The sequence below is a fragment of the Pelophylax lessonae genome, assembly GCF_965119305.1.
Source record: "Pelophylax lessonae genome assembly, chromosome: 8".
In the NCBI taxonomy this organism is placed as follows: Eukaryota; Metazoa; Chordata; class Amphibia; order Anura; family Ranidae; genus Pelophylax; species Pelophylax lessonae.
Genome location: NC_138775.1, coordinates 13289903 through 13434081, shown reverse-complemented (window position 1 = coordinate 13434081; position 144179 = coordinate 13289903). Strand labels below are relative to the sequence as shown.

The window sequence follows — 144179 nt, the reverse complement described above, 5'->3', positions numbered from 1 at the left end:
GACTTCTGCGCATCAGGGCCATCATACCGAAATGGGCATACTGGGCAGATGCCCAGGGGCTCTTCTTGCCCGGGGGGGCCCCACCTGCCCAGCGACCCAGCCCCAGCCAAGCTTTAGTCTAGAATCCCGTGTGCATGCCGTCGCCAAACTTAGCAGGTGGCAAGCGTCTATTGGCCCTGCGCTGCTGTCAGGCCACTTGGGCCGTGGAGGGGGAGCCCACAACTGTAGGAATGCCTGTCCACCTCCACGGGAACAGACACACACAGGACAGTCGAGTCTGAGTCCCATCAGTGTGTGTGTGTTCACCGGACCCACTTGGAAGCTGTCATTAGGCTTGCACTGGTGTACCAATAAATATCGCCTTATCCATAATTTGCATTTTTTTTCTCATGGGTGATTGTTTAGGCAGGGCCCCAGTGCACTGCATTGCCCGGGGCCCTCTAATGCTTTTAAGATGGCACTGCTGCACATGCTCTGCTGTGTGAATGGTCCAGCAGCCTCCTGAGACCTGTGATGTGCCCCAGGAGGTTGCGGATCAGAGGGGGGCAGGGGAGGACTGGGCCAGGGGGCAGGGGGGCATCTGCCCCCCAGGCCACTTTGATGCTTCATAAAAAGGCTTCACCGCTTCTGCCACAGACTTGCCAAAGGATTCCTGGTGAAGAGAAGTAAAAAGTCCCCACCGCGGTGCTGTGTGAATGGTCCAGCAGCCTCCTGGGACCTGTGATGTGCCCCAGGAAGATTTGGGTCAGAGGGGGAGGGGGGTCAGCAGGGGAGGACTGGGCCAGGGGGCAGGGGGGGGGAAATTGCCCCTCAAGCCACTCTGATGCTTCGTAAAAAGGCTTCACCGCTTCTGCCACAGACTTGCCTAAAGGATTCCTGGTGAAGAGAAGTAAAAAGTCCCCACCGCGGTGCTGTGTGAATGGTCCAGCAGCCTCTTGGGACTTGTGATGTGCCCCAGGAGGTTACGGGTCAGAGGGGGGATGGGGCAGGGGAAAACTGGGGCAGGGGGGGGGCAATTGCCCCTCAGGCCACTCTGATGCTTCGTAAAAAGGCTTCACCGCTTCTGCCACAGACTTGCTAAAGGATTTCTGGTGAAGAGATGTAAAAAGTCCCCACCGCTGACCTACTGAGTGCGGGATGAAGACAAGGACAGAGTGCAGACCCCCCACCCCCACCCAACATGGATGGTGTAAACCGTGTCTGAGTAGAGGCTGGTTCCATGCACCACTGGAGACTCTCCTCTCCCAGGAAGCCCCAACCAAGCTGTCCCAGCTCCCCCCAACTGCCCCCTGCTGACCAGGTCAGGAACCCGAATTTGGCCGGTGAGTAGAGAGTACCTGGAGCAAAGCTTCAGCTTGGAATGGGGGTCAGGAGGAGACTAATATTGGGGTAGAAGATTTTGTGTGGTTTATATTTTTTAGATACGATATTGCGCTGATTAATAATTATTATAATTTAAGGATGCCTTAAATGGCTTCTGAGTGTTTTTTTACATATCCGAGACCTGTCCTTGTGCCAAAAAACAGTACTCTTAAGGCCCATGCCATCTGCTAAATGTAGCACCCCTTAGCAGTGTAGCCAGCTCCCACAGTAGAGATTGCAGCAGGGAATGTTAGAAACTAGGGATGGGCTCAGACATCTTCAGATCTTAGTCCGAACCCACCTAAACAATCCCACCAAGAAGCTGTCACTGTACTTGGCCAATCATCAGTGGCCAAGGCATTCCCCATCCCACAGCAACACATATACAAGGTGCATTTACTGTATGCATGCAGTTGTAGGGCAGTGAATGCATTGGCTGATATGATTGGCCAAGTACAGTGACAGCTTCCTGGTGGGGTCATTTAGGTGGGTGGGTTTGGACTAGAATCAGAACACACCTGAGTTCATCCCTATTAGAAACCTCTCCTATTGTTATATCTGCACTCCAGTTGGTCCACAGGCCTGTCTGGAAACCCACACCTACTTGCCTGTAGATGTTTGGAGCCCCAGATTATGTGTTTGTGGGCCAGGTCCATTAAAGGGGCAGATCCAAACACCAAGCTGGTCGACCCTCCATCTCTTGGCCACCAACATTTCCCAACCTGTACTTACTCCCCAGATAGAGGCCACACTGCAATCCACTGGAATATAGAAACTCAGTTCACAACCTTTTAGAACTCCTCGTAGAACTCCTTCTTATGGAATATAGGGTTGTAACACAACAGTCCATTTTTTGTCCCATTTTCCATGGATGATCAAGTTCATCGTTCCTGCCCACTAACAGGGGGTTCAATAGAGTTTTCCCATTTACATGGTGGAACCCATCAGGAAAGGTGCAGACAGCATTTCTCCAAGGGGAAGGCCCAGTGGTGTATTTTGGTTTTGTGCTGCCCTAGGCAAGACTAAAATTGGACGCCCCCTCCCCCTCATATGTAAATTTGTCCCACTCCTTCCTTTTTAATGGACGTGACCCCCTCCACAATTGAAGGACTACAAGTCCCAGCATGAACCCCTGAGATCTCAGTAGAGGGGGGGTTGAGAGGGGGAGGGAGAGATAGGGGGTGAGGGAGGGGGGTGAGGGAGGGAGAGAGAGAGAGAGAGGGGGGTTGAGAGAGAGAGAGAGGGGGGTGAGAGAGAGAGAGGGGGGGTGAGAGAGTGAGAGGGGGTGAGAGAGAGAGGGGGTGAGAGAGGGGGGGTGAGAGAGAGAGAGAGGGATGAGAGAGAGAGAGGGGGGGAGAGAGAGAAGGGGGGGTGAGAGAGAGAGAGTGGGGAATGAGAGAGGAGGGATAGAGAGAGAGGGGAGATGAGAGAGAGAGAGGGGTGAGAGAGAGATAAAGAGGGGTGAATGAGTGAGAGAGAGAGAAGGGGGTGAAAGAGAGAGGGGGTGAGAGAGAGGGAAGGTGAGAGAAGAGGTGAGTGAAAGAGAGAGGGGGGATGTGTGTGAGAGAGAGAGAGGGGTGAGAGAATGAGAGAGGGAGGGTGAGAGCGACAGCTCTAGCAACCAGTGGCCAATAGAGTCTCAGGTGGAGGGGGGTGGCTTTTTTGCTGCCCCCCTGCAAAGTGCCGCCCTAGGCCTGGGCCTTGTCGGCCTAGGCCAAAATACAGCACTGGGAAGGCCGGTTCACAGAAGATCTACATAACCTAGACAGAGGACTGAATTCTACAAGGCCAGGTAACATTTCCTTCGCTCGCTACTCTTCCTCTTGCTAACCAGTTCTTCTACACCTCAACTTCACCCTCCCTACCTATTTATAACCTAGACCTCCCATTCCCAACCTTTTTACCCCAGAGGAACCCTTGAAATAGTTTTTAGGTCAGGGTATCCCAGCTAGGAAAAGACCATTGGGGGTTATTAGGAAAATGCTCCCTATATTGGTTGTCACTGGAAAGAATGTCCCCCCTTACAGTCAGCTAAAACGATCAATGGTCTCATGCTATTAGTTCTGCCAAGTGGCTGGCAATGGACTTGGAAATATGAAGAAACCATTAGCTAGGAGGGGAAATAGCTACAGATCAAGAAACCAATAGCGACCCCTTGAAGAACCCTAGGCAGGGGCATACCTACAGGGCAGGGTCACAATTATGACCCAGCCCCATGATCCAGGGGGCCCTTGCAGCCTCCCTTGTACAACCATATTGGAGGAGCAGTGGAAGCAGCTGCATATAGAGGAGCAGATCTCTCCATTTCCTGCCACTGAATGGCTGCTTCTCCTCCTCTCCCTCCGTTCATTCAGGCATTCAGCGGCAGCAGGAAGAAAATGGAAAGATTGGTTCCTCTATAAGCAGCAACCCCGCCACTCCTCCTATTGAGCTTCTTTATGCTGCCCCCCTGTGTACTCTCCTGCCTCCCTGTTCTCTTTCCTGGCCCCCTCCTACCTCCCTGTGCTCTCATTTACTGGCCCCCTCCTTTTCTGAATGAACAGGGTCAGTGATCGGTACTGATCACTGACTCCAGGGCTGCTGTTAGAAATCAAGGGGCCCCCCTACCTGGCAGGGCCCCCCTGAATAAGTCAAGACAATATTTGCACTAAAAATACACTAAAATCATTAGTAGCGTACACAAACATAACAGAGAACCTGTTTTTTTTTTTTTTACATGCTTTAAAAGTTAAATATGTTTACAATTTTTTGTTTTTACAATTTTTTTATTACGTTTTATTTTTTTTTTTTACAATTTGTTATTTTTTTAAAGGATAGGGAAGCCTGCAGCACGGCGGGAGGGGGGGGTGGAACAGTGAAAGGGGGCACAAGGGGGGGGGGATCAGGAGCAGGCAGAACAGGGAGGGGGATCGGTGTCGGAGAAGCAGTTACAGGAATGATACCCTATGTCTGTGTCTCTCCCTGCAGCAGCTGAAAGCTGTCAGGAGGGGGGGGGTGACTTTCAGCTGCTGCAGAGAGCCGCACAGGGCTTCCTTCTATAATTGCCCCTCTGCCTGACTGCACCAATTCCCAATGCTGTTGGGGCCCCCTGTGTGCCCGGGCCCCCTACAAGATGACTGGTGGTCCCCCCCTATCAGCAGCCCTGACTGACTCTGTCCATTCATAGCTGAAACATAGTAAACAGTGTTTACCATGCTTCAGTTTGTGAATGGAGGGGAGCCCCGTACATAGCTATTCCTGTCCATTCATTCAGAGCAGCTGAGGCAGCAGAGATGGAGTTTAAGGGCTGTGCCCTCAATGGACTGACTCTGTCCATTCATAGCTGAAACATAGTAAACTGTGTTTACCATGCTTCAGTTTGTGAATGGAGGGGAGCCCCGTACAGAGCTATTCCTGTCCGTTCATTCAGAGCAGCTGAGGCAGCATAGATGGAGGTTAAGGGCTGTGCCCTCAATCTTCTTTCTGTGTCTTAAAGTTGGAAGATCAGAGATCTGTTTAGGCCCCTGATATCTCACCAAGCCCCCCCCCCCCCCCAACGGAGCTCCTAAGAAATAATTACAAATAATACTGTAAATAAAAAAAGTAAAAAAAAAAAAAAATAGTAAAAAAGGTGAAACTACCAGGGTCACAAAGGTTGCACTTGCGACAGGGCCCTGGCATTCTGCCACCGGACTCAGAGATAAGGGCCCTGGTCGTGGGTCAGGGGGGCCTTTCATGGGGAGGGGAGCCCCATACAGAGCTATTCCTGTCCGTTCACTCAGAGCAGCTGAGGCAGCAGAGATGGAGGTTAAGGGCTGTGCCCTCAATGTTCTTTCTGTGCCTTAAAGTTGGAACATCAGAGATCTGTTTAGGCCCCTGATATCTCACCAAACCCCCCAACGGAGCTCCTAAAAAATTATTTAAAATAATACTGTAAAAAAAAATAGTAAAAAGGTGAAACTACCAGGGTCACAAAGGTCGCACTTGCGACAGTGCCCTGGCATTCCGCCACTGGACTCGAAGAGATAAGGGCCCTGGTCGTGGGGAATGGGGGTTTTTCATGGGGAGGGGAGCCCCGTACAGAGCTATTCCTGTCCATTCACTCAGAGCAGCTGAGGCAGCATAGATGGAGGTTAAGGGCTGTGCCCTCAATCTTCTTTCTGTGCCTTAAAGTTGTACATCAGAGATCTGTTTAGGCCCCTGATATCTCACCAAGGGCCCCCCAACGGAGCTCCTAAAAAATAATTAAAAATAATACTATAAAAAAAAAAAAAATTGTAAAAAGGTGAAACTACCAGGGTCACAAAGGTTGCACTTGCGACAGGACCCTGGCATTCCGCCACTGGACTCAGAGATAAGGGCCCTGGTCGTGGGTCAGGGGGGCCTTTCATGGGGAGGGGAACCCCGTACAGAGCTATTCCTGTCCATTCATTCAGAGCAGCTGAGGCAGCAGAGATGGGGGTTAAGGGCTGTGCCCTCAATCTTCTTTCTGTGCCTTAAAGTTGTAGCATCAGAGATCTGTTTAGGCCCCTGATAGCTCACCAAAGGCTCCCCCCCCCCCCCCCCAACGGAGCTCCTAAAAAATAATTTAAAATAATACTGTAAAAAAAAAATAGTAAAAGGTGAAACTACCAGGGTCACAAAGGTCGCACTTGCGACAGTGCCCTGGCATTCTGCAACAGGACTCGAAGAGATAAGGGCCCTGGTCGTGGGGAATGGGGGTTTTTCATGGGGAGGGGAGCCCCGTACAGAGCTATTCCTGTCCATTCACTCAGAGCAGCTGAGGCAGCATAGATGGAGGTTAAGGGCTGTGCCCTCAATCTTCTTTCTGTGCCTTAAAGTTGTACATCAGAGATCTGTTTGGGCCCCTGATATCTCACCAAGGCCCCCCCCCCCCCCCGCCAACGGAGCTCCTAAAAAATTATTTTAAATAATACTGTAAAAAAAAATAGTAAAAAGGTGAAACTACCAGGGTCACAAAGGTTGCACTTGCGACAGGGCCCTGGCATTCCGCCACTGGACTCAGAGATAAGGTCGTGGGTCAGGGGGGCCTTTCATGGTTTCTTGCACCGGGGCCCTAAAGGTTCTAGTTAAGCCACTGATAGTGTTCCATGAAACCCTGGTTGGGAAAGGCTGCCATGGACCAACATTTCTCAACCGGGGTACTGCAGCAGCCTGGTGTGCCATCTCATGTCTCAGGGGTGCCATTCTGCGTCTGGTATTTTCACACAGTGCCACGTGTTTTTCCATGGTGCAGGCAGTATCACACCCCTAAAACTAATATCATATTCAGATTGCTCCATTATCCCAGCCATGACCGGTCCTCTTTAGGAGAAATGGCGCTGGCGTCAGTGAGCGTGTCACGACCCCGGCGGGGTAATCCTCTCCCATGTATACACCTATTGACAACTCCATCAATACACGGACCCAGACACACACTGGGCTGCCGGCCTCGTCTTCCCTCCTTGTCAGCTGCAATCAATTCTTCTCTTAAAAATGTTTAAAGAAATAACAGCATCACAGCATAATTAGTGGGTATTAATTAGCGTACTGAACAGAATCCACTTTAAAGATTAGATGCTGGTGATTAACGATCTTGCAGAGAATGCCACACAGATTAATATTCATTAACTTTTTTTTTTTTATTATAGTCTTCTTTAGAGAGGCGTAGATCGCGCTGTAACACTTTCACTGCTAGAGGGGAAAGAAAAAGAAGAATTGATTGGGATGTTTCCTGATACCGAATAGAAATCTTAGTCTCTGTTTCCCGAAGCATCAAGATTCCCATCAAACTTATTGGTGCCCATTCACTTGAAACGCGTTGTTTGAAGCGCAAAGAAGTACGGAAGTTTTTTTGGGGGGGTAGAACCACATATTTTAGCACTGCGTAAACTGTCGGCGCTATATAAATCCTATATAATAATAATATTTTTGGCCCCTATATACACTATATTGTCAAAAGTATTGGGACGCCTGCCTTTACACGCATATGGACCAAAGTGGCATCCCAGTCCTAGTCTGTAGGGTTCAATATTGAGTTGGCCCACCCAGGGGAGTAACTACAGGGGTTGCAGGGGTTGCAATTGCAACAGGGCCCCATGCTCCAGGGGGCCTGTGCGGCTCCCCTGTACACCTAGATAAGAGGGGCGGCGGGGGCATCATGTAGAGAAATCACTGTCCTCCTTTTTCCTCCTGTAGCTGCAGGAGGAAAATGGAGGAGATTGGTTCCTCTGTATGCTGCCCCCGCCACTCCTCCTATCCAGTTCACTTGTGTTCTGTTGTCTCTGGGCCCCTGTGTGCTCCCCTGCCCCCTCGCCCCCACTGTGCTCCCCCCACCACTCTGCGCTGCCCTGGTCTCCCCCTACTGTGCTGCCCCCCCCCCCCCACTGTGCTCCCCTGGTCCCCCCCCCCCCACTGTGCTCCCTTCCCTCTCCTGCCGGCTGCTGCAGGGGATGTGTCACAATAAAGAACCAGGAAAGGGGTCGGTAAATATGTAATTTACCAGCTCCTTCCTTTTCTGAATGGACAGAGTCATAGTCAGTGACATTGTAAAAAAATAAAATAAAATTATAAAAAATAATACAATTAAAATACCAAAAAATAAAAACTACTGACACCAGTGGGTGAACTTCCAGGATCGCAAAGGTCACACTTGTGACCGGGCCCTGGCATTCCACCCCCCGTGGGGAGGCCCCAAGATGGCAGGAAGGGGGCCCACTGCAGAACTTGTGAAAGGGCCCCGCTGCGGGACCATAATAAGGGGCCCCGCAACGAGAGTAAAGGGCTCCAAGATCAGTGGGAAGAGCCTCAGGCTTGAAGGGAAGGGCCCCAGCAAGGGATCCGGGGGGCCCTTCATGGTTTCTTGCAACAGGGCCCTAAAGGTTCTAGTTATGCGTCTGGCCCAACTTTTGCAGCTATAACAGCTTCAACTCTTCTGGGAAGGCTGTCAACAAGGTTTAGGAGTGTGTCTATGGGAATGTTTGACCATTCTTCCAGAAGTGCGTTTGTGAGGTCAGGTACCGATGTTGGACGAGAAGGCCTGGGATCGCAGTCTCCTCTCAAATTCATCCCAAAGGTGTTCTATCAGGTTGAGGTCAGGACAGTCATGTTCCACAACCCCAAACTCACTCATCCATGTTTTTATGGACCTTGCTTTGTGCATTGGTCCAAATCATTTGGTGGAGGGGGGATTATCGTGTGGGATTGTTTATCAGGGGTTGGGGTTGACCCCTTAGTTCCAGAGAAGGGAACTCTTAAGGCGTCAGCATACCAAGACATTTTGGACAATTTCATGTTTTTGGGTGGGTTGCCACAGTATTGGGGATGCCCGCCAAAAATCATACTAGAGTTTGAATATTCCTGTGGGCATGGGGGGGCAAAAACCGCACTTAACCTGGGCATGCTCCTGATGGTGTGTTGCGGCCAGGGCTTCTTTTCTTAGAGAATAAGTGCAGAAACTCCTCCCTTCGGAGTCACCCCTTGACTCCGCCCCCTACCCACCTAAGAGCACCATTCCTTTGGTCCACCCCTTACCCACCTCCCAGTACCACCCCTTTCTAGAGAAGACAGAACCAAGTATAAATTTGTGGTGCTAAGTATTTTATGTATTTATGGAAGCAGGAAGCAGGGGCATGAGTCAGAGGTGGTGGAACTGAGTTCCACCAAGTTCCAGCCGGTTGCCTCCTATCACATGCGCCTTGCCTTCAAAACTCAACAGTGCCGGGACAAGGTCATCCAGTGCCCAGGGCAAGGATGCCAAACTGTGCCCCCCCAATCCTTAGTGTTAGGGTCAAGGCGCCCCCCCATCCCTGCAATAAACCATTGCACCCAGGGCAATTGATCCTCCTGCCCACCCCTTGTTCCCAGCCCTGATGGCACCACAGTCTCCGTTATATTCGTTGCCACACACTTCTGCGACAAAAACTTTAGCACAACACGCATGCCCTTCTCTTGGTTTGTTTTGAAGATTGAGGAAGTCGTTGTGTGCGGAGCTGCGGATCGATTTCTTCTGTTTTTGATTGTTTCCTTTTGTATTGTGTACGGGGAGCGGGGAAGAAGCGCGTTCTCAGCCGCGGTTCTCTGTGACAGGGAGACCCAGATGGTTCACATTTCACCCCAAAACATTTCCTTCCTCTATCTCTGCGTAAGAGGAGAGTCACATCATAAACAACTCTACGAGGGGCGAAGAACCAGGAAGGTAGTGGGAGGAGCCGCGTATGTCCGAGAGGTACGAGGCTTCATACTGACATTCCAGAGGATGGGAACGCCGCCATTTACAAAGTCAAAGATTTCATCCAGTGATTTTTTTTTTCTTCCTAATCATAGATAAATATCCAGAGCAGGGCCATCCTTAGAAATCATAGGGCCCCCCAACACAGCCTACCTGACAGGGGCCCCACATCCAGCACACATTGCATGGAGTATAAAGCTGCAAAAAGAAGATCTGTCATTACTGGATCCCCACCTACATTATAATGCATACCTCCCAACTTTTTAAGATGAAAATGAGGGGCACCTATTAGCAAAAGTATGTAGCCATAGGACACACCCCCTGCCACGCCCCTTCACCTCTTCCGGATTGCCCGCCGCCTTTTTACTTGGGCAGGGCGGCCCTCCTGCGCAAACCGACGTATACCTACGTCGGACGCATGCCTGCAGCTAGGGGGCGAGCTCGCGCCGCTGGCGGCACACTCCCGCCCCCCACTCGGCAGCGGGGTCTCCGATGCACAGAGCAGGTGGCTCTGATTGCTGCCTGACACCTGCGATCGCTCCCCGCTCAGAGAGAAGAACGGTCGGCTGTTGCAAACACAGCTGACCGTTCTTTTGCCTGGAATGATCACAGAGCGCCTGTGATCCTTCTATATAGGACCACAGGTCTCTAGGATCATTTCACAAGCCCCGCCCCCCACAGTTAGAATCACTCCCCTACGCTCACATTTAACCCCTTGATCACCCACAGGGTTAACCCCTTCCCTGCCAGTGTCATTATTACAGTAGCAGTGCATATTTTTAGCACTGATTACTGTAGTAATGTCACTGGTCCCCCCAAAAGTGTCAAAAATGTCAGTTAGGGGTCCGACTTGTCCGCCGCAATGTCGCAGTCCCGCTAAAAATCGCAGATCGCTGCCATTACTAGTAAAAAAAAAAATGACATAAATGTTTCCCGTAGTTAGTAGACACGATAACTTTTGTGCAAACTTTATAAACCTGCAAAGCTTATTGTGATTTTTTTTTTTTTACCAAAAATATGTAGCAGAAAACAAATTGCCGTAAAATATTAAAAAAATTTGATTTTTAATTTTTCTTTTTTTTTTGAGAATGTTGTATAGCAGAATGTTTTGTTTCAGAATTGTCACTCTTTTTTTTGTTATTTATTATTTATTTATGATTTATTATTTATTCATTATTATTATTAATAATAGTATAGATTTTTATTAATCTATTTAAGATTAATCCGTCGAATCCATCCCATGAATCACTGTGCCCTGGGCTGCTGTTAGAGATCACAGGGCCCCGTACCTGGCAGCCCCCCCTCCCCCCCCCCCCCCCCCGATTCTATCAAGACAATATTTTCAGTAAAAATACACTAAAATCATTATCAGCGGACACAAACATAACAGAGAACCCGTGTAAATGAACCCTTTTTTAATTGTTTTTTACATTTTTTTTTAAAATATATAACTTTTTTATGTTAAAAATGATTACAAATATTTTATTTTACAATGTTTAATTATTATTTTTTTTACAATTATTTTTTTTTACAGGACAGGGAAGCCAGCAGCACTGGGGGGGGGGGGGGGGGGGGCTTCACAGTGAAAGGGGGGCGCATGGGAACCCCTTCTATATTAACCTGCCAGTCGGGCCGGAAGTTTGTTGTAATTGTCAGGAGCCGTAACATGAATCCAATCCAATGAATTAGAGCGACAGGCAGACTGGGGTGGAAAGAGCTAGATGATGCTGAATGTCCTCCAGACAGGAAATGAGGCGGGGCTCTGTCTGACTTGCTGCAGCTTCTAATGCACATAATGAGAGGCTCACAGTGTGCAGTGAAATCAGAGTAACAACATTTCAGTTCAGGAGCCTGTACAACGGTATATAAAGACTGAGGACATCTTGTGGCCAAATGGGAGTACTGCAGGAGACAGCAACAGGTAGGACAGAGTTCAGCCTTTGCAGATTTGCCCACATCCTCTGCATGCATTTTTTAAGTGACTCTGTCCTGAGATAAGTAAGGGGTGGGGGGCATTGCTGGCCTTCTGAAAATGCTAATTACCTGGTTGCGTTTTTGCATCAATACTTTGCAGGGCCGTAGATAATTTTTTTTCCTGGGGGGGGGGGGTTCAGCCTTGAGTACCCAGAGAACAATAATTAGCACATCTGCCACGCTGTGACAACTTGTGGTGTGTATATATATAGTTTATATATATATATATACAGTATATACAGCGCCCCCAGTAGGCACATCTGTTAGTGAAGCAAATAGTGAACATGGCTTCAATGTCAGCTGAGCCCTGCCTGTCAGCCTCATGGATAAGACAGGTGGGGTCTTCCCAGTGGCAGTGCGGCTCCCGCAGCTACACTAGCCTAGCTGCTGTAGAATTGACCGATGCTCTGGGGGGGTTTGGACCCCCCTGACCCCCCCCCCCTTATCTACGCCTCTGATACTTTGATTTACTGATCTGGAAAAAACAAGTGCCAGAGTTCCATACCCCCCCCCCCCCCCACACACACACACACACACACTTGTTTCAGGTCAGTCACTCAGAAAGCACTGAAGCCAATGCATCTGCATGGCAGCCAGGCAGCTGGCATGTTCAGAAGAAGCCCCATACTTCTCTCATGGCAATCCTGATGTAGAATGTTTCATTAGCACAGATAATATATTGATGAGAAGGATCACAATAGCTAAACATATATCCGCGTGACAGAACCAACCTCAATTATCTTTAATGCAATTTTTAGAAAATGTAATTATATTCGCATCAACGAGAATCTTTTTCGATACCGCCAATTATTATTTTAACACATTGTGGCAATCTGAGCTCCATTCCTTATTTGGAAACCATTTAACGGTTCAGGATGCTGACAATCAGATGATCTTCTCTTCTCTTGTATCTCTCCGGCACTCTATTGATAAGATTTCTGTGAATGAGGTCACTCCATCCAAAACCGAAAATTCAGTTCTTGGTAGCTGGTGGAGAGAAAAGCCCAGTTTTGGGTATTTTTATTAATATAATGGTCCCCAAGCAGTTAGGAAAAAAAAAAAAGCAGCTAAGGCTGCAATACTCACCTCCTTCTGTTGCTGTCCCCTGCAGTAATCCTATTTTGCCATAAGATGTCCTCAGTATTCTGAGGTATACCTATCAGGAGTCTCCAAACTTTCTGAACAAAGAGACAGTTTACTGTCCTTCAGACTTCAGGGAGGCCGGACTGTGGCCATCAGAGAAGTGCAAAATATCCCAGCATCAGTGGGAGTAAACAATCCGTCATCATTGGTGTCATTGGGCCCCATTGTTGGTATCATTGGGAGGAACTGTGCCCCATTATTGGTGTCATTGGGCCCCATTGTTGGTGTCATTGGGAGGAACTATGCCCCATTATTGGTGTCATTGGGCCCCATTGTTGGTATCATTGGGAGGAACTGTGCCCCATTATTGGTGTCATTGGGCCCCATTGTTGGTGTCATTGGGAGGAACTATGCCCCATTATTGGTGTCATTGAGCCCCATTGTTGGTTTCATTGGGAGGAACTGTGCCCCATTATTGGTGTTATCGGGCCCCATTGTTGGTGTCATTGGTAGGGATTGTGCTCCATTATTTGTGTGATTGGGTTCCATTGTTGGTGTCATTGGGAGGAACTGTCCCAGATTATTGATGTCATTGGGCCCCATTGTTGGTGTCATTGGAAGGAACTGTGCCCCATTATTGGTGTCATTGGGCCTCTTTGTTGGTGTCATTGGGAGGAACTGTCCCAGATTATTGATGTCATTGGGCCCCATTGTTGGTGTCATTGGAAGGAACTGTGCCCCATTATTGGTGTCATTGGGCCCCTTTGTTGGTGTCATTGGGAGGAACTGTGCCCCATTATAGGTGTCATTGGGCCCCATTGTTGGTGTCATTGGGAGGAACTGTGCCCCGTTATTGGTGTCATTGGGCCTCTTTGTTGGTGTCATTGGGAGGAACTGTGCCCCATTATTGGTGTCATTGGGCCCCATTGTTGGTATCATTGGGAGGAACTGTGCCCCGTTATTGGTGTCATTGGGCCCCATTGTTGGTTTCATTGGGAGGAACTGTGCCCCATTATTGGTGTTAGCGGGCCTCTTTGTTGGTGTCATTGGTAGGGATTGTGCCCCATTATCGGTGTCATTGGGCCCCATTGTTGGTTTCATTGGGAGGAACTGTGCCCCATTATTGGTGTTATCGGGCCCCATTGCTGGTGTCATTGGTAGGGATTGTGCCCCATTATTGGTGTGATTGGGCTCCATTGTTGGTGTCGTTGTAATTATATTCGCAATAACAAGAATCTTTTTCGATACCACCAATTAATAATTTAACACATTGTGGCAATCTGAGCTCCATTCCTTATTTGGAAACAGTTTACAGGTTCAGGATGCTGACAAGTTAAATCGGATGATCTTCTCTTGTATCTCTCCGTCACTCTATTGATAGGATTTCTGCAAATGGTAACTCCATCCAAAACCAAAAATTCCGTTTTTGGTAGATGGCGGAGAGTTAAAGCTCAGTTTTGTTGGTGTCATTGGGAGGAACTGTACCCCATCACTGGTGTCATTGGGAGGGATTGTGCACCATTATTGGTGTCATTGGGAGGGATTGTGCCCCATTATTGGTGTCATTGGGCCCCATTTTTGGTGGCATTGGATGTAACTGTGCCCCCTCAATGGTGTCATTAGGAGGAATTGTGCCCTCCAACGGTATCAGTGAATAAAATTAAAGCAAGCAAATGGCCGCATCTGACCCCAGGCCACAGTTTTGAGACCACTGATATAATGGGTAAGTTCACCTTTTCACGAAAACATGAAAAAGTAAACTAACTTCAAAAATCCTGGGCACTCCTCTGTTCCCCCAGTGCACATAGCGGCCCCAATGCCCCATGCTGCCGGTGCCTAGTCAAGAATGACGTTTGAGCCCTGAATTCAGAGATCTCTTGAATGTTTATTCCTGATGAAACCTCTTCTTTTTTTTTTTTCCAAGAAAAGCTGATAGATCATCTTCTAAGGCCTCTTGTACATGATACTCCTGTTTGAGCATCTCCTTTTTCAGCCGTAATTTTTGTCTCATTGAAATGCGCGCATTTTCGCGCAAATTCGCGCATATGCATTCGCGCAAATTCGTGCCTCTGAATATGCAAATTTTTTTTTTCGATGAACAGTATGGGATCGTGTGCGTTAATTTGCGCGTATTCGCGCGTAAATGCGCGCATTAGGCGTAAATTACTGTTCCGAAATGCAGATTTTTCTATTTTGTTCTTACTGAAGAATACGCGGCGCTCATTTACGCGGCTGTGTGCATAGGCACATTAGAATGAATGGGCTCTATTTTATCTCAGAAAAAAAAAAAAGCTGTACTGAGCGTTTTTAAGCTGCAGTGTGCAAGGGGCCTAATACTGCAGGATTCAATACCCCTATAGATCAAGATAAAACTTGGTCTAAGACAGTATGCAGCTCTAAGGCGCCCTCTGCTGTTATAGTATCTGAAATGCAGCATGAAAAGGATTCAAGTGATGCCTGTGGTAGTAAAATAATATATGGTAAGGAATATTAGGAAAACCAGCATGAGGCAGTTGTGTGTTTTTAAATACAAAATTATTATTACTACTTTTTAGGCTGTCTTCACATCTATGCATTGCAGGATTGTGCGTGTATTAACCACTTCTGGACCGGAAGGATTTCTCCCCTTAATGACCAGGCCATTTTTTGCGATTCTGCACTGCGTTAATTTAACTGACAATTGCGCGGTCGTGCGGTGCTGTATCCAAATAAATGTCCTTTTTCCCCACAAACAGAGCTTTCTTTTGGTGATATTTGATCACCTGTGCGATTTTTAGTTTTTGCTAAAAAAGAGCGACAAAAAACAATATTTTTCACATTCTGCTATATGACATTCCCAAACAAGAAATTTAAAAATCAAAATTTTTTAACATTTTAGGCCAATTTGTTTTCTGCCACATATTTTTCATAAAAGAAAATCCCAATAAGCGTATTTTGATTGGTTTGCGCAAAAGTTATTGTGTCTACAAACTACGGGAAAGATTTATGTCATTTTTATTGTTTTTTTTTTTTTTTTCACTAGTAATGGCGGCAATCTGCAATTTTTAGCGGGACTGCGACATTGCGGCGGACAGATCGGACCCTTAACTTATATTTTTGACACTTTTGTTGCTGCACCATGGGCCTCTGGTATGTACTTTCCCCCTGGGCCCTTTAGGGGGGGGCTCAAACGTCAATCTTGACTAGGCACCTGCAGCATGGGGCATTGGGGCAGCTATGCGCAGTGGAGGTCCGGAGGAGTGCCCAGGATTTTTGAAGTTAGTTTACCTTTTTATGTTTCGTAAAAAGGAGAACTTACCCAAGTCACTGCACCATTCGCCTTTGATCTGTTCCTGCCCCCTGGGACGAAAGTGCCAGTCAGCCCCTGCTGGCAGGGCCGGTGCTACCACTAGGCAAACTAGGCAGCCGCCTAGGGTGCACTGCCACCTAGGGGGCGCAGCTATGGCCAGTGCCACATTCCTCTCCTATCACCTCCTCATCCCCGGGGGATGTCACCTCTAAAGAGGGGTGCAGTGTGTGCAGGAAGGGGGTGTAGCGTTAAAGGGGGGCAGTGTGCAGGAAGGGGGGGCAGTGTGTACAGGAAGGGAGGTGTAGGGTTAAACGAAGGCAGTGTGTACAGGAAGGGGATGTAACGTTAAAGGGGGCAGTGTGCAGGAAAGGGGGGCAGTGTGTACAGGAAGGGAGGTGTAGGGTTAAACGAAGGCAGTGTGTACAGGAAAGGGATGTAACGTTAAAGGGGGCAGTGTGCAGGAAAGGGGGGCAGTGTGTACAGGAAGGGGGGTGTAGCGTTAAAGGGGGGCAGTGTGCAGCAAGGGGGGGCAGTGTGTACAGGAAGGGGGGTGTAGGATTAAAGAGGGCAGTGTGTACAGGAAATGGATGTAAAGTTAAAGGGGGCAGTGTGCAGGAAAGGGGGGCAGTGTGTACAGGAAGGGAGGTGTAGGATTAAAGAGGACAGTGTATACAGGAAGGCGGTGTAGGGTTAAAGGGGGGGCAATATGTACAGTTTTTTTTTGGGGTGGGGGTGCAAGTAACTGGTCTTGCCTAGGGCGCAAAATAGTCTAGCACCAGCCCTGCCTGCTGGTACACCAGGATGTTTTCTGGAACTGCCCAGTTTTAGCAGTTTGGCGTTTTCTGGATGCCAAACTTTTCTTTGTTCTGCTTTTTAGTCACTTTACAAAGTGGCCAGTTTAGATTTTACTTAGAAATTCAGTTTGCTTCAAGCAAGGTTCGTTTTAAGACATCAATAGGTCCCAGCGGCCTCCGAATGTCACAATTATCCAAACGCCATGGCGGTGTCAGGAGTGTGAAAATCTCTCTCTTTTATGCGTCGGCTCCCGAAAACTGGAGCACATTAACGCCATCCCCTTTGCTTTACGGAGCCTGTTAAGTCAGCATCCCGAGTGCTCGCTGTGACAAAAGGGTGTCAACGCCGTGAAAAATGGTCTCATTACCCCCCCCTTAGTGTTGCTGGAATTTGCAGCTCGCTCCGGAAACCTGAGGGTCTTCGGGGTAATAAAGGATTCTAATTTAGAGGCCGGCGCTCCATAAAAGTGCGCATGCAGTATAAATATTTGGAATAAGTCGGAGACAATGAGACGAGGGGACACCAGGGACCGGCATGCTGTGTGCTAAGCACATCGGAAGCTCTCAGAAAAGGGCAATGAAGCCTCTGGGACGACTTTAAAAGGGTCTCCTTGGGGAGGCGAAAGAGGAGTGCGGTACGGCGCAGGTTGCGGGGTAAGGTGGCGGAGATCTCCGGGGGGGGGGGACTTATATTTTAATGAGCTAGGCTTGTAAGACAATTATTTTTTTAATGCATGCTAAAACATGCAAGGGTAGCAATTCCATTTCATCTCCAAAGTAATTCCACCTCTGGGTACATTTAACCGCAATATCCATCGCCACTTTTCATCGGCCTTTATCCTGCGGTATACAGATTTTGGCACCCGTTTGTCAAATCACATCATGTTGATTTTGGGTAAAGCGTAACTTTACTTTTGTTGAGAAAAAAGCCTTCCCCTCTGGGTGATCTCTGTGCATTGCAGGGATTATAAGAAACTTTGTTGCAGATTTCTACCTTTTGTTATTCTGAAGAAATCATTGTTTGTTCCTCTGTGCTGAGTGGGTCTAATGGGAGTGGTTTCATAATTATCTATCAGCTGTGCAGCTGCAGGGCTCTAATGAGTTAAGCTGCTGGGCCTGCATCCTGTGCCTCTGTGCTGAGTGGGTCTTATGGGAGTGGTTTCATAATTATCTATCAGCTGTGCAGCTGCAGGGCTCTAATGAGGAAATCTGCTGGGCCTGCATCCTCTGTGCCTCTGTGCTGAGTGGGTCTAATGGGAGTGGTTTAATAATTATCTATCAGCTGTGCAGCTGCAGGGCTCTAATGAGGAAAGCTACTGGGCCTGCATCCTCTGTGCCTCTGTGCTGAGTAGGTCTAATGGGAGTGGTTTCATAATTATCTATCAGCTGTGGCAGCTGCAGGGCTCTAATGAGTTAAGCTGCTAGGCCTGTATCCTCTGTGCCTCTGTGCTGAGTGGGTCTAATGGGAGTGCTTTCATAATTATCTATCAGCTGTGCAGCTGCAGGGCTCTAATGAGTTAAGCTGCTGGGCCTGCATCCTGTGCCTCTGTGCTGAGTGGGTCTTATGGGAGTGCTTTCATAATTATCTATAAGCTGTGCAGCTGCAGGGCTCTAATGAGGAAATCTGCTGGGCCTGCATCCTCTGTGCTGAGTGGGTCTGATGGGAGTGGTTTAATAATTATCCATCAGCTGTGCAGCTGCAGGGCTCTAAGGAGGAAATCTGCTGGGCCTGCATCCTCTGTGCCTCTGTGCTGAGTGGGTCTAATGGGAGTGGTTTCATAATTATCAATCAGCTGTGGCAGCTGCAGGGCTCTAATGAGAAAAGCGGCTGGGCCTGCATCCTCTGTGCTGAGTGGGTCTAATGGGAGTGGTTTAATAAATTATCTATCAGCTGTGCAGCTGCAGGGCTCTAATGAGGAAAGCTACTGGGCCTGCATCCTCTGTGCCTCTGTGCTGAGTGGGTCTAATGGGAGTGGTTTAATAATTATCTATCAGCTGTGCAGCTGCAGGGCTCTAATGAGTTAAGCTGCTAGGCCTGCATCCTCTGTGCCTCTGTGCTGAGTGGGTCTAATGGGAGTGCTTTCATAATTATCTATCAGCTGTGCAGCTGCAGGGCTCTAATGAGTTAAGCTGCTGGGCCTGCATCCTCTGTGCCTCTGTGCTGAGGGGGTCTAATGGGAGTGGTTTTATAATTATCTATCAGCTGTGCAGCTGCAGGGCTCTAATGAGGAAAGCTACTGGGCCTGCATCTTCTGTGCCTCTGTGCTAAGTGGGTCTAATGGGAGTGGTTTTATAATTATCCATCAGCTGTGCAGCTGCAGGGCTCTAATGAATTAGGCTGCTGGGCCTGCATCCTCTGTGCCTCTGTGCTGAGTGGGTCTAATAGGAGTGGTTTCATAATTATCTATCAGCTGTGCAGCTGCAGGGCTCTAATGAGGAAATCTGCTGGGTCTGCATCCTCTGTGCCTCTGTACTGAGTGGGCCTAATGGAGTGGTTTCATAATTATCTATCAGCTGTGGCAGCTGCAGTGCTCTAATGAAGAAATCTGCTGGGCAGGCATCCTCTGTGCCTCTGTGCTGAGTGGGTCAAATGGGAATTGCTTCTTAATTATCTATCAGCTGTGGCAGCTGCAGGGCTCTAATGAGGAAAGCTGCTGGGCCTGCATCCCTTTAGACATGTTCCTATTGGGAGGATCACACCAAAAATGACATTTGTGTTGCAGGGGATGCCAGAAATCTGACTTGTATCTTAGTGCAGACTTCTGGAAAAATTGGTGAGCCAATCACACAAGCAGGAAATGATGTTTCTGGGGGTGTGGTCAGTATACATTCTGTGTACAGAACAGCTTTAGGCGGCCATATTGTATTGCATTTTCAGAAAATTACAAAAGCTGCAATTGGAAGGATTTCCTCCCCTAATGACCAGGCCATTTTCTGTGATTCGGCACTGCGTTACTTTAACAGACAATTGCGCGGTCGTGCGACGCTGTACCCAAATAAAACCTTTCATCCAATTTCTAAATTGCTACATTTGTAAATTTCAAATGCCAGTATAAAGGAATAGTAGTGGTTAAAAAAGCACTTGTGGGTTTAACTAATCATTTTTTGTATAATTGTCCTTTAAGGGGGTGTGGAAGGGGGTGTGTCCTATGCCTACATACTTTTGCTAATAGGTGCCCCTCATTCCTATCTCAGAAAGTTGGGAGGTATGCATGCTATCACAAGGGATGTTTTTCATCCCTTGTGATAGAAATAAAGTTTTTACAAAAAAAAAATTAAAAATCTGTATAAAATAAATAAATAAAATACAAAAAAGAAATTTAAAGCGACATCGTCCTTACGCGCAAATGCGAACGCGTATGTTACTCTGGCACGCATATGTAAGGTATTGTCGCGAACGTCAGAGCGAGAGCAGAAATTCTAGCACCAGACCTCCTGTGCCACTCTAATCTGGTAACCTGTAAAGGCGTTTAAAGAGTCACCTATGGAGAATTTTAAGCACCGTAGTTTGCCGCCATTCCACAGGCATACGCAATCTTAAAGCGTGACATGTTGGGTATCTGTTTACTGTGTAACATCATCTTTCACGTTATACAAAAAAATTGGACTAACTTTTTTTTTTAATTCATGAATGTGTTTTTTTTTTTCCAAAAAAAATTGTGGTTAAAGCGGTTGTATCCCGCTTTTTGACACTTTTACCTACAGGTAAGCCTATAATAAGGCTTACCTGTAGGTACAAATAATATCTCCTAAACCGGCACGGTTTAGGAGATATTTACAGTGCATGCAGCCGCTCGCGCGAGCGGCGCATGCGCTCTGAAGGTCCGGGGGGACCTTCAATTAACTTGCCGGGAGCTTGCCGGAAAAATCACTCCCGCGCGCATGCGCGGGAGTGACGTCATCGCGGCTCCGGCCAATCAGCGCGCTGGAGCCGTCTCTTTCGGCCAATCAGCGCGCTGGAGCCGCCGAACCCGGAAGAGACGACGAGGGATCATGGCAGCGCCCGCATCGATGTCCGGGGGTCCGTGTCGGGGCTTCGTTTTAAGGTAAGTTAAACATAATGGGCTAGTATGCGATGCATACTAGCTCATTATGCCTTTGTCTTGCAGGTTTTTTTTTTTTTTTTTTTAATAGGGTTTACAACCGCTTTAACCACTTTACCACCGGAGCATTTTGCTGTCTTACGTCCAGGCCACTTTTTGCGATTCGGCGCTGTGCGACTTTAACTGACAATTGCGCGGTCGTGCGACGCCGTACCCAAACAAAATTTACGTCCTTTTTTTCCCCACAAACAGAGCTTTCTTTTGGTGGTATTTGATCACCTGTGCGATTTTTACTTTTTGCGCTATAAACAAAAAAAGAGCGTAAATTTTGATAAAATAACAATATTTTTCACATTTTTTTTATATGAAATTCTGTGAAATATGAAAAAATGTAAAAATCTAATTTTTTTTAAAATTTTTGGCCAATTTGTTTTCTGCTACATATGTTTGGTAAAAAAAAATCACAATAAACGTATTTTGATTGGTTTGTGCAAAAGTTATTGCGTTTACTAACTAAGGGAAAGATTTCTGTCATTTTTGGTGTTTTTTTTTTAACGAGTAATGGCGGTGATCTGCGATTTTTTTTGCGGGACTGCGACATTGCGGCGGACAGATCGGACCCTTGACTGACATTTTTGACACTTTTGGGGTTACCAGTGACATTACTACAGTAATCAGTGCTATAAATATGCACTGTTACTGTAAAAATGACACTGGCAGGGAAGGGGTTAATTTTATTGGAGAGGGAGGGGTTAATGTATGCCTGGTGCTTACTGACGTGTGTGGGGGGAGGTGACTGAGTGACACAGGGACAGATCGCATGTTCAGCTATGCTGAACCCTGCAATCTGACCCTGCCTGTCACTAAGGAGATTTACACAAGCGGGCGGATCTCCACACTCGATTCCCCGACGATCGGGGAAGAGCAGCGGCGATCGCCGCCTCTCCTCCCCTGGCCCGACTCCCGCTGTGACTGAATACAGCGGGAGCGAGCCTCTGGCGGCGCGCGCGAGCCTCTGGCGGCGCGCGCGCGCCGCCGAGAAGGGGGAATGTCTGGTGACGTAGTACTACATCGTCAGACGTTATCGAGCCACTTTGCCGCTGTACTGCTCTAGTGAGCAGTCGGCAAGTGGTTAAGCAACGTAGTTTGCCGCCATTTCACAGGCAGACGCAATTTTAAAGCGTGACACGTTGGGTATCTGTTTACTGTGTAACATCATCTTTCACATTATACAAAAAAATTGGGCTAACTTTTTTCTTTAATTCATGTAGTTTTTTTTTTTCCAAAAAAAATTGTGTTTAAAAAAACGCTGGGCAAATACTGTGTGACATAAAAAAAATTGCAACACACACCATTTTATTCTATAGGGTTTCTGCTAAAAATAAAAAAATAATATATATATATATATATATATATATATATATATATATATATATAATTTTTGGGGGTTCTAAGTAATTTTCTTGCAAAAAAATGTTTTTTCATGTAGTAGCGAAGTGTCAGACTAGGCCTGGGAAGGAGGTGGTTATTACCCAATTTTTTTGTAAAAAACGAGGTTGTGCCGAGTAAATTAATAAATAAATTTAAAAAAGTAAAAAAAAAAATGTAAAAATTTAAAATTTGCTTTAAAATTACACATTCCCATAAACATACTGGTAATAATTCTGTATAAAGCCCTACTGATTAGACACGCGTGTTTTTCTGCTGCTTAAAGGGTAACTCCACTTTCATGGGGAAAAAAAAATAGCAAAATAAAAAAAATAATAATATAGTCATAGTGTATACAATTGCATGACAAGTAATATTGTAACTGAATGTTATTAAAAATGACCTGCAGCGTTGCAATTTCTGTCAAATGCAATATGACAACCTGGAGGTGTTCTGTACACAGAATGTATACATAGCGCCCCCCCCCCCCCCCCCGAAACATAATTTCCCGCTTGTGTGATTGGCTCACTGATTTCCCCAGAAGTCTGCCTAAGATAAAATTCAGATGTTGGGCATCTCCTGCAACAAAAATGTGAGATACTCTCAAGGGGAAATCACTTATAAAGGAATGCAGACCCTGCAACTTTTCTCATTAGAACCCTACAGTTGCAGCAGCTGATTGATAATTATACAGTCACTCCCATACAGATTCACATAGACACAGAAACAAACAGCTATTTCTTCAGAATAACAAAAGGTAGGAATCTGCTATAAAGTTTGTCAAAATCCCTGAAATGTACAGAGATCACCCAGAGGGGAGGGATTTTTGTTTTCCCAAAAAAGTGGAGTTACTCTTTAACTGCACACAGGAACTTTTTATTCAGGGAAAAGAAAGAGCATACCATGGATGCAGCTACAACCTTTTAAACACTGCCATCTACTGGCTGAAGAAGATATCGCTACTAAATACTGATGTACAGTTTTACAATTCTGTATTCCAGCACACACCCCTATATTTTTATGGGCGATGCTTCAACCACTTCTGGACAGGAAGGTTTTACCCCCTTAATGACCAGGCCATGTTTTGCGATTCCACACTGCGTTACTTTAACTTCAATTGCGCAGTCGTGTGACGCTGTACCCAAATAAAAGTGATGTCCTTTTTTCCCCCACAAATACAGCTTTCTTTTGGTGGTATTTGATCACCTCTGCGGTTTTTATTTTTTGCACTATAAAGAAAAAAAAGCGACAATTATGAAAAAAACATATTTTTTTCTTTCTGCTATATAACATTCCCAATAAAATTATAAAATTAAAAATCAAATTTTTTCATTATTTTAGGCCAATTTGCATTTGCATTCTGCTACATATTTTTGGTAAATAAAAAGATCCCAATAAGTGTATATTGATTGGTTTGCGTAAAAGTTATCGCGTCTACAAACTAGGGGATAGATTTATGTCATTTTTATTTATTTATTTATTTATTACTAGTAATGGCGGCGATCTGCGATTTTTAGAGGGACTGCGACATTGCGGTTTTGACACTTTTGGGGGGACCAGTGACATTACTACAGTAATCAGGGCTATAAATATGCATTGTTACTGTAATAATGACACTGGCAGGGAAGGGGTTAACACCAGGGGCGATCAAAGGGTTATATGTGTCCCTAGGGCAGTGATGGAGAACCTTGGCACCCCAGATGTTATGAGACTACATTTCCCATGATGCTCCTGAACTCTGCAGTGTAGTGGAGCATCATGGGAAATGTAGTTCCAAAACATCTGGGGTGCCAAGGTTTGCCATCACTGCCCTAGGGGGTGCTTTCTAACTGTGTGGGGGATGAGCTTATAGAATGAACACAGAGACCTGTGTTCCTAAATAGGAGGATGCCTGTGTTCATAAATGACAGAACAGAAAAGAAGATTCCCGGTGTGACAAACTCACTCAGGACAGGGGCTTTTGGAGGGGACTGCAGGCTAGCCTCTTGTCTCCTGACTATGGGCCCTGGTTTGGGAGGGAACACTGCTCTTTGTGGGGTGTATGCTGGGGGTACCCTTGGAGTAATGTTACTTTGGATTCAAGTTCCCATCTCCCCAAGATACACAGACTCTGGGACTCTAGGATCCATGTTAAAGGCCTAGCTGCCTATTGCCAATAGGGGACTGCTCCGCACAGTCAGACTCATGGCAGATGCTAATGTCATCAGCTCCACCACCTGTCTTCCACATATTGTTGATTGTGCTGATTAACTCATCTATTGTCTACTGTGGGGGGATGTGTTTACACTTATAATAATGTGTATTGTACTCCAGGAGCTCGGTGCCGGCAAGTCTGCTAGTTGATTAGCTCAGGTTAATTAAATCACTGTCATCTATTAGTTGCTAGTGGGAAAGTAGAATGCAGTTTGTGTTGGTTGTTCCGTAGATATGTTAATTATATTTCTGCACACAATTTCATCTGCATAGGACAGTGTTTCTCAACTCCGGTGCTCGGGGGCCCACTAACAGGCCAGGTTTGCAAGAAATCTGAAATACATCCCAGGTGATATCATTTGCTGCTCAGTGATTGCAGTATTCTAGTCTGCATCTCCCCAAGGTAATACCTAAAATTTGGCCTGTTAGTGTGCCCTGAGGACCAGAGTTGAGAAACACTGGCATAGGATAATGTAATCAGGCACCTGACCTGGTGGGGTATATATTGGGTGTGAGTTTGTTCAAGAAGTTCCGGATCTTATACAAGCCGTTCTTGGCTAGTTTTGTATGGGGGTGGATAGAATATCTGATATCTATGTTCAAGACTGAAGCAAGCGGTATTCTGACAGAAGCACACAAGCGCATTGGGGGGTCGAGGTTCCGTTACACCCATGGTCTGATGTTTGTGGTGATACCTCCCATGTGTGAGACGATCGCTGTTTGAGCGCATGCTGGACCGACGGGTGCATTTGCCTTTGCACAAGAGGATTGGGGCACTTGAATTGTATTTATTTTTTAATTAATAAATATTTATTTATTTTTTGTTTTTGTTTTTTCACTATTGCTTTCATTTTTTTTTTTCTATCACTTTTTTTTTGCTTTTAGATCCTTGTGACAGTAATGGGCATGTGACAGGTACTCTTTATGGAGAGATGTGGGCCCCAAATTCCTCCTCTGCACTTAACCACTTCTGGACCGGAAGGTTTTGCCCCCTTAATGACCAGGCCCTATTTTGCGATTCGGCACTGCGTTATTTTAACGGACAATTGCGTGGTCGTGCGACGCTGTACCCAAACTAAATTTATGTCTTTTTTTTTCCCACAAACAGAGCTTTCTTTTGGTGGTATTTGATCACCTGTGCGATTTTTATTTTTTGCGCCTTAAACAAAAAATTACAATATTTTTTAAATTCTTTTATATGAAATTCTCAAAAAAAATGTAAAAATCAAAATTTTTTAACATTTTAGGCCAATTTGTTTTCTGCTACATATTTTTGGTAAAAAAAATCGCAATAAGCATATTTTGATTTGCGCAAAAGTTATTGCGTTTACTAACTAAGGGAAAGATTTTTGTCATTTTTATTGTTTTTTTTTTTTTTTACTAGTAATGGCGGTGATCTGCAAATTTTTAGCAGGAGTGCGACATTTCGGCGGACAGATCGGACTCCTTACTGATATTTTTGACACTTTTGGGTGGGAACCAGTGACATTACTACAGTAATCAGTGCTAAAAATATGCATTGTTACGATTCGGCACTGCATTACTTTAACGGACAATTGTACGGTCGTGCGACGCTATACCCAAACAAAATCAATGTCCTTTTTTTCCCACAAACAGAGCTTTCTTTTGGTGGTATTTGATCACCTGTGCGATTTTTATTTTTTGCGCTATAAACAAAAAAAGAGCGACAATTCTGAAAAAAAAACCAATACTTTTCACATTCTGCTATGACATTCCCAAAAAAAATAAATTTAAAAATCTAAATTTTTAACATTTTAGGCCAATTTGTTTTCTGCTACATATTTTTGGTAAAAAAAAAAAAATCGTAATAAGCGTATTTTGATTGGTTTGCGCAAAAGTTATTGCGTTTACTAACTACGGGAAAGATTTATGTCATTTTTATTGTTTTGGTTTTTTTACTAGTAACGGCGGCGATCAGCGATTTTTTTTTTGCGCGACTGCGACATTGCGGCGGACAAATCGGACCCCTAACTGACATTTTTGACACTTTTGGGGGGACCACTGACATTACTACAGTAATCAGTGCTAAAAATATGCACTGTTACTGTAAAAATGACACTGGCAGGGAAGGGGTTAACATTACTGGTGATCAGTGGGTAAAATGTGTCCCTAGGGGCGTGATTCTAACTGTCAGGGGGCGTGGCTTGTGAAGTAATCACAGAGACGTGTGATCCTATATAGCAGGATCACATAGCCTCTGTGATCACTTCAGGGAGAATGACAGACGGCTGTGTTTGCATCAGCTGTCTGTCTTTCTCTCTCTGCTGTGGGAGATTGCGAGTGGCCGGCGGACATCGGAGCCGCCTGTCACACGCGCTGGCTCCCCAGCTAACGAGTAGTCTCCCGAGCGAGCGACGTAGTATAATGTCGCTTTGCCCAGGAGCGGCTGCCTACCGCAGTAAAACTGCGGTGGGCGGAGCTCAAGAGGTTAATTTTTTTTTTTGTTTTTTGTTTTTAATTATGAATTAATTTTTTTATATATTTTTTCACTGTTGCAGCTACAGGAATCATCCTGGTATAACCATTGAAAGTCCGGCAATGTGCGGGAAGTGGCTTTCCGACCGCCCACCGCTGATATATATACTGCGGCAGGCAGTGTGTGTGGGTACGTCTGTTCGAGGGAATGCTGCTGGGGGCGAGCGCGCGCCACCGGAGACACGCGCCCGCTCCCACTAGGCAGCGGGGATGCCGATCCACGGGGCCAGCGGCCGCGACTGCCATCGGGCACCCGCGATCGCTTCCCGCTGAGAGAGAAGAACGGTTGTAAACACAGCTGACCGTTCTTCTCCCTGGAATGATCACAGAGCGCCTGTGACCCTTCTATATAGGAACACAGGTCTCTGTATTGATTGCACAGGCCCCTCCCCCATACACACACAGTTAGATAGCACCCCCTAGGCTCCCACTTAACCTGTTGATCGCCCCTGGGTTAACCCCTTCCCTGCCAGTGTCATTATTACAGTAATAGTGCATATTTTTAGCACTGGTTACCTTAGTAATGTCACTGGTACCCCCACTATCGTTCCCAGAGAAGACAGAACGACGGTCTGCCATTGTGAACACGGCAGACCGCTGTTCTGTCATTTATGAACACAGGGATCATCCTAGTTAGGAACACAGGTCTCTGTGTTCATTCCATAAGCCCATCCACAACACAGTTAGAAAGCACCCCCTGGGGACGCACTTAACCCCTTGATCGCCCCTGGGTTAAACCCCTTCCCTGCCAGTGTCATTATTACAGTAACACAGGGGCGTAACTACAGGGGTTGCAGGGGTTGCAATCGCTACCGGGCCCCATACTCCAGGGGGCCCGGTAGCAAACCAGTGGGTGAACTTCTAGGATCTCAAAGGTCACACTTGCGACCGGGCCCTGGCATTTCACCACTGTGGGGAGGCCCCAAGATTGCAGGAAGGGGGCCCACTGCAGAACTTGTGAAAGGATCCTGATGCGGGACCATAATAAAAGGCCATGCAATGAGATTAAAGAGCCCCAGGATTAGTGGGAAGAGCCCCGGGCTTGAAGGGAAGGGCCCCGGCCAGGGGTCTGGGGGGCCCTTCATGGTTTCTTGCATCGGGGCCCTGAAGGTTCTAGTTACGCCTCTGCAGTAACAGTTCCTATTTTTAGCACTGATTACTGTAGTAATGTCACTGGTCCCCCCCAAAAGTGTCAAAAATGTCAGTTAGGGGTCCGATCTGTCCGCCGCAATGTTGCAGTCCCGCTAAAAATCGCAGATCGCTGCCATTACTAGCAAAGAAAAATAAATTAATTAATAAATAAAAATGACATAAATCTTTTCCCTAGTTTGTAGACGCGATAACTTTTGCGCAAACCAATCAAAATACGCTTATTGGGATTTTTTTTACCAAAAATATGTAGCAGAATACAAATTGGCCAAAAATTATGAAAAAAATTAGATTTTTAATTTTTTTCTTTTGGGAATGTTATATAGCAGAAAGTGAAAAAAAAAATTGTTTTTTTTTTTTTTTTCAGAATTGACGCTCTTTTTTTGTTAATAACACAAAAAATAAAAATCGCACAGGTGATCAAATACCACCAACAGAAAGCTCTGTTTGTGGGGGGAAAAAAGACGTCAATTTTATTTGGGTACAGCGTCGCACGACCGCGCAATTGTCCGTTAAAGTAACGCAGTGCCGAATCGCAAAAAAAATGGAATGGTCATTAAGGGGCCAAATCCTTCCAGAGCTGAAGTGGTTAAAGGGGTATTAAACACTTCTGGACCAGAAGGTTCATTTGGTGAGTCCATCCCCCCACACCGATAGAAAGCACCCCCTAGGGACACACTTAACCCTTTGATCGCCCCTGGTTTTAACCCCTTGTAATTTATACAGAACAGTTTTTATGAACCACTTCAGCTCCGGCAATGACCAGGCCATTATTTGCGATAAGGCACTGCGTAATTTTTATTGACAATTGCGCGGTCATGTGACGCTGTACCCATATGACATTTTTATCATTTTCTTCACACAAATAGAACTTTCTTCTGGTGGTAGTTTATCACCGCTGGGATTTTTATTTTTTGCTAGACAAGCAAAAAAGGAGCAAAAATTTTGAAAAAAAAAAAAAAACACATTTTTCATATTTTTCTATAAAATTTTGCAAACAGGTAATTTTTCTCTTTCACTGATTGACACTGAGGAGGTGGCATTGATGGCTACTGATAAGTGCCACTTAAAGGGGGCACTGATGAGGCAGCACTGGTGGGCACTGATCAGGAGGCACTGATGAGGCTACACTGATGGGCACTGGTAGGCATCACGGAGCGGTGACACTGATAGGCAGCACTGATAGGAAGCACTGGTGGGCACTGATGATGCGGCACTGGTGGGCACTGATCAGAAGGCACTCATGAGGCTGCAATGATGGGTGGCACTGATAGGTGGCACTGATGGGCACTAATAAACAGCACTGGTGGACACTGATAAGTGGCACTGATGAGGTGGCTCTGGTGGGCATTAATCAGGAGGCACTGATGAGGCTGTACTGATAGGTCGCACTGATAGGTGGCACTGATGGGCACTGATAGGCAGTACGAAAAAGTGGCACTGATGGGAACTGATTGGCAAAACTGATGGGCACTAATAGGTGGAACTGGTGGGCACTGATTACTAGCAGTACTAATGGACACTGATAGGCAGCACTTGTGGGCAATGAGCAGGAGGCACTGAGGATGAGGAAATGATTGGCAGCACTGATAGGCGGCACTGGTGGGCACTGATTAGCAGTATTAATGAACAGTGATAGGCAGCACTGGTGGGCACTAATAGGTGGCACTGATGGGCAATGATCAGGAGGCACTGATAGGCAACACTGATGGGCATTGATAGGTGGAACTGGTGGGCACTGATTAGCAGTACTAATGAGCAGTGATAGGCAGCACTGGTGGGCACTGATAGGCAGCACTATAGGGCAATGATCAGGAGGCACTGATGATGAGGCACTGATTGGCAGCACTGGTGGGTACTGATAGGCAGCACTGGTGGGCAATGATCAGGAGGCACTGATGTTGATGGGCACAGATAGGTGGCACTGGTGGTGGCCACTGATAGGCGACACTGGTGGGCAATGATCAGGAGGCACTGATGATGAGCACTGATGGGCACTGATTGGCAGCACTGATGGGCACTGATAGGTGGCACTGGGGGGCACTGATAGGCGACACTGGTGGGCAATGATCAGGAGTCACGGATGATGAGCACTGATAGGCAGCACTGGTGGGCACTGATAGGCGGCACTGGTGGGCAATGATCAGGAGGCACGGATGATAAGCACTGATAGGCAGCACTGGTGGGCACTGATAGGTGGCACTGGTGGGCAATGATCAGGAGGCATTGATGATGAGCACTGATTGGAAGCACTGGTGGGCACTGATAGGCGGCACTGGTAGGCAATAATCAGGAGGCACGGATGATGAGCACTGATAGGCAGCACTGGTGGGCACTGATAGGTGGCACTGGTGGGCAATGATCAGGAGGCACTGATGATGAGCACTGATTGGAAGCACTGGTGGCCACTGATAGGTGGCACTGGTGGGCAATGATCAGGAGGCACTGATGATGAGCACTGATTTGCAGCACTGATGGGCACTTTGGGGACTGATGTCCCGCTAACAGAAGCCGGTAACGCCTTTCTTCTTTTTTGTACTCTGACAGCGTGAAGAAAAGCAAAAGCCAGTAACTGACTTCTGTTTACTTCCGTGATCAGCTGTCATTGGCTGACAGCTGCTCATGTGGTAAAGTGCCTGCTGTGATTGGCCCTTTACCATGCTCTGTGATCAGCTGTGACCCAAGGACTTGGTGATCACAGAGTGCGCCTCCCGTGTGCCCGAGAACGAGAGGACGTCCATGTACACCCTCCCAGGAATTTGAAGCTCACGCTGTAGCCGTCTTTCAGCCATGGCTCGGGTGTCGTGGTTAAAATAAGAGGGAGGTGAAGCCTCCATAAAGCTACATGTAAATCCCGCCCCCTTTATGTTTATCTGGTTGGTGAGCATAGAGGAGGAGGGAGGGTGTGGCCTGTCATTTAGCACTGTGTATACGCCCACTATACTCTATAGTCACATGGGGCTGCACACAGATGTGATAGGGAGGAAATGCTCAGCATAGAAACTCCCTGAAAACTGAGCATGTGCAGAGCTGACACCACAGCTACAAAATCTCCAACTGCAGTGAGGACACGGACAGAAGGGGGAGACAGAGAGCAACACGAGAATCCTGGCTTATTGCAGTGAGGACACGGACAGAAGGGGGAGACAGAGAGCAGCGGGAGAATCCCGGATTATTGCAGAATACAGAGAAGAAATCGGAATGCTGGGTGGGAATGAACGGCGATTATTCCATTTATTCCTGGATTTATGATGGAGATTCAGTGACCCAAACCTGAGAAATGTTCCATAATGCAGATCACTGATCAGAGGATGGGACGGCTGCATTCCTTTTCCTTCTTTAGGCTATTTATAGGTCTCTGTTTTCACCTGGTGAGAGGGATGAGGATGACGGTACAGGGGTCACTCTGGTATGGGGGAGGGGGGGTAGACGGTACAGGGGTCACTCTGGTATGGGGGAGGGGGGGTAGACGGTACAGGGGTCACTCTGGTATGGGGGAGGGGGGTAGACGGTACAGGGTCACTCTGATATGGGGGAGGGGATGAGGGTACAGGGGTCACTCTAGTATGGGGGAGGGGGTGATGGTACAGGGGCCACTCTGGTATGGGGGAGGGGGGGTAGACGGTACAGGGGTCACTCTGGTATGGGGGAGGGGATGAGGGTACAGGGGTCACTCTGGTATGGGGGAGGGGGGGTAGACGGTACAGAGGTCACTCTGGTATGGGGGAGGGGGGTAGACGGTACAGGGTCACTCTGATATGGGGGAGGGGATGAGGGTACAGGGGTCACTCTAGTATGGGGGAGGGGGTGACGGTACAGGGGGTCACTCTGGTATGGGGGAGGGGGGGTAGACGGTACAGGGGTCACTCTGGTATGGGGGAGGGGGGTAGACGGTACAGGGTCACTCTGATATGGGGGAGGGGATGAGGGTACAGGGGTCACTCTAGTATGGGGGAGGGGGTGACGGTACAGGGGTCACTCTAGTATGGGGGAGGGGATGAGGGTACAGGGTCACTTTGGTACGGGGGAGGGGATGAGGATACAGGGGTCACTCTAGTATGGGGGAGGGGGTGACGGTACAGGGGTCACTCTAGTATGGGGGAGGGGATGAGGGTACAGGGGTCACCCTGGTATGGGGGAGGGGGTGACGGTACAGGGGTCACTCTAGTATGGGGGAGGGGATGAGGGTACAGGGGTCACTTTGGTACGGGGGAGGGGATGAGGATACAGGGGGTCACTCTAGTATGGGGGAGGGGGTGACGGTACAGGGGTCACTCTAGTATGGGGGAGGGGATGAGGGTACAGGGGTCACTTTGGTACGGGGGAGGGGATGAGGATACAGGGGGTCACTCTAGTATGGGGGAGGGGGTGACGGTACAGGGGTCACTCTAGTATGGGGGAGGGGATGAGGATACAGGGGGTCACCCTGGTATGGGGGAGGGGATGAGGATACAGGGGTCACTCTAGTATGGGGGAGGGGGTGACGGTACAGGGGTCACTCTAGTATGGGGGAGGGGATGAGGGTACAGGGGTCACCCTGGTATGGGGGAGGGGATGAGGGTACAGGGGTCACCCTGGTATGGGGGAGGGGATGAGGATGGGTACAGGGGTCACCCTGGTATGGGGGAGGGGATGACAGTACAGGGGGGTCACCCTGGTATGGGGGAGGGGGTGATTACAGTGGTAATATAAACACAGAAAATGATATCTGGAATGAGCCATGATCTTTATTTATAAATAACGGTGGTAAACAACACTGATGGGGGGAAGGGATATGCGCAGAGCTTCCGGCACTACATCTCCCGGTATCCTTCGCGCCAAGCCCCCGCTCTGCTATTGGCCGCCGGGGGAGTGACGTTTCACGCACATGCGCAGAGCGGCGTGGAAGCCTCAGTGCGGCTCGTGGTGGTTTGTGGGAAAGCGAAGTGCGGACTCGCCGCCAAGGGGGAGGAGCTTTGTGCAGAGCCCTCAGCACTACATCTCCCGGCATCCTCCGCGCCCAGCACCCTCCTCCTATTGGCTCTCGGTCAGGCGGCGGGCTCGGCACATGCGCAGAGCGGTGTGGAAGGTTCCAGGGCGGCCCGCGGTGTATTGTGGGAAGGAGAAGGGCGGACTGGCAGCCATTTCGTGTTCGAACATTGAAGAGTGAAGAGCGGCGTCGCACCGGCGACCACACGGTGAGTGTCCGACCGAGAGACGGTTCCGTCCGGCGTTCACCGACACAGGCGGGGGTTCCTGAACTACTACGGAGCTATAATGGGTGAGAGCTCCGCTACCTCCTCTGTGTGAGAGAAATACCCGGATATACGACCTCCATACGGCTGTATTATGGGAGAGCTGAGATCCCCCTCCCCCACACACCCTAATCCTTCATTATAGGGGTCACAGCACCCCTCCCCCACACACAGGGGACCCCAATCCTTCATATATCCCATTATTGGGGTCACAAAACCCCTCCCCCACACTCAGGGGGACCCTAAACCTCCATACATCCCATTATAGGGGTCCCAGCAACCTCCCCCCCACACAGGGGGACCCCAATCCTTCATACTTCCCATTATAGGGGTGACAACACCCCTCCCCCATACACAGGGGACCCCAATCCTCCATACATCCCATTATAGGGGTCACAGCACCCCTCCCCCACACACAGGGGGACCCCAATCCTTCATACATCCCATTATAGGGGTGACAACACCCCTCCCCCATACACAGGGGACCCCAATCCTTCATACATCCCATTATAGGGGTGACAACACCCCTCCCCCACACACAGGGAAACCCTAATCCTTCATACATCCCATTATAGGGGTCACAGCACCCCTCCCCCACACACAGGGAAACCCTAATCCTTCATACATCCCATTATAGGGGTCACAGCACCCCTCCCCCACACACAGGGAAACCCTAATCCTTCATACATCCCATTATAGGGGTCACAGCACCCCTCCCCCACACAGGGGGACCCCAATCCTTCATACTTCCCATTATAGGGGTGACAACACCCCTCCCCCATACACAGGGGACCCCAATCCTCCATACATCCCATTATAGGGGTCACAGCACCCCTCCCCCACACACAGGGGGACCCCAATCCTTCATACATCCCATTATAGGGGTGACAACACCCCTCCCCCATACACAGGGGACCCCAATCCTTCATACATCCCATTATAGGGGTCACAGCACCCCTCCCCCACACACAGGGGGATGCCAGTCCTCCATACACCCCATTATAGGGGTCACAGCACCCCATTTCTTCATACATCCTATTATAGGGGTCACAGCGTCCCTCCCCACACGGGGACCCCAATCTTCTATACATCCCATTATAGGGGTGAACCATACAGGCTCCATTCTTTACACACCGTTATCCCCCCCTCCCCCCCATACACATTTTATAGGTGCCCTAATTTTCCATACCCCTATTACAGGGGTCACAGCACCCCTCCCCTATACACGGGGTCCCCAATCCTCCATATATCCCATTACAGGGCTCCCTGGGATCGCTATCCTCTATTATATGGGCTTCCTGTCATTGTTCCCATTATAGGGGCCCCCCATTTATACAGCACCCCTCCCCCACTTTGTTCATTGCGGTAACAGCTTCTCTATACAACCCTTTATAGCGGTGTTAGCACCCCTCCCCCCCCCCCCCCCCTCATACAAATAACATGATAAAGAATCCCCTCCCCCTTCATCCATTACAGGTTGGGGTACTCCAGTCCAAATTATAGGGGTCATAGCCCCCCCCTTATATTCAACATTGTTTAGGAGCACCCCAACTTTATCAACTTCAGGTGGGTGGACCCCCAATCATTTATACTCCCAAATATGTCACCGCCCTCTGTGCCCCCATATACAGCACCCCTCCCCCTCTCTGCTTTCAGTACAGATGGGGGCCCCCAGTCTTTCATACATCTCATTATGGGGGTCCCCCCTATACTGTCTTCTGTAATTGTTATTTTGCTTATAAACTGAGTACAGAAGTGCGACGGGGGTGTGGTCTAAATTGCGCTCAGGATGGGGGTGTGGTCTGAATTGCACGCAGAAGTTCAGTGGGGGTGTGGTCTGAATTGCGCTCAGGATGGGGGTGTGGTCTGAATTGCGCTTAGAAGTGCGATGGGGGTGTGGTCTGAATTGCGCTCAGGATGGGGGTGTGGTCTGAATTGTGCTCAGAAGTGCGATGGGGGTGTGGTCTGAATTGCGCTCAGAAGTGCAGTGGGGGGTGTGGCCTATATTTTGAAGTTTGAGGGGTTGGTTGTCTCCACTGCACCGCATTGTGATGGGGGTGTGGCCTAAATAGCAAATGTCGGTGCAGTGGGGGTGTGGCCTAATCATCCATTAATGGGGCATAGTGTAACTTGGGTGCAACAGTGTAATGGGGGTGGGGCTTAAAAACGCATGCAGCAGAGTCCCAGGGGTGTGGCCTAAATGGCACACATCTGTGCAGTGGAGGCGTGGTCTAACTTGCACATAACTGTGTAAAGGGGGTGTGGTGTAAAATGCATACAGCACTGATGGGGGGGGGGTGGTCTAATTGTGTACAGCAGTATAGGGGGTGTGGCCTAAGTTGAACATCCGGCTGTGTGATGTCATGATTGGCCACGTTGCGTTGTCTCTGAGCTGGAATGTGACGCTTCGTCTGTTGCTGGGGGGGGGGGGCGGCGCTCTGGGGCCCCCTCAGTCACATTCCAGAGTGCCGCCGGTCCCAGCTGTAACGCACCCCCTCCCCCCCTTCAGTATCTTCTGTGTGATGCACAAATCTCCCCGGGGTCACTGCAGATCATCCGTTGTGATATGTTCTCTGCTCTGAGCTCCTCCCAGTATTGGGGGAGGGGGGACGCAGTGCTGACACTCTGAGCTCTGGCCGCCATTCCTCCCTGCAGCTGTCTGTGAGCTGATGTTTGGAGGAGAGAATGTAGCTGGAGGAAACCTCCCATCCCCCACATGTAGAACGATCGTATTCCCCCGCTGGGAACTGTCAGTGTTGTTGCTGCTTCTCCATTGTGGAGATTCCCCCCCCCCCCCCCCTAGGGACTGTGTGGACGGCTGTTTGGTGCATGAATATGGGGCCACATGGAATGTTGTATGATACAGGAATAGGATCCTGTGCAAAATCTGGGGGACTGTGCAGAGTCCCCCCCCCCCCCCCCCCCCCCAGATTGGAGGGCCATGTGACAGAGAAGTAGGGACCGATGTAGAGAGCTGTGTGATGGAGGAATAGGGACTGTGTATAGTGATGTTTGGTATTGTGGAATGTTGTATGAACCGGGAGTAGGGACCGTGCAGGGAGACGCGTGATACGGGAATAGGGACCGTGCAGGGATACCCGTGATACAGGGATGGGGACCGTGCAGGGAGACGCCGGGAGTAGGGACTGTGCAAGGAGACGCGTGATACAGGGATAGGGACCGCGCAGGGAGACGCGTGGTACGGGAATAGGGACCGTGCAGGGAGACGCGTGATACAGGGATAGGGACCGCGCAAGGAGACGCGTGATACAGGGATAGGGACCGCGCAGGGAGACCCGTGGTACGGGGTATAGGGACCGCGCAGGGAGACGCGTGGTACGGGAATAGGGACCGTGCAGGGAGACGCGTGATACAGGGATAGGGACCGCGCAGGGAGACGCGTGATACGGGAATAGGGACCGTGCAGGGAGACGCGTGATACGGGAATAGGGACCGTGCAGGGAGACGCGTGATACGGGAATAGGGACCATGCAGGGAGACGCGTGATACAGGGATAGGGACCGCGCAGGGAGACGCGTGATACGGGAATAGGGACCGTGCAGGGAGACGCGTGATACGGGAATAGGGACCATGCAGGGAGACGCGTGATACAGGGATAGGGACCGCGCAAGGAGACGCGTGATACAGGGATAGGGACCGTGCAGGGACCCGTGATACAGGGATAGGGACCGCGCAGGGAGACGCGTGATACAGGGATAGGGACCGCGCAGGGAGACGCGTGATACAGGGATAGGGACCGCGCAAGGAGACGCGTGATACAGGGATAGGGACCGCGCAGGGAGACGCGTGATACAGGGATAGGGACCGCGCAGGGAGACGCGTGATACGGGAATAGGGACCGTGCAGGGAGACGCGTGGTACGGGGTATAGGGACCGTGCAGGGAGACGCGGGGTATAGGGACCGTGCAGGGAGACACGGGGTATAGGGACCGTGCAGGGAGACGCGGGGTATAGGGACCGTGCAGGGAGACGCGGGGTATAGGGACCGTGCAGGGAGACGCGGGGTATAGGGACCGTGCAGGGAGACGCGTGGTACGGGGTATAGGGACCGTGCAGGGGGCCGCATGCTCCAGGAATAGGGACCGTGCAGGGAGACGCGTGGTACGGGGTATAGGGACCGTGCAGGGAGACGCGTGGTACGGGGAATAGGGACCGTGCAGGGAGACGCGTGGTACGGGGAATAGGGACCGTGGAGGGAGACGCGTGGTACGGGGTATAGGGACCGTGGAGGGAGACGCGTGGTACGGGGTATAGGGACCGTGCAGGGGGCCGCATGCTCCAGGAATAGGGACTGTGCAGGGAGACATGTGATACGGGACTGTGCAGGGAGATGCGTGACTCGGGGAACAGGGACCGCTGCTTGTTTAGTATCTGGGACCCTCAGAAATCTGGGCCCTATGTGAATAGGGATCATTCTCTAATATACTGATGTCCCCTATACATGTTTTTCTTCTGTCCAGAAGCTTCCACCATACCGGCCACACGGGGACCCCGACCTTGGAGGAGGAGCATGGGCTCGGATAAGCGGTACGTCTGCTCATTGGTTGTCTGATTGGTGGATTTGCTACTAGAACTGTTTTCTGATTTCATTTCATATCTCTCCTCTCTGAGAATAATCCGCTTCAATGTAACAATGTTACAAATTCTGTAGATTTGGTTATCATTAGATTGTGAGGACGGAATGTTCACCTTTACCTCTTCCATACGTCTGCTTTATGCCTCCCATGGATGCCTTTGCTCCGGGGGTGGGTGGGGGGGAAGGAATCATTGTACAAAACGCAAAGCTATGTTTGGGCGTTTTTTTTTTTTTTTTTTTTTGTTTTTTCCATTGACCTGAACATGAATTTATTCTGGCCATTGGAATGAAGAAACACTCGTTGGTAAATGTGCCTTGCGATTTTCTACTAAAACGTTCCTTTCCTGACTGCGCAAGCAAGGCTTTGTTTTTTTGCCTATAAGTGCAGGGGGGACACAGACTGACATAGAGGGGTCTTTAGAGGCAAAAAAATCAAAACTCTTCCCACCAACGTCCTCCGCAAGCCACAGCAACAAGAATTAAATAAAATAACAGTAATAGCGCTGTATAAATTATTCAAACCGAAGAGATAACACTCACATAAAAAATTAGAAACCAGCATTACACTCCGGCTCTCCGCCTTCCTTTAAATGTGCAACGTGATGTCATCATTGGCAGGGACCACTCCCGTACGCGTTACGTCCCTCATGCAGCTTCCTCAGTGGGTGGTGAGCCGCCTGGGCCCATCAGGTTTATATAGCAAATTGTATATAGTTCAAAAAGATGTGAGACAAGACTCCATTGTTTGGTGGCTCCACATCCCCAGAGTTTGAAAAAAAAAAAAAATATATATATATATATATATTCCAAAGAATAGAGGAAATTGGGACTTTAACCACTTAAGCCCCGGAAAATTTTACTCCCTTCCTGACCAGGGCCTATTTTGCGATTCGGCACTGCGTGACTTTAAAGCGGAGTTCCAGCCATTTACTCACCTGTCCAACGGTCCAGCGATGCGGCCGCCGGAAGCCTCGATCCTCTCCCACGGCGCCGGCATCACTGCTGTGGGCACCCGGCTGTTACAGTTTGCGGCTTCACAGCCGGGTGCCCACTGCGCATGCGCGAGTCGCGCTGCGCGCCGTGATTGGCCGGCAATCTTCTGGGACCTCTGACGTGTCCCAGAAGATTGCAGGGAGGGAGGGGGAGAGGAGAACTTCCGCTCAGGGCGCCGCGGCGCTCCGAGCGGAAGTGGGAGCGGGTACCTGTCAAAACTAGGTACCCGCTCCCCCCCCCCCCAAAAAATGACATGCCAAATGTGGCATGTCGGGGGGTCAGGACTCCCTAAAGCGGAAGTTCCACTTTTGGGTGGAACTCCGCTTTAATGGACAATTGCGTGGTCGTTTCGACGCTGTACCTAAACAAATTTGACGTCCTTTTTTTCCCACAAACAGAGCTTTCTTTTGGTGGTATTTTGATCACCTGTGCGATTTTTTTTTTTTTTTTTTTTTTATTTTTTTTTTTTATCATGCGCTATAAACAAAAAAAGCGACAATTTTGCAAAAATAACAATATTTTTCACATTTTTATATGAAATTCCCCAAAAAATATAAAAATCTAAATTTTTTAACCTTTTAGGCCAATTTGTTTTATGCTACATATTTTTGGTAAAAAAAATCGCAATAAGCGTATTTTGATTGGTATGCGCAAAAGTTATTGCGTTTACTAAGGGAAAGATTTTTGTTGTGTTTTTTTTTTTTTTTTTTTAACGCGTAATGGTGGCGATCTGTTTTTGCGCGACTGCAACATTGCGGCGGTCAGATCGGACCCTTGACTGACATTTTTGACACTTTTGGGGTTACTACAGTAATCAGTGCTATACATATGCACTGTCACTGTAAAAACGACACTGGCAGGGAAGGGGTTAACTCTATTTCAGAGGGAGGGGTGGTGTGTGTCCCTAGGGGCGTGATTCTAACTGTGATTGGCTGTGGCTTGAGGTGTAGGAACAATGATCAACAGTCCTACATAGTAGAACCGTATGATCACTATTCTTACACAGGGGAGAATGACAGGCGGCTTTGTTTACATCAGCCGCCTGCCTTTCTCCCGCTGTCACGGACAATCGCGAGTGCCCGGTGGACATTGGGTCCACCGGGCACACGCACGGGGGGGGGGGGGTCCGTGACCGAGCGGGAGCGCGCGCCCGCTCCCCAGAGCCTCACAGGCTAGTGATGTACCGATACGTCACTTTGCCTGTGAGGGGCTGACCGCCGCAGTATATGTACTTGCGGCGGTCGGCAAGTGGTTAAATGTGCAACGTGATGTCGTCATTGGCAGGGACCACTCCCGTACGCGTTACGCCCCACGTGGAGCTTCCTCAGAGGGTGGTGAGCTGCCTGGGCCCATCCAGGTTTATATAGCAAATTGTATATAGTTCAAAAAGATGTGAGACAAGACTCCGTTGTTTGGTGGCTCCACATCCCCAGAGTTTGAAATAAAAAAAAAAAAATATATATATATAATTTTTTTTATCTCAAAGAATAGAGGAAATTGGGACTTTAAAGGTATCCACTCAAAACCCTCAGAAGAAATAGACTCAAGTGTATATATAAAAAACATTTATTTAGTCATTAAAAAATTATATCTGATATCTCCTCAGAACATACAGCGGGCTCTCTCTTACAACACAAGGGAGAAGCCTAAAGAGAATACCCACAGTATATATAAATATCATACAAAATTAAGTTTTCTAAGTTCTATGGGTAGGTTACAGGATCGCTGCGTGTTTCGCTTGTAGCTTCTTCAGGGGGTCCTGATCAATACCAACTTCCACAAGGAAGGGAGTGGAGCATCTGGAGCCCAAGGAAAGAATGAAGATAAGTGGGGGGACCTAGATACTCCTACACACACACCCCCCCCCCCCCCCCCCCCAATATCACTCCAGCCTGCACCACCACATCTCTCTGCCCGTCAGTCAGTTTACTTACCTTGTTCCTCCGGAATGACATGCAGCTTCCCCCTCGGGCTCCTTCATGTCCCTTCTCAGCAGCCGTCTCCTCCCCCCTTCTTGGCCAATAGCATGCCTTCTCCTTCCAGCCAATTGGGAAACAGGTCTCAGGACTCGCTTCCTGATTGGCCGGGAGGAGAATCAGTGTGGTAATAGCGAATATTATTCATTCACTATTGTCACACAAATGGGTGGGCTCGGGGCGCAGTGCTCTGCGCCCCGAGCCCACCCTTTTTAGAAGCCTATTAGAGCCTCTGGCTCTAATCACGTGCTTCAAAAAAAAAAATCCCCTATTGGAAACTGTGTCCAGCGCCCTGCATGTAGATTAGGGGGCCGGGTGCATGGACAGGGGGGTGGCGCCCCCAATAGACGAGGCTGTCACTGCTCCTACCCCAGTACACGGGGTATATAGCAAATTAATTTAACCAAAAAAGTATACAGCAAACACCTCTAATAATTCTTTTAGATCAAAGGAATGAACTTCTGTCTCTAAGTGAGGGCAGTTTAATCTCTTTGAAGACCAAACCTTTTTCTGCCAATTGCTGCTTACAAGTTAAAATCAGCATTTTTTGCTAGAAAATTACTTATAACCCCCCAAACATTTATATATATATTTGTTTTTAGCAGAGACCCTAGAGAATAAAATAGCAATCATTGCAATCTTTTTATGTCACACTGTATTTGTGCAGAAGTCCTCCAAACGCTGTTTTTGAGGGGAAAAATACACTTTGATGAATTTTTTAAAAAACTAAACAGTAAAGTTAGCCCCTATTTTTTTAATTAGTGTAAAAGATGTCACGCCGAGAATCCTGATCTTTATTCTAAGCAAAAAAAAATAGCGATTCTCATTTTAGCCAGAATCATGCAGCTCTACTCCGTGTGCATGAGGCCTTAGAGGGAAACCGTGTGATTTTTGTTTTGCAGCATAAGTCGCAGCGAGCGCAGCGGGAGATACGGGGGGTCGGCTATAGACCGAGAAGACCGCGACGAGCGAGTGTCCAGGAACAGGCGTAGAGAATCGATTGAATATAAACGATACCGAGAGGACCGAGACGAACGATACGATGATTACAGAGATTACGACAGCCCTGATGTAAGTATCCGCACCTGAGTAACAGGGGGGTCCTCCACTGTATGTCCTGTACGATGTGACAAGGGGGGCCCCCCCAATGTATGTCCATCCTGTACTGTGTGATGTAATAGGCTCCCCCCAACTATATAATGTCCATCCTGTACTGTGATGTGACAGAGCCCCCCCCAAACTGTATAATGTCCATCCTGTACTGTGATGTGACAGAGCCCCCCCAAACTGTATAATGTCCATCTTGTACTGTGATGTGACAGAGCCCCCCCTCAAAATGTATAATGTCCATCCTGTACTGTGATGTGACAGAGCCCCCCCTCAAAATGTATAATGTCCATCCTGTACTGTGTGATGTGACAGAGCCCCCCCCAAACTGTATAATGTCCATCCTGTACTGTGTGATGTGACAGCCCCCCCCAAACTGTATAATGTCCATCCTGTACTGTGATGTGACAGAGCCCCCCCCCCCAAACTGTATAATGTCCATCCTGTACTTTGTGATGTGACAGCCCCCCCCCCCAAACTGTATAATGTCCATCCTGTACTGTGATGTGACAGAGCCCCCCCCCAAACTGTATAATGTCCATCCTGTACTGTGTGATGTGACAGCCCCCCCCAAACTGTATAATGTCCATCCTGTACTTTGTGATGTGACAGCCCCCCCCCCCAAATTGTATAATGTCCATCCTGTACTGTGATGTGACCCCCCCCCCCCCCCCCCACTGTATAATGTCCATCCTGTACTGTGATGTGACCCCCCCCCCCCCCCACTGTATAATGTCCATCCTGTACTGTGACAGCCCCCCTCCCCCAACTGTATAATGTCCATCCTGTACTGTGATGTGACAGCCCCCCTCCCCCAACTGTATAATGTCCATCCTGTACTGTGATGTGGCAGAGCCCCCCCACACACACTCTGTATGTCCATCTTGTAATGTGTGATGTCCATCCTTTTTCCAGCACTTTTATTTGACTGGGGGTCTACCAATAAAGGGACAGCGTCACAGTAGTCCGTCCCCCCCCCCCCCCCCCTTCGCTTTACCGCCCCCATAGTACTGTCCTCTGCCCCTTTCACATCACTCCCCCCACAGTAGTGTCCACTGCCCCCCCCCCCTGTAGTTTCCTCTGACCCCCACCCCTAGTGTCCTGTACTCCTGCCACCCCCACCCCACCCCCCCCAAAACATAGTCCTCTGCCCCCCCCCCCCCCCTTCTCATCACCGCTCTTCCCTCCAGTGTCCTGATCCCCCATCCCCAGTGTCCTCTGCCCCCCCTGAAAGCAGTGACTTCTGCCTCCCCATCCCGCAAAGCAGTATCTTCTGTCCCTTTCACATCTCCTACCCTTCCCCACCCCCCAAGCTGTAATGTCCTCTGTCCCCTTCACTTCATCCCCCCCAAACACACAAATATTGCTGTGTAGGTAGCATTCGGCTGCCTGGGGTCAACCAGTAGATCGTGATTAATGGCTTGCCGACCCCCACCCTACTGTATAAAGTCCATCCTCATTCCAGCACTGTGATACGTCAGGGGGTCCTGTAGTGCAGTGGTCCTCAACCCTGGCCTACAGGGCCCACTAACAGGCCAGATTTTAGGTATTACCTTGGGGAGATGCAGACTAGAGTACTGCAATCACTGAGCAGCAAATGATATCACCTGGGATGTATTTCAGTTATCTTGCAAATCTGGCCTGTTAGTGGGCCCTGTAGGCCAGGGTTGAGGACCACTGTTGTATTGTATAAAGTCCATCCTCATTCCAGCACTGTGATGTCAGGGGGTCCCGTATTGTATAAAGTCCATCCTCATTCCAGCACTGTGATATGTCAGGGGGGTCCCGTATTGTATAAAGTCCATCCTCATTCCAGCACTGTGATGTCAGGGGGTCCTGTAGTGTATAAAGTCCATCGTAGTCTGGATAGGTGTTGCGGAATGAGCCGCCTTCTCCTTCACCCTTGGATCTATTGTTCTTCGGTCCATCCTCTCCCTCAGTACAGTACTGAAAGGTCTATATTCTCTTCCAGCGAGACAGGGACCGTGACCGCGAGAGGAGAAACAGCGACCGCTCTGAAGATGGCTACCATTCAGACGGCGAATACATTGACCACGACTATCGCAATGATTATTACATGGATGAAAAGGAGAGCAAGACCATCATGCTGAGAGGCCTTCCCATCAACATCACTGAGAATGACGTGAGTATGACGGCAGTGTCCCCTGTCTGGAGACGTTTTATAGGGGACGCCCTTTCGGACACAAGGAAGGAACGTTTCTCCAAGTCTTGTACGCTCTGACATCGGGGGGTCCTGTGCTCTTGTTTTCCCAGATCCGAGAGGTGGTGGAGACCTACGAGGGGCCGCAGCCCGCTGACGTGAGGCTGATGAAGCGTAAGACAGGTGAGGTTCTTTCCGCCGTGATGTGGTGCCCTCCCACTCGCTCCGAAAAATTCTCCCTCTGAGGTTATAGCCCCCCCTCTCCATCCCCATACACCATCAGGTTATTCATGGTTTTGCCATGGTTAAGGAACCTCTTAGTTTTTTTTTAAGCTGCCCCATTTGTCAGTATTAGTCTTCTGGTAAGTAGGATTTTGTATAGATGAGATGTCACCTTTTATTATACCATTGCAGCCTCTTGTGAGTTTCAGCATGTGGGCTCCTGCAGGGCCCTAGACTCAGGCTAGTTAGAGGGGGGGGGGGGTGTATCATCGTTCGAGGTTCCTTTTCATGGCAACCCACCTTAAGACAGGCCAGAAGAGTGCAGCCATGGAAGTCATGCCATAAACCAGTGCTAGATCCATGGGCTTTGTCAGATGGAGAGATGGAGCTGTGTTTTCTGTAAAACAAAAAAAAGGAACTGACTAACACTAGTATCCCGTCTATATCTGAATGCTGTCTCTAGGTTTAAGCCGCGGTTTCGCCTTCGTGGAGTTTTATCACTTGCAAGATGCTACCAGCTGGATGGAAGCCAATCAGGTTGCTTCACTCGCCAAGCCTAGAATACTGCTGAGAAATGGCACATGACATATGTCTGTAACCGAGATCGCAAAAGCAGAACGAGGAACGGGGGGGAGGGGGTGAAGGGAGAGGTTCACAGGTTCCATGGGATCTTGTCGAAAAAAAAAAGGGGGGGGTCACGCTCTGTGTACATTACAGGTATCTGCTCCCACTTCCCCCGCACTGTCCCCATCCATCTGTGTAGTGGGAGGTTCATGTGTTAATGAATTTACTTTATGCTTGTAGACACAACGGCCTCACTTCTCAAAGTGTCTGAAGAGCCAGCCAATCAGATTGTGTATTAAATTATTAGTGGGGGGGGGGGGGGGAAGGGTGGGGGGATATGATTGAACTAAATTTACTTTCTCAGACACTTTGATAAATGTGGTTCCGTCACCCTGGTGTCTGGAGCCTCCACTTATAAATCTTCAGCATGGTTTGTACAATCGTGAGGGTTTGTGAACTCCTAAAAACCTTTATGCATTTCTACATGAACATCTTCTATAATGTGACCCAAACAAAGTGAAAATAATCGTAAAAAAAATAGCAAGGACATAGGGATGCACCGATACCACTTTATTAGCGAGTACTGATACTTTTTTTTTTTTTTCTTCTTTTTTTGTGTAAAAGTATTCGTTGATACCAATTACCGATTGCCTAGGAAGAGTAGGTAGAGGGGTGGTTTTGGAGGTGTGGGAGGGTTGTTACGGAGTTGGGTGAGGGGGGGCAAAGTAGTTGAGGGTGGGGTGAAATGAGGGTTGTGGGGTGGGAGAGTTTGGATGGAAAAGGCTGTGATTGCTGGGGGGGGAATGGGAGAGTCTAGACAAAGGGGCAGAGGTGGGGGGGGGGGGTAGGCGGGGATGGTACCCGCCAGAGATGACAGCCCTCTGGAGAGGAGGCGGCGGCAATGACCTTCCTCTGGAGGGAAGGAGGGGGTGGGGATGGCACCTGCCAGAGATGACAGCCGTCCGGAGGTGGGGGTGGCACCCGCCAGAGATGACAGCCCTCTGGAGAGTAGGCGGCGGCGATGACTGCCCTCCGGAGGGAAGGAGGTTGTGGGGATGACAGCCGTCCGGAGGTGGGGGTGGCACCCGCCAGAGATGACAGTCTTATGGAGGGGAGGATGAGGTGGAGATGGCACCTGCCAGGGATGACAGCCAGATGGGAAGGGGGATGGCGCCTGCCAGAGATGGTAGCTGGAAAGGATGAAGCGGCGGTGATGTCACCCGCCAGAGATGACAGCCGTCCGGAGGATGAGGTGGGGATGGCACCCGCCAGAGATGGCAGCCTTCCGGGGAGGAGGCGGCGGCGATGGCCGCCGTCCAGAGAGGAGGAGGCGATGGCAGCCGTCCGGAGGGGAGGAGTAGTAGGCGGCGATGGCACCTACCAGAGAGGACAGCTGGGCGGAGGGAAGGAGGCGGCGGCGGGAATGGCATCCACCAGAGAACGGCCGGGGGGGGGGTGGCTAGGGATGGCATCCACCAGTCAGAGGGGAGGATGATACGCAAATGCTCCGATACCCGAAACAGATACCGGAAATGACGCAAGTACCAGTACTCGCTCACATGGCTGGTATCGGTGCAACCCTAGTATAAAAAAAAAAATAAAATTAATGAAACCCTTTTATGTAGTAAGTCATATCACCAGATTTTCTGTAGCTGCTAATTGACACTACATGGTGGTTAGGAGGTATATATTCCTATATTCAAACCCCTTCTCATGCATTGCTTTTCCTGAATTGCATTCTTCATACCTTGCCACAGCATTTCAGAGGGGATGGAGGTCAGGATTTGAGTGCTGTCTTCTGTTTTTGTTTGTTCTTTCTGTATGTTCTTTCAGCTGCTCAAGCTTAGATCAGGAAGATGCCCCATGTAGAACAGTAGTGTGGCTATGACCAAATTAACAACTCCTAGAAGGCATCAAGGCCCAGAAAAACGCAATACATTTTGTATGCCTCCACCCCACCATGCCTCACAGTTGATGTGTTGGAGATTTGGAGATGGACAGCCCCTACATTTTGTATGCCCCCCTTCCATGCCTCACAGTTGATGTGTTGGAGATGGAGAGCCCATACACTTTGTATGACCCCCCTACCATGCCTCACAGTTGATGTGTTGGAGATGGTGTGGTGCTGTACTTGTGGAGATAATAGATCTCAAGTATGTGATGCAGTGGTAAGTCGTTGCCATAAATACCACTGCTGAGGAATTTTATGGTGGGCTTATGAGTGCAGATTCAAAGCTGAGCTCCAGCATAAATCCAAGAGGGGCAGTGCTGTATTTGTATAAAGGAGCCTGACCGGAGGCCCATGTTTGAGGAAACATGTTTCAGGCCTATGAGGTTTATCAACCTTGGGTCACATTGCACTAGATTGGAAATCTGCTGCTACACCAATTTAAGTATTGCAGCAACGTTTATTTACCGTAGTGGAGGAATTGTGACTTGCAAACACATAATTGGTCAGAGGTGGAGCTGCTTTTGAAGTGGGTGGAGCTTAGTTGAATTTGGACGGCCCTTGGTGCACAATATACATTTAGAAGCGCTGCATACAGAAGATCCGGGTCACAAAGACTCCTCGCTGCTCTCCTTCATGAGGTTAGTTGCAGATTTTGTTTATACTGCAGGTCAAACCAGAGGACCCCTGCACTGTCAAGGAGAAATGTTTTTAATTAACCCTTTAGGGCTCATGCACACAGGATGTTTAGAAACCGCCAGAGCTGCGGTCAGGGAAAACAGCGTTTAGAAATGTATTGTTTTTGAGCGTTTGCATTTAGGGGTTGTTATAGCGTGAAGCTGCATTTCGCATTTTTACAGCCAACCCTTCCTCTGCTCCTGGACGCACAGGCTGTCTTTTACTACTCCTTATGCCTGCAAACTCCTGAAAGTTTGTGTGTATGGACACATAGGCTAACATGGAGAGTTGCAGTAAAAAAACCCTCCAGACGACCCCTAGAAGCAGCTGCAAAAACGGCCCATGTGCACGAGCCCTTAGAATATTAAGATTCTTGTAGGATCTTACCGTTAAAAATCATCTTTCTGATGTCCATCGACAGACGCAGCCTCATCTTCATGAGGCTGCATCTGTCGATGGACGATAGAGAAATTATTTTTCCATCAATATTCCAGATTGTAAAAGTGTTTTTTAAATAAAGACTCCTGATTGGTTGACATGTACTAGAAGCCGTTCATGGAGAAATCTCATGGAACTTCACAAGCTCTTCCCGCATGTATAGCGTGCTGGGTATGTCCCATCCCCCCTCCCTTTCCCATTTCTCTAATGTACACAGAGGCCTGGTGTACGCGGGCCCCCTCCCTCTCCCGGGCTTACTGCTGAGAATCTCCACAGACACATGTTCTCTGCAACTCCACATGGGTAGCACAGCCTGTATATGCAGGAGGAGGTACCAGTCTATAGATGGGGGGTGGGGGGAGTAAACATTAAATGACTGGAGTCAAGGGTCAGTTGTGTTTCTTTTTACATTATCCCTCTATCCCAGGTCAGGGCATCTGAGGCTCCTGTCTAGCTCTGAAGGCTGCTGTGCGTCTCTTGTAGCCGTAACGCGTTAGGGCGGAGCACACCGAATGTGCAGGGACTTGTTTGCCCAGAAGCTTGCATTCTTTGCAGGATTCAGCGCTGTATGGAAGCCTCAGCAATAGTCACCAAGACGGGTTCCTTTTAAAACTTCTACATTGTAAATTGGCGGAGTCTGTAGTTCTAATATATATCCCGCTGTGTGGCCTGGCTACACATTGCAGACTCTGGGAAAGTGCTGATACTCCTTACCCAGAACCTTAACCCCCTCCTATGAGGGAAGACTGGAATTTAGTGGCCATTGGGATTATTATACAAGTCTATTTTCTTAGTTTCGGCCATCTAGAGGGGGGTGGGTGAATTAAAACTTCTACATTGTAAATTGGCGGAGTCTGTAGTTCTAATATATCCCGTTGTGTGGCTTGGCTACACATTTCAGGCTCCGGAAACGTGCTGATAGACCTTAACCCCCAACCCCCCCGAAAGGGAAGACTGGATTTCAGTGGCCATTGGGATTATTATACAATTTAAAGTCTATGTTCGTAGTGTCAGCCATCTAGAGGTGGGTGGGTGAATTGCAGTCTGGCTGTGTAAAGTTTTTAGACTTATGGGGGTTGGAGGGGGGAAGTTATTTCTGATTACAATGATATACAGTATGTTTACAGAGACATTGATGCTACACTGACTGGAAAATAACTGCTACAATGTTAACTCTCATCTCTCTGGAGCCCCCCCATTGCTCTGGTCTATACCACCTCCCCACTTCTTGTCTTCCGTCGGCAGCCTTGACCCCCTTCGGGCTGGCCGGGCAATGCATGTAGCTGGCAGTGGGCGGTCCTTCCCCACATTGCTGTCCATAATTAATGTCGGGGAGCTGACTCCCCTCCGCCAGGGTGTAAATACGTCCGCCTGCCAGGATGTCGGGAATAACTTTTCCCTTGTTTATGTTCTTGCAGAAAAAGCTGGTGATCCAAGGCAAGACCATCGCCATGCATTACAGCAACCCCCGCCCCAAGTTTGAGGACTGGCTGTGCTACAAGGTGAGTCGTAATTGTGGGTTTATTTTGGAGGTTGATGTATGGGGGTGGGGGAATTCCAGGATAATGCAGAACGGTCGATATTAAGTGTAAAGCTCTCTGGTTTTGTAGTGTGGCCTGTACAACTTCCGCCGAAGACTAAAATGCTTCCGCTGTGGGGCAGCCAAGACCGGTGAGTGTTCAGAGACTGCCGGGTTCCGTGTTCAGGGGGTCTGTGAAGGTAACAGTACTCGGTTTATTGTAGCCTTTTCATGGGACAGGGTTGACCCTTGATTTTTTTTATTATGTCTCCTGTTTTTTGTGTCAAGTATACTTCATACACTAAACGAAGAACTGCAAAAAAAAAGATCCCAGGCTTGTCTTTGGATGCAATTTTTAGGGCTCATGTTTTATTCTCTGCCCCTGCAGAATCCGATGTGGAGGCCCCAGCTGGTGCTACTGATGCTCCTCCATCAGCAGATTACTACAGCGACAGTAAGTGTTTCTAAAGGTTCGATCCTCTGTTAGCCACGGTTCACATTGCAGCGGCTTCAATGCTAAATCCCAGCGCGACTTCGACATTTCTTTTTTCAACAGACGTCAAACTAAAAGTAATGCAGGAACCTTTTTTCTAAGTCTGAGTGACTCGAGTCGCTCTGATTAGAACGGTTCCATTGCAATGAGTTAGGTGCGACTTCTGATGCAACATGTGCTCCAAAGTTGGAGTGTTTGTCGTATCAGTTCAATCCGGGCCTTAGACGACCACAGGCTCCTAATGTCGCATCAGTGCAATCCGGGCCTTAGACGACCCCAGGCTCCATTAGCAGTGTGCTAGGGGAAAGTTCTGGTGTTTGGGTTCAGTGAGTGATTGTAGCAGACTCTCAGCTTCATGTTGCTGTATTTGAGGCTCCGTTCACATCTGGCGTTTTGGGATCTCGGACAGAATCGCCCCGTCATCTCAAACTGCTCTGCAATCGCAAAACGCATGTTCGGGTGGCATTCATTTTTAAGACAGTTTTGCCATGATTGTCGCGCATGAATCGAGGCAAACCGCAACGTGCGACGCTTGTCACCCAGAAGAAGCTCCTGCTCCTTTTTGGGCAACAAGCTTCACGAGTTGCAATTTATCGCACGATAATGGTGGCCAATATGTATTCTGCTAGAAATTTTTGGAAAAAATCCCAATAGGCATATATTAGTTTGTGCGAAAGTTATAGCATCTACAAACTATGGGATATATGCTTGAATTCTTTTTTTTTTTTTTTTTTTTTTTTTTTTCATAATACTAGTAATGGCAGTGGTCGGCGACTGTTATAGCGGAACTGCGTGGGGACCAGTGACACAAATACAGTGATCAGTGCTAAAAATAAAAATAATCAGTCACTGTACTAATGACACTGTTAATCACCCTAGATGTTTAACCCCTTCCCAGCCAGTGTGGTATTTTTTACTAAGGGATGTGCTTGGCAGGGAAACAAAATAAAGCACAGCCCCCGCTGACAGGACAGAGTTCTGCCTTTTTTACATACAGAGCTCTGGCCTATGTCAATCCTCTGCGATCAGTGGGTGCCGGCGGACATTCATTGGCCGGCACCTTCTCATAGGCTTCTGCTGTGGCTTAACTCAGCATAAGTGGCGCACCCTCTATGGATGGATATTGAGATATATAGAGATAGATGGATAGATAGATATATATTATTATACAGGATTTATATAGCGCCAACAGTTTGCGCAGCGCAAGAGATATGGTGTGTGTGTGTGTGTGTGTGTGTGTGTGTGTGTGTGTGTGTGTGTGTGTGTGTGTGTGTGTATATATGGATAGATATATTTTATTTATTAGATAGAGAGATATAGATATATATAATCATATGTGATTCTGCACAGAACGGCTCTCCTGTAGCAGTACATGTGCTATAGGGCAGTTGGCAAGTGGTTTTATACCCGGACATTTTTATAATGTATAGACAGCTTTAAAGCTTGTAGGCCATTTAGCATTGGGGGGGGGGGGCAGTAGGGGGTTAGTTATCTGGCTGTGTGAAGTTATTAGGCCATGGAGAGGGGGGGTAGGGGGAAATCTTTCTAGACAGCTCGGTGTAACCTTATTAGGTGGCTATGTATCCTCAGCCATAATCCTCCGGAATATTGGGCCACACACCGCTATGGAGTCCATCCTGGCTGCGCTGGCTCCTTACGTATCTCTGGCAGTGAGCAACATCCGGCTGATCAAAGACAAGCAGACCCAACAGAACCGAGGATTTGCCTTCGTGCAGCTGCCGTCTGCATTGGTAAGCGATCGTTCGCCGTGTTATACAACTACAGGAATATATGCTCTTCCTGCACGTGACTCACCTGCCTTTCCTCTGCCTCCATAGGAAGCCTCGCAGCTGCTGCAGATTCTCCAGACTCTTCAGCCACCTCTCAAAATCGATGGGAAGACAATCGGTGTGGATTTTGCTAAAAGTGCCAGAAAGTAAGTGGATGTTCCAGGCAGGCATGTGAGAGGAAGTGCTCAGTAACCGATCTAATATTGCTTAAAGGAGTTTTAAAGGCAGGTTTTTTTTTATGTTCATGCATTCTATGCAGTAATTTAAAAAAAAACCTGTGTGCAGCAGCCCCCCTAATACTTAACTGAGCCCATCTTTATCCAGCAATGTTGCAGGAGTGTCAGCTGCCTGGGACTCCCCTCATTGGCTAAGACAGCGGCACGATTAGCTCCCGCTGCTGACAGTCAGCCAATGGGGGAGGGGGCCTGGGTCGCAGCTCTGTATCTGAATGGATACAGGGAGCTGTGACTCAACTCTGGTGCCTCCATAACAATCTGCTTGCTGTGGGGGGGGGCACTCAACTGGAGGGAGGGACCCGAGAAGGAGCATCCGGGCCACTGTGCAAAACCAACTGCACAAAAGAGGTAAGTAGAACGTAACGTGTGTGTTTTTTTTTTTTTTTTTTAAAGCCTTTAATTTAACCTTAAATTGATAGTAAAGGTCTTTTGTTTTTACCTACGATTAAGTTTATAATAAAGCTTACATGTAGGTACTGTGAAAATCTCCTAAATGTGCACCATTTAGGAGAGATTTACTTGTGAAGCCACCAGGGACATCACCAGCACTTGCCCTCAGAAGCAATGACATGCTTGTGCCATTCTTCAAAGCCTTGTACGTTATTGCGGCTCGGCCATTTAAAGGACTAAGGTCCGCAGACCCAAAGGGAAGACTGAAGATGAAAGCCCTGAGGGTTTTGTTTTAAAGAAGTGCAGCCGAAGCTTGTTTGGTTGTACTTCTCCTTTTGGATCACTGAAATGCAGTTCGTTCTGCTCTTCTGTGACCCATTTTCAGCAGACAGCAAACTGAAGCCCGCTGACGTCAGAACCAGCCCTGTCTCAGGAAAGATGGGGTCCATATGGTCGGGATCTGCCTATATGCCTGGATCGGGACCCAGCTCAGCCTCTGTGAGCCACTAAGCCTGAGCCGGCAGCTCCCACCCCCCTCCACAACCTAGTGCTGGGGGGCTTTGGCTCAGAGCGGACAGTGGTTACTGACAGTCACCAGCTCTCTGGAGCCCTGGGGGAACCCTGCTGATCGCTTGGTTTTCAGTCTTAGAGCCGGTGGGGGACAGATGCAGCATCCACCTAGGTAAGTAAGTATGATTGTAAAAAAAAATACAAATCCCATACTTCTCAAATTAAGTTTCACCTGTGCTAGTGTGTGATGCATACTAGCACATAACTTTGCCTCCCCCCCCCCCGCTTTAAGTCAGTCATGTGTTTGGATGTGATTTTTAAGTATTTGTGCTGATGATTCTTAAATCACAAGTAACAAGGGTACACATTGTGGTTTCTAACAACTTTTTTTTTTTTCTTTAATTTCAGGGATCTTGTTCTGCCAGATGGTAATCGGGTCAGCGCATTCTCCGTAGCGAGCACAGCCATTGCCGCCGCTCAGTGGTCATCCACTCAGGTGAGGTTCTATGTACTGAATGGAAGGAACAAGGATTATGTGATGGGGGGGATCAAATCTACTAAAAGTGTGGGAATCAAACAAAACAAACCTGCTCGCCTAGATGGCTGCTTTGACTACCCCCTCCCCCCTGAGTGATTAAAGACCCCCGATTGGTCATTTCTCAGGTCTACTCTGAACTGTCAGTCATCGGCTCTCTGCTCTGCCCCTCGAGCGCTCAATGGAGCGCCGGGCTGTAGAGGGGGGGGGGGGGTGGCTGCCTCAGGCTTGTATTGGTGCGCTGAGAGGCTGAACCAGCTGCTGGTCAGGCATCTGGGCGGATCCTGACATTGTCGGGATCCCAGCAGAGCCAGGACCAGTTCTGTGACCCAGGTTCTGCCTACTGTGGGCTATATTCTGTCAGCTGATGTCACCAGAGTGCAGTGTTAGGTGCACTTGGTGTACTTTGATGCAGCACTGATACTTCATATTTAATTTTTTTTCACTGGTGACATTTTAGGGTTTCTGCACACAGAGCACAAAGTCTACCAGATGTTAATAATTTATTTTCCCTCCAGATGATATGAATGTTTTCTTGTGTTTCAGCCTCAGCAAAGCGGGGAAGGAGCAGAGCTTGGTTATGGACAGCAAGGACAAGAGGGATACTCTCAGTACGGACAAGTGAGTGGTAGTCTTTTGTTTTTTTTTGTTTTTTTTTTTTTTCCTGTCTTCTCCCAGTGATAAAATACATAAATGTCTCTTTATTTAGGATTATCAGCAATATTACCAGTCTCAGGCTGGAGGAGCTGAACAAGGAGCAGCAACCACAGGTGAGCAGAAAGTACATCTCACTGGTTATCATGTTCAACTGAACTGTTTGTTGAGTTCTTTACTTAAAGCATAGGTGCTCAACCTGTGGGCCCTCAAGCTGTTGTGGAACTACAAATCCCATGAGGCATTACATGGCTATCAGTTACAAGTGTGACTCCCAGAGAAATGATAGGACTTGTAGTTCTGCAACAGCTAGAGGTCATACAGATTCTGGCATTTTAACCACTTTACCACCGGAGGATTTTGCTGTCTTACGTCCAGGCCACTTTTTGCGATTCAGCACTGTGCGACTTTAACTGACAATTGCACGGTCGTACCCAAACGAAATTTACGTCCTTTTTTTTTCCCCACAAACAGAGCTTTCTTTTGGTGGTATTTGATCACCTGTGTGATTTTTTTACTTTTTGCGCTATAAACAAAAAAAATAGCGTTTATTTTGAAAACAAATTTTTTAACTTTTTTTTATATGAAATTCCCCCCCCAAAAAATGTAAAAATCATACATTTTTGGCCAATTTGTTTTCTGCTACCTATGTTTGGTAAAAAAAAAATCACAATAAGCGTATTTTGATTGGTTTGCGCAAAAGTTATTGCGTTTACTAACTAAGGGAAAGATTTCTGTCATTTTTGGTGTTTAACGAGTAATGGCGGCGATCTGCTTTTTTTTTTTTTTTTTTTTTTTTTGCGGGACTGCAACATTGCGGCGGACAGATCAGACCCTTGACTGACATTTTTGACACTTTTGGGGGTACCAGTGACATTACTACAGTAATCGGAGCCAAATAAATATGCACTGTTACTGTAAAAATGACTGGCAGGGAAGGGGTTAATTTTATTGGAAAGGGAGGGGTTAATGTATGCCTGGTGCTTACTAACGTGTGTGGGGGGAGGTGACTGACACAGGGACAGATTGCAGGTTCAGCTATGCTGAACCCTGCAATCTGTCAGTCACTTAGGAGATCCCTCCGCTCTGTTTAAACAAGCGGGCGGATCTCCACACTCGATTCCCCGACGATCGTCGGGGAAGAGCAGCGGCGATCGCTGCCGCTCCTCCCCTGGCCCGACTCCCACTGTGACTTATAACAGCGGGAACGCGCCTCCGGCGGTGTGTGATCGCCGCCTACAGGGGGAGGAGTCCAGCAACATAGGTCTACGTCGCTGGACGGAATTGAGCCACTTTGCCACAGTACAGTCCCAGTGACTGGTCGGCAAGTGGTTAACAAAGTAAAGGAAACTGCTTTTTTTTTTTTTTTTTGTTTCCTCCTAAAAATAAAATTATGTTGCATGACAGAGCTAAAGTCAAACTGTCCCAATGCTGAAAATGGCCTGATGAAGGGGTATTACAGGCTGCTACTCAAGTGGTCGTCTACCCTATAACCCTTCCCTACTCTGTGAGTCCTCTGTTTTGTGCTAGTCTGAATGTTATGGACCTATTCTCCTTCATGGAGAACTAAGGGCCAAGAGTAAGGGATTTTACCCCTGTCAGATTTTTTTTCTCCATCTGTATCCAGTTGTGGGGATATCCCTTAACTTCCTGTCCCTTAGCCAAACAGGAAGTTGAGGAAATCCCTGCAAATTATGGCAAGCCATTGGGGGCCCCCATTGAAAAATGTCCCCTTTCTTTTCTGGGGACAACCCAAAGCTTGGGACTTTAATTTTACGTTCAATAACAGTAAACAGGACATGTAGAGAGGGTCAATGTACCCATCTTCAGTTAGTCCCTCACTGTCTTCGGGTCAACTAGTTTGTCTAGGCATGTGCACTCAACATCCCAAATCTCATCAGTTTGTAGGTTACAAAACCAGATTCCATAAATTCAGTGTGGACCCCCTTGCCTGATTTTCGATCCCCTTTTATAATGTGCTATGTCTTTCTCTTTTAGAGGGTGCCCCCGCAACCACTACCACCAGTGCAGCTGTCGTATGTCAAAGCCCCCAACTCTACCAGCACCCCAGATCTCCGGTGAGTGATTGGGATCACCCTTGGCAAGTGTGAAGATCAGGCGTTACATGTTGGGACATTATCAAAGCACAGAGCTCTCAGGATTTTCACCCTATTTTTATAGGCAGCACACTGAGAACTGTATAGGACTCCTCACCCCATTATTATAGGCAGCACACTGAGAATTGTATAGGACTCCTCACCCCATTATTATAGACAGCACACTGAGAATTGTATAGGACTCCTCACCCCATTATTATAGATGGCACACTGAGCACTGTATAGGACTCCTCACCCCATTATCTGATTATAGGGTTCTGGAAATGAGGTATGTAAAGGTGATTTGTTCAGGTCATTGCAGGCTCTGCTTCCTCTGGTATGTTTTATATTCTAATGGCCATCTTGGTGATTGGGGAATAATACATCTTTGTCATCTTTATGTAAATTAGAAGAGGCGTACACTATTCCTGTCTTACACATTGTTCTTTCCCCCAGACACAGGCCGGCACCAGTGCAACAGGCAATGCCGCACCCAGTGCTAACACACCAGACGGGGGTATTCCGAATCCCATCATTCCAGGCCACAAATATGGTAAGTGTTACTTGGTGGGTTCATCTTGCTACATAAACAGATCATTGCTGTGATTTTGTCCACGTGGTCGCCTCAATCAGTGAAAACAGAAGTCTGTTGTGAGGCAATGCAGACTGTCAGTTCTCCTGAATCGGTCCCTCAGAACCAGTTTAATAAAGAAATGTATATTCTTCACAGCTGTTCCTGACACTTCCACATACCAGTACGATGAATCATCCGGCTACTACTACGACCCTCAGACTAGTCTGTACTATGACCCCAATTCCCAGGTAAGCTCGTTGGGTGTGGGCATGTTAGCTGAGCTGTGTATTAATGGTGGATGTATGGAGGGTCCTTCATTCTTCTGTCTGTCTGCAGTATTACTACAACTCTGTGACGCAGCAATACCTGTACTGGGACGGGGAGAAGCAAACCTATCTGCCAGCCGCAGACTCTGCCGGTGGTGGAGGCGGGCCCAACAGCGCTTCCACATCCGGCTCCAAAGAGGGCAAAGAGAAGAAGGAAAAACCAAAGAGCAAGACGGCACAGCAGGTACAGAGAGACGATGGAAACTAGGGATACACCAATATATTGGATACAGAAAATAGGGTTATGTGCATTTTTGCAGATGGAAGGGAAAAAAAGGTGCAGATAATGGCGACCCTTGGGGGCTTCAGGGCGGCCTGGCGCCCCCTTGGGGGCTTCAGGGCAGCCTTGCGCCAGCCACGTTAAATAGTTAACCTTTTTTTTTACCGCTTAAGGACCAGGCCTACTTCTGACACTTGTTGCTTACAAGTTAAAATCACTATTTTTTGGAAGAAAATTACTTAGAACCCCCAAATATTTATATTTTATTCGCTAGGGTCTCTGCTTAAAAAAAGTGTATGTGTGTGTATATATATATATATATATATATATATATATATATATATATATATATATATGTATATGTGTGTGTATATATATATATATATATATATATATATATATATATATATATATATATATATATATATATATATATATATATATATATATAAATAAAATTTTTTTTTTTTTTTATAGTTCAAAAAAGAAAACAGTAAAGTTAGCCCAATTTTTTTTTTCTATAATGTAAAGGATAATGTTAAGCCAAGTAAATACCCAACATGTCATTTTTCAAAATTGCGCATGCTCGTGGAATGGCTACAAACATTGGTACATAAAATCTTCATAGGCGACACATTAAAAATTTCTTTCTTAGAGTTGGAGGTCTAGGGCTAGAATTATTGCTCTCGCTAACAATTGTGGCGATACCTCACATGTGGTATGAACACCGTTTACATATGTGGGTGCTACTTGCGTATGCGTTCACTTCTGCATGCAAACTCGGAGGGGGGGGCACTTTAAATGAATTTTTTACGCTGTCCCTTTAAAAAAACATTTTGATCATTTTTATTCCTATTACAAGGAATGTAAACATCCCGTGTAATAGAAATAAGCAGGACAGGTCCTCTTTAATGTGAGATCTGGGGTCAAAAAGACCTCACATCTACACTTAAAAGCAAAGCTATCTGCTTTTCATAACACCAGCATTTAGCGACATAAAACTGCGGCAGGTGGCCTGGAAGTGGTTAAAAAAAAAAAAAAACTGTCCGCTTAGATTTTTATCCAGAATTTTTGGTTTGAGTTTTGGCACCAGAATTTTCAGTTTGGCGTACCACTAATGCAGACTGAAGTGCAGTGGAAGTATGACTACTCTGGCACTGCGATCTATAATATTTTTTTTTTTTACCTCATCAGATCGCTAAAGACATGGAGCGCTGGGCAAAGAGCTTGAACAAACAAAAGGAGAACTTTAAGAACAGCTTCCAGCCTCTGAACGCCCGAGACGAGGACCGCAAAGAGTCTGCAGCCGCTGACGCCGGCTTCGCTTTGTTTGAGAAGAAGGTGCGACGGCGGCAGTGTTCACCACTTGAGGGTTTCTGCTGTTCATACACAGTGCATAGAAACTAATCTCTCCTCCTTTTTCTGTATCCACAGCAAGGAGCCTTACTGGAGAGGCAGTTCTTTCCAGAAATAATGATGATGGTTGTCGCTGAGGAAGAGAAGCCACCTAAGGTGAGAACGTAGCTTGCTTGTCTTCTTCTATATCGGTGTTCTCTGACCCTGGACGGGCTTAACCATGTCTTCTTCTCCTGTGTGCAGAGGGCCCTGGTTGCAGCTTACAGCGGTGACAGTGACAATGAAGAGGAGTACGAGCGGCCTCTGGCGCTAATCGATGAGGATAAATTAACAGACTGGAAGAAATTGGCCTGTTTACTGTGCCGGCGGCAATTCCCTAACAAAGATGCTCTCACCAGGCACCAGCAGCTGTCAGACCTGCACAAGGTGAGGCACTCTGCCTTACTTGGGACAGCATTCAGGGGGTGTGGGTCGACGCGGTTCTTACGCCTGTGGGGTGTGGGTCGACGCGGTTCTTACGCCTGTGGGTTGTGGGCCGACGCTGTTCTTACGCCTATGGGTTGTGGGCCGACGCTGTTTTTACGCCCGTGGGTTGTGGGCCGACAGTTTTTACGCCTGTGGGGTGTGGGCCGACAGTTTTTACGCCTGTGGGGTGTGGGCCGACAGTTTTTACGCCTGTGGGGTGTGGGCCGACAGTTTTTACGCCTGTGGGGTGTGGGCCGACAGTTTTTACGCCTGTGGGGTGTGGGCCGACAGTTTTTACGCCTGTGGGGTGTGGGCCGACAGTTTTTACGCCTGTGGGGTGTGGGCCGACAGTTTTTACGCCTGTGGGGTGTGGGCCGACAGTTTTTACGCCTGTGGGGTGTGGGCCGACAGTTTTTACGCCTGTGGGGTGTGGGTTTTTACGCCTGTGGGGTGTGGGCCGACAGTTTTTACCCCTGTGGGCCGACAGTTTTTACCCCTGTGGGGTGTGGGCCGGCGCTGTTTTTACGCCTGTGGGGTGTGGGCCGGCGCTGTTTTTACCCCTGTGGGGTGTGGGCCGGCGCTGTTTTTACCCCTGTGGGGTGTGGGCCGAAGCACACCCTTTCTACTCTGGGGGGGTGCAGACTCTTGCTACTCCGGGTGCTTCAATAAATAATGGACCTGCTTTGTGTGTTACAGCAAAACCTGGATGTGTACCGGAGATCCAGACTGTCGGAAAATGATTTGGATGCACTGGAGCAACGGGAAAGAGAGGTATGATCCGGCACACAGCCTGCCGCCTTGTAGCAGGAAAACTGCAATAGGGCGGTCGCTAAGTGGTTAATATCCATCTGGATACATAATGTGAGATTAAAGTCACACAAAGTAAATGCGCTGTGGGCGGGGAGGTCATTGGGGGCGGTGGATACAATGAAGGGTTCTGCCTTCTGGTGCTCCTTGTTTTCTTTGGATCAGATTTTAACCTGTGATTTCATAGTCTCAGTGGATAGAAGTTTCCCCTGAATACCCCTCCCCCATAGGGATAAAACGGGACACTAGTTGTAGGAACCTTGCCATAACTGCAATTGTCTTTCTGCGCAGGCAAAATACAGAGACCGGGCGGCAGAGAGGCGGGAAAAGTACGGCATTCCCGAACCCCCGGAGCCTAAACGCAGGAAGAATTATGAGAACGCACCTGTGTAAGTATCTGTGATGTGATCTGTATTCTGTTTCGGTTATTGTATGCAGCATAGTGCCCATATCTAAATGTTTTTCCCCTACCGCAGAAACTACGAGCAGCCAACCAAGGATGGGATTGACACCAGTAACATTGGAAACAAAATGCTGCAAGCCATGGGCTGGAAGGAGGGCTCAGGCCTGGGCCGGAAGAGTCAGGGGATTACCGCCCCCATTCAGGTGAGAGGAGACTGGGTTTTATCCCCTTAATGACCAGTCCGTTTTTTGCGATTTGGTACTGCATTACTTGAACAATTGCGTGGTCGTGCGACGCTGTACCCAAATAAAATTGATGTCCTTCCCTGTCCAGTTGGAAGTAACCCGGTCTATGAGCTCTTGATAGCTGAACACAGGAGTGGGAGAGTATGTGAGGGTGAACACAGGAGTGGAAGGAGAGGGTATGTGAGGGTGAACACAGGAGTGGAAGGAGAGGGTATGTGAGGGTGAACACAGGAGTGGAAGGAGAGGGTATGTGAGGGTGAACACAGGAGTGGAAGGAGAGGGTATGTGAGGGTGAACACAGGAGTAGAAGGAGAGTAGGTGTGGGTGAACACAGGAGTGGAAGGAGAAGTATGTGAGGGTGAACACAGGAGTGGAAGGAGAGAGTTGGTGAGGGTGAACACAGGAGTGGAAGGAGAGCATATGTGAGGGTGAACACAGGAGTGGAAGGAGAGAGTCGGTGAGGGTGAACACAGGAGTGGAAGGAGAGGTGTGGGTGAACACAGGAGTGGAAGGAGAAGTATGTGAGGGTGAACACAGGAGTGGAAGGAGAGAGTCGGTGAGGGGTGAACACAGGAGTGGAAGGAGAGAGTCGGTGAGGGGTGAACACAGGAGTGGAAGGAGAGAGTTGGTGAGGGTGAACACAGGAGTGGAAGGAGAGCATATGTGAGGGTGAACACAGGAGTGGAAGGAGAGAGTCGGTGAGGGTGAACGCAGGAGTGGAAGGAGAGAGTAGGTGAGGGTGAACATGGGAGTGGAAGGAGAAGTATGTGAGGGTGAACACAGGAGTGGAAGGAGAGAGTATGTGAGGGTGAACACAGGAGTGGAAGGAGAGAGTAGGTGAGGGTGAACATAGGAGTGGAAGGAGAGAGTAGGTGGAAGGAGAGAGTAGGTGAGGGTGAACGCAGGAGTGGAAGGAGAGCATATGTGAGGGTGAACACAGGAGTGGAAGGAGAGAGTCGGTGAGGGTGAACGCAGGAGTGGAAGGAGAGAGTAGGTGAGGGTGAACGCAGGAGTGGAAGGAGAGCATATGTGAGGGTGAACACAGGAGTAGAAGGAGAGAGTCGGTGAGGGTGAACGCAGGAGTGGAAGGAGAGAGTAGGTGAGGGTGAACATAGGAGTGGAAGGAGAGAGTCGGTGAGGGTGAACGCAGGAGTGGAAGGAGAGAGTCGGTGAGGGTGAACACAGGAGTGGAAGGAGAGAGTAGGTGAGGGTGAACACAGGAGTGGAAAGAGAGAGTAGGGGAGGGTGAACACAGCGAGTGGAAGGAGAGCGTATGTGTGAGGGTGAACACAGGAGTGGAAGGAGAGTATATGAGGGTGAAAGTGAAGCACGGGTTCACTTGAATATCCTTTTTTCTGGTACTAACCATGCCGTTTCCTTGCAGGCTCAGGTGCGGATGAAGGGTGCCGGTCTCGGTGCAAAAGGAAGTTCCTATGGATCCAACACATCAGATTCTTACAAGGATGCCGTCAGGAAAGCAATGTTTGCAAGGTTTACAGAGATGGACTGAGCCCATTGTTGCAGTGTATGAATTTACCCCCTGGGGGGCAGTAGTCAACGTTCTTCCTTATCCATTATAAAGGTGCTGGGCACTGCCTGGCAGGGAGAGGGCGATCCGTGTAAATATGTAAAATAACAAATTGTACAGTGTAAATATATTTTTCTGTTAAGTTTCTATGTTGTGCAGGAAATGTGTGAAAGGATGTGAGATGTTTATTTACCCCTCCATAGCAGAGGGATCGTCAGTCCTTTCTAGCTGAAACTTTGTACATTTTTTTTTTTTTCCAATAAAATAAATTTACAAGCAAAATAAGTGTGCAGAGTTTTCTTCTGATGTGCAAGACACACAACTGACATGCGCTCTTCATATGACTGACCCGCGTTCCCCATAATGGCTGGCCCGCGTTCTCCGCAATGGCTGGCCCGCGTGCTCCATAGACAAAAAGTGAGGCTCGGGCAACGGCTACATTTATATTCACCGGCCACTTTATTATGTACACCTTGCTAGTAGCGGGTTGGACCCCCTTTTGCCTTCATTCTTGGTGGCATAGATACAACAAGGTGCTGGAAACGTTCCTCAGAGATTTTGCTCCATAGTGACATGATAGCATCACGCAGTTGTTGCAGATTTGTCGGCTTCACATCCATGATGCCAATCTTCCGTTACACCACATCCCAAAGGTGCTCTATTGGATGAGATGTGGTGAGTGTGGAGGCCATTGGAGTACAGTGATCTGGTGAGTGTGGAGTCCATTGGAGGACAGTGACCTGATGTGGTGAGTGGAGTCCATTGGAGGACAGTAACCTCATTGTCATGGTGAAGAAACCAGTGGTGAGATGATTGGAGTCTTATCCTGCTGGAAGGAGCCATCAGAAGATGGGGACACTGTAATCATAAAGGGATGGACATGGTCAGCAACAATACTCAGGTAGGACGTGGGGTTTAAGCGATGCTCAATTGGTACTAAGGGGTCCAAAGTGTGCCAAGAAAATATCCCCCACACCATTGCAGCACCACCACCACCAGCCTGAACTGTTCACCTCCCCCTCTTTCATCACACCACCACCCGCCTGAACTGGTAATACAAGGCAGGATGGATCCATGCACCAAATTCTGACCCTACCACCTGAATGTCACAGCTGAATTTGAGACTCATCAGACCAGGCAACATTTTTCCAATCTTCTATTGTCCAATGTTGGTGATCCTGTGCCAATTGTAGCCTGTTAGCTGACAGGAGTGGCACCCGGTGTGGTTGTCTGCTGCTGAAGCCCATCAGCTTCAAGGTTGGGTGTGTTTTGATTTCAGAGATGGTATTCTGCATTCCTTGGATGGAACGAGTGGTTATTTGAGTTACTGTTCTATCATCTGGAACCAGTCTGCCCATTCTCCTCTGACATCAACAAGGCATTTCCCTCCACACAACTGCCGCTCACTGGATATTTTCCTCCCACCATTTTCTGTAAACCCGAGAGATGGTCTGCCACCAACAACCATGCATGGTTCAAAGTCATTTAAAATCCCCTTTCTTCCCTATTCCGATGCTCGGTTTGAACTTCAGCAAGTCATCTTCACTTCTAGATGCCTAAATGCGTTGAGTTCTGCCATGTGATTGGCTGATTAGCAATTTGTGTTACCAAGCAATTGAACAGGTGTACCTAATAAAGTGGCCGGTGAGTGTATATAGTCCAGATTTCACATACACCCCGTCTTTAACCACTTTACCTCCGCTCACATGAAGGCTACTGCGGCACTTTGCCACGATCCCGTCCAGCGACGTAGACCTACGTCGCTGGACTCCTCCCCCTGTATGCGGCGCTCGCGCGCCGCTGGAGGCACGCTCCCGCTGTTTTCATTCACAGCGGGAGTCGGGCCAGGGGAGGAGCAGCGGCGATCGCCGCTGCTCTTACCCGATCGTCGGGGATCGAGTCTGGAGATCCGCCCGCTGTGTGTAAACACAGCGGGCGGATCTCCATAGTGACAGGGACTGACAGATCGGAGTGTTCAGCATAGCTGGACATCTGATCTGTCCCTGTCTCACAAAGTCACCCCCCCACGTCAGTAAGCACCAGGCATACATTAACCCCTCCCTCTCCAATAAAATTAACCCCTTCCCTGCCAGTGTCATTTTTACAGTAACAGTGCATATGTATAGCACTAATTACTGCAGTAATGTCACTGGTACCCCCAAAAGTGTCAAATGTCAGTCAAGGGTCCGATCTGTCCGCCGCAATGTCGCAGTCCCGCAAAAAAAATCGCAGATCGCCGTCATTACGCGTTAAAAAAAACACACCAAAAGTGACAGAAATCTTTCCCGTAGTTAGTAAACGCAATAACTTGCGCAAACCAATCAAAATACGCTTATCATGATTTTTTTTTTTTTACCAAACATAGGTAGCAGAAAACAAATTGGCCAAAAATGTTAAAAAAATTTGATTTTTACATTTTTTTGGGGGGCGGATTTCATATAAAAAAAATGTGAAAAATATTATATTTTTTCAAAATAAACACTTTTTTTGTTTATAGCGCAAAAAGTAAAAATCGCACAGGTGATAAAATACCACCAAAAGAAAGCTCTGTGGGAAAAAAAGGACGTAAATTTAGTTTGGGTACGTTGCACGACCGCGCAATTGTCAGTTAAAGTCGCACAGCGCTGAATCGCAAAAAGTGGCCTGGATGGAAGACTGCAAAATCCTCCGGTGGTTAATAATCCAGTATCGCCACTGGAAGCCAGAACTGGATGACTGTTTGCTTTGTGTATCATAAATAATTTCCTGTTGTCCATAGAGGGGACACAGCTTTATTATAAGCCACCTAGTGTTATGCTGCCGCCTACAGGAGAGGACACAGAAAACCAAGGGCCAACCCCCTTAAATTTATTACCCCTCCTACCTGCTGATTTTCACTTTGGAAACTGGATGTCCCTTCCTCTCTGCTATATTTACCAAAATTGGAAGATTTTTATTACTACTGCTAGATTTAGCAAAAAGAACACCTGCGGAAAAGTGATATCACTATACAGATTTGAGGCACTGAGGACTTTCGTGGTAACCGCAAAGACTTTGCCACACAGTAATTATAGAAAAATAAATGTTATTGATACTACAAATATTAAAAGAAGCCGCCCGTAGAGGGAGGAAAGTGAACACTCGTAGTCCACTAAGCCATTGAAGATGAACAAAAGGGATGATTCTATGAGAAATTCCTCTGGTACAGATTGGATGATAGTGCATCAACCCACACAGGGGGACCACTAAAAAAATGATCTCTAATCTAAAGGCCCGTACATAAGATAAGAAAATCTGAAGGGACGTTTCGTCCCGACGACCGATCTGCCGATTTTCGGATTGTTAGTATGGTGCTTTGGACAGCCGACTCAGACTTTTCGGCCGACAAAATCCTGATGTGCCGGCTATATAATTTTTGTCGTCCGTCAAAACAACGTCTGATTTTCGTCTCATTAGTACAGATTTCAACGGAAATAAAATCTTAACCGCTAGCCAACCGGTCACGTTGACCGTACTGCGGCAAAGTGGCTCGATATCGTCTAGCGACGTAGACCTACGTTGCTGGACTCCTCCCCTTGTGGGCGGTGCGTGCCGCCTTAGGCTCGCTCCCGCTGTTTTAAGTCACAGCGGGAGTCGGGCCAGGGGAGGAGCGGCGGTGATCACCTCCGCTCTTCCCCAATCGTCGGGGATCGAGTGTGGAAATCCGCCCGCTTGTGTAAACAAAGCAGGCGGATCTCCTAAGTGACATTCAGGGACAGATTGCAGGGTTCAGCATAGCTGAACATGCGATCTGTCCCTGTGTCACTCAGTCCCCTCCCCCCACACACGTCAGTAAGCACCAGGCATACATTAACCCCTTGATCGCCAATAAAAGTTAACCCCTTCCCTGCCAGTGTCATTTTTACAGTAACAGTACATATTTATAGCACTGATTACTGTAGTAATGTCACTGGTACCCCCAAAAGTGTAAAAAAAATGTCAGGTGTCCAATCTGTCCCGCAATGTCGCAGTCCCGCAAAAAAATCGCAGATCGCCGCCATTACTAGTTAAAAAAAAATAAATAAAAATGACAAATTTCCCGTAGTTAGTAGCTGCGATAACTTTTGCACAAACCAATCAAAAAATACGCTTATTGCGATATTTTTGGGGAAAAAAAAAATGTAGCAGAAAACAAATTGGCCTAAAATGTAAAAAAAAATTTTATTTTTACATTTTTTTGGGGGTTAATTTCGTATAAAAAAAAATGAAAAATATTGTTATTTTTTCAGAATTGTCGCTCTTTTTTTGTTTATGGTGCAAAAAGTAAAAATCGCACAGGTGATCAAATACCACCAAACGAAAGCTCTATTTGTGGGGAAAAAAGGACATACATTTAATTTGGGTATAGCATCGCACGACCGCGCAATTGTCCGTTAAATAACGCAGTGCTGAATCGCAAAATATGGCCTGGTCAGGAATGGGGTAAAATCTTCCGGTCTTAAAGCGGTTAAAAATATGCTTATTGAGAATTTTTTTTGTCAAAGACATGTCGCTAAATACATTTTGGCCTAAATATGTGACAAAAATTGAATATATTGGATATTTTTTAACTGTCAAAGTAGAAAAATATTGTTGTTTTTTTCAAAATTTTCGCATTTTTTTTTATTAATATCGCAAAAAATAAAAAGCGCAGAGGTGATCAAATACCACCAAAAGAAAGCTCTGTTTGTGGGGAAAAAAGGAAGTAAATTTCGTTTGGGTACGGCTTTGCATGACCGCGCAATTGTCAGTTAAAGTCGCACAGTGCCGAATCGCAAAAAGTTGCCTGGACGAAAGACAGCAAAATCCTCCGGTGGTAAAGTGGTTAAGAGCAAGACTAGGCATGTTCTGTTCAAGAGGAATTGATCAATGATTCCTTGATAAGAAAAATAAAGGGGCAATAGGTGTGGGTCAAAAAGAGGATGTAGGAGGTCCAAAGATATCCGGATAAAATGTTTTACACCCCCAAAATGAGATGGGGTATGTGCAGCATAAGGAACATAGCATGTATATAACCAATAGAGTAGCTATGACATTATTGGGCCACAGGGAATTGCTAGGATAAGCATAGGGTCCCTTATGATGGATATAGTACATGACCTCAGAACATTATGTAGATCATATGGCTAAACAATTTAATAGGAGAAGGGAGGGGAGCTGTAGTATTCCCACTAGAAAGCAAACCAACTGGTTATCTTAAGCTCCTAGACCTCTCACGTCATGCCGCTCATCAACCTTAAACCAGTGCCATATGCAGTTTCATTCAAGATCATTGTAACCTAACATGAGACAAATTGACTCCTTGGATTCCCCCGTGTGTCTGAGCTCCATGGCTGCACTCTCCTTTTGTGTGGTGGATTTCCAAACTGGTGCTGGAGTCAGGGAAACCCATTCTTCCAAAGATGTGAAAGGTTCTCAGATGGATTCCAGTCTATCAGGCTGGGGAGAAGACATGGATGCCCTGCCGATACGGGGGACTTGGTCATTACAGGAAGCATATTTTTATAGTAATATTCTAGAGCTCAGGGTGATTCGGTTGCCCTTTCAATTGTGAGGGCACACAAGAGTTCGGGGCACAAGAGAATGCCACGGCAATCATTTAGAATGCACCAGAAGTCTTACCACTCAAAACAACTAACTTGATTCTTTTTTTGGGTAGAACTGCATGTTCCGGCCCTGTCCACATCTCTGGCATGTAAAACTAGCATGTGAACTTTCTTATGCCTCGTACACACGCAACGATTATCGGCCGACCGATTGTCCGACTTTTGTCCAAGTGGTGTTTTGTTGGTTGGAATGTGCCTAGACTGCACATAAATTTTCTCCGCCAACAAAAATCTACTTCAGAAGTGATGTCATGTTCTGGTCTACTTTCCGTGTGTTTTTTCTTCTCGGAGCATGCCCAGTCTTGCTCATCAGATTTTTTCTGCCGAAATCTGTACTGACTGACGGAAAATCGTCCGTTGTGTTGACGGCCAACAAAAATTTTATAGCATGCACACCAGATTTTATTCGGCCGAAAAGTGGGAGTCGGTTGTCGAAAGCATCATACTAACAAGCCGATAATCGGCCGATCGGACGTTGGCCGAAAATTCCCGGCCAATAATCGATGTGTGTGTACGAGGCTTTAGTAGCTGTTGGATCTGTTGGAATGGGCTTTTCATCTGAAGGAGTTTCTAGGCCCTTACCACAGGTGGGAGACGAGACACTGGATATGAATCTTCTGGTTTCCAGATTCAACAACAAACTGGACAGGTTTGTAGTCAGATCCAGGAAACCTCGGGCCATTCCAGTGGATGCTCTGGTGATGCCACGGAATTGGTTTAGCTCTATCAATGCCTTTTACTCCTCCAATTTGTCAGCTTCCGCAGGTTTGAGACAAAGGACATTGCAGTGATTCTCATTGCATTAACTTAGCACAAGAGAGCATGGTACTTCCAGCTTACTTGGGACTCCTGGCAGGCTCTGTAGGCCTTCCCAAATGCACAATCTTGCTATTTGACAACATGGCTGTTGAAACCCAGGTCCTAATGGACAAGGGCCCTTCAGATTTGGTCATCCCTACCTTCCTGAAGACTAGAAGGTAAACTACTTGGAAGGTCTACCATTCCATCCGGGAGGCCTATTTTGTTTGCTTCGAGACAAGTAAATTTCATTCTATAAAGTTCTCTGTGGGATGCACCCTGTCCTTCCCCCCCAGTCCAGTGTGGATCAGCATCTGGCTTTGAGTACTACCAAAGGGCACATTTTGGCTGTTCTGTTTCGGAGACAATTGGCCTCTCATTATTCAGTAGACGTGCTCAGGGTGTTGCAGACATCTTTTCCCCTGTACACTCCCGTGTGTCACCTTGAGACCTTGTTTGGTTCTTTCAGCCTTTCAACAGCCACCCTTTGAACCTACTATTGATATTTCCTTATCTAAACTTGCGAAGTTGCCCATTGCCTACTACAAAACTGGCTAGGTGGGAGCGGGAGGAGTTATGTACTTGATGTTCCAGCAGCTTTCATTTTGACAGTGTCTAATCACCTGTAGGGAAATATATATATATATATATATATATATATATATATATATATATATAGTCCACGATAAAGACTATAGATCCTGTGTCCTGTACTGTACTCCAAGAAACAGGTTTTACTGGGAAGTGGAGAATCCTAATTTTTGTTTTTGTTGAAGGGCCCAATTAGGATATTTGGTGTATATTATTGGCTAGACCATCTAAACAACAGAGTCTGAGCATTGACATAAGCTCAAATTGTTGAACGGAAGAAGACATAAATTTCGTTTGGGTACGGCGTTGCATAACCGCGCAATTGTCAGTTAAATTTGCACAGTGCCGAATCGCAAAAAGTGGCCCAGACGTAAGACAGCAAAATCCTCCGTTGGTAAAGTGGATAAATTATTTTTATTTGAGTTTCAGTTAGCATATTGCCAGTTTTCTTCAGCTTTACAACCTAAGATAGTATAATTAATAATTCAGTTAAAAAAAATACAGTATTAAGAATAAAGCTGATATTAAAGACAAAAAAAAAATATATCAATCGGGAGTTCTGTGCATTCAGCACTGTCATCTACAGAGTGACCACTAGGTGGCAGTGTCTGCCCTGCATTTAGCAGTGTGCTCTGCTAACACAATACTATGGGGATGATTTACTAAAACTGGAGAGTGCAAAATCTGGTGCAGCTCTGCTTAGGGACCAATCAGCTTCCAGATTTTTTTGTCAAAGCTTACTTGAACAAGCTGAAGTTAGAAGCTGGTTGGCTGCCATGCACAGCTGCACCAGATTCTGCACTCTTCAGTTTTAGTTATCAACCCCAATGTCTTTACAGTGGTCACTAGAGATCTGCAGTTGTGTCCTGTGATGGGGGTCACATATAACCCCCAATGTGCATGGCTGTCCCATGGAAGAATAATTCTTCCAATAAAAACAGCAATGCAATAAGTTTCTTCAATGGGGGAACACCCTGACAAGGGAGGTTCTGGGCTCCTGCCCTGGGGCACCCATCAAATGTCCCTTTTATTCCCCACCAGTCCCTGTGCAGAGGTGGCAGAACATTAAGGACCATCTGCAATGTAAACTCATTTATCAAAGTGTCTGATGGAAAAACGAAACTGTCCATCCGCTCTGGGGCACCGCATCCGACACAGATAGATGACTCAATAATGTCCCATGTCTGTCACCTATGGATCCTATAAAGCCCCTTCTGTCAGTAATACTCTATGTCCATTGTACAAGTATGGAGACGCATTGGAGATGGACAGACAAGGCTCCTCCCTCCTGTCTGCAGGGCAGCCCTCAGAAATTTTGGGGCCCCTTACACAGCTTTGGGCCTGGGCCTGACCACCTAGGCCACTGAATGCCTACAGAAGGGAGAGGAGGAGAAGCGAGCATTTAGCGGCTGCAGGAGGTAAATGGAGTGATTGGTTCCCAGGGGCGTAACTACAGGGGTTGCAGAGGTTGCAATTGCAACCGGGCCCCATGCTGTGCGGGTCCCCTGTACACCTGGATAGGAGGGGCGGCGGGGGCAGCATGTAGAGAAATCACTGTCCTCCTTTTCCTCTTGTAGCTGCAAGAGGAAAATGGAGGAGATTGGTTCCTCTGTATGCGGCCCCCGCCGCTCCTCCTATCCAGTTCACTTGTGTTCTGCTGCCTCTGGGCCCCTGTGTGCTCCCCTGCCCCCCCCCCCCCCCACTGTGCCTCCTCCCCTCTCCTGCCGGCTGCTGCAGGGGATGTGTCACAATAGAGAACCAGGAAGGGGTCAGTAAATATGTAATTTACCAGCTCCTTCCTTTTCTGAATAGACAGAGTCATAGTCAGTCACATTGTAAAAAAATTAAATAAAATGATAAAAAATAATTCAATTAAAATACCAAAAAATAAAAACTACTGACACCAGTGGGGGAACTTCCAGGATCGCAAAGGTCACACTTGTGACCGGGCCCTGGCATTCGACCACCATGGGGAGGCCCCAAGATGGCAGGAAGGGGGCCGCTGCGGTACCGTAATAAAAGGCCCCACAACGAGAGTAAAGGGCCCCAGGGTCAGTGGGAAGAGCCCAAGGCTTGAAGGGAAGGGCCCCCGGCCAGGGGTCGGGGGGGGGGGGGGGGGCTCTTCATGGTTTCTTGCACCGGGGCCCTGAAGGTTCTAGTTACGCCTCTGTGGGTTCCTCTATATTTGCAGCATGCTTTACTGTATATAAAGACTGATTTTACTGTTGTGGGTTTTGTAACCCTTTAGGCAATGCCCTGAAATATCCTCATAGCTGTATATCTGCAGTGTGAGATCATCTAAGGCAGTGGTCCTCAACTCCGGTCCTCGGGGCCCACTAACAGGCCAGATTTTAGGTATCACCTTGGGGAGATGCAGACTAGAGTACTGCAATCACTGAGCAGCAAATAAGATCGCCTGTGAGTGGGCCCTGAGGACCGGAGTTGAGGACCGGAGTTGAGGACCGGAGTTGAGGACCGGAGTTGAGGACCACTGATCTAAGGCGCCGCTGACTCTGACTGCGAATCTGTAAATTGGTAAATCTTTTATATTTCTAGGCAAGCGATTATCTCGAAAATAGCAACAAACTTCCAACTTATCAAACTTGATTAACTGGATGATCGTAACTCCCAGTACAAGCAGCCAATAGGGTGGAAAATGTTGGCTATTTCCCAAATATTTTAAACTGAGCATACATAAAAATAAAGCAGTTTATTCAATAGATATATAAAATACATTACCAAAAGTATTGGGACGCCGGCCTTTACACACACATGAACTTTAATGGCATCCCAGTCTTAGTCCGTAGGGTTCAATATTGGGTTGGCCCACCCTTTGCAGCTATAACAGCTTCACCTCTTCTGGGAAGGCTGTCCACAAGGTTTAGGAGTGTCTATGGGAATGTTTGACCATTCTTCCAGAAGCGCATTTGTGAGGTCAGGCTCTGATGCTGGATGAGAAGGCCTGGTTCACAGTCTCCGCTCAAATTCATCCCCAAAGCGCATGGGGTTGAGGTCAGGACTCTGTGCAGGCCAGTCAAGTTCCTCCACCCCAAACTCGCTCATCCATGACTTTATGGACCTTGTTTTGTGCACTGGTCCAAATAATTTGGTGGAGGGGGTATTATGGTGTGGGGTTGTCTTTCAGGGGTTGGGTTTGGCCCCTTAGTTCCAGTAAGGCGTCAGCATACCAAGACATTTTGGACAATTTTATGCTCCCAACTTTGTGGGAAGAGTTTGGGGATGGCCCCTTCCTGTTCCAACATGACTGCGCACCAGTGCACAAAGCAAGGTCCATAAAGACATGGATGAGCGAGGTTGGGGTGGAGGAACCTGACTGGCCTGCACAGAGTCCTGACCTCAATCTGATAGAACACCTTTGGGATGAATAAGAGCGGAGACTGCGAGCCAGGCTTTCTCGTCCAACATCAGTGCCTGACCTTACAAATGCACTTCTGGAAGAATGGTCAAACATTCCCATAGACACTCCTAAACCTTGTGGACAGCCTTCCCAGAAGAGTTGAAGCTGTTATAGCTGCAAAGGGTGAGCCAACTCCATATTGAACCCTACGGACTAAAGGCCCGTACACACTATAAGAAAATCTGATGGGAAAATTCGTCCGACGACCGATCTGCCGATTTTCGGATTGTTAGTATGGTGCTTTCGACAGCCAACTCTGACTTTTCGGCTGACAAAATCCTGATGTGCAGGCTATAAAATTTTTGTCGTCCGTAATACAACGTCCGATTTTCGTCTCATTAGTACAGATTTCCACGGAAAAAAATCTTAAGAGCAAGACTGGGCATGCTCAGAGAGGAAAGAACACATACAAAACAATCCAACATATGACATCACTTCTGAAGTAGAATTCTGTTGTACGGGAAAATTCGTATGAAAATAACCTCTTCACTTTCCACATCAGACTAGCATGCCACAAAAAACGGACAACAGATCGTTCGATAATCTGATCGTGTGTACGGGGCTTTAGACTGGAATGCCATTAAAGTTCATGTGTGTGTAAAGGCAGGCGTCCCAATACTTTTGGTGGTAGGTAGGTAGGTGGATAGATAGGTGGGTGGGAGGATGGATGGATGGGTAGGTGGGTGGGTGGGAGGATGGATGGGTAGGTGGGTGGGAGGATGGGTAGGTAGGTGGGAGGATGGATGGATGGATGAATGGGTAGGTAGGTGGGAGGATGGATAGATGGATGGATGGGTAGGTGGGTGGGAGGATGGATAGATGGATGGGTAGGTGGGTGGGAGGATGGATAGATGGATGGATGGGTAGGTAGGTGGGAGGATGGATGGATGGGTAGGTGGGTGAGAGGATGGATGGATGGGTAGGTGGGTGAGAGGATGGATGGATGGGTAGGTGGGTGGGAGGATGGATAGATATATGGGTAGGTAGGTGGGAGGATGGATGGGTAGGTGGGTGGATGGGTGGTAGGATGGATAGATAGATGGGTGGGTGGGTGGGAGGATGGATGGATAGATGGGTAGGTGGGTGGGAGGATGGATGGATGGGTAGGTGGGAGGATGGATGGATGGATGGGTAGGTAGGTGGGAGGATGGATGGATGAGTAGGTGGGTGGGAGGATGGATGGGTAGGTGGGTGGGAGGATGGATAGATGGATGGATGGATGGTTAGGTGGGAGGATGGATGGGTAGGTGGGTGGGAGGATGGATAGATGGATGGATGGGTAGGTAGGTGGGTGGTAGGATGGATGGATGGATAGATAGATAGATAGATAGATAGATAGATAGATAGATAGATAGATAGATAGATAGATAGATAGATAGATAGATAGATAGATAGATAGATAGATAGATAGATAGATAGATAGATAGATAGATAGATAGATAGATAGATAGATAGATAGATAGATAGATAGATAGATAGATAGATAGATAGATAGATAGATAGATAGATAGATAGATAGATAGATAGATAGATAGATAGATAGATAGATAGATAGATAGATAGATAGATAGATAGATAGATAGATAGATAGATAGATAGATAGATAGATAGATAGATAGATAGATAGATAGATAGATAGATAGATAGATAGATAGATAGATAGATAGATAGATAGATAGATAGATAGATAGATAGATAGATAGATAGATAGATAGATAGATAGATAGATAGATAGATAGATAGATAGATAGATAGATAGATAGATAGATAGATAGATAGATAGATAGATAGATAGATAGATAGATAGATAGATAGATAGATAGATAGATAGATAGATAGATAGATAGATAGATAGATAGATAGATAGATAGATAGATAGATAGATAGATAGATAGATAGATAGATAGATAGATAGATAGATAGATAGATAGATAGATAGATAGATAGATAGATAGATAGATAGATAGATAGATAGATAGATAGATAGATAGATAGATAGATAGATAGATAGATAGATAGATAGATAGATAGATAGATAGATAGATAGATAGATAGATAGATAGATAGATAGATAGATAGATAGATAGATAGATAGATAGATAGATAGATAGATAGATAGATAGATAGATAGATAGATAGATAGATAGATAGATAGATAGATAGATAGATAGATAGATAGATAGATAGATAGATAGATAGATAGATAGATAGATAGATAGATAGATAGATAGATAGATAGATAGATAGATAGATAGATAGATAGATAGATAGATAGATAGATAGATAGATAGATAGATAGATAGATAGATAGATAGATAGATAGATAGATAGATAGATAGATAGATAGATAGATAGATAGATAGATAGATAGATAGATAGATAGATAGATAGATAGATAGATAGATAGATAGATAGATAGATAGATAGATAGATAGATAGATAGATAGATAGATAGATAGATAGATAGATAGATAGATAGATAGATAGATAGATAGATAGATAGATAGATAGATAGATAGATAGATAGATAGATAGATAGATAGATAGATAGATAGATAGATAGATAGATAGATAGATAGATAGATAGATAGATAGATAGATAGATAGATAGATAGATAGATAGATAGATAGATAGATAGATAGATAGATAGATAGATAGATAGATAGATAGATAGATAGATAGATAGATAGATAGATAGATAGATAGATAGATAGATAGATAGATAGATAGATAGATAGATAGATAGATAGATAGATAGATAGATAGATAGATAGATAGATAGATAGATAGATAGATAGATAGAACTGTATATATCTTGTTCCATTGACATGTACAGTGGAGGGTGTTGCTCTATTAGAATGGAAGGCACTCGGCTCTCCTCTTTCCTTTTGTTTGGCTGATTTGCGCTGCAGACACTCCGGCATTTTTCATGTAAATGAGGCAAAAAAAGCTTAGCCTGGGGCAAATCGAAGAAAGGCTGATCCACCAATTAATGGCCCCCCATCAAGCTCTCTGATTACTGGAAAATCTGCCTCCCCGGGGTCATTACACTACAAATTACACTTCTTTCATCCCCTGCGCGCCCCCGCCCATTACGCCCCAGACTCAGGGGGGCCCTTGTGCCCCAAGGTACACATCAGACTTATGCGGCCCCTTTATCCACAATATACCATATTCATGGGGTCCCTAGGCCCCTATTATATCCATGATTTAGTGGGTTTCTGCATCCCAAATAAACAGCCACACTATACCAGACTCAGGGGGTCCCTGTGCACCCCCCTTGCACCCTACATTCAGGAGGTCCCTGAGCAGCCTATTATAGCCCAGACCCGGTCTTTGTGTCCCCCTACTACACTCCCAATTTAAGGGGACTCTGTGAACCTCATTACACCCCAGACTCAGAGGATTCCTGCCCCTCCAAGACTTAGGATATCCCTGTGCCCCACATAACACTCTAGACCTGGGAGGTCCCTACTCTCGCCCCCCCCCCCCCCCCGCCACTAAACACCAGATTCATGGGGTCCCTTTGCCCACCATTACATACCAGACTCAATGGGTCCTTGTGCGCCCCCATTACAGCCCAAACTTACAAGATCCTTGTATGCCTCATGCTATCACTGATGCAGGTGGTCTCTGCTTCCGTTATTACACCCTAGACTTAGGAGGTCTCTGTGAGCCCAATTACACCCTAAACTCAGAGAATCTCTGCAAACCCTTTTACACCCTAGGCTCAGGGGTTCCCTGTGTGCCCCATTACACTCCAGATTCAGGGAATCCCTGTGCACCCCAAGTCTTAAGCCCTAAACTCTGGGGGCTATGTGCCCCCCCCCCATTACACACCAGGCTCAAGGGGTCTCTGGGCATCCCCATTAGGGCCCAGTGCCCTCTATTACACCCCCAACTCAGGGAGTCCCTGTCCTTCCACTGTATCCTAGACCCCAGGTCCATTTGCATCCCATGACACCCCGGAATCCATGTTCCTTCTATTACACCCATGACTTAGGAGATTCCTGTGCCCCCATAATACCCCAGACTCAGGAGGTCCCTGTATCAGGGAGTCCTTGCACCCTCGATTACATACCAGACTTAGGGGGTCCATGTGCACCACCTGTAAACCCCAGGCTCAGTTGGTCCCAGCTCCCTTCATTACAGCCCAAAATTCAGATCCAGGGGCTCCCTGTGTACCCCATTATATGCCAGATTCAGAGGCTCTCTGTGCACCTCAGTACAGCCCAGATTCAGAGGATCCCTGTGCACCCCATTACACCCCAGATTCAGAGGCTCCCTGTGCACCCCATTACACCCCAGATTAAGAGGATCCCTGTGCACCCCATTACACCCCAGATTCAGAGGCTCCCTGTGTACCCCATATTCAGAGGATCCCTGTGCACCCCATTACACCCCAGATTTAGAGGCTTTCTGTGAACCCCATTACACCCCAGATTCAGAGAATCCCTGTACACTCCATTACACCCCAGATTCAGAGGCCTCCTGTGCACCCTATTACACCCTAGATTCAGAGGCTCCTTGTGCACCTTATTACACCCCAGATTCAGAGGCTCCCTGTGCACCCTATTACACCCCAGATTCAGAGGATCCCTGTGCACCCCATTACATCCCAGATTCAGAGGATCCCTGTGCACCCCATTACATCCCAGATTCAGAGGATCCCTGTGCACCCCATTACACCCCAGATTCAGAGGATTCCTGTGCATTCCATTCTCATTACACCCCAGATTTAGAGGATGCCTGTGCACCCCATTACACCCCAGATTCAGAGGATCCCTTTGCACCCCATTACACCCCAGATTCAGGGGATCCCTATGCACCTCATTACACCCCAGATTCAGAGGATCCCTGTGCACCCCATTACACCCCAGATTTAGGGGCTCCCTGTGCATCCCATATTCAGAGGCTCCCTGTGCACCCCAGATTCAGAGGATCCCAGTGCACCCCATTAAACCCCAGATTCAGAGGCTCCCTGTGCACCCCATTACACCCCAGACTTAGAGGCTTCCTGTGCACCCCGCTACACCCCAGATTCAGAGGCTCCCTGTGCACCCCATTACACCCCAGATTGATAGGATCCTTGTGCACCCCATTACACCCCAGACTTAGATGCTTCCTGTGCACCCCATTACACCCCAGACTAAGAGGCTTCCTGTGCACCCCGCTACACCCCAGATTCAGAGGCTCCCTGTGCACTCCATTACACCCCAGATTCAGAGGATCCCTGTGCACCCCATTACACCCCAGATTCAGAGGATCCCTGTGCACCCCATTACGCCCCAGATTCAGAGGCTCCCTGTGCACTCCATTACACCTCAGATTCAGAGGATCCCTGTGCACCCCATTACACCCCAAATTTAGAGGATCCCTGTGCACCCCATTACACCCCAGATTTAGAGGATCCCTGTGCACCCCATTACACCCCAGATTTAGAGGATCCCTGTGCACCCCATTACACCCCAGATTTAGAGGATCCCTGTGCACCCCATTACACCCCAGATTTAGAGGATCCCTGTGCACCCCATTACACCCCAGATTTAGAGGATCCCTGTGCACCCCATTACACCCCAGATTTAGAGGATCCCTGTGCACCCCATTACACCCCAGATTTAGAGGATCCCTGTGCACCCCAGTACACCCTCAACATTGTATGTTCATCTTCTCTCCAGTCATCTCCATCCCCAACTTGGATTTTCTGGGGAAGAAGATTTGGCCATGATCAGACTTCTCCCTGCACAGATCCCTTCACCAAAATAAATCTACAATGTATCAGACTGGAAATAGTTCACTTAGGAAAGTCTGTGCAGAGAGCCAAAATCCTGGGGGTGGGAGTGCTCCTCCCTGATTGGATGCTGCCCAGGCAGGAGGGCTGAGGGGAGGGGCCAGGCTCAGTCTAAAGACAAATTTGGGATGTGAAAGCAGCAGAGAAGAGAAAGGCAGAGAACCCTCTGCATCCAGAGCCCCTTCCTTCCATCCTTCCATCCTGCAAGAGCCCCCTCCTTCCATCCTTCCACCCTGCAAGAGTCTGTCCTGGGGTGTGCGGAGACCCCTCCGGGCTCCATTATTCAGCTGGTAAGTTTATGTTCTACAAAGAGCGAATATTCTGTATTCAGCATTAAAAATATTCCTTTAAGAAGAGGGAGATATTCTGTATAGAGACTGTGCTGGGACTTGTAGTTCCTTCAAACCAGGATGATTGCTAGGTGTCTTCTACCCCCATCCAATATACAGAGGCAGCTGTGCCCTGGGGACCAGAGCTGTGTCCTCCATCACTCCCATCCTCTGCACTGCCTCTCTATTAGAACTTCTACCTCTCTGTATAGAAGATGTCTCTGTGTTAGGATTCGTCTCTCCTTGGGCTCTCTGTTCTGGGATTTGGCTCTCCTCTGTCTCTTCTGTTGGGACTTTGTATCTTCTTCGGCTCTCTGAGAATTTGTCTCTCCTTGGTCTCCTTGTATTGAGATCTGTCTCTCTGTATTAGAATCTGTCTCTCCATATTAGGATTTGTCTCTCCTCTGTCTCTTTGTATTGGTATTTGTCTCTCCGTATAGGGATCAGCCTCTCCTCTGTCTCTCCGTATAGGGATCAGCCTCTCCTCTGTCTCTCCGTATAGGGATCAGTCTCTCCTCTGTCTCTCCGTATAGGGATCAGCCTCTCCTCTGTCTCTCTGTATAGAAATTTGTCTCTCTGTATTGGGATCTGTCTCTCTGTATAGGAATCAGTCTCTCTGTGTATAGGGATCAGTCTCTCTGTATAGGGATCTGTCTCTCTGTATAGGGATCTGTCTCTCTGTATAGGGATCTGTCTCTCTGTATAGGGATCAGTCTCTCTGTATAGGGATCTGTCTCTCTGTGTAGGGATCTGTCTCTCTATATAGGGATCTGTCTCTTTGTATAGGGATCTGTCTCTTTGTATAGGGATCTGTATCTCTGTATAAGGATCAGTCTCTCTCTGTATAGGGATCTGTCTCTCTGTATAAGGATCAGTCTCTCTGTATAGGGATCTGTCTCTCTGTATAGGGATCAGTCTCTCTGTATAGGGATCAGTCTCTTTGTATAGGGATCAGTCTCTCTGTATAGGGATGTGTCTCTCTGTATAGGGATCTGTCTCTCTGTATAGGGATCTCTGTATAGGGATCTGTCTCTCTGTGTAGGGATCTGTCTCTCTGTATAGGGATCTGTCTCTCTGTATAGGGATCTCTGTATAGGGATCAGTCTCTCTGTGTAGGGATCTGTCTCTGTGTATTGGAGGTGTTGCAGTGGTGGCTGGGACTGTCTTGCTGAGGATTATCTCTGCCTCTTCATGTTGGGACAGGCCGGATCTGCAGGAATGTCTTGTGTGAGGAAATGTTGTGATGGGGGCCGGGATGTCGGGTTCAGCTGGAGGGACAGATGGGGGTATTGCAGAGTAGCCAGCTGCAGTGAGTCTCTTAGAAATGGGGGGCTGTCTGTGGTCCCATCTGTGTTGGGGGTCCAGCCATGGACAGGACTGATGATCTGTTTAGTCATTAGAGGAATTGTTGTGAATCATCAGGTTATTTTTTTTATTCAACCCAATAACCAGACTTACGTCTGCGCTGACAGTGGGGAACTGGAGGGAAATTTCCAGCATGGCCGTCCCCTCTTCATCAAATTAGGAACAGATTGGAAACTTTTACTGGAAGTCCCTGAGCGGTGGAATTTTTCTTTAATTTTCTCCTTCAGCGGTGTTGTCCCGGGTTCAATCATTAAGCAGAACCCCCAACATCTGCAGGCAGGGCTGGGACAAGGGGTGGGCAGGGGGGGGGGGGGCAGCTGCCCTGGGCACAGCAGAGAAAGCCCACATGGAAAAAATATATATTTCTTCTATATTTAGCAAACAAAATGATATATGTGACATAAAGGTAAAATTTATTGTAAATATAATATATAGAATTGTTTTCTAAATATATTCCTCTTCCATGTGGGAGGGGACAGAGAATGGACACAGGCCAGTAAACCCATTGTAAGGCATGGATTAACAGTTGGGGAGGGGCGCAGTTTTGCATCCTTGCCCTGGGCACTACAAGGACCTGTCCCGGGACTGCCTGCAGGAACCCTTTTAGCAGGGCCGGGACAAGGGGTGGGCAGGAGGGGAAGCTGCCCTGGGTGCAACCCTAAGGGAAGGGGGGGGCGCAGTTTGGCAGCTTTGCCCTGGGGGCTGGATGACCTTGTCCCTGCACTGCCTTTTAGATCCTTGGCTTGACCCAGGAGCTTGCCATCTATTGCAATATGTTGGTGGAGTGCTGGACTCCAGGGTAGATGGATTGTACATGTCAGAATCAAATTTCTAGAGGCGCCTCTCTGTGTCCCAAAGGGCCCCTGAGCAGGCTGAGAATATTAGAAGGATGAAAGGGCCACAAAGGTTGGGTAAGTCCAGTAAGAATTTCATTTCACCACACCAAATTGAAAAGTCAACATGTTTTGGGGGGGCTCAAAACTCCCCCCTTCCTCAGGGAACGCAAAATAATCCAGGCTGACAGTCTGATGATTTGGGATCCCTGATGAAGTGGCCCCTGAAACGCGTCAGCTTTTCAATTTTGTATCATGAAAAAACAAAATTCATACTGGACTTACTCAAACTTTTTGGCACTTTCATCCTTAAAATGTTCAGCCTGGCACTGAGTCACCGGCGGTGGCAGGAACTGGGGCGAGTCCTGTACAGGGGGCAGGATGTGGTAGATGACATGACAGAGATATGAGTAAGAGGAATAATTCCCCCCCGGGGACGAGAGTCACTCAGATCCTCACATGGAGTATAAACCACGTGTGAGCGGCAAAACGCCAAATTCACGAACATACATTGTTACTACAGATCATTAACATACATTGTTACTACAGATCGTGAATATAGATCATTAATATACATTGTTACTACAGATCATTAATATACATTGTTACTATGGATAATATATATATATATATATATATATATATATATATATATATATATATATATATATATATTATTACTACAGATCATGAACATACATTGTTACTACAGATCAATAATATACATTGCTACTACAGATCATTAATATACATTGTTACTATGGATAATATATATATATATATATATATATATATATATATATATATATATATATATATATATATTATTACTACAGATCATGAACATACATTGTTACTACAGATCAATAATATACATTGTTACTAGAGATCAATAATATACATTGTTACTACAGATCATTGATATACATTGTTACTACAGATAATATATATATATATATATATATATATATATATATACATTGTTACTACAGATCATTAATATACATTGTTAATACAGATCATTAATATACATTATTACTACGGATAATATATATATATATATTTTATTACTACAGATCATGAACATACATTGTTACTACAGATTAATAACATACATTGTTACTACAGATCAATAATATACATTGTTACTACAGATCATTGATATACATTGTTACTACAGATAATATATATATATATATATATATATATATATATATATATATATATATATATATACATTGTTACTACAGATCATTAATATACATTGTTACTACAGATCATTAATATACATTGTTACTACAAGTCATAATCACAAATTGTTACTACATGAAAACATTGTTACTCCATATCATACTACATACAAGTCATGAATATGTCATTACTACATTGATGAACACCCCATTATAGGTCAGATTTTCCATGTGATACAAAGTAAATCTTGCACAGAGCTGACAGTCCTGACTGCAGGGAATGTTGTCCTTGTATCACATGGCGGGAGGATAGGAAGTCACCGGCATTCCAAGAAGAAGTTTCTAAGATTTACTATGAACACCTAATAATATATCACACAGGTGAAGGTGCCAATGTTTCAGGACCTTGCAGGGTCCCCTCAGGGGTGGTTGAGCTGCCCGGAGGGAGGAACCTACGACCTTCATTATGTGACTTTACACGCAGTCCTGGAAACACATTCTTGGTCTGATGGTGACCCCCCCTACCCTACATACACCCGGGGCTCTGTGGCTTATCGGTTCAGTTTACACATAGGAAGTATCCATGACAGGAGTGAGCCTAGCCTCAAACTGGGCATCATACTTAAAGTTGCTTGCAGGCGTGCCGATACATGTAGGTGCACGATGCATGTGATCTGTGTACATGTAGGTGCACGATGCATGTGATCTGTGTACATGTAGGTGCACGATGCATGTGATCTGTGTACATGTAGGTGCACGATACATGTGATCTGTGTACATGTAGGTGCACGATACATGTGATCTGTGTACATGTAGGTGCACGATACATGTGATCTGTGTACATGTAGGTGCACGATGTATTTGATCTGTGTACATGTAGGTGCACGATGCATGTGATCTGTGTACATGTAGGTGCACGATACATGTGATCTGTGTACATGTAGGTGCACGATACATGTGATCTGTGTACATGTAGGTGCACGATGCATGTGATCTGTGTACATGTAGGTGCACGATGCATGTGATCTGTGTACATGTAGGTGCACGATGCATGTGATCAAGTTGCATGAAGGCGCGCTAATGCATGTGATCTGTTTACATGTAGGTGTACAATGCATGTGATCAAGTTGCTTGTAGGCGCACTGATGCATGTGGTCAAGTTGCATGTAGGCGCACTGATACATGTGATCAAGTTGCATGTAGGGGTCACTGATACATTTGATCAAGTTGCAAGAAGGTGCGGTAATGCATGTGATCCGTTTACATGTAGGTGCACTAATGCATGTGAACAAGTTGCATGTAGGTGCGCTAATGCATGTGATCTGTTTACATGTAGGTGTACAATGCATGTGATCAAGTTGCTTGTAGGCGCACTGATGCATGTGGTCAAGTTGCATGTAGGCGCACTGATACATGTGATCAAGTTGCATGTAGGCGCACTGATACATTTGATCAAGTTGCAAGAAGGTGCGGTAATGCATGTGATCCGTTTACATGTAGGTGCACTAATGCATGTGAACAAGTTGCATGTAGGTGCGCTAATGCATGTTATCAGTTTACATGTAGGGATGCTAATGCATGTGATCAAGGTACATGTTGGTTCCCTGATGCATGTGATCAAGTTGCATGTAGGCATACTGATGCATGTGATCAAGTTGCATGTAGGCATACTGATGCATGTGATCAAGTTGCATGTAGATGCACAGATGCATGTGATCAAGTTGCATGTGGCGCACTGATGTATGTGATCAGTTTGCATGTAGGGACAGTGATGCGTGTTGTTATCAGTTTGAATATAGGTGTGCCAATGCATGTGATCAAGTTACATGTACTCCCATGATCAAGTTGCATGTAAATGCACTTAGGACCACTATTAAGTTGCATTTAGGTGAACCAAGGCATGTAGTCAAGTTATATGCAGGCGCACTGAGGCCCACTATTAGGTTGCATGCAAGCGAACCAAGGCATGTGATCAAGTTGCATGTAGGTGCACTTAGGGCCACCATGAAGTTGCACGCAGTCACACCGAGGCCCACAACCAATCTCCATGTAGTCATACCAAGGCATGTGATCAGGTTGCATGCAGGCGCAGTGTAGTGCAGGCCCCGCAGTCTGCAGGCTCAGAACAAAGCCCTTCACACACAGATGTTTAGCAGATGGGGAGAGAAATGTTCAGTCAGCAGCCAAAGCAAACAGAAGGAGGGGAGGGAGGCGGCAGGGAGAGGGTTAATCCGCTCTAGGTGTCCGTGCAGCCTCAGGCGATGTGCAGGCTCGTGCCTGTCCTCTCTGTGTGTACAGGGGGGGGGGGGGGGGTTGGATGTGGAATATGAATGAGACTACCCTTTTCTTTGCCTTGTGCCTGGGGGTATGTATTCCTCTCCCCATACCCCCTCCCAGTGCTGTCAGGCGTGTGCCAAGGATTTGGGGCGTGCAGCTTAGCCCCCCCCCCCCTCGCCCACTGCCAGAACCAGCTCCTTCATGTCATGTCCCAGCTCGTCTACCACCTTAAACGAAACCGCGCGGAGCGTCTGACAGGGAGCGTAGGCGTGCGGGATAATAATGCAGCACATGATGTGGAGATGGAATATTCTGACACCCATAATGATGTATAGATTCATTGTCTGTATGTGCGTCTGTCCTTATTCAACCAATTTGGAAATTCTCACGTCTTCTCGTTTCTTTTTTTTGCAGTGTATGAAGGAATCCGCTTCTGCCGCACAAATGGAGTGCATGTTCCGCGTCCTGCATGACCTGAAACGGCCCGCGCCTCCCCCATCTCCTCCCGCCATGGAGTCCTCGGCCCCTCCCACCCGCAGGCCGGTGAAACGCGACATCCGCTCTTCCCACCGCACCTCCGACCTGTCCGAGGCGGACTCCGCCTGCTGCGTGGATCTACCCAACGACGTGTCGCCGGCGAGCTGCGCCCATCGGGGCCTGGAATGGGACTCTGGCTACTCAGAGGTGTCGGGGAGCTCCCTGCGAGGGGAGGAAGAGGAGGAGGAAGTTGAAGAGGAAGAGCAGAGCCCGGCTCCTCCTGTGCTCCGCAGGCACAACCTGCCGCCGTGCGCGCGTCTGTCTTCGGGGGGATTACTGCGTACCAGACAAGCGCGGGTGCGCCCCAAATCCACGTCGGACGTTTGCTTGGAACAGTGGAGGGGCATCGGAATGGGGGTGGGCTCCCAGGACTGGACAGGGTGCCTGCTGTCCCAGAGCCGCAGCCGCCAACCTTTGGTTCTCGGGGACAATAGCTTTGCCGATCTGGTCAAACAGTGGATGGACCTTCCAGACAACGGCGAGGAGGAGGACCGGCGGACTAATTGGCTGAATAAGCCCCACGGCTTCCTGGTTAACCTCTCCGGGAACGTAAAGAAACGCCTGGGCAACATGTCACGGACTCGCGGGCGGCCCGAGCAAGAGGCCGCAAAGCGCCTCTCCTGCCCTCAGCTGGGCTGCCGCCCGCTTTCGCCCTTCTACCACCAATCCCTCTCCAACATCGCCGAGGCCTCAACGGGAATGCTACATTGCCGAAGCCGGCAGCCAATCATATGCAGTGACGGTTCCGGGTTCTTCTGAGCCGTACATGGGACGTTTATATACATGTGTATTTATATGTACAGCTTTTATATTATTGTATTTTTATAATTATTATTTTTCTAATTTTACAATAAAACGCCTTTTTTTTTTCAAAACGCCATGTGTGCGCGTTGTATGCGGCGTCTCTGGCATGTGAGTGACGTTGATAGAAGAGTTGGGTGGTGATCTAATTAATGAGGGTCCCAGCAGGAATGTTCATCCGCTGTCAGTACACAACCCCCCCCCCCCCCCCCATGTCTCTCTTGTCATGTAAATGTGGAGCTGGGCTGGAGACACGCTCTTACATATGCTAACGGTGCGCACGGGGTCCCAGATGGTGTCTGCTGAGGACATTCAGCTCCGCTAATAAGCATTTCACAGGAGCTGCATCTTCCCCGATATGTGATAATTGTGTGGCGTCACATCCTCGGGGTCCGCAGTCAGGGGTGAAGGGATCACCGCCATTGGAACAATTATTCCTCCAATTATAAAATAGTAGGGTTGGCTAAAATTTTACCATTGAGTCTATCAATGAGGAAAGTGTGGAGTTTAAGGCTGGGATCGCGGCGGTGACGCATGCGTTACGGCCGCCATTACTACAAATGCGCGTATTAGTTTGTGGTGGTGCAGTTTGTTCCTAATGGAACCCCCAAAGCACCTTGCCATTGGCTGTGCAGTGCAGCGCAATTGTGTGGTGTCACATCCTCAGGGTCCGCAGTCAGGGGTGAAGGGATCACCGCCATTGGAACAATTATTCCTCCAGTTATAAAATAGTAGGGCTGGCTAAAATTTTACCATTGAGTCCATCAATGAGGAAAGTTTGGAGTTTAAGGCTGGGATCACGCTGCTGTGCGGCGGTGGCGCATGCGCTACTGCCGCCATTACTACAAAAGGTTCAGTTTGTTCTTAATGGAACCCCAAAGCACCTTGCTATTGGCTGTGCAGTGCAGCGCAATTGTGTGGCGTCACATCCTCGGGGTCCGGAGTCAGGGATGAAGGGATCACCGCCATTGGTACAATTATTCCTCCAATTATAAAATAGTAGGGTTGGCTAGAATTATACCATTGAGTCCATCAATGAGGAAAGTTTGGAGTTCAAGGCTGGGATCACGCTGCTGCGCGGCAGTGACACATGCGTTACAGCTGCCATTACTACAAAAGCGCGTATTAGTTTGCGGTGGTGCAGTTTGTTCTTAATGGAACCCCCAAAGCACTCTGCCATTGGCTGTGTGGTGCAGCGCAATTGTGTGGCGTCACATCCTCGGGGTCCAGAGTCAGGGGTCAAGGTATCACTGCCATTGGAACAATTATTCCTCCAATTATAAAATAGTAGGGTTGGCTAGAATTTTACTGAGTCCATCAATGAGGAAAGTTTGGAGTTTAAGGCTGGGATCACGCTGCTGCGCGGCGGTGACGCATGCGTTACTGCTGCCATTATTACAAAAGCACGTATTAGTTTACGGTGGTGCAGTTTGTTCTTAATGGCACCCCAAAGCACCTTGCCATTGGCTGTACGGTGCAGCACAATTGTATGGCGCCCCATCCTCGGGGTCCGCAGTCAGGGGTGAAGCAGGTATCACAGCCATTGGTACAATTATTCCTCCAATTGTACCATTGAGTCCATCAATGAGGAAAGTTTGGAGTTCAAGGCTGGGATCACGCTTCTGTACGGCGGTGAAGCATGCGTTACTGCTGCCATTACTACAAAAGCGCATATTAGTTTGCGGTTGTGCAGTTTGTTCTTAATGGCACCCCAAAGCACCCTGCCATTGGCTGTGCGGTGCAGCGCCCCACCTAGGTACAGTAACACATTGCCATATGTTGTAGTGTAAGAAAAATAGAAAATATTGCGCTCGTGCTTACAGCATAAACAATAACTAAAGCTGCAGCACTATTGTGAGATAATTGTCACAAAAATAAGATAAAATATATAAATGTAGCGCTATAATATCAAAGATTTTAATAAAGTGAGATTTATTTGGCACTTGCACAATGTTGTTTAAATATTTGATATTATAGCGCAACACATTTATATGTTTTATATTATTTTTGTGTTGCGCTATAATATCAAATATTTAAACAACATTGTGCAAGTGCCAAACAAATCTCACTTTTTAAAATATTTGAGATTATACCTCGACACATTTATATGTTTTATGTGTTGTAGCGTGCTGTGTTCCAAAAAATAGTATTTGTGTCTTTTTTTTATTTTAACCACTTGAAGACCAGGCCTATTTCTGACATTTGTTGCTTACAAGTTAAAATCAATATTTTTTGATAGAAAATTACTTAGAACCCCCAAACAGTTTATATACATCTATCTATATATATATATATATATATTTAGCAGAGATCCTAGAGAATAAAATGTGGGCCTTTGCAATATTTTATGTCACATTGTATTTGCACAGCGGTCTTTCAAACACAATTTTTTGGGGAAAAAATACACTTCAATGAATCAAAAACAAACAAAAAACAGTAAAATTAGCCCATATTTTTTCTTTATTTTTTAATTTTTTGTATATTTATTGGTGAAAGATGATATTAAGCCTTAGTAAATAGATACCTAACATTTCATGCTTTAAAATTGCGCACAGTCGTGGAATGGCGACAAACTACAGTATTTAAAAGTCTCCATGGGCAACGCTTTAAAATTTTTTAATGGTTACCAGTTTAGAGTTACAGAGGAGGTCTAGGGCTAGAATTATTGCTCTTGTTCTATTGATCACGGCAATACCTCACATGTGTGGTTTGAACACCGTTTATATTTTCGGGCGTGTATGGGTTTGCTTTGCTGTAATGTCACACGGCATTTGCGCAGCGGTCTTTCAAATGCAGTTTTTCTGTAAAAAATACATTTCAATGAAAAAAAAAACAGTAAAGTTAGCCAAATATTTTTGTATAATGTGAAAGATTATGTTACGCCGAGTAAATAAATACCCAACATGCCACGCTTTAGAATTGCGCACGGTCGTAGAATGGCGACAAACTACATTACTTAAAAATCTCCATAGGCAACACTTTCATTTTTTTTTTTTTCATGGTTACCAGTTTAGCGTTACAGAGAAGGTCTTGCATTAGAATTATTGCTCTCACTCTAATGATTGCGGCGATACCTCACATGTGTGGTTTAAACACTATTTACGTTTGTAGGCGGGACTTACCTATGCATTTGCTTTGGCGCACAAGCACTGAGGTATGGGGCGCTTTGCAATTGTTTTTATATAAAAGAATAGAATAAAAGAAATATAAAAGAATAATAGAAAATTAAAAAGATAATTATTTATGATGTAAAGTGCACAGGGAAAGCTAAATGTCACCCAGTTACTGTTCATATCTCCTTTAAGTTACATGAAGAAAAGGATCACCGAAAGTTCAAACTTTCTACACCGATAAAAACAGAAGAATTTCTCCCAATGCTCCCTATAAAGGAAATGAGACGACGTGAGAAGAAATCTTCAGCTTTGCTAAGAGAAGCCTTAATCCACCTTTGTGGTGTCAGCAGATTCCAGGCAGATGAGAGCAGTAGATCCTCGGTGGATTCCAGAAACCGGCGCCAATGTGTATTCTGTTCTCCTGATATCTCAGGCGGTCAGTAGGTGTAGAGGGGTCACCGTGTCAGTGAGTAGATGATGGGCTCAGGGGACATCCTGGATTATATATTAACCTTCTTCTAATATATGGACCCCCCACCCCCACGTTCTCACCCCTCCCTATAGGATCTTTAAAGTAAAAATCAGTCTGCTCCATACTCAGGACACAAGACAGAATACAATACGAATGGAATACAATAAGACACGTGGCCACTCACTAAAACTAGAGGAAAGGTGGTTTAACCACTTGCCGACCGCCGCAAGCAGATATACTGCGGCGGTCAGCACCGGCCAGGCAAAGTGACGTACCGGTACGTCACTAGCCTGTCACTGGCTTGTGAGCCAATAGCGGGCGAGCACGCGCCTGCTGAGGCGCGCGCCCGCCCCAGCTTGTTCCCTAACAAGTCAGTGCGTGTGACCGGTGGACCCGATGGTCACTCAGCGATCATTCGCCGGGAAGGGAGAAAGGCAGGCGGCCAATGTAAACAAGCCGTCTGTCATTCTCCCCTGTGTAAAAATGGAGATCAGACGGTTCTACTATGTAGGACCGTTGATCTCTGTTTTTACACTAGTAGCCATGTCCAATCACAGTTAGAAACACGCCCCTAGGACACACTTAACCCCTCCCTCTCCAATACAGTTAACCCCTTCCCTGCTAGTATAATTTTTACAGTAACAGTGCATATGTATAGCACTGATTACTGCAGTAATGTCACTGGTAACCCCAAAAGTGTCAAAAATGTCAGTCAAGGGTCCGATCTGTCCGCCGCAATGTCGCAGTTCCGCAAAAAAAGTCGCAGATCGCCGCCATTACTCGTTAAAAAAAAAAAAACACCAAAAATGACAAAAATCTTTCCCTTTGTTAGTAGACGCAGTAACTTTTGCGCAAACCAATCAAAATACGCTTTTTGCTGTTTTTTTTTTTATACCAAACAAATGTAGCATAAAACAAATTGGCCGAAAATGTTAAAAAATTTTGATTTTTACATTTTTTTTGGGAATTTCATATAAAAAAATGTGAAAAATATTGTTATTTTTGCAAAACTTACGCTCTTCTTTTGTTTATAGCGCATGATCAAAAAATCGCACAGGTGATCAAATACCACCAAAAGAAAGCTCTGTTTGTGGGAAAAAAAAGGACGTCAAATTTGTTGGGGTACAGTGTCGCACGACCGCGCAATGGTCCGTTAAAGTCACGCAGTAAAAAATCGCAGAAAAAACCCTGGTCAGGAAGGGGGTAAAATCTTCCGGGGCTTAAGTGGTTAACCTTAAAATACGTAGGGGGTTCTTCACTGTCAGAGCGGTAAGGATGTGGAATTCTCTTCCACAAACAGTCGTATCAGCAGGGAGCATCGATAGTTTCAAAGAACTATTAGATGGGCACCTTAAAGACCACAACATACAGGGGTATACAATGTACAACATACGGGGGTATACAATGTACAACATACAGGGGTATACAATGTACAACATACAGGGGTATACAATGTACAACATACAGGGGTATACAATGTACAACATACAGGGGTATACAATGTACAATATACAGGGGGTATACAATGTACAACATACAGGGGTATACAATGTACAACATACAGGGGAATACAATGTACAACATACAGGGCTATACAATGTACAACATACAGGGGAATACAATGTACAACATACAGGGGTATACAATGTACGGTTAACAGCAAACACACACACATCATAGGTTGAACTGGATGGACTGATGTCTTTTTTCAACCTCACAAACTATGTAAGACAGACATGGCTGCCCTCATCCAACTGTACACCAAGAGTCTCTGGCTTGTAGATCGGATACATCCTATATATAGAGCCATTTACCCAACTGTCTATCCAAAGCCTCTGGTTTGTAGACCGGATACCTCTATTCCTAAATATAGAACCATTTATCCAACTGTCCATCCAGAGCCTCTGGTTTATAGATCAGATTCATCCTAAATATAGAGCCATTTATCCAACTGTCTATCCAGAGCCTTTGGTTTGTAGGCCAGATACAGCCTAAATATTGAGCCATTTATCCAACTGTCTATCCAGAGCCACTGGTTGATAGACCAGATACAGTACATCCTAAATATATAGAACCATTTATCCAATTGTACACCCAGAGCCTCTGGTTTATAGACCAGATATATGCTAAATAGAGAACCATTTATCCAGCTGTCCATACTGAGCCTCTGGTTTATAGACCGGATACATCCTAAATATAGAACCATTTATCCAACTTTCCATCCAGAGCCTCTGGTTTATAGACCCGATATATCCTAAATATAGAACAATTAATCCAACTGTCCATCCAGAGCCTCTGGTTTATAGACCGGATCCAGGAGTAGTGTAGGTTGTGTGTGATGTGTTATCCTTCGGTCAGTAGGACAGTTGGACGAGGGTGGTGGGAATCCATCATGTTGGACGGGTTGTACACCTCTCAGTTTGGGTTTCACACCTCGGCCTGTGTCTGCTCTCTGTCTCTATAATTAGGAGCCATAATAAGCTGCTTCCTGCTGCAGAGAGGTAATTAACCCATGACAGGCCGGGAGATAACAGTAAGAGCCAGGCCTGGTATAGATAAGAGAGTCCAACAGGCACAGCGAGCTGCACTGTGCGATTATCTGCTGCAGAACCTTCACCCACCATGCATTGTATTCCTCGAAATTCCCCATACTGACCGCATCCACTGTGCTACATCATACTGATATACTGACTGCATCTACCCCACACTGCAATCTGCCAATCTAAATCATCAACTGCATCTACCCCATACTATGATCTGCCAATCCAAATCATCAACTGCATCTACCCCACACTACAATAAATCACCAACGGCATCTACCCCACACTACAATAAATCACCAACGGCATCTACCCCACACTACAATCTGCCAATCCAAATCACCAACTGCATCTACCCCACACTACAATCTGCCAATCCAAATCACCAACTGCATCTACCCCACACTACAATCTGCCAATCCAAATCATCAACGGCATCTACCCCACACTACAATCCGCCAATCCAAATCAACAACGGCATCTACCCCACACTATAATCTGCCAATCCAAATCACCATCTGCATCACCACACTACAATCTGCCAATCCAAATCATCAATACCGATTGAGTCTTTATCGCACTACATTATACCAATCCAAATCACCAATACTGACCGCATATACCCTGCACCACAATATACCAATCCAAATCACCAATACCAACCGCATATACCCTGCACTACATACAACATCTAAGAAGAGAAGAGGAGAGGAGAGAAAAAAAACAGGAAGGAAGGAAGAAGGAAAGGTAAAATGAGGGAAGGAAGGAAGAAGGGAAGAGAAAATTAGGGAGGGAAGGAAGGAAGGAAGGAAGGAAGGAAGGAAGGAAGGAAGGAAGGAAGGAAGGAAGGAAGGAAGGAAGGAAGGAAGGAAGGAAGGAAGGAAGGAAGGAAGGAAGGAAGGAAGGAGAGGGTAATTTCCAGCTCATGGTCCTTCAGATGGATACAGAAATTTGATTTGTGGCCTGGAGGTCTCTTCTGCTGTGGGATGCCAGGGTATGGTATTCTGTCCATGCAGCACAGGGGCCCTGGGTTTTCTTCTACCCAGCACTCACATCTGCATGGAGTTTGTATCCTCTTCCTGTTTGGCTGCTTCGCTCTCCTCCCACAAATCAGAAACCTATTGGTAGAGTGATCCGTTTCCTCCCGTTGGCCTCCAAGTGGGTGTGGTGTGGGAGGGGCCCAGCAGGCTCCACCTACTACAAGCTGCCTGCAAAAAAACTACAGGAAGGGGCAGAGACAAGATCAGTCACCCTGCACAAGGAGAGAGCAGAGTTGTGGGAGGGACCCAGAAGACCCCACCCACTACAGATTGCCTGCAAAAAACAGGAGGGGTGGAGACAAGACCAGTCCCCCTACACAAGAAGAGAGACAGCAGTGAGCGGTCTTTATTACAGGAAGGAAAATTCTCACACTGGATTACTGCACAGATCTGGAAGAAATACACAAATCACCCCAAGATTCCAGAAGAAGACACATGATGAATGGATTCAGACAATATTTGGATATCCCAGATTTAGGGATAGTACTAAAGTTATTCTGTGTATAATTGGTGTGAATCTGTTGGCACGGTATAGAGTTAGACAGATCACATGAAGAATAATAATAATAAATAATGGGGCTGTCTGTATCAGTGGCAGAATGGATATACAGTATGTTTGGTCTGGATAGATGGACGAAGCAGCGGAAATGGGGGGGGGATCTGCAGATTTTCTGTCGCTCTCTGACAGCTCTCAGCTGCTCTATGACACATCCCGCATGGCTGGCCAGACTCTAAACTCCCTCTCTTCCTGTAGCACACAGACTGACTTTGGCCAATGTTCTCCAGCTTGTGTAGATGTCTGGTTGAGAGGACATTGGAGCCGTGTCTGTGTACGATTGTCCCCCAGCACAAACATAGTGTGCCCCCTTCAGTGGGAATGAAAAATGATGATGGTAACTAGATCTGATTGGTGGTGATGTACCTACTGTATATATAGATATGGTTAAAAAACAATTTGGGATAAAGTCAAGGCAGCCTAGAAGGTTGGGTTCCTGGTTCTGCGATAAGAAATCACACCCGAACATTTTGAAACGTATTTCCCAAAAAATGTTTTAACGTGCAAGATCAAGTTTCCCATTATATTCAGTGGTGGGCATTCAAACCTGAGCACTGTGTTTCTTGAAGTGAGCCACTTGAAAAAGTAAAGGAGCATCTTTGGAGCAGAGTCACAGGTTTCACCACCTATAGCCCTGGTGCCCAACCTGCTGCCCAGGGGTGACATGCAACCCTTTGGCACTTTTTGTGTGGCCCTCAGCCCTGCAGACCCTCATTTGTGTTTCCCTAATACCCTGTTATTGTAGTGACTTCTAGCAGCTTGTAATATGTCTCCCATCTATGGCTATCTACTGAAGCATGTCCCCAATCTCCAACAACTACTATACCATGTCTGCAGTCTCTGACCATCTCTTGTACCATATCTGCACTCTATGACCATCTCTTGTACCATATCTGCAGTCTCTGACCATCTCTTGTACAATATCTGCAGTCTCTGACCATCTCTTGTACCATATCTGCAGTCTCTGACCATCTCTTGTACCATATCTGCACTCTATGACCATCTCTTGTACCATATCTGCAGTCTCTGACCATCTCTTGTACCATATCTGCAGTCTCTGACCATCTATTGTACCATATCTGCAGTCTCTGACCATCTCTTGTACAATATCTGCAGTCTCTGACCATCTCTTGTACCATATCTGCAGTCTCTGACCATCTCTTGTACCATATCTGCACTCTATGACCATCTCTTGTACCATATCTGCAGTCTCTGACCATCTCTTGTACAATATCTGCAGTCTCTGACCATCTCTTGTACCATATCTGCAGTCTCTGACCATCTCTTGTACCATATCTGCAGTCTCTGACCATCTCTTGTACCATATCTGCAGTCTCTGACCATCTCTTGTACAATATCTGCAGTCTCTGACCATCTCTTGTACCATATCTGCAGTCTCTGACCATCTCTTGTACCATATCTACAGTCTCTGACCATCTCTTGTACCATATCTGCACTCTATGACCATCTCTTGTACCATATCTGCAGTCTCTGACCATCTCTTGTACCATATCTGCAGTCTCTGACCATCTCTTGTAACATATCTGCAGTCTCTGACCATCTCTTGTACAATATCTGCAGTCTCTGACCATCTCTTGTACAATATCTGCAGTCTCTGACCATCTCTTGTACCATATCTACAGTCTATGACCATCTCTTGTACAATATCTGCAGTCTCTGACCATCTCTTGTACCATATCTGCAGTCTCTGGCCATCTCTTGTACCATATCTGCAGTCTCTGACCATCTCTTGTACAATATCTGCAGTCTCTGACCATCTCTTGTACCATATCTGCAGTCTCTGACCATCTCTTGTACCATATCTGCAGTCTCTGACCATCTCTTGTACCATGTCTGCTGCTTGCAATGGGGGGGGGGGGGGGGCACAGTGTCAGCGCACAGACCCGTAAGGAAGCCCTGGCAGCAGTGACAGTGTACCGCTGGAGGGTTTCATTTAAAAGATAAGTCTTGCCATAATGTGCCCTCCACCAAACTTGTGTCTATCTGCCCTATATTGGCACTATAGTCACTGGAGAGTTTTCATTTTGCAGAGCAGAGTAGGGACTGGCCAGAAAGGGATTACTTTGATGCAGTTGGTCGGCTGAAAGTGATTGCAAAAGCTGAAGGTTTTTTTACCTTCATGCATCCTGTGTGCATACCTCCCAACTTTTTGATATAGGAATGAGGGACACCTACTAGCAAAGGTATGTAGGCATAGGACACACCCCCTGCCACCCCCTCTTAAAGGAGACTGATGATTACATAAACCCACAAGTTTATTTTTTTTGCTACTACTATTTCTTTATACTGGCTTTTGAAATTTACAAATGCAGCAATTTAAAAATTTAATGAAAGGTTTAGCACTGGGAAAGACTTTTTGAAAGAAAAAAAGTGCGTTTTATGTACAACTATATAAATCAGACCAAAATGAGGGACAAATGTGCAGCAAAGAGAGACAGATGGACTTCCAAATCAAGGACAGTTTGGGGTTATGTGTGTGCTGCTCTGCCCACAGCCTTACCTATTACTCACCTGAGCTCCAGAGCCTTGACTGTCCCGGGACTCCCTCTCATTTGCTGAGGCAGCAGCGGGAGCTATTAGCTCCCACTGCTGTCAATCACAGCCAGTGAGCCAATGAGGAGAGAGCAGGGGGCAGGGCTGAGCCGTGGCTCTATGTGTCTTATGGACGAATAGAGCAGGGCTCGGGAGCTAGCATGCACAAGCTGCTTGCTATGGGGGGGGGCGGCACCGGTCAAGGGGGAGGAGCCAGGAGCGCCAGTGAGGGACCCGCGAAGAAGAGGATTGGGGCTGCTTTGTGCAAAACCACTGCACAGAGCAGGAAAGTATAACATGTTTTTTTATTTAAAAAAAAGCTAAACCATTAATACCATTTTTTTCCAAGTTGCATGGAAACATGTTGCAAAGGTGTGAATGGGCCCCATAGACAATAAATAGGTGTAAATGGGCCCCATTGACCATAATAGGATTCCCCTAGTCATGCACTGTGAAAAATCACACAGGTATGAACCGGGACTAAGCTGGGACTGGAAATCAGGTCAGTTGAGTGGAGATTCCTAGACGGCCAACATCAGCAATAATCCTGAGAGTCCAATGAGAAGACAGATCTGTCATCAGCAAAGGCCTCGGTGCAGGACGGATGGAGCACTTGGCTTTCATCTGCCATCAGTGTCCGGCATCTGCCCTCTTAATGGTGGAGGACCAGGCCTCGGCACTCGTGTCCAGCTGCCGACTGGTGACAACAACAGCAGCTCCTGTCACCCATACAAGTGTCTGATCACAGCTCTGAGGATTTCTATAGATGGAACGTTGTGCAGCAAACCAACAGAAAAACACCCGGGCCCAGAAGCCACATGGCCACCCCGGTGTGATCACACCGCCCGCACCACATGGGAAAATATTTGTCTGGAGGTCTCCAGTTACTGAATAAACCCATTTACTGGAGTGTGAAATAAATCCAGAGCAAAGTGAAGATAAAGTTACAGTAACAGAGTTATAACTCAAGTGCCAGACGAAACACGTCGCCCCACCGCACTCCCACTCTTCCAGGAGGATTCAATAAAGAAGTGTGGGTAAACCATACCAACCCGATTTCTAACCAGTTCCCTGCCATCCCATTCCCAATATCCTGAATTCCCCGCCTTCCAGCCGTCACACCAAGGCCATCTGGATGTATTACTGGGAGAACACAGGGACATCGAAGACCATCAATTACATCTACAGAACGTGACTGGATGATGGTCCGGCCTTGAACCGCCGCTGGTTGTGTGGATGAGCGCGGAAAACTAATTAATCTCACAGACATTAACACCGAGATTAGAATGGGATTAGAATCCAGACAAGTGATCAATCCAATTATCAATAATTAGCCAATATCAACAATCACCTTCTGAATGGACAAATGGCACAAACTGTCTTATTGGTGACCGACCCATCACTAGGAAATTATACTAGAATAGGCTCAGAGAGCAAGGCAAAAAAATCTAATGTTTAATCCGGGATAGATAGATAGATAGATAGATAGATAGATAGATAGATAGATAGATAGATAGATAGATAGATAGATAGATAGATAGATAGATAGATAGATAGATAGATAGATAGATAGATAGATAGATAGATAGATAGATAGATAGATAGATAGATAGATAGATAGATAGATAGATAGATAGATAGATAGATAGATAGATAGATAGATAGATAGATAGATAGATAGATAGAGAGATAGAGACATAGAGAGATAGAGAGATAGATAAAGAATAAACAATTATAAATTGTCAAATATAAAACTTAGATAGATAGGACACAGATAGTGGTTGGACGCAGATAGTGATTGGATGCAGATGGTGGTTAGGCGCAGATAGTGGTTGGGCGCTGATAGTTATTGGGCGCAGATAGTGATTGGACGCAGATGGTGGTTAGGCGCAGATAGTGGTTGGGCGCTGATAGTTATTGGGCGCAGATAGTGATTGGACGCAGATGGTGGTTAGGCGCAGATAGTGGTTGGGCGCTGATAGTTATTGGGCGCAGATAGTGATTGGACGCAGATGGTGGTTAGGCGCAGATAGTGGTTGGGCGCTGATAGTTATTGGGCGCAGATAGTGATTGGACGCAGATGGTGGTTAGGCGCAGATAGTGATTGAATTGAGATGGTGGTTAGGCGCAGATAGTGGTTGGGCACTGATAGTTATTGGGAGCACATCGTAATTGGGAGCAGATAGTGATTGGACGCAGATAGTGATTGGATGGAGATGGTGGTTAGGCGCAGATAGTGGTTGGGCACTGATAGTTATTGGGTGCAGATAGTGATTGGGCGCAGATGGTGGTTATGCGCAGATAGTGACTGAATGGAGATGGTGGTTAGGCACAGATAGTGTTTGGGCGCTGATAGTGATTGGATGGAGATGGTGGTTAGGCGCAAATAGTGGTTGGGCACCTAAAGTGATTGGGCGCAGATAGTGATTGGGCGCAGAAAGTGATTGGGCGCAGATAGTGATTGGACGCAGATAGTGATTGGACGCAGATAGTGATTGGACGCAGATAGTGATTGGAAGCAGATGGTGGTTAGGCACAGATAGTGATTAGATGCAGATTGTGTTTGGACACAGATGTGGTTAGGCGCAGATACTGACTGGACACAGATAGTGATTGGACGCAGATGGTGGTTAGGCGTAGATAGTGGTTGGACGCAGATAGAGATTGGACGCAGATAGTGATTGGCCGCAGATAGTGATTGGACACAGATAGTAATTGGATGGAGATGGTGGTTAGGCGCAGATAGTGGTTGGGCACTGATAGTGATTGGACGCAGATAGTGATTGGACGCAGATAGTGATTGGACGCAGATAGGGATTGGACGCAGATAGTGATTGGACGCAGATAGTGATTGGACGCAGATAGTGATTGGACGCAGTGATGAAATTGATTTCAGGGATCCCATAGAGACGCATATAATTGATCGATAATTGAATTAGCAGTCCTCCGGCTCAGATTGGGGTCCTCCATGTTTACACAGCGGGGGTCAGAGGTCACACAGGAAAACATTTGCTCTCAGCAGTGACACAAGGTTGAATACATTCCCGGAGTCCGGCAGCACATGGACGCTCCATACGAGGGGACACCACTCCCAATAATGACATCCCAGGCTGGTGAAAACCTCATCACTGATCTCATTGCTTTCTGTAAATCCGGGTTGAGCTTAGTTTGCTCTGTGCACTATAAATACTAATTACACTATTTTTTTTTTCATTCTTTTCTACATCTCATTGCTGCTTATTTCCTGCAGCCTCTTTGCAGCCACTTGCACGCCATTTCGGCATGATGTGATGGGGAGCTTCTAAGGTGAAGGGGAACTCTGATGTGATGGGGGTCTCTGATGGAAGGGGAGACTTTGATGTGAAGGGGAACTCTGATGTGATGGGGGGGGAGGGGGCTCTGATGGGGGGGGGGGACTGATTTGAAAGGAGCTTCAGTTTGAAAGGGAGATCTGGTGTGAAAGGGGTTTTTTAATGTGGGAGAGGGGACGGGAAGGTGACAACCCTGATATGAAAGATTGCACTGATTTTTTTGGCTTGTGAATATACAATGTGACCCCTTACTGAAAAGATTGGAGACTCCTGATCCAGGACCTTCATGAATGACTCAGAAGATACAGAGAAGTCCTGTTCCTGGGACTGTCCAAGAAGAGACTCGCCTGTGTTTAGGATGACTATACCCCCCCGCCCCCCCCTATTGACTTACATTAGGATCTGCTGCTTCCAATTAGCAGGACGGGTCAGACTCCAATGCTGCTGACCTGGAACAGAGTCACACTGGGGGGACGTATATCAGAGTCACACAACTCTCACTGTAATAACACACAATAGTCCTGGGAGAGGACGGATTTATATCCCCAGAAGATCTCCCTTTGAACGATGGACGCTAAAATTACCAAACCGTCTCCTGCAGACGCACATGTGGAATGTAATGACTTCGTCCTCCAGATGTGACAACGCCAGATGAGTGCCCACAGCCCGGGGGGGACTCACTGAACCCACTCATCCTCCTTCACCTGGGGAACCCTAAACACTAAATTCAATTAAAATACTATTTAACCACTTGCCTACCGGGCACTCCCCCCCCCCCCCTTCCTGCCCAGGCCAATTTTCAGCTCTCAGCGCTGTCGCACTTTGGATGACAATTGCGCGATCATGCGACATTGCAGCCATATGACATATTTATCATTTTTTTTTACACAAATACAGCTTTCTTTTGGTGATTTTTAATCACTACTGGGGTTTTTATTTTTTGCTAAACAAATAAAAAATTACCAATTTTTTTTTAAAAAAAGGTAATTTTTCTCCTTTACTGATGTGCACTAATAGGCTGCACGGATGGGCACTGATATGCAGCACTGATAGGTGGCACTGATGGGTACCGATAGGCTGCACTGATGGGCACTACTCAATCAGCACTGGTGGGCACTAATGAGGCGCCACTGATATGCGGCACTAATGGGCACTGATAAGCAGCACTGATAGTCACTGATAGGTGGCGCTGATTAGGAGGCACTGATATGTAGCACTAATGGGCACTGATAGGCTGCATTGATGGGCACTACTGAAGCGGCACTGGTGGGCACTGATGAGGCACCACTGAAATGTGGCACTAATGGGTACTGATAAGCAGCACTGATGGGCACTGATGAGGAGGCACTGATATGCAGCACTAATGGGCACTGATAAGTGGCACTGATAGGTGGTAATGATTGGCACTGATGAGGCAGCACTGGTGTGCACTGAGAAGGAGGCACTGATCTGCAGCACTAATGGGTACTGATAAGTGGCACTGATAGGCACTGGTGGGCACTGATGAGGTGGCACTGGTGGGCACTGATGAGGAGGCACTGATATTCAGCACTAATGGGCACTGATAAGTGGCACTGATAGGTGGCAATGATGGACACTGATGAGGCAGCACTGGTGTGCACTGATGAGGAGGCACTGATCTGCAGCACTAATGGGCACTGATAGGCTGCACTGATGGGCACTACTGAATAAGTGGCACTGATGGGCACTGATGAGGTGGCATGGCGGGCCCTGATGAGGAGGAACTGTTATGCAGAAGTAATGGGCACTGATAGGTGGCAATGATGGGCAATAATGAGGCGGCACTGGTGGGCACTGATATGCGGCACTAATGCAGTGCAGCTGGTCGTCCCCCCCCCCCCCCCAAAGTGTCAAAAATACCAGTTAGGGGTCCGATCTGTCCGCTGCAATGTCGCAGTCCCGCAAAAAATTGCAGATCGAGGCCATTACTAGTGAAAATAAATAAATAAATAAATAAAAATAACATAAATCTTTCCCCTAGTTTGTAGATGCGATAACCTTTGCTCAAACCAATCAAAATACGCTTATTGGGATTTTTTTGTTTTACCAAAAATATGTAGCAGAAAACAAATTGGCCTGAAAGGATGAAAAAAAATAGATTTTAATTTTTTTTTATTGGGAATGTTATATAGCAGAAAGTAAAAAATATTGTTTTTTTTTTTTCCAGAATTGTCGCTCTTTTTTTGTTTATAGCGCAAAAAATAAAAATCGCACAGGTGATCAAATACCACCAAAAGAAAGCTCTGTTTGTGGGAAAAAAAGGACATCAATTTTATTTGGGTACAGCGTCGCACTACCGCGCAATTGTTCGTTAAAGTAACGGCCTGGTCATTAAGGGGAAAAGAAGTGGTTAATCTATCCAAAAATGAATAAAAAAGTTTTGCCTATAGTTCTACTTTAACCACTTCAGCACTGGACAAGTTTCAAAGAAACACAATATTTTTTTAATTTCTGCTATAAAACATTCCCAATAATAAAATTTTAAAAAATCAATTTTTGTGTTTTTTTTATCAGTTTAGGCCAATTTGTATTCTGCTACATATTTTTGGTAAAAAAAAAAAATCCCAAAAAGCGTATTTTAAATAGTAATAGCGTTTACAAACTACGGGATAGATTTTTGGACTTTTTTTTGTTTTGTTTTTACTAGTAATGGCCATGACCTGCGATTTTTAGCGGGACTGCGACATTGCGGTGGACAGATTGGACCCCTAACTGACATTTTTTGGGGATCAGTGACATTAATACAGTGATCAGTGCTAAGCAATAATCACTATTACTGTATAAATGACACTGGCAGGGAAGGGGTTAATACTGGGGGTGATCAAAGGGTTAAATGTATGCCTATTTGTGCTTACTAACTGTGGGGGGAAGGGCTCTGAGACAGGCAAAGAGAGATCTGTATTTCAGCTTAGCTGGGACACACGAACACGATCTCACTGTGCCTGTCTGATAGGAGAGCTGCCTGCTTTGTTTACATAGGAAGGCGGCTCTCCTGTCAGTTTCTGTCAAGATCGCGGGAGGCTGGTGGCGATCGAGCCTACTCCTCCCACGGTCTGACTCCCGCTGTGTCCAATCATCGCAGATCTACGTGATTATGTGCACGGTAAATCTGCGTGGGGCATTCGGCAAGTGGTCAAGACAGTGATAGAGAAGCTTCTGGCCTTGTGGCTTGTTACAATGTTGCAGTCTGGTCACTGGGGGAGGGGAGATGCTTCCTCTTTCCTTCTACAAAGTTCCAATGTTGCAATGTGATCACTGGGGGAGGGGAGAGAGAGGAAATGCTTCCTCCTTCCTTCACAAAGTTACAATGTACAGTCTGTTCACTGGGGGAGGGGAGATGCTTCCTCTTTCCTTCTACAAAGTTCCAATGTTGCAGTATGGTCACTGGGGGAGGGGAGACTGAGGAAATGCTTCCTCCTGCCTGCAGCAGACTGATGACATCATCTGGAGATCAATGATAAAAGGTGGAGAATTTCTGTAGAGTTGATACATATTGTGACATGTCAGGAAGGTATTTATGATGAGTGGAAGGCAGACGAGGGAGGTGCCTGTAGTTCAGTTCCTGCATCTCAGGACATGCGGTTGTCACCGATGGTCATTCTATGTTTGGTGTCATCCTAGGCAAGGTCCAGATTTGCTGATTTGTTTGCAGATTTACTCTTAAAAGGAAACATTTATTCATGTGAGACGGGTGTGACGTCCCCCCCATCTGCTTCATTATCACGTCACAGGACAATCCGACCACATGGCGATTACCCAGAATCCTCTCTGAGCATTCCATCCTTGTGTATTCACATGGACAGGCCAGGTACCTCCAGGAACCTGCCACAGGGTGACAACAAATGGTCCCACCACCTGCCGGGGACATCTGCCTGAATGCCTTAGTGCAGGAAGGGGGTGGTGGTCTCCGCTCACATTGGGGGGTTATTAAATCGTAACTCCACTTTCATTGGGGAAAAAAAATAATAATAATATACCAAAAAAACAATTCCTACACAAGACCACTTGTAAATCTTTATTTAAAATAAACTTTTCTTTGCAATCTGCCGCGCTGTAATTTCCTATATTTTTAATTAGTCGATTACACACTAATTCGGAGTTCCATTTTAAGACGCCTATACACTGTCGATTTTTTTTAACTGTTTTCTTTCAATTCCACTACTATGGTTTACAAAATCCATCATTTAGGCCCCTTTCACACATACGGTCCATCAGTTCAGTCACGTCAAAATGTATCAGTTTTTCATCCGTTTTTCGTCAGTTTTTCATCAGTTTTTCATCCATTTTTCATATATTTTTCATCAGTTTTTCATCCATTTTTCATCTGTTTTTCATCCATTTTTCATCAGTTTTTTATCCATTTTTCATTTCATCCATTTTTCATATATTTTTCATCAGTTTTTCATCCATTAAGGGCTCTTTCACACGGGCGGTCCGATCAGATCCGCCTGTCAGTTTTTTAGGCGGATCTGATCGGATCCTCCATGCAGCTCTATGGGGCAGCGGGTGTCAGCGGAGGTCACCTCCGCTGACACCCGCTGCCATCCGCATCCGATCCTGTGCTGAAATCTGGACGGATGGAAACCCTATTTTTCCATCCGTTCAGTAATCGGAGCGGAGTGGATCTGATGAGAGCGGACAAGCGGTCCGCTCTCCTCCGATCCCCCATAGAGGGCAGCGGGTGCTGAGACACCTCCCTCTCCGCTCTGCAAGTGGAGACGGAGCTGTCATCCGCCCGGCTCAGCGGGGATCGCGGATCGATCCCCGCTGAGCAACACGGATCCGCCTGCGGAGGCGGACCGTGTGAAAGAAGCCTTATCATCCATTTTTCATCTGTTCTTCATCCATTTTTCATCAGTTTTTTATCCATTTTTTGTCAGTTTTTCATCCATTTTTCATCTGTTCTTCATCCATTTTTCATCAGTTTTTTATCCATTTTTCATCAGTTTTTCATCCATTTTTCGTCAGTTTTTCATCCATTTTTCATATATTTTTCATCTGTTTTTCATCAGTTTTTTATCAGTTTTTCATCCATTTTTCATCAGTTTTTCATCCATTTTTCATCAGTTTTACATCCATTTTTCATATATTTTTCATCAGTTTTTCATCCATTTATCATCCATTTTTCATCTGTTTTTCATCCATTTTTCATCAGTTTTTCATCCATTTTTCGTCAGTTTTTCATCCATTTTTCATCAGTTTTTCATCCATTTTTCATCTGTTTTTCATCCATTTTTCATCTGTTTTTTATCTGTTTTTCATCCATTTATCATCCATTTTTCATCTGTTTTTCATCCATTTTTCATCCATTTATCATCTGTTTTTCATCCATTTTTCATCCATTTTTCATCTGTTTTTCATCCATTTTTCATCTATTTTTTCATGTTTTTCATGCATTTTTCACCCATTTTTCATCTATTTTTCATCCATTTTTCATCTGTTTTTCATCCATTTTTCATCCATTTATCATCCATTTATCATCCATTTTTCATCTGTTTTTCATCCATTTATCATCCATTTTTCATGTGTTTCATCCATTTTTCATCCATTTATCATCCATTTTTCATCTGTTTTTCATCCATTTTTCATCCATTTATCATCCATTTTTCATCTGTTTTTCATCCATTTATCATCCATTTTTCATCTGTTTTTCATCCATTTATCATCCATTTTTCATCTGTTTTCCATCCATTTTTCATCCATTTATCATCCGTTTTTCATCCATTTTTCATCCATTTATCATCCATTTTTCATCTGTTTTCCATCCATTTATCATCCATTTTTCATCCATTTATCATCCATTTTTCATCTGTTTTTCATCCATTTTTCATCCATTTATCATCCATTTTTCATCTATTTTTCATCCATTTATCATCTGTTTTTCATCCATTTTTCATCCGTTTTTTTTTACATCCACTACCAATGCAAAAATGGATGAAAAACGAACCGTGTGTCCTTTTACATCCGTTTTTCGTCCGATCCGTTTTTTTGAAGGATGAAAAATAGGGCATTCATCCGTGCCAAAAAACGGACATTGACGTAAGCGGATGAAAATGGATGTTAACGAATGATCATCCGTTATCTGTTTTTTAACATAGAGATGCATTGATGGATGAACGGATGGATGAAAAACGGACAAACGGACCGTAAGTGTGAAATGGGCCTAAGGCTCAAACAATCCGACATAACGGTTTGTTTTTTTGCCACAAAACTTTGCACTTTGATTATGGAAATGATCCCACTAACGTTTGCAAAGTTGAACAACTGCGCATATTGAACGCTTTATTTTAATGATTTTCTAAACATGAAAGGCCAGCATTGGATGTGAAAAATTCAGCAGTTGCATTTGAATTGAAAAAAAAAATTAGAATTTTTCCAAATTCGGTCGAATTTAATTCAATTCGGTCAAATTCAGAAAATTCTGATCAAATTCAAAAATGAATAAACGACAATAAACAAATAAATAAATTGAACGAAATGAAATTAGTTAATTAACCACTTCTGGACTGGAAGGTTTCACCCCTTAATAACCAGGCCATTTCTTGCAATATGGCACTGCGTTAATTTTACTAAAAATTGCGCGGTCGTGCGACGCTGTACCTATATAAAATTGATGTCCTTTTTTTCTCACAAATAGAGCTTTTTTTTGGTGGTATTTGATCACCTGTGCGGTTTTAATTTTTTTGAGCTATAAACAAAAAAGAGGGACAATTTTGAAAAAAAACTATATTTTTTTTACTTTCTGCTGGAAAACACATCCAAAAAAAAAGGATTTAAAAAATCGAATTTCTTCATGAATTTAGACTAATTTGTATTCTGCCTCATCCTTTTGGTAAAAAAAATCCCAATAAGCGTATATTGATTGGTTTGCGCAAAAGCTATTGCGTCTGCAATGTGATATTTTTATGGAATTTTTTTTTTCTATTTTTTTTTACTAGTAATGGTGGCGATCAGCGATTTTTAGCAGGACTTTGCAACATTGTGGCAGACAGATCAGCGATCTGACACTTTTGATGCTTTTTGGGGATCAGTACAGTGATCAGTGCTAAAAAAAAATGCACTGTCACTGTACTAATGGCAGGGAAGGGGTTAACATCAGGTGCTAAGAAAGGGTTAAATGTGTGACTAGGGGGTATTTACTAACTGTGGGGGGGGGGTACACTGATTGGGGGAAGACAGAGATCTGGGTTCCTGCTTAGCAGGAACAAAAGATCTCCATCTTCTCCTCTTGCAGAACAGCGTTCTGCCTCTCCAGGGGGGATGATTGCGGGCGACCGCCGGACCCGCTGACTGACATCCCCACTAGCCAATCACGGTGCGATCGCAGCTCTGGCTATTGAATGAAACAATGTACAGGTATGCCGTTTCATGCAATAGAGCCACACTGCCGCAGTAAATACACAGCGGCCGGTCGGCAAGTGGTTTATGAATCAAAACTAAACAAATTTTTTCATTTTGCACATATCTACTTCTGATCATGTGATCACTGTGACAGCCAATCGTAATGGTCACATGATCAGGCAGCCCTTCCTCCCCCCCAGAACATAACAGCCCAGTTAAAGGGACTCCAGGTCTGGGTGGGAAGGGGTTAAAATCCTTGCAATTGTTTTTCCTCAACAAAAGTGGAGTTACTCTTTAAGGAATGGGGGAGAACTCCAGTATTCCATGACATCAAATATTAGGAATGTCCAGAATCTGCTCCGCCCTTCCAGCGACTGTACGAATCTTCCACGGTCTTCTCCATATTATGCCAGAGCCGGGATTTCACAGGATGGGGTCATGGGGAGTTATCCACCCAGATATAAAATGCAGGACTCTGGGATCCCCTTAATATCACAAAGAAATCCGATCATTGGACTGAAAATCAAACAATCTGCTTGAGACGCCCAACCGTTATCAGGAACCCGAAGAGAAGGTCAAGTGATAGTAATTTAGAAGACAATCACAGGTCCAATATAAGCTCCTGATTGTGAAATTCTGACCTAACAGGCCGGCTCAGCCAATACCGGAGACATGTATGTGTAGATTAAGAGTTTCAGTACTTCACTGGCTGCATGCTTGTTTCAAAGTAGTGAGTGTACAGCTTGTATAACAGTGTAAATTTGCTGTCCCCTCAAAATAACTCAACACACAGCCATTAATGTCTAAACCGCTGGCAACAAAAGTGAGTACACCCCTAGGGGAAAATGTCCAAATTGGGCCTAATGTGTCAATATTTTGTGTGGCCACCATTATTTTCCAGCACTGCCTTAACCCTCTTGGGCATGGAGATCACCAGAGCTTCACAGGTTGTCACTGGAGTCCTCTTCCACTCCTCCATGATGACATCACAGAGCTGGTGGATGTTAGAGACCTTGCGCTCCTCCACCTTCCGTTTGAGGATGTCCCACAGATGCTCAATAAGGTTTAGGTCTGGAGACATGCTTGGCCAGTCCATCACCTTTACCCTCAGCTTCTTTAGCAAGGCAGTGGTCATATTGGAGGTGTTTGGGGTCGTTATCATGTTGGAATACTGCCCTGCCGCCCAGTCTCTGAAGGGAGGGGATCATGCTCTGCTTCAGTATGTCACAGTACATGTTGGCATTCATGGTTCCCTCAATGCACTGTAGCTCCCCAGTCCTGGCAGCACTCATGCAGCCCCAGACCATGACACTCCCACCACCATGCTTGAATGTAGGCAAGACACACTTGTCTTTGTACTCCTCACCTGGTTGCCCCCACACACGCCTGACACCATCTGAACCAAATAAGTTTATCTTGGTCTCATCACACCACAGGACATGGTTCCAGTAATCCATGTACAGAGTACAGTGACCTCATTGTCATGGTGAAGAAACCAGTGGTGAGATGATTGGAGGTTTGTGACATGGTGCATTATCTGCATTATCCTGCTGGAAGGAGCCATCAGAAGATGGGGACACTGTAGTCATAAAGGGATGGACATGGTCAGCAACAATACTCAGGTAGGCCGTGACATTTAAACCATGCTCAATTGATACAAAGGGGTCCAAAGTGTGCCAAGAAAATTCCCCCCACACCATTACACCACCACCAGCCCGAACCGTTGCTACAAGGCAGGATGGATCCATGTGCCAACCCCACCTCTAATGCGTTTCACTCAACAATCCAGGCACACTGTAAACCTTAATTAGGTAAGAATGGCTTCAGCTTTGTTCCTCCTGACAGTAGGAAAACCCAACATTAACACGTTTCACCCCCCAGTCCCAACACACTGTAAACCCTAATTAGGTAAGAATGGCCTCAGCTCCTATTTGGATGCGGTTTGTCGGATGCTTTCTTTCTAAATAAAGAATTTGAAAAAGAATGGCTTCAGCTTTGTCCCCCCCATCTGTAAGAGAACCCCCTTTAATGCATTTTGACCATGTTGGACTTCACTCCACATGGGATTCGTGTGTGTGTGTGGGGGGGGGGGGGGTTCCCCTATGGATGGGGGCCAAAGCTGAAGTCATTCATACCTAATTAAGGTCTACAGTGTGCCAGGACTGTGGTAATGAAAGAGCCTGCCGACCTGGCATTCACCTCGACCAGCACCGGTGAGCAGTGAAGGATAGATGGATGGATGGATGGATGGATGGATGGATGGATGGATGGATACCTGGGGCATCTGAGCAGTACTGTTCTTCTTTGGATCTGGCTGCAGTCACAGTGGTCACAGAATGGGAACCCAACCCGGTACTAGCAAGGTGTACCTAATATAGTGGCTGGTGACTGTATGTCCTTATTCTTCTGGGATTCAATTACAGAGTGGTCGTGCCAGGACAGATATATTGATGACCTCCTTTTGAAAATGAAGGACCAGAGACATAAGGTAAGGAATTAGCGCTCCAGGTGTCAGTCCTTCAGATCACACCTCCACCCTGCAAACAGGTGCCGGCTCTGCAGTCCAGGCAAAGAAAACATGACGTACTGGATGGCCTACCTGAGTATTGTTGCTGACCATGTCCATCCCTTTATGACTACAGTGTCCCCATCTTCTGATGGCTCCTTCCAGCAGGATAATGCACCATGTCACAAAGCTCCAATCATCTCACCACTGGTTTCTTCACCATGACAAAGAGGTCACTGTCCTCCAATGGCCTCCACACTCACCAGATCAGGTCACTGTACTCCCAATGGCCTTCACACTCACCAGATCAGGTCACTGTACTCCAATGGCCTCCACACTCACCAGATCAGGTCACTGTACTCCAATGGCCTCCACACTCACCACATCTCATCCAATAGAGCAGCTTTGGGATGTGGTGGAACGGGAAATTGGCATCATGGATGTGCAGCCGACAAATCTACAGCAACTGTGTGATGCTATCATGTCACTATGGAGGAAAATCTCTGAGGAACGTTTCCAACACCTTGTTGTATCTATGCCACGAAGAATGAAGGCAAAAAGGGGTCCAACCTGCTACTAGCAAGGTGTACCTAATAATGGGGGTCCAACCCGCTACTAGCAAGGTGCACCTAATAAAGGGGGTCCAACCCGCTAATAGCAAGGTGCACCTAATAATGGGGGTCCCACCCGCTACTAGCAAGGTGCACCTAATAATGGGGGTCCAACCCGCTACTAGCAAGGTGTACCTAATAAAGTGGCCGGTGAGTGTGAGTTCTATAATAAGCCCCATGACAGGTTCTACAATGAGGGTCCAGTTGAATAAATATTTACAATGGAGTTTTGGGTCACACCTAGAGCAGAGGCGGTGATCTCGGGTTTTATATTTATATCGGCACAATGGAGAATAGAGCATTGTCCGGTCCCCCTTGATAACGAGTCGTTCGGGCAGAGTGGGGCTGTGGGAACCACTGAGAACGTTTGGCCATTTTCCCAGCCGGGCTGGGAGTGCAGAGAGGTCAGCGGAGGCAGGAAATGGCAGAGAGGCGGCCGGGGCTCAGCAGCACGCCGCGTACGGCATGTATACAGTTTACTCTCAGCACATCTGCAGCTGCTGTGTTTATTTGGAGGGACAGCGGCACGGCTCTCAGTCGGGGGCTGGAGGTCCGGACACACACATCGTTGTGTATAATACCCCGAAGCACAGAGCCGGATGGATCTCTGAATTATTAGTATTATATTCCGAGGTCATCCCAGTGTGTATACAAAGGCAGACAGATAGATGGAGGGGGGGTTGGCACAGGAGGAGAAGGCCTATGCAGCCTGATGGTACCCATAGACGCTAGATCACCGTCTCATGACCAGAGCTGGACATACACTCAGCGCATTTCGGGCAGTTCTCTTCATGGGTGGCCCTGTCATCAGCTCTTCTGCCTGACATCCTTCAACCGAGAAACCGAAAGAGCTGGGTGCAAAAACTGTTCGTCGAACAATCAGATGCATCCACCGGGTGGGTATTCGGGTAGTCGCCACCAGCAGATTTCAGAACCCAATGGCCCAGCAGGGACATACACTATATTACCAAAAGTATTGGGACGCCTGCCTTTACATGCACATGAACTTTAATGGTATCCCAGTCTTAGTCCGTAAGGTTCAATATTGAGTTGGCCCACCCTTTGCAGCTATAACAGCTTCAACTCTTCTGGGAAGGCTGTCCACAAGGTTTAGGAGTGTGTCTATGGGAATGTTTGACCATTCTTCCAGAAGCACATTTGTGAAGTCAAGCACTGATGTTGGAGAGAAGACCTGGCTCGCAGTCTCCATTTTAGTTAATCCCGAAGGCCAGTCAAGTTCCTCCACCCCCAAACTCGCTCCTCCATGTCTTTATGGACCTTGGGACCTTGGGAGAAGTTTGGAACCACCAGGACTCTTGCTAGAGTGGGCCGTCTGGCCAAACTACGTTTTCGGGGGAGAAGGGCCTTAGTCAGGGAGATGGCCAAGAACCCGATGGTCACTCTGACAGAGCTCCAGCATTTCTCTGTGGAGAGAGGAGAACCTTCCAGAATGACAACCATCTCTGCAGCACTCCACCAATCAGGCCTTTATGGTGGAGTGGCCAGACGGAAGCCACTCCTCAGTAAAAGCCACATGGCAGCCTGCCTGGAGTTTCCCAAAAGGCACCTGAGGGATCATGAGAAACAAAATTCTCTGGTCTGATGAAACAAATATTGAACTTTTTTCTCTGAATGGCAAGCGTCATGTCTGGAGGAAACCAGGCGCCGCTCATCACCTAGCCAATACCATCCCTACAGTGAAGCATGGTGGTGGCAGCATCATGCTGTGGGGATGTTTTTCAGTGGCAGGAACTGGGAGACTAGTCAGGATCGAGGGAAAGATGAATTCAGCAATGTACAGAGACATCCTTGATGAAAACTTGTTCCAGAGCGCTCTGGACCTCAGATTGGGGCAAAGGTTCATCTTCCAACAGGACAACGACCCTAAGCACACAGCCAAGATAACAGATGGCTACGGGACAACTCTGTGAATGTCCTTGAGTGGCCCAGCAAGAGCCCAGACTTGAACCCGATTAAATATCTCTGGGGGGAGGTCTGAAAATGGCTGTGCACCGACCCTCCCCATCCAACCTGATGGAGCTTGAGAGGTCCTGCAAAGAGGAATGGGAGAAACTGCCCAAAAATAGGAGAGCCAAGCTTGTAGCATCATACTCAGAAATACTTGAGGCTGTAATTGGTGGGAAAGGAGCTTCACCAAAGTACTGAGCAAAAGCTGTGATACTTCTGTACATGGGATTTTTTTCATTTTTTTATTTTTAATAAATTTGCAAAGATTTCAAACAAACTTCTTTCACGTTGTCATTATGGGGGATTGTTTGTAGAATTTTGAGGAAAATAATGAATTTAATCCATTTTGAAATAAGGCTGTAACATAAGAAAATGTGGGAAAAGTGAAGCGCTGTGAATACTTTCCGGATCCACTTCATGTGTGTGGTGTCAAAGGGATAATTGTCAACGGCAATCCACATTCGGTTAGCAGACGCGCATTTGGTCCCTTGGCAAACGTACTACAAACACGCCAAAACACGCATTGAAAAAAACACGTAAAGCTCTAAAATTGTGGGGAAGTTTGTTTGTTGAAAATAAGGCAACTCATTCTAGTGAACAGGCTGCCCTTTGCGCAACACATGGAAATGCATTCCCGCATGCGCCTAAACAGTCCGAAATCGCCAGTGTGAATATCGCTGGACACAGGATCCAGGGATCATTGCTACGGCTGTCTAAGAATGGGGGCAGAGGCATAACTAGAACCTTCAGGCCCCGGTGCAAGAAACCATGAAGGGCCCCCCTGACCCCCCCCCCCCTTCCATCCGAGAGTTCTGGGATGGCGTCCATGGACATCCCCCCAGAATCCTGCCTCCCATGTGCCCCCTGGGGCGTGCATCCAGCATGCTCTGTGACTGCTGTGTTCTTGGGGCAATAAAAGTGACCTTTACCATGTGATCAGCTGATCACATGTATACAGACTTGTCGGTTATCGGCACTCCTTTCTTCCCACGCTGTGTCTGTGTGAGGAAAGGAGAGCTGTTACCAGCAAGACTGTCAGTACATTGTTTACACTGATAATCAGGACTCTGATCATCAGTGTCATGATTATCAGTGCTACCTATCAGTGCTCATGAATGCTGCCTTCAGTGCTCATCAATGCCGCTTTTCAGTGCCCATCAGTGCCACCAATCAGTGCTCATCAACAACGCCTATCAGTGCCACCTATCAGTGCTCATCAATGCCCATCAGTGATGCCTATCAGTGCTCATCAATGCTGCCTATCAGTGCCCATCAGTGCCGCCTATCAGTGCCACCAATCAATGCTCATCACTACCGCCTATCAGTGCCCATCAATACCGCTTATCAGTGCTGACCAATGCCCATCAGTGCTGCCTATCAGTGCCCATCAGTGCTGCCTATCAGTACCACCTATCAGTGCTCATCAAAGCCGCTGATCAGTGCTCATCAATGCTGCCTATCAGTGCCACCTATCAGTGCTCATCAATGCTGCCTATCAGTGCTCATCAATGCTGCCTATCAGTGCCACCTGTCAGTGCTCATCAGTATTGTCTATTAGTGCCCATTAGTGCTCATCAATGCCGCCTATTAGTGCCACTTATCAGTGCTCATTAATGCTGCCTATCAGTGCCCATCAATGTTGCCTATTAGTGCCACTAAGTGCTCATTAATGCCGCCTATTAGTGCCACTTAGTGCTCATCAATGCCGCTCATCAGTGCCCATCAATGCTGCCTATTGGTGCCACTTAGTGCTCATCAATGCCGCCTATCAGTATCCATCAATGCTGCCTATTGGTGCCACTTAGTGCTCATCAATGCTGCCTATCAGTGCCCATCAATGCCGCCTATTAGCGCCACTTAGTGCTCATCAATGCCGCTGATTAGTGCCACTTATCAATGCTGCCTATCAGTGCCCATCAATGCTGCCTATTAGTGCCACTTATCAGTGCTCATCAATGCTGCCTATCAGTGCTTATCAATGCTGCCTATTAGTGCCACTAATCAGTGCTCATCAATGCTGCCTATCAGTGCCCATCAATGCTGCCTATTAGTGCTCATCAATGCCGCCTATCAGTGTCCATCAATACTGCCTATTGGTGCCACTTAGTGCTTATCAATGCTGCCTAATAGTACCACTTATCAGTGCTCATCAATGCTGCCTATCAGTGCCCATCAATGCTGCCTATTAGTGCCACTAATCAGTGCTCATCAATGCTGCCTATTAGTGCTCATCAATGCTGCCTATTAGTGCTCATCAATGCCGCCTATCAGTGTCCATCAATGCTGCCTATTGGTGCCACTTAGTGCTCATCAATGCTGCCTAATAGTACCACTTATCAGTGCCCATCAATGCCGCCTACAACAAAAAGTACAAAAATTGCCCAAATTTTAAATGAAAGGAAAAAAGTCTTGCTTTGCGGAACCTGAAACCCTGCAGGTCATCCAGACAAAGCTAAATAATAAAATGTTATTAAAGTTCTCCAACAAATACAGGAAATGAGAAATGGAGAAACCGCAATCACAATCCTAACGACTCCAACAAAGTTAAGTACAACAAGTACACATCATACCGGGGAACAGAGAGCGACAGCGCGTCACTGGCCAAGATTATTCAACGTGCTGGAAAATCTCTGCACATGGTGTTACTTTGTATATTAAACATCTTTATTTTATAGGGTACAAATTCAAGTATTATGTGTAAATATTGTGTATATTGTATAGATATTGTATATAGTATAGGTATACAGGTACATGTACACTGCTCAAAAAAATGAAAGAAACACTTTGAAAACACATCAGATCTCAATGGTGAAAAATCTCATGCTGGATATTTATACTGGTATGGACTGGGTGATGTGTTTATAATCTATACTGGTATCGACTGGGTGATGTGTTAGGATCTATACTGGTATGGACTGGGTAATGTGTTAGGATCTATACTGGTATGGACTGGGTAATGTGTTAGGATCTATACTGGTATGGACTGGGTAATGTGTTAGGATCTATACTGGTATGGACTGGGTAATGTGTTGGGATCTATACTGGTATGGACTGGGTAATGTGTTAGGATCTATACTGGTATGGACTGGGTAATGTGTTAGGATCTATACTGGTATGGACTGGGTAATGTGTTAGGATCTATACTGGTATGGACTGGGTAATGTGTTAGGATCTATACTGGTATGGACTGGGTAATGTGTTAGGATCTATACTGGTATGGACTGGGTAATGTGTTAGGATCTGTACTGATATGGACTGGGTAATGTGTTGGGATCTGTACTGGTATGGACTGGGTAATGTGTTAGGATCTATACTGGTATGGACTGGGTAATGTGTTGGGATCTATACTGGTATGGACTGGATAATGTGTTAGGATCTATACTGGTATGGACTGGGTAATGTGTTAGGATCTATACTGGTATGGACTGGGTAATGTGTTAGGATCTATACTGGTATGGACTGGGTATTGTGTCTGGATCTATACTGGTATGGACTGGGTAATGTGTTAGGATCTATACTGGTATGGACTGGGTAATGTGTTAGGATCTATACTGGTATGGACTGGGTAATGTGTTAGGATCTATACTGGTATGGACTGGGTAATGTGTTAGGATCTATACTGGTATGGACTGGGTGATGTGTTAGAATCTATACTGGTATGGACTGGGTAATGTGTTAGGAAGGAAAGGATGCCACATCATTTGATGGAAATGAAATTTATCACCCTACAGAGGGCTGAATTCAAAGACACCCCGAAAATCAGAGTGAAAAAATAATGCAGCAGGGGAGTCCATTTTGCTCAAATTTCATTGCAGCAACTCAGAATGGTCCTCAGTAGTTTGTATGGCCCCCCACGTTGCTTGTATGCATGCCTGACAATGTCGGGGAAGCTCCTAACGAGACCACGGATGGTGTCCTGGGGTATTTCCTCTCAGATCTGGACCAGGGCATCACTGAGCTCCTGAACAGACTGAGGTGCAACCTGGTTGCGTCGGATGGACCAAAACATAATGTCCCAGAGGTGTTCTATCGGATTTAGGTCAGACGAGCGTGGGGGCCATTCAATGGTATGAATTCCTTCATCCTCCAGGAACTGGCTGCATACTTTTCACCATATGAGGCCGGGCATTGTCGTGCACCAGGAGGAACCCAGGACCCACTGCACCAGGGTAGGATGTGACAATGGGTCCAAGGATTTCATCCCAATACCTAATGGCAGTCAGGGTGTCATTGTCTAGCCTGTAGAGGTCTGTGCGTCCCTCCATGGATTTGCCTCCCCAGACCATCACTGACCACCACCAAACCGGTCATACTGAACGATGTTACAGTCAGCACAACGTTCTCCACGGCTTCTCCAGATCCTTTCACGTCTGTCACATGTGCTCAGGGTGAACCTGCTCTCATCTGTGAAAAGCACAGGGTGCCAGTGGTGTACCTCCCAATTCTGGTGTTCAATGGCACATGGCAATCGAGATCCACGGTGCCAGGCAGTGAGCACAGCGCCCACTAGAGGACGTCAGGCCCTCAGGCCACCCTCATGAAGTCTGTTTCTGATTGTTCGTCCAGTGGCGTGCTGAGAGGTCATTTTGTAGAGCTCTGGCAGTCCTCATCCTGTTCCTTCTTGCACAAAAGAGCAGATACCGGTCCTGCTGATGGGATAAGGACCTTCTACGGCCCTGTCCAGCGCTCCTAGAGGAATCTCCTCCATGCTCTTGAGACTGTGCTGGGAGACACAGCAAACCTTCTGGCAATGGCACGTATTGATGTGCCATCCTGCAGGAGTTGGACTGGCTGTGCAACCTCTATAGCAGTGATGGTGAACCTTGGCACCCCAGATGTTTTGGAACTTCATTTCCCATGATTCTCATGCATTCTGCAGTATAGTTGAGCATCATGGGAAATGTAGTTCCAAAACATCTGGGGTGCCAAGGTTCACCATTACTGCTCTATAGGGTCCAGGTATCATTAGTGACACTGACCCTCGCCAAATGCAAAACTAGTGAAAAACAGTCAGAAAAGAGTAGGGAAAAAAAATGTCAGTGGCCTCCACCTGTAAAACCATTCCTGTTTTGGGGGGGGTCGTCTCAATGTTGCCTATCTAGTGCACCTGTTGTTATTTTCATTAACACCAAAGCAGCTGAAACTGATTAACAACCCCCTTTGCTACTTAACTGACCAGATGAATATCCCAGGAGTTTAATTGACTTAATGCTATACTCTGATTAAAAAGTGTTCCTTTAGTTTTTTTGAGCAGTGTGTATTACAGCATATGAGATGGCGTTCTTTGGTGGTCTTCCTTTTATCGCTTACCAACCTAATCATCATTCCTTCCCCCAGCGAATCTGATCACATGACACGTCCAAAATAGATTTTGTAATGTTTTGTAACGTAGAGCCCGGCTCTGTGTCACAATAGAGTCTCCCAGCTGATCGTGGCTTTCCTGTGCCGCACGTCCTCTTCCTCTCTTTACCTTCAGGATACAGCCTGACACATGATAACCCTTTAACCCTGGAAAACAACAAGTCCCAGCATGCCCTGCCAGCCGCACTAGATGTCGCTTATCCTACAAAAACCAGTACGAGAAGCTGTCACTTTCTATGGTGATACTGGAGCCCCATCACTTTCTATGGTGATAGTGGAGCCCCATCACGTTCTATGGTGATACTGGAGCCCCATCACTTTCTATGGTGATACTGGAGCCCCCATCACGTTCTATGGTGATACTGGAGCCCCATCACTTCCTATGGTGATACTGGAGCCCCATCACTTTCTATGGTGATACTGGAGCCCCATCACTTTCTATGGTGATAGTGGAGCCCCATCACTTTCTATGGTGATACTGGAGCCCCATCACTTTCTATGGTGATACTGGAGCCCCATCACTTTCTATGGTGATACTGGAGACCCATCACGTTCTATGGTGATACTGGAGCCCCATCACGTTCTATGGTGATACTGGAGCCCCATCACTTCCTATGGTGATACTGGAGCCCCATCACTTTCTATGGTGATACTGGAGCCCCATCACTTTCTATGGTGATAGTGGAGCCCCATCACGTTCTATGGTGATACTGGAGACCCATCACGTTCTATGGTGATACTGGAGCCCCATCACGTTCTATGGTGATACTGGAGACCCATCACGTTCTATGGTGATACTGGAGCCCCATCACTTTCTATGGTGATACTGGAGCCCCCATCACGTTCTATGGTGATACTGGAGCCCCATCACTTCCTATGGTGATACTGGAGCCCCATCACTTTCTATGGTGATACTGGAGCCCCATCACTTTCTATGGTGATAGTGGAGCCCCATCACGTTCTATGGTGATACTGGAGACCCATCACGTTCTATGGTGATACTGGAGCCCCATCACTTTCTATGGTGATACTGGAGCCCCATCACTTTCTATGGTGATACTGGAGCCCCATCACTTTCTATGGTGATACTGGAGCCCCATCACTTCCTATGGTGATACTGGAGCCCCATCACTTTCTATGGTGATACTGGAGCCCCATCCCTTTCTATGGTGATACTGGAGCCCCATCATTTTCTATGGTGATACTGGAGCCCCATCACTTTCTATGGTGATACTGGAGACCCATCACGTTCTATGGTGATACTGGAGCCCCATCACGTTCTATGGTGATACTGGAGCCCCATCACTTTCTATGGTGATACTGGAGCCCCATACATTGTGTAATGTTACAATTGTTACCACAATAAATCTTCTGTACACAATCCAACCCTGCGCTCATACAACTGCCGATCTGCAGAGCAACTTCATTCCGACCTCTAATATATTGATTATTGATTATATGATCAGGATATGGCATAACATGGAGGCTACAGGGAGAGGTCGAGCTCACTAGAATTCAATGCGCTGCCCTACACACCCCGCGCAGAAACTCACGCATGCGCTCCGTCTCACCTGCATGGTTTGAAGAGAGCCTGGGGAAGCTTCTAACTTTTTTCCCCAGAGATTTTTTTTTTTTGTTGTTTCACACATTAATGCAGCGCTTTGGTATGGGGGAGGGGTCCTGATTAAAGAAGCGGACTTTGTTCAGGTTATTCTACAGAAAGCCACAGAGAATAGGAAGAGGAAACTCCGCAGACAGAAATGTACCCCCTTCTCATGGTGTCTCCTCCTGTGGACCCGATATATACAGGTGCAACTCATAAAATTAGAATATCATCAAAAAGTTAATTTATTTCAGTAATTCAATTAAAAAAGTGAATTTTATATAGATGCGTTACACACAGAGAGGGAGATTTCAAGCATTTCTTTCTTTTAATTTTGATGATTACGGCTTACAGCGAGTGACACCCCAAAATTCTGTATCTCAGAAAATTAGAATATTACAAAAGACCAATAGAAAAAAAGGATTTTTAATACAGAAATTTTGGCTTAGTGAAAAGTCTGTCCATGTACAGTATAATAGGCACTTCTGTAATATTCTAATTTTCTGAGATACTGAATTTTGGGGTGTCACTCGCTGGAAGCCAAAATCATCAAAATTAAAAGAAAGAAATGCTGGAAATCTCTCACTCTGTGTGTAACGCATCTATATAAAATATATGAGAGTCACTTTTTTAATTGAATTACTGAAATAAATAAACTTTTTGATGATATTCTAATTTTATGAGATTCCTCTGTATATATATATATACACCGGCCACTTTATTAGGTACACCTGTTCAATTGATTGGTAACACAAATTGCACATCAGCCAATCACATGGCAGCAACTCAATGCATTTAGGCATCTAGCAGAAGACCACACCGGGTGCCACTCCTGTCAGCTAAGAACAGGAAACTGAGGCTACAATTGGCTCAGGATCACCAAAATTGAACAATAGAAGATTGGAAAAACGTTGCCTGGTCTGATGAGTCTCAATTTCAGCTGCGACATTCAGATGGGAGGGTCAGAATTTGGTGTAAACAACATAAAAGCATGGATCCAACAGTATTGTTGCTGACCATGTCCATCCCTTTATGACTACAGTGTCCCCATCTTCTGATGGCTCCTTCCAGCAGGATAATGCACCATGTCACAAAGCTCCAATCATCTCACCACTGGTTTCTTCACCATGACAATGAGGTCACTGTCCTCCAATGGCCTCCACACTCACCAGATCAGGTCACTGTCCTCCAATGGCCTCCACACTCACCAGATCCGGTCACTGTACTCCAATGGCCTCCACACTCACCAGATCTGGTCACTGTACTACAATGGCCTCCACACTCACCAGATCCGGTCACTGTACTCCAATGGCCTCCACACTCACCAGATCCGGTCACTGACTCCAATGGCCTCCACACTCACCAAATCAGGTCACTGTCCTCCAATGGCCTCCACACTCATCAGATCAGTTCACTGTCCGCCAATGGCCTCCACACTCACCAGATCAGGTCACTGTAATCCAATGGCCTCCACACTCACCAGATCCGGTCACTGTACACCAATGGCCTCCACACTCACCAAATCAGGTCACTGTACTCCAATGGCCTCCACACTCACTAAATCAGGTCACTGTACTCCAATGGCCTGCACACTCAACAGATCAGGCCACTGTCCTCCAATGGCCTCCACACTCACCAGATCAGGTCTCTCTCCTCCAATGGCCTCCACACTCACCAGATCAGGTCACTGTACTCCAATGGCCTCCACACTCACCAGATCAGGTCTCTCTCCTCCAATGGCCTCCACACTCACCAGATCAGGTCACTGTCCTCCAATGGCCTCCACACTCACCAGATCAGGTCACTGTCCTCCAATGGCCTCCACACTCACCAGATCAGGTCACTGTATTCCAAGGGCCTCCACACTCACCAGATCAGGTCACTGTCCTCCAATGGCCTCCACACTCACCAGATCAGGTCACTGTAATCCAATGGCCTCCACAATCACCAGATCCAGTCACTGTACTCCAATGGCCTCCACACTCACCAAATCAGGTCACTGTACTCCAATGGCCTCCACACTCACCAGATCAGGTCACAATACTCCAATGGCCTCCACACTCAACAGATCAGGCCACTGTCCTCCAATGGCCTCCACACTCATCAGATCAGGTCACTGTCCTCCAATGGCCTCCGCACTCATCAGATCAGGTCACTGTCCTCCAATGGCCTCCACACTCACCAGATCAGGTCACTGTCCTCCAATGGCCTCCGCACTCATCAGATCAGGTCTCTCTCCTCCAATGGCCTCCACACTCACCAGATCAGGTCACTGTCCTCCAATGGCCTCCACACTCACCAGATCAGGTCACTGTCCTCCAATGGCCTCCACACTCACCAGATCAGGTCACTGTCCTCCAATGGCCTCCACACTCACCAGATCATGTCACTGTCCTCCAATGGCCTCCGCACTCATCAGATCAGGTCACTGTCCTCCAATGGCCTCCACACTCACCAGATCAGGTCACTGTCCTCCAATGGCCTCCGCACTCACCACATCTCATCCAATAGAGCACCTTTGGGATGTGGTGGAATGGGAGATTGGCATAATGGATGTGCAGCCGACAAATCTGCAACAACTGTGTGATGCTATCATGTCACTATGGAGGAAAATCTCTGAGGAACGTTTCCAACACCTTGTTGTATCTATGCCACCAAGAATGAACGCATAAGGGGGTCCAACCCGCTACTAGCAAGGTGCACCTAATAAAGGGGGTCCAACCCGTTACTAGAAAGGTGTACCTAATAAAGGGGGCCCAACCCACTACAAGCAAGGTGCACCTAATAAAGGGGGTCCAACCCGCTACTAGCAAGGTGCACCTAATAATGGGGGTCCAACCCGCTACTAGCAAGGTGCACCTAATAAAGGGGGTCCAACCCGCTACTAGCAAGGTGCACCTAATAAAGGGGGTCCAACCCGCTACTAGCAAGGTGCACCTAATAAAGGGGGTCCAACCCACTACAAGCAAGGTGCACCTAATAAAGGGGGTCCAATACGCTACTAGCAAGGTGCACCTAATAAAGGGGGTTCAACCCGCTACTAGCAAGGTGCACCTAATAAAGGGGGTCCAACCCGCTACTAGCAAGGTGCACCTAATAAAGGGGGTCCAATACGCTACTAGCAAGGTGCACCTAATAAAGGGGGTCCAACCCACTACAAGCAAGGTGCACCTAATAAAGGGGGTCCAATACGCTACTAGCAAGGTGCACCTAATAAAGGGGGTCCAACCCGCTACTAGCCAGGTGCACCTAATAAAGGGGGTCCAATACGCTACTAGCAAGGTGCACCTAATAAAGGGGGTCCAACCCACTACTAGCAAGGTGCACCTAATAAAGGGGGTCCAATACGCTACTAGCAAGGTGCACCTAATAAAGGGGGTTCAACCCGCTACTAGCAAGGTGCACCTAATAAAGGGGGTCCAATACGCTACTAGCAAGGTGCACCTAATAAAGTGGCTGGTGAGTGTATATATATATATATATCAGGTTGCAAACAGAAGATATAGCAATGCTTGTATGGGTGTTTTTTTATTTTCCTTCCTCTGGATCAAACACTTAAACTCGCACACACGCACGCGCATGCACACACACACATACAGGTGGAAGTTGATGGACATGTGTCTCATTCACCCTCATCTATAATGTTGCAATATTGGATATCTGTCCATCGATAAAGCCTGAGCTCCCTGTGTGACGGAGCCTCTGGTAGAGACCGCTACGCGTCCACAGAGCGCCCCTCCCGCAGGCAGGAAGCCGGGGTCAGGGAAGGAGGCCTGAGGAAGTGAGAGGGATAAATCAGGAGGAGGGGGGAGAGCTGAAGAAGGGCGAGGATGGGGGGGGGGAAGGGAGTTCCTGAGGAAGTGCCGAGAAGGGGAGCAGATTTCCTGCCGGCTCTGATAAGAGTCACCCCTGCCAAGGACACAGGCTGGGAGGGGGCCGCGCCTCTGGCAGCAAAGGGTTAAGTCTATATATACAAAACAGTGCGCTGCCTTTCAATGCTTTTCGGGTTCAGACGTATTTATTTATAGCGTTTATTATTTATATTCTGCGGCAGTCCAAAGATAGGACCATGCGGGATGAGGGTACAGACGTGGGGGATGGGGGCATATGAGGGTACAGACATGGGGGATGGGGGCATATGAGGGTACAGACATGGGGGATGGGGGCATATGAGGGTACAGACATGGGGGATGGGGGCATATGAGGGTACAGAGATGGGAGAGTGCGGAGTCAGGGTACAGTCATAAGAGGAGGGGCAGCGCGGAATGAGGGTACAGACTGAACTGCATGGAAAAAGGGAGTTAGAACCTCTGAGGGATTTTTATTGCCGAGTCCCCATTGGGTGGATTTTTTTCACCTCCTTTGTGGTCACCAGAACAGGAAGCAAGGTTAAGTTTCTCACAGGCATCAGTAATAATCAATCAGAAGTATTAACCCTCCCCACACTGAAAGCTGAACTCTGCAAATCAAATATCATGCAAATCCTTGTAAATTCTTCCTGAATCTCGGTGATCTTTGTGTATTTCTCCAGATCTGTGCAGTAATCCAGTGTGAGACTTCCTGTAATAAAGACCGCTCACTGCTGCTCTCTCTCCTTGTGCAGGGTTACTGGTCTTGTCTCCGCCTCCTCCTATAGCTTTCTGCAGGCAAACAGTTGTGGGGTGAGCACAGCTCTGCTCTCTCTCCTTGTGCAGAGAAACAGGTCAGGTCTCCGCCCCCTCCGGTATTTGCCTGCAGGCAGCCTGTAGTAGGTGGAGCCTGCTTGTCCCCTCCCACAGCTCTGCTGGCTCTCCTTTTGCAGGGTGACTGGTCTTGTCCTCGCCCCCTCCTGTGTTTGCCTGCAGCCAGCCTATAGTGGGTGGAGTCTGCTTTTCCACTCCCACAGCTCTGCTTTCTCTCCTTGTGCAGTGTGAATGGTCTTGTCTCCGCCCCTCCTGTATTTTTCTGTATGCAGCCTGTAGTGGGTGGAGCCTGCTTTTACCCTCCCACAGCTCTGCTCTCTCTTCTTGTGCAGGATGACTGGTCTGGTCTCCGCCCCCTCCTGTAGTTGCCTGCAGGCAGCCTGTAGTGGGTGAAGCCTGCTTTTACCCTCCCACAGCTCTGCTCTCTCTCCTTGTGCAGGGTGACTGGTCTTGTCTCCGCCCCCTCCTGTAGTTTTCTGCAGGCAGACTGTATTGGGCGGAGCCTGCTTGTCCCCTCCCACAGCTCTGCTCTCTCTCCTTTGGCAAGGCTATCAAACAAGCTGCTGACTAGGCCTGTGCTTGGAATGTACACCTCAAAAAAAACCATTGTAGGTCCAGTTCTGTTGCCAGGTAAGCCCTGATGAAGGGGCACTTAGACTCCCGAAATGTCTTGGCTACTTTTTGAATCTTACCCCTGACCTTTAATGGAAAAAAGTTGTATGTGGACCCTTTTAACAGTGGTGCGGCGCTTCACTTTTAACTCCTTGTGCAGGGTGACTGGTCTTGTCTCTGCCCCCTCCTGTAGTTTTCTGCAGGCAGACTGTATTGGGCGGAGCCTGCTTATCCCCTCCCACAGCTCTGCTCTCTCTCCTTGTGCAGGGAGACTGGTCTTGTCTCCACCCCCGGCTGTAGTTTTCTGCAGGCACGCCTGCAGTGGGTGGAGCCTGCTTGTCCCCTCCCACAGCTCTGCTCTCTCTCCTTGTGCAGGGTGTCTGGTCTTGTCTCCTCCCCTAATGTAGTTTTCTGCAGGCACGCCTGCAGTGGGTGGAGCCTGCTTGTCCTCTCCCACAGCTCTGCTCTCTCTCCTTGTGCATGGTGTCTGGTCTTGTCTCCACGCCCTCCTGTAGTTTTCTGCAGGCACGCCTGTAGTGGGTGGAGCCTGCTTGTCCCCTCCCACAGCTCTGCACTCTGCATCGGCTATGTACAGCCCAGTGATGATGTCACTGCTACATTTACAAGGTAATATCTGTGTTTGTAAAGAAATTTGGTGCACACAAACTGGATTTATATGCTTTGCGGTTATTGAGGGATATATTTTATTGAATAGTTTTTGATTTTCAGCTTTAGGAAAAAAATATTTTGTTCAGGAATTTTACTTTAGAAATAAATGACATTCAAAATTGCCATGAAGCAGCCAGAAAGGCAGCTCTGCCCTCTACACTGCACTGTACAGTACATGGTGTATGTGACAAAGGTGGATTCAGAGGACTCTGCCATTTGAGTACAGCTCAGCATGCGCAGCGATCGCCGAGGGATGTTGTGATTGGATTTGCATGCATTTGCAGCGATTGCGAAACAAGCGGAGGAAGGGAAGATTCCCATTTCCACACTGTGGCCTCTCCTGTATGTTGCATCACAGAGGAGCAAAACAAGATAAGGGAGGGCAAGTCACAGCCTGAACTCATTATAATCCATACAATGCAGTGTGCGATCCAGGACAGGAGACGGCCAATCCCGTCACATGGATCAGGTGCCCCCAATTGCAAGTCACATGACCCCTTTAAACAGTTCCCTGAAATTATGATTATGATCCAGAGATCACAATTCTGGCAACCAATGGAACAAGTGAAGTGTGCAGTCTATGTTGTACAGAAGTCTCAGTGATGCTCATCTCCTGCATCTGCTTTGCAGCCACTTCATGTCTACAATGTATTCCAGCTGCAGGGAATTTCTCAGGTTTCCTGATGGTGGCAAAAATGTGTTGAAACTACCACTTGTATTCTCCATTGGTTACATTCCCATGCTGCTGATCTACTGCAGCGTCTTTGCATCCACTTCATATTGTGCATTCCAGTAAAGACTGCATGGCATTTCCATACCTCCCAACTTTCTGAGATAGGAATGAGGGACACCAATAAAAAAAAGTATGTAGGTATAGGACACACCCCCTGCCACGCCCCTTTAAAGGAGAATTATTTAAAAAAAAAATGCTTAGTTAAACCCACAAATGCTTTTATTTACCGCTGTTATTCCTTTATATCGGCTTTTGGAATTTGCAAATGTAGCAATTTAGAAATTGGATGAAAGGTTTAGCACTGGAAAGTGTCTTTTATATACAACTCTATAGATCAGAGCAAAATGAGGAGGAAAGAGGGACATCGTTCCAAATCAGGGACAGTCCCTCGAAATCAGGGACAGTTGGGATCTATGAATTTCTCAGCGCGGGTCTCCTGAGGGTGACAGAAGTGACCCATAAATGTGTAATCTATGCTGAAAATTCTCCAATGGAAGCCCATGTGACCAGGCGACAACGCAGTAACATAGCTCCCAACTGTCCCTGATTCTGAGGGACTATCCCTGATTTGGAGGCACTGTCCCTGATTTTGAGGGACTATCCCTGATTTGGAGGCACTGTCCCTGATTCTGAGGGACTATCCCTGATTTGGAGGCACTGTCCCTGATTCTGAGGGACTATCCCTGATTTGGAGGCACTGTCCCTGATTCGGAGGCACTGTCCTTGATTCTGAGGGACTATCCCTGATTTGGAGGCACTGTCCCTGATTTGGAGGCACTGTCCCTGATTTGGAGGCACTGTCCCTGATTTGGTGGCACTGTCCCTGATTTGGAGGCACTGTCCCTGATTAGGAGGCACTGTCCCTGATTTGGAGGAACTGTCCCTGATTTGGCACAAAGTCCCTTTGTCCCTCTTTCCTCCTCATTTGTCCCTCATTTTGCTCTGATCTATATAGTTGTATAAAAAAATGCACTTTTTATCTTTCCAAAAGAGTTTCCCAGTGCTACCCCCCCCCCCCCCCATCCCTGCAATAAACCATTGCTCCCAGGCCAACTGTCCCCCCTGCCCACCCCTTGTCCCAGCCCTGCTTTCATCCAATTTCTAAAATTGCTGCATTTGTGAATTTCAAAAGCCGATATAAAGGAATAGTAATGGTAAAAAGAAGCACTTGTGGGTTTAACCAATCATTTTTTTTTGTATAATTCTCCTTTAAATGGGTGTGGCAGGGGGTGTGTCCTATGCATTCATACATTTGCTAATAAGTGTTCCTCGTTCCCATCTCAAAAAGTTGGGAGGTGTGCAGTAGCACACTTGTATACCTCCCAACTTTTTGGGGTGGGAACGAGGAACACTTATTAGCAAATGTATGAATGCATAGGACACACCCCCTGCCACACCCATTTAAAGGAGAATTATACAAAAAAAATGATTGGTTAAACCCACAAGCGCTTCTTTTTACCATTACTATTCCTTTATATCGGCTTTTGAAATTCACAAATGCAGCAATTTTAGAAATTGGATGAAAGCAGGGCTGGGACAAGGGGTGGGCAGGAGGGGGCGGTTGGCCCGGGAGCAATGGTTTATTGCAGGGATTGGGGGGGGGGGGGGGTTAGCACTGGGAAACACTTTTGGAAAGATAAAAAGTGCATTTTTTTATACAACTATATAGATCAGAGCAAAATGAGGGACAAATGAGGAGGAAGGAGGGACAAAGGGACTTTGTTCCAAATCAAGGACAGTGCCACCAAATCAGGGAAAGTGCCTCCAAATCAGGGATAGTCCCTCAGAATCAGGGACAGTGCCTCCAAATCAGGGATAGTCCCTCAGAATCAGGGACAGTGCCTCCAAATCAGGGACAGTGCCTCCAAATCAGGGATAGTCCCTCAGAATCAGGGACAGTGCCTCCAAATCAGGGACAGTGCCTCCAAATCAGGGATAGTCCCTCAGAATCAGGGACAGTTGGGAGCTATGTTACTGCGTTGTCGCCTGGTCACATGGGCTTCCATTGGAGAATTTTCAGCATAGATTACACAGGTATGGGTCACTCCTGTCACCCTCATCTTATTTTATTATTATTTTTTTTATTATTGATATTATTTTATTATTATTATTTATTGATCTTATTTTATTATTTTTATTTATTGATATTGTTTTTTTTATTATTTTTATTGATATAATTATTATTCTTATTAGATCTTTTAGAAGAAAAAGATTTGTATTATTATTATTATTTATTGTTATTATTTTTTATTATTATTTATTGATCTTATTTTATTATTATTATTTATTGATATTTTTTTATTATTTTTTTATTGATATCATTATTATTATTATTATTATTATTAGATCTTTTAGAAGAAAAGGATTTGTATTATTATTATTATTATTTATTGATCCTTTTTTATTATTATTATTTATTGATATTATTTTTTATTTTTTTTTATTGATATCATTATTATTATTATTTATTGATATTATTTTTTTATTATTTTTTATTGATATTATTATTATTATTATTATTATTATTATTATTATTATTATTATTATATCTTTTAGAAGAAAAGGATTTGTATGAATTTGGTGATTATTGGAGGATGTTGGGGTGCAGCAATATTTAGTACCGGGAGAGAACAATCATGGACTGTTGGTTACATCATGACCAATCGATCGGTCTGGGGTACGAATGTCTCAGACCCCCCGCCTTCCTGTCCGCGTCCTCCAGCATTACCATCAGTCAGGAGCTCGGCGTCTTTCATGATTTAATTGGATTGCAGTGAATCCTGTGACTGTCCGCTGATGACTCCGGGGCAGAGAACACATGGGGGACAATACGGGATCTGTGCAATGCCCGCAGGCGGGAGCTGTTAAAGGAGCGTGTAACCCCCCGCGGTGCATCATGAGGCCTCCCCACAGTGGGTGCCGCGCCTGCACTGAAGCACTCTTGTTTTCTGATGGATATTATACACATCTACACAACAACATATCCTTTATTTCCACTGAAAGCCCCCTATCCCCCCCACCCCACCCCACCCCGATATTCCCAGTTCCTGGGCCAAGAACAGGACATGACTGTTCCCCACGCACAATGGCCGATATTACTCCAAATTTCCTTTAGAAAACATCTGCAGACATTCCGACAAGGGGCATCGGGCCCGGAACTTCACCCCGGCCGGGGGGGTAGCATGGCTTCCATTTCACCCCTTCGGCTTCATTTCTCCATATGTAGAACTGTCCCCAAATCTTTACATCTTGGATTTCAAAGGGAATTTCTAATTATTTTACATTTTCAACTTTTGTTAAAATAAAATGCTGTCCTTTTTAAGTCACTTTCTGTTATAAGGTGACAACACTCTGTGGCTGTCTCATAGTTTTCTACTTAGTTGTCACACTGTAATCCTTGTTGATGCACTTGTTATAGGGTGACAACACTGTGTCTCTACCTCCCAATTGTGCTCTTGTGTTGTCACCCTGTCATCCTTGCTCAAGCACTTATTATAGGGTGACAACACTGTGTCCCTGTCTTCCAGTTGTGCTTCTGTGTTGTCACCCTGTAATCCTTGTTCAGGCACTTCTGTTTATAGGGTGACAACATTGTGTCCCTATCTCCCAGTTGTGATCTTGCGTTGTTACACTGTTATCCTTGTTGAAGTACTTGCTATTGGGTGACAACGCTGTGTCTCTACCTCCCAATTGTGCTCTTGTGTTGTCACCCTGTCATCCTTGCTCAAGCACTTGTTATAGAGTGACAATGCTGTGTCCCTGTCTTCCAGCTGTGCTTCTGTGTTGTCAACCTGTCATCCTTGTTCAGGCACTTCCTGTTATAGGGTGACAACGCTGTGTCCCTACCTCCCAATTGTGCTCTTGCATTGTCACCCTTGTTCAAGCACTTGTTGTTGGGTGACAATGCTGTGTCCCTACCTCCCAATTGTGCTCTTGCGTTGTCACCCTGTCATCCTTGCTCAAGCGCTTGTTATAGAGTGACAACACTGTGTCACTATCTTCCAGCTGTGCTTCCGTGTTGTCACCCTGTTGTCCTTGTTCAGATACTTCCTGTTATAGGGTGACAACGCTCTGTCTCTGCCTCCTGGGTTGTCACCCTTTCTCACAGACTACATTACACAGACATGGTCCATTGTTGTCACCATCTGGAAACCCCCCTAGAGAAATGCCATGCAGGCCATTGCTGGAGTTCATGAAGAAAGGAAGTGGCTGCAAAGAGGCTGCAGGAAATAAGCAGCACTGAGATGTAACACAGAATAAAAAAAAACATAGTGTACTTAGTATTTTTAGTGCACATAGAAAACTAAACTCAACCCGGATTTACAGAAAGCAATGAGATCAGTGATGAGGTTTGTCACCAGCCTGGGATGTCATTATTGGGAGTGGTGTCCCCTCGTATGGAATGTATTCACCTCGTGTCACTGCCGAGAGCAAATGTTTTCCTGTGTGACCTCTGACCCCCGCTGTGTAAACATGGAGGACCCCAATTTGAGCCGGAGGACTGCTAATTCAATTACCGATCAATTAGACGCGTCTCTATGGGATCCCTGAAATCAATTTCATCACTGCGTCCAATCACAATCTGTGTCCAATCACTATCTGCGTCCAATCACTATCTGCGTCCAATCACTATCTGCGTCCAATCACTATCTGCGTCCAATCACTATCTGCGTCCAATCACTATCTGCGTCCAATCACTATCTGTGTCCAATCACTATCTGCGTTTGATCACTATCTGCGTCCGATCACTTTCTGTGCCCGATCACTATCTGCGTCCGATCACTTTCTGTGCCCAATCACTATCTGCGTCCAATCACTATCTGCGTCCAATCACTATCTGCGTCCAATCACTATCTACGTCCAATCACTATCTACGTCCAATCACTATCTGCGTCCAATCACTATCTGCGTCCAATCACTATCTGCGTCCAATCACTATCTGCGTCCGATCACTATCTGCGTCCGATCACTATCTACGTCCGATCACTATCTGCGTCCAATCACTATCTGCGTCCAATCACTATCTGCGTCCAATCACTATCTACGTCCAATCACTATCTACGTCCAATCACTATCTGCGTCCAATCACTATCTGCGTCCAATCACTATCTGCGTCCGATCACTATCTACGTCCGATCACTATCTGCGTCCGATCACTATCTGCGTCCGATCACTATCTGCGTCTGATCACTATCTGCGTCCAATTACTATCTGCGTCTGATCACTATCTGCGTCTGATCACTATCTACGTCCAATTACTATCTGCGTCTGATCACTATCTGCGTCCGATCACTATCTACGTCCAATTACTATCTGCGTCTGATCACTATCTGCGTCTGATCACTATCTACGTCCAATTACTATCTGCGTCTGATCACTATCTGCGTCTGATCACTATCTACGTCCAATTACTATCTGCGTCTGATCACTATCTGCGTCCGATCACTATCTACGTCCAATTACTATCTGCGTCTGATCACTATCTACGTCCAATTACTATCTGCGTCTGATCACTATCTGCTTCCGATCACTATCTACGTCCAATTACTATCTGCGTCTGATCACTATCTGCGTCTGATCACTATCTACGTCCAATTACTATCTGCATCTGATCACTATCTGCGTCTGATCACTATCTGCGTCCGATCACTATCTGCGTCCGATCACTATCTGCGTCTGATCACTATCTACGTCCAATTACTATGTGCGTCCGATCACTATCTGCGTCTGATCACTATCTGCGTCTGATCACTATCTACGTCCAATTACTATGTGCGTCTGATCACTATCTGCGTCTGATCACTATCTGCGTCCGATCACTATCTGCGTCTGATCACTATCTACGTCCAATTACTATCTGCATCCGATCAATATCTGCATCCAAGCCCTACCTGCGTAAAATCACTGTCTGCACCCAACCACTGTCTGCGCCCAATCACTGTCTGCGCCCAATCACTATCAGCGTCCAATCGCTACTGTATCTGCGTCCAATCCCTGTCTGTGTCCCATCACTGTCTGCATCCAATCACTATCTGGGTCCTATCTATCAATCTATTTTTGATCTAATTGTTATATATTAATCTATCTATAATTGATTTCTCGCTGTGTCCCTACCTCCCGATTGTGCTCTTCTCGTTCAGACCAGTGTTGGGCTTGTTACTTTAAAAAAGTAAATAGTTATAGTTATAGTTATAGTTATAGTTACTTCTCAGAAGAGTAACTGAGTTACATCATTTAAAAAGTAACAAATTACCAGGGAAAGTAACTATTGTGTTACTTTAAAAAAAAAAAAAAAATTATAATCAAATATGTCAAATAATTTGGATGTCCCCAATATTAAATATGTTGAATGAATGAAATGGACACTAAATAGAATCAATTATTATTATAAAACATTGTACACTAATCTACACTATGTTCATGTTGCTGTGGGACAATGAGACACCCATCAAATATATTATTTTAAATATGATCATTACTATAGTGGAACAATAAAACATTAATATTAATATTTATTGCACAGACCACAGCTGGCCAACAAACAAGTCTAAAAATAAATGATGCTTCTTAAGAACTGTACTGAAAATAAATAATTAATAATAAAAAAAATATGAATACACTCTTTGTTGCACAGACTAAAAATATAAAACCGTCACACAACTTCACAACTGGTAGACATACTGTGTAGCCCACTTGAAGTATTTTATAATACTGAACAATGTACCAGAAATAAACAATAATAATAAAAAATATATACACTCTTTGTAGTGCAAATTAAACATTTGAAACTGATATATGTAAACAGGTAATGAACATGTTTATTTGCTGTTTACATATATCAGTTTCATATTTTTAATTTGCACTACAGAGAGTTTATATTTTTATTATTATTTTTTAATGACAAAAAAAAAACACTGTTGTAATCCCCTCTGCCTCTATTCAAATCACTGTCATTTGCCACATATATCCAAATTTAGCTCCTAAGCATTCATTCGTACATTCATCAATCGATACACTTCTTCCTAACACTCATCCATCCATCCACCACAGCAATCCACCCAACCCAGTCATCCTTCCATTCATCCACCATAACAATCCATCCACCCAACCCAGTCATCTAACCATCCTAGCCATCCGTCCATTCATCCACCATAGCAATCCATCCATCCAACCCAGTCATCTAATCATCCTAGTCATCCTTCCATTCATCCACCATAGCAATCCATCCATCCAACCCAGTCATCTAATCATCCTAGCCATCCTTCCATTCATCCACCATAGCAATCCATCTATCCAACCCAGTCATCTAATCATCCTAGTCATCCTTCCATTCATCCACCATAGCAATCCATCCATCCAACCCAGTCATCTAATCATCCTAAACATCCTTCCATTCATCCACCATAACAATCCATCCACCCAACCCAGTCATGTAACCATCCTAGCCATCCATCCATTCATCCATCACAGCAATCCACCCAACCCAGTCATCTAACCATCCTAGCCATCCTTCCATTCATCCACCATACCAATCCAAACAACCCAGTCGTCTAACCATCCTAGCCATCCTTCCATTAATCCACCATAACAATCCATTCACCAAACCCAGTCATCTGACCATCCTAGCCATCCTTCCATTCATCCACCACAGCAATCCACCCAACCCAATCATCTAACCATCCTAGCCATCCTTCCATTCATCCACCATAGCAATCCATCCACCCTACCCAGTCATCTAACCATCCTAGCCATCCTCCCATTCATCCACCACAGCAATCCACCCAACCCAGTCATTTAACCATCCTAGCCATCCTTCCATTCATCCACCATAGCAATCCATCCACCCAACCCAGTCATCTAACCATCCTAGCCATTCTTCCATTCATCCACCATACCAATCCATCCACCAAACCCAGTCATGTAACCATCCTAGCCATCCTTCCATTCATCCACCACAGCAATCCACCCAACCCAGTCATCTAACCACCCTAGCCATCCTTCCATTCATCCACCACAGCAATCCACCCAACCCAGTCATCTAAACATCCTACCCATCCTTCCATTCATCCACCACAGCAATCCACCCAACCCAGTCATCTAACCATCCTAGCCATTCTTCCATTCATCCACCATAACAATCCATCCACCCAACCCAGTCATCTAACCATCCTAGCCATCCTTCCATTCATCCACCACAGCAATCCACCCAACCCAGTCATCTAACCATCCTACCCATCCTTCCATTCATCCACCACAGCAATCCACCCAACCCAGTCATCTAACCATCCTAGCCATCCTTCCATTCATCCACCATAACGATCCATCCACCCAACCCAGTCATCTAACCATCCTAGCCATCCTTCCATTCATCCACCATAGCAATCCATCCACCCAACCCAGTCATGTAACCATCCTAGCCATCCTTCCATTCATCCATCCACCACAGCAATCCACCCAACCCAGTCATCTAACCACCCTAGCCATCCTTCCATTTATCCACCACAGCAATCCACCCAACCCAGTCATCTAACCATCCTAGCCATCCTTCCATTCATCCACCATAACAATCCATTCACCCAGCCCAGTCATCTAACCGTCCTAGCCATTCTTCTATTCATCCACCATACCAATCCATCCACCCAACCCAGTCATCTAACCATCCTAGCCATCCTTCCATTCATCCACCACAGCAATCCACCCAACCCAGTCATCTAACCACCCTAGCCATCCTTCCATCATCCACCATAGCAATCCACCCAACCCAGTCATCTAACCATCCTAGCCATCCTTCCATTCATCCACCACAGCAATCCACCCAACCCAGTCGTCTAACCATCCTAGCCATCCTTCCATTCATCCACCATAGCAATCCAAACAACCCAGTTATCTAACCATCCTAGCCATCCTTCCATTCATCCACCATAACAATCCATCCACCCAACCCAGTCATCTAACCACCCTAGCCATCCTTCCATTCATCCACCACAGCAATCCACCCAACCCAGTCATCTAACCATCCTAGCCATCCTTCTATTCATCAACCATAACAATCCATCTACCCAACCCAGTCATCTAACCATCCTAGCCATCCTTCCATTCATCCACCATAACAATCCATTCACCCAACCCAGTCATCTAACCATCCTAGCCATCCTTCCATTCATCCACCACAGCAATCCACCCAACCCAGTCATCTAACCATCCTAGCCATCCTTTCATTCATCCACCATAACAATCCATCCACCGAACCAACCCAGTCATCTAACCATACTAGTCATCCTTCCATTCATCCACCATAACAATCCATTCACCCAACCCAGTCATCTAACCATCCTAGCCATCCTTTCATTCATCCACCATAACAATCCATCCACCGAACCAACCCAGTCATCTAACCATCCTAGTCATCCTTCCATTCATCCACCATAACAATCCATCCACCCAACCCAGTCATCTAACCATCCTAGCCATCCTTCCATTCATCCACCATTACAATCCATCTACCCAACCCAGTCATCTAACAACCCTAGCCACCCTTCCATTCATCCACCACAGCAATCCACCCAACCCAGTCGTCTAACCACCCTAGCCATCCTTCCATTCTCCCCATCCATCCAAGCTATCCATCCTAAGTATTAACCACTTTACCACCGGAGGATTTTACTGTCTTCCGTCCAGGCCACTTTTTGCGATTCGGCGCTGTGCGACTTTAACTGACAATTGCGCGGTTGTGCGACGCCGTACCCAAACGAAATTTACGTCCTTTTTTTCCCACAAACAGAGCTTTCTTTTGGTGGTATTTGATCACCTGTGCGATTTTTACTTTTTGCGCTATAAACAAAAAAAGAGCGTTTATTTTGAAAAAATAACAATATTTTTAACATTCTTTTATATGAAATTCCCCCCAAAAATGTAAAAATCAAATTTTTTTTAAATTTTTGGCCAATTTGTTTTCTGCTACCTATGTTTGGTAAAAAAAAATCGCAATAAGCGTATTTTGATTGGTTTGCGCAAAAGTTATTGCGTTTACTAAGGGAAAGATTTCTGTCATTTTTGGTGTTTTTTTTTTTAACGCGTAATGGCGGTGATCTGCGATTTTTTTTTGCGGGACTGCGACATTGCGGCGGACAGATCGGACCCTTGACTGACATTTTTGACACTTTTGGGGGTACCAGTGACATTACTGCAGTAATCAGTGCTATATATATGCACTGTTACTGTAAAAATGACACTGGCAGTGAAGGGGTTAATTTTATTGGAGAGGGAGGGGTTAATGTATGCCTGGTGCTTACTGACGTGTGGGGGGCGAGGTGACTTTGTGAGACAGGGACAGATCGGATGTCCAGCTATGCTGAACACTCCGATCTGTCAGTCCCTGTCACTTAGGAGATCCGCCCGCTCTGTTTACACAGGCGGATCTCCTCACTCGATTCCCCGACGATCGGGGCAGAGCAGCGGCGATCGCCGCTGCTCCTCCCCTGGCCCGACTCCCGCTGTGAATGAAAACAGCGGGAGCGCGCCTCCGGCGGCGCGCGAGCGCCGCCTACAGGGGGAGGAGTCCAGCGACGTAGGTCTACGTCGCTGGACGGGATCGTGCCACTTTGCCGCAGTACGCACAATGTGAGCGGTGGGCAAGTGGTTAAACCAGTGGTTGTATCTCAAAACCAGAAGCTTCTCAAACTTCTGGTCAGAGAGTCTATTCCTCTTTGGAGTGATGACAAGTTTCCCCAGACTAAAGAGTCTCTCTATTGGGGCACTGGACGGAGTGGCTGAATTATATCTGAGTGAAATGTTCTTTATCAGTGCAAATCCATTTAGAGAGTCTATCTCTTGTGGTCCTGATTTGAAATAATCTGTGACTTGACTTTCAGCGGTAGAAGAGGTGTCATCCTCTTCCTCAAAGGAAAAGAACTCATCCTCTATGGCTATTGGCTAGTTCTCTGCTAAGGTGGCGTGTAGATGGTGCTGGTAGTGGTACCTGGTTACTGGTCGTGGTCTAGGACAAGATTTCCGGCACTCTGCCAGCAGACTTGCCTTGGCCTTGTCCTTCCTGACCTGTGTCCGAAGCCAACGTAGTTTGAACCTGGGCAGAGTCACAGCAGCCAAGACAGCATCCTCGCTTTCCAGCACCTCTGAAAATCTTGGTTTATTTGCCTGGAAATTATAAGAATGCAAAGAACATTTTATTTATTTTATTTCAGGTACATGTATAGCGCCGTCAATTTACGCAGCTCTTTACATATACATCCCTCATATTTTGGTAAATAATTTTATATATTTTCATGTGACAACACTGAAGAAATGACACTTTAAGTAACAATAATAAAACTATTAATACAGAAAAAAGGAAACAGTACTTAGATACATTGTATAATGTGGCAGCTTTCTTTTTTTTTTGTTTTTGTTGTTTTTTTTGTTTTGTTTTTTGAACAATTATAAAGTGTGGTGGTCAGCGGCGGCTGTACATAGAGGGTCATTTTGTATCACAGTCTACAACAGCGCCCACCATCCAGTGTGCCAGTATCGCACACATTGCAGCAGCGCAGCCTCCTCTGTCCTGGCCGACAGCCATAATGGCAGATAATTAGCAGTTGTGTCTGAATGGCAGAATTCCTGTGTATCACCTGCCAGGGAGAGGTGTAAGAAGCTGCGATCCTCCTCCTGCCGCACTCGCAGCCCCGGCCTGTTTGATGCTATAGAGAAGCGGCTGGTGATTGTTGGTGAATAGGCTGCTCCCTCCCACCCCGGGGTATTGTTCAGCTTTGTCTGAGTGAGGCTGAAGAGCTGACAGCCCAGAGATCTGAGCCGCTCCATACAGGAACATTACACCCGCACAGGAAACCCACACCAGTCCAAATTACCACTCAGACCCTTTCCTACAGCTGCCCACAAAGGGGGCGATTATTACACCTGATTGGATAATTAGATCAGATTTAAAGATCATTGGGTGGGAAATCTGCTTACAATTCATATCTATACCTGAAAGGATCTTATGCTTAATAGCTCGGGGGCTAGATGAGATTGTTCAATGGACTCAAATATATGTAGTCCCTATACAACCTCCCCAACTGGTCATCATACAACCCCCTGCACTGATATTTCCATAGTTCTCAATGGACCACCAATGTAAGGGACATTCCTCCCACTGACCACCAATGTAAGGAGCATTCTGCCCACTGACCACCAATGTAAGGAGCATTCTTCCCACTGACCACCAATGTAAGGAGCATTCTTCCCACTGACCATCAATGTAAGGAGCATTCTTCCCACTGAGCACCAATGTAAGGGACTTTCTTCCCACTGGCCACCAATGTAAGAGGCATTCTTCCCACTGACCTCCAATGTAAGGAGCATTCTTCCCACTGAGCACCAATGTAAGGAGCATTCTTCCCACTGACCTCCAATGTAAGGAGCATTCTTCCCACTGACCATCAATGTAAGGAGCATTCTTCCAACTGACCACCAATGTAAGGAGCATTCTTCCCACTGACCACCAATGTAAGGAGCATTCTTCCAACTGACCTCTATATAATTGGTTTAGGCAGAGGTTCATTGAGACCTGAATATTATTTTAGGGGTTACTCTTCTGGAAAAGGATGAGAAAAGCTGATCTAGAGGGATCCTACCAGTATGATATATGAATAGTTACATTGTTCCAAGGTGGATGTAAAAAATTCCCATACCTCGAATCCCTCTTTAAAATACCTACAGTATCTCACAAAAGTAAGTACACCCCTCACATTTTTGTAAATATTTTATTCTATCATTTCATGTGACAACACTGAAGAAATGACACTTTGCTACAATGTAAAGTAGTGAGTGTACAGCTTGTATAACAGTGTAAATTTGCTGTCCCCTCAAAATAACTCAACACACAGCCATTAATGTCTAAACCGCTGGCAACAAAAGTGAGTACACCCCTAAATGACAATGTCCAAATTGGGCGCAAAGTGTCAATATTTTGTGTGGCCACCATTATTTTCCAGCACTGCCTTAACCCTCTTCGGCATGGAGTTCCCCAGAGCTTCACAGGTTGCCACTGGAGTCCTCTTCCACTCCTCCATGACAACATCACAGAGCTGGTGGATGTTAGAGACCTTGCGCTCCTCCACCTTCTGTTTGAGGATGCCCCACAGATGCTTAATAGGGTTTAGGTCTGGAGACATGCTTGGTCAGTCCAGGGGCGTAACTACAGGGGTTGCAGGGGTTGCAATCGCTACCGGGCCCCATGCTCCAGGGGGCCCGGTAGCAAACCAGTGGGTGAACTTCTAGGATCTCAAAGGTCACACTTGCGACCGGGCCCTGGCATTTCACCACTGTGGGGAGGCCCCAAGATTGCAGGAAGGGGGCCCACTGCAGAACTTGTGAAAGGATCCTGATGCGGGACCATAATAAAAGGCCATGCAATGAGATTAAAGAGCCCCAGGATTAGTGGGAAGAGCCCCGGGCTTGAAGGGAAGGGCCCCGGCCAGGGGTCTGGGGGGCCCTTCATGGTTTCTTGCATCGGGGCCCTGAAGGTTCTAGTTACGCCTCTGGGTCAGTCCATCACCTTTACCCTCAGCTCCTTTAGCAAGGCAGAGGTCATCTTGGAGGTGTGTTTGGGGTCGTTATCATGTTGGAATATTGCCCTGCGGCCCAGTCTCTGAAGGGAGGGGATCATGCTCTGCTTCAGTATGTCACAGTACATGTTGGCATTCATGGTTCCCTCAATGAACTGTAGCTCCCCAGTGCCGGCAGCACTCATGCACCCCCAGACCATGACACTCCCACCACCATGCTTGACTGTAGGCAAGACACACTTGTCTTTGTACTCCGAGTCCTCACATGGTTGCCGCCACACACGCTTCACATCATCTGAACCAAATAAGTTTATCTTGGTCTCATCAGACCACAGGAGATGGTTCCAGTAATCCATGTCCTTAGTCTGCTTGTCTTCAGCAAACTGTTTGTGGGCTTTCTTGTGCATCATCTTTAGAAGAGGCTTCCTTCTGAGACGACAGCCATGCAGACCAATTTGATGCAGTGTGCGGCGTATGGTCTGAGCACTGACAGGCTGACCCCCCACCCCTTCAACCTCTGCAGCAATGCTGGCAGCACTCATACGTCTATTTCCCAAAGACAACCTTTGGATATGACGCTGAGCATGTGCACTCAACTTCTTTGATCGACCATGGCGAGGTCTGTTCTGAGTGGAACCTGTCCTGTTAAACCGCTGTATGGTCTTGGCCACCGTGCTGCAGCTCAGTTTCAGGGTCTTGGCAATCTTCTTATAGCCTAGGTCACCTTTATGTAGTGCAACAATTCTTTTTTTCAGATCTTCAGAGAGTTCTTTGCCAGGAGGTGCCATGTTAAACCTCCAGTGACCAGTATGAGAGAGTGAGAGCGATAACACCAAATGTAAAACACGTGCCCCGCATTCAAACCTGAGACCTTGTAACACTAACGAGTCACATGACGCCGGGATGGAAAATGGCTAATTGGGCCCAATTTGGACATTTTCACTTAGGGGTGTACTCACTTTTGTTGCCAGAGGTTTAGACATTATTGGCTGTGTGTTGAGTTATTTTGAGGGGACAGCAGATTTACACTGTTATACAAGCTGTACACTCACTACTTTACATTGTAGCAAAGTGTCATTTCTTCAGTGTTGTCACATGAAAAGATAGAATAAAATATTTACAAAAATGTGAGGGGTGTACTCACTTTTGTGAGATACAGTATATGTCCTGTAATACGTAATAAGGATTAAAATAAATTAATTGGATTTTACAAAAAAAAAAAAAAGTAATGTATTATTCCTGAGACATATAGGATTTGGTACCAATGGACATGATAACTGAGGGCTCTTTTCAGAAAGCAACATTATAATAAAATAACTGTCAGTTACAGGAGCAGGGGACCGAGAAACAACGACTGTTACCGGGACATGATCCTGGCATTATAGCGATTGATCTCACCATCACTTTCCATTCGATGTGCGTCAGACAATATGAGGCCACGCGGTCCTCCTAGAGGAATTCAGGACGTTCCTTGTATCTTATGTGCCATCAGATCACCCGGATTTCATTATAATGTTCGTCACAATTCACATGATTCCTATACAGAAAGAACGTCACCGGCCCGCCAGTGGAAACTGTCCTAGAAACACCGGGGAGGAGGATACTTGGAGGACACATTTATACAGAGTGGTGGAGAAGAGATTGTGTTGCCCCCTGTTGGGGTATGAAGGTGCGTTAATAAACAAGATGTCACCCCATTAGAGGCCAACGTGGAGTGACACAATGGGAACGATTTACTAAAGGCAAATAAACTGTATACTTTGCAAGGGAATTTGCTCCAGAGCTTAGTAAATGAGGGGGAGCTCTGCTGACTTCTATCTAGGGCCGTGGATAAGGGGGTACCGCCTGTCTTCCTGTACTGGGCCCAAGAACCATACAGGGGATAAGTTCCAGTAATTGCCCCACCGTGGCACCAATATGTATTGTGTATAGTTCACAGGAAGGAGGATTAATGCAGCTGGGGGGCAATTACTGGAACCGATCCCCTGTGTGGTTCTTTCTGCAGCAGCTGAAATCTGGCGGGAGGAAGAGGGAAAGAAGCCGGCTTTCAGCTGCTGCAGAGAGAACCATACACGGGATCGGTTCCAGTAATTGCCCCCCAGCTGCATTAATCACCCTCCCTGTGAACTATACACAATACATATTGGTGCCACGGTGGGGCAATTACTGGAACTGATCCCCTATATGGTTCTCTCTGCAGCAGCTGAAAGCTGGCTTCTTCTTCTCTTCCTCCCGCCAGCTTTCAGCTGCTGCAGAGAGAACCATACAGGGGATCAGTTCCAGTGGCCCCTCCTCCTTCCCACGCAGCCGGTCCAATGAGGGAGCGCAGCGCTCTTCACACATGCACAGTAGAGAACTGGCTGTGAAGCCGCAAGGCTGTACTGCCGGTTTCCCTTAGTTGAGATTCAGTGGTGGCCCGTCCATTGAGGGCACACGGGCGCCGCCCCCCCCCCCCCCCTATTCATGCGTCTGGCCCTCTAATCTACATGCAGGGCGCCAGACGCATGGATTCCAATGTTTTTTTTTTTTTTTAAGCACGTGACTAGAGCCAGAGGCTCTAATAGGCTTCAAAAAAGGGTGAGCTTGGGGCGCAGAGTACTGCACCCTGAGCCCACGCAGTTGTGTGACAATAGCAAATGAATATTCGCTATTATCACACTGATTCTCCTCCCAGCCAATCAGGAAGAGGTTCCTGAGATCTGTTTCGCGGTTGTCCGAAAGGAGAGGCCATGCTATTGGCCAAGGAGGAGGAGGAGGGAGGAGATGCAGGGGAAGCCACTGCTGTCGCCAACCGACGCCGCTGCTGCCTGCCCTCCACGTCAGTCCAGGGCGAGTGAGCCGGCGACAGGGGGGTTGGGGACGGTATGGTGTGCGAGCTGGTGTGGTTAGGGGGTGGGGAGGGGGGGGTATGGTGCAGCACCGAGTAGCTGATTAAAAGATTAGCTCGGGTGAAGACAACTGGATTCCTGGACAGGTCAGTGTCCTAAGTCAGCAGCTATCTTATTTGTGACTGCTGACTTTTAATTTTTTCCGCAGGAGCCTGGAGCTCCTCTTTAACCACTTCTGGACCGGAAGATTTTCCCCCTTAATGACCAGGCCATTTTTTGCTATTCGGCACTGACAATTGCACGGTCATGTGATGCTGTACATAAATAAAATTAATGTTTTTTTTCCCACAAATAGATCTTTCTTTTTGTGATATTTGATCACCTGTGCAATTTTTATTTGTTGCCCAATAAACAAAAAAAAAGCGACAATTCTGGGAAAAAAAAAATATTTTTCACATTCTGCTATATAACATTCCCAATGAAAAAAATTTAAAAATCTATTTTTTCATCCTTTTAGGTCAATTTGTATTCTGCTACATATTTTTAGTAAAAAAAATCCCAATAGGTGTATGTTTGGTTTGCGCAAAAGTTATCACGTCTACAAACTAGGGGAAAGATTTATGTAATTTCTATTTTTTTTTACTAGTAATGTCGGCGATCAGCGATTTTTAGTGGGACTGCGACATTGCGGCGGACAGTCGGACCCTTGACTGACATTTTTGACACTTTTGGGGGTACCAGTGACATTACTACAGTAATCAGTGCTAAAAATATGCACTCTTACTGTAATAATGACACTGGCAGGGAAGGGGTTAACCTAGGGTCAAAGGGTTAATTGTGAGCCTTGGGGGTGTTTTCTAACTGTATGGGGAGGGACTTGTGAAATGATCATAGAGAGCTGTGATCCTATATAGAAGGATCACAGGCACTCTGTGATCATTTCAGGGAGAAGGACGGTTGGCTGTGTTTACAACAGCTGACTGTTCTTCTCTCTCAGCGGGGAGCGATCGCGGGTACGTGGCGGGAATCTGTGTCGGCGGTCCCGTGGATTGGCATCCCCGATGCCTAGAAGGGGCAGGAGTGTGTCGCCTGTGCCGCACACTCGCCGTACAGGTACGGCAATTCGCGCAGCCAAGCCAGCCTGCCACAGTATATATGCGGCGGGCTGTCGGCAAGTGATTAAAGTTGCTGACATGTCCACTTTAAAAAGAATCATATAATAATATCATATAATAATACAATTATTGTATATACATTGTTAAGTGATATATAGGGATTACCAGTTCCTAAACACTTGTGTGTGCCACAAGCTCACTATAATAGTGGCAGGCGACTTATTACCTGCACTAGGACCAGGGCCGCCATCAGGGGGGTACAGGTGATACACGGGGCCTGAGCGTCAGGAGGGGCCTGGGCCCTGGCAACCAGGAAGTGTGCACAGTGCAAGTGAGAGGAGCTGGGATGGAGGAGATAGGATTGGAGGAGGAGGACATGGGATGGAGGAGATAGGATTGGAGGAGGAGGACATGGGATGGAGGAGATGAGACTGCAGGAAGAGGACATGGGATTGGGGAGTTGGGCTGGAGAAGGAGGAGGGCATGGGATGGAAGAGGACATGGGATGGAGGAGGATGGAACTTGGTGGGGCAGCCAGTGGGGGGCCTTGGGGAATGTTGATGGTCAGGTCCAGGGGGGGGGCCCAGGCCTAAAGCTGTTTAAGGGGCCCCAACATTTCCGATGACTGCCCTGACTAGGACTAGCGGTGTGCAGGGCCGGTGCTTCCACTAGGCAAACTAGGCAGCCGCCTAGGGCGCATTACTACCTAGGGGCACAGCCAGGAGTCGGCACTCTCTCTCCATCATGAATGATTATTGTGAGCTGAGGGGAGAGGTGGCGGTAGGGGAGGAAGAAGGGACAGAGAAAGATGCAAGGTGTCTTGGGCAGTGGCGGAACTATCAGGCCCTGGCTTTCCACCACTGTTGGAGGGGCCCCAAGAGGCAGGAATGGAGCCCACCAGAGTGCTGCCTGCATGATGATCATCTTCAGCTGGACCTGAACGGCCTTAACCCCAGGCAGGAAGTGACTCTCTGCACTGAGCTGGTAGGCAGCCGTTCATTTCCCTGGGTCGGTATTAAGCAGGGAGCGGAGGAGAGCTGAACCTGAGCCAGAGCTCGGCACTGGAGGGCGGAACCTTTACTGGGGCAGAAGCGACGAGGCACCGGAATAGTCTGAGGAGGTTGGTGATGAAGGACATGCGGAGCTCTCTGACTGCTGCTTTTCCCTCCACCAGGAGCCGATGGAGCTGTGGTGAGCACTGTGGTCCACGAGAGAAGCGTCCTGGGAGAAGGAATCAGCAGGATCACTGTGAAGGAGGGCAGAGTGGGGTCCATTTTTTTCATACCGCCCAGTTAGTGTCCCCAGAACAGGGGATCGGGGTCCCTGGGTGTTACATGGAGCATCCCTGGTATGAAAGGGAATCGGG

At 46.7% G+C, this 144179-nt stretch overlaps 2 protein-coding genes across 3 annotated transcripts; both read left to right on the top strand.

Annotated features, from left to right (window-relative positions):
* The first annotated feature begins 33137 nt into the window (after positions 1–33137).
* Positions 33138–62361, top strand: RBM5 (RNA binding motif protein 5). 2 transcript variants are annotated; one of them, XM_082265536.1, is made up of 25 exons: positions 33138–33280; positions 37736–37802; positions 41723–41891; positions 43900–44070; positions 44202–44271; positions 44774–44847; positions 49357–49440; positions 49549–49657; positions 49846–49911; positions 51523–51701; positions 51789–51886; positions 53285–53372; positions 53958–54032; positions 54121–54181; positions 56064–56143; positions 56618–56714; positions 56892–56983; positions 57072–57245; positions 58476–58622; positions 58716–58793; positions 58881–59063; positions 59799–59873; positions 60201–60298; positions 60386–60515; positions 61942–62361. In XM_082265536.1, exons 1-25 carry the CDS (start codon positions 33277–33279, stop codon positions 62065–62067), a joined length of 2595 nt encoding a protein of 864 aa, XP_082121662.1. In that variant the 5' UTR covers positions 33138–33276; the 3' UTR covers positions 62068–62361. The 2 variants fall into 2 exon arrangements, with proteins under 2 accessions (XP_082121662.1, XP_082121663.1); XM_082265537.1 differs by having other exon boundaries at positions 49549–49609; positions 61942–62360.
* Positions 62362–78490: 16129 nt separating this feature from the next.
* INKA1 (inka box actin regulator 1) lies at positions 78491–85685 on the top strand. The gene is made up of 2 exons (XM_082265951.1): positions 78491–78577; positions 84696–85685. Exon 2 carries the CDS (start codon positions 84699–84701, stop codon positions 85575–85577), a length of 879 nt encoding a protein of 292 aa, XP_082122077.1. The 5' UTR covers positions 78491–78577; positions 84696–84698; the 3' UTR covers positions 85578–85685.
* The last annotated feature ends 58494 nt before the right edge of the window (positions 85686–144179 follow it).

Excerpts from the sequence above, each read along its gene's own strand:
- RBM5 (XM_082265536.1), top strand. Across the intron at positions 56,144-56,617 it reads ACCAGCACCCCAGATCTCCG|ACACAGGCCGGCACCAGTGC; the intron begins GTGAGTGATTGG and ends TCTTTCCCCCAG. Across the intron at positions 56,715-56,891 it reads CATTCCAGGCCACAAATATG|CTGTTCCTGACACTTCCACA; the intron begins GTAAGTGTTACT and ends TATTCTTCACAG.
- INKA1 (XM_082265951.1), top strand. The coding sequence starts at position 84,699 with ATGAAGGAATCCGCTTCTGCCGCACAAATGGAGTGCATGTTCCGCGTC.